At 40.8% G+C, this 113,548-nt stretch overlaps 6 protein-coding genes and 1 long non-coding RNA gene across 18 annotated transcripts in view; 1 reads left to right on the top strand and 6 right to left on the bottom strand.

Annotated features, from left to right (window-relative positions):
- Positions 1 to 706, bottom strand: part of LOC133413757 (uncharacterized) — a 5,599-nt gene extending 4,893 nt beyond the window's left edge. For all 3 annotated transcript variants that reach the window (XR_009769916.1, XR_009769918.1, XR_009769917.1), the window contains exon 1: positions 498 to 706. This is a non-coding gene — a long non-coding RNA (uncharacterized LOC133413757). The remainder of the gene's footprint in view (positions 1 to 497) is intronic.
- Positions 707 to 4,571: 3,865 nt separating this feature from the next.
- LOC133414122 (pro-epidermal growth factor-like) lies at positions 4,572 to 7,084 on the bottom strand. Its single transcript, XM_061699268.1, has 6 exons — positions 6,971 to 7,084; positions 6,083 to 6,205; positions 5,475 to 5,711; positions 5,029 to 5,317; positions 4,787 to 4,900; positions 4,572 to 4,596 (listed from the first exon to the last, which is right to left on the bottom strand). Exons 1-6 carry the CDS (start codon positions 7,068 to 7,070, stop codon positions 4,572 to 4,574), a joined length of 888 nt encoding a protein of 295 aa, XP_061555252.1. The 5' UTR covers positions 7,071 to 7,084.
- A 56-nt stretch (positions 7,085 to 7,140) lies between these two features.
- On the bottom strand, positions 7,141 to 12,964 carry LOC133414123 (very low-density lipoprotein receptor-like). Its single transcript, XM_061699269.1, has 16 exons — positions 12,879 to 12,964; positions 12,648 to 12,770; positions 12,084 to 12,239; positions 11,788 to 12,003; positions 11,488 to 11,717; positions 11,279 to 11,408; positions 10,961 to 11,154; positions 10,327 to 10,513; positions 9,979 to 10,194; positions 9,730 to 9,913; positions 9,451 to 9,652; positions 8,617 to 8,781; positions 8,089 to 8,310; positions 7,770 to 7,997; positions 7,465 to 7,599; positions 7,141 to 7,377 (listed from the first exon to the last, which is right to left on the bottom strand). Exons 2-16 carry the CDS (start codon positions 12,727 to 12,729, stop codon positions 7,141 to 7,143), a joined length of 2,784 nt encoding a protein of 927 aa, XP_061555253.1. The 5' UTR covers positions 12,730 to 12,770; positions 12,879 to 12,964.
- Positions 12,965 to 17,714: 4,750 nt separating this feature from the next.
- LOC133414124 (LDL receptor repeat-containing protein egg-1-like) lies at positions 17,715 to 19,410 on the bottom strand. Its single transcript, XM_061699270.1, has 5 exons — positions 19,356 to 19,410; positions 18,691 to 18,939; positions 18,385 to 18,609; positions 17,806 to 17,852; positions 17,715 to 17,762 (listed from the first exon to the last, which is right to left on the bottom strand). Exons 1-5 carry the CDS (start codon positions 19,408 to 19,410, stop codon positions 17,715 to 17,717), a joined length of 624 nt encoding a protein of 207 aa, XP_061555254.1.
- Positions 19,411 to 27,640: 8,230 nt separating this feature from the next.
- LOC133414125 (nodal homolog 2-A-like) lies at positions 27,641 to 30,010 on the top strand. The gene is made up of 3 exons (XM_061699271.1): positions 27,641 to 27,827; positions 28,407 to 29,125; positions 29,858 to 30,010. The coding sequence occupies exons 1-3, from the start codon at positions 27,641 to 27,643 to the stop codon at positions 30,008 to 30,010; spliced, it is 1,059 nt and encodes a 352-aa protein (XP_061555255.1).
- A 1,659-nt stretch (positions 30,011 to 31,669) lies between these two features.
- LOC133413876 (eukaryotic translation initiation factor 4E-binding protein 1-like) lies at positions 31,670 to 36,710 on the bottom strand. Its single transcript, XM_061698783.1, has 3 exons — positions 36,462 to 36,710; positions 33,367 to 33,558; positions 31,670 to 33,228 (listed from the first exon to the last, which is right to left on the bottom strand). Exons 1-3 carry the CDS (start codon positions 36,595 to 36,597, stop codon positions 33,197 to 33,199), a joined length of 360 nt encoding a protein of 119 aa, XP_061554767.1. The 5' UTR covers positions 36,598 to 36,710; the 3' UTR covers positions 31,670 to 33,196.
- A 711-nt stretch (positions 36,711 to 37,421) lies between these two features.
- ank1b (ankyrin 1, erythrocytic b) lies at positions 37,422 to 102,760 on the bottom strand. Of its 10 annotated transcripts, XM_061697558.1 has the most exons (43): positions 102,305 to 102,760; positions 81,332 to 81,433; positions 78,820 to 78,918; positions 78,147 to 78,245; positions 77,431 to 77,529; positions 76,970 to 77,155; positions 75,504 to 75,602; positions 75,252 to 75,350; positions 74,957 to 75,055; positions 74,194 to 74,391; positions 73,349 to 73,447; positions 73,117 to 73,215; positions 72,923 to 73,021; positions 72,644 to 72,841; positions 71,726 to 71,824; positions 71,489 to 71,587; positions 70,193 to 70,390; positions 69,948 to 70,046; positions 69,681 to 69,779; positions 69,409 to 69,507; positions 67,943 to 68,035; positions 67,761 to 67,833; positions 67,271 to 67,291; positions 65,949 to 66,072; positions 65,066 to 65,129; positions 63,920 to 64,032; positions 62,753 to 62,977; positions 62,476 to 62,630; positions 62,019 to 62,230; positions 60,869 to 61,073; positions 60,656 to 60,752; positions 59,822 to 60,050; positions 58,974 to 59,102; positions 56,500 to 56,619; positions 56,323 to 56,407; positions 52,543 to 52,617; positions 52,331 to 52,462; positions 51,808 to 51,966; positions 50,705 to 50,776; positions 43,429 to 44,071; positions 42,668 to 42,803; positions 41,116 to 41,178; positions 37,422 to 40,460 (listed from the first exon to the last, which is right to left on the bottom strand). In XM_061697558.1, the coding sequence occupies exons 1-43, from the start codon at positions 102,428 to 102,430 to the stop codon at positions 40,398 to 40,400; spliced, it is 5,682 nt and encodes a 1,893-aa protein (XP_061553542.1). In that variant the 5' UTR covers positions 102,431 to 102,760; the 3' UTR covers positions 37,422 to 40,397. The 10 variants fall into 10 exon arrangements, with proteins under 10 accessions (XP_061553542.1, XP_061553541.1, XP_061553537.1 ...); XM_061697557.1 differs by having other exon boundaries at positions 43,429 to 43,996; positions 72,644 to 73,021; XM_061697553.1 differs by having other exon boundaries at positions 72,644 to 73,021.
- Between the last annotated feature and the right edge of the window lie 10,788 nt (positions 102,761 to 113,548).

Below are 113,548 nucleotides of genomic sequence, written 5' to 3' on the forward strand. Positions count from 1 at the left end.
AAATCCCTTTGGTGTGTCCTCATTTATATGTTGCACAACCAGCAAGATGTCTGTGTGCTCGGTCCTTAACAAAATGCTATGGCTGTAAATGCCAGACGTGAGTAACAAAAAAAATATTGTGTGGTTTTCAGTTACAGTACCAGAAGATTTCATCTATGGACGTAGTGAAGGGGTAGAGTATGGCAACCAACTAGTACTTTGTAGACTCATTTATATTTGTGAATTACCAGTGTCTGTTGTCTCCCCGTGTAGATTCTCGATAAAGTCTGTCTCAGAAAATATTACAAAATCTATTCTACAAGACTTGACAACCAATGCTGCTCCCATTAAACACATTTATGTGACTTAAAAGAACAGTACACAGTAAAGTATAATTCAAGTTAATCTATTTAGATGGCTACTATACTTCTCATAGCTTCAGTTTGAGCGGAAAGGTATTCTTCTTGAGAGCTACAACATGCATGAAGAAAACTGACAAACCTCTTCAGTTCTTATACCTGCAAAGAACGTCACTCCGTCCAGTCCGAATAAAGTAGATTTGTTTTTCTTGTAGGGTGGCCTTGGTGTCCGTGTTGAACAAAAGTGAAAAGTTAAGTTCCCCTTTCAGTGAGGGAATCTACAACAAAAGAGGGAAGGGTAGGAAAGCTGAGACCTGTGAATACCTGTTGGTTTTAATTCTCTCGCCGTCAAACACAGACACACACACACGCGCGCACGCACACTCCCCGCCCTCTACCTCATCTTTATAAGTGAGTCACACATATGCTTTGTCATACCTACTATCTATTTGGAAACTTCATATGAAATGCGAATAATCCTTCACGTAATTGGTGATCAACACATTATAAAAGAAACGTTGGGTCATCCGGGGGAAATCAGTCTCGGAGGCTCTCAGTCGACATTTCAGGCACTGTATCCAACCGCATAAAGGAAAGGCCACATTATAAAAAACACAAACATTTGACTAACAAGTTCTTTATTAATGTTAAACATTTGCACAAACACACACCCTTACCTCTGGGCTATTATGGAGGATGAGAGGAGGGGGTGAAGCCAGAGAGAGACGCGGCAAGCTGGAACAAGACCTGACGTTTGTGGGTCGTGCAGTCCTTACATTCCTGTTGAAGCCCATAAGGAAAATGCATTGTATACTTTAAAGCCATTGTACACAAACTAGCCAGCTGACTTCATTCATTTATGAATCACTCCATTCAACCAAGCCAAAACAGGATTGACTCATCCACACAATAGACAGAATAATAACACCTTTTACTGAATTTCGTCCTTCAAAGTAAAGTTAGAGGGGGGGGCGGGGGGAGGGGGGGAATATGAATGAAAAAACAAGGAGACAAGAGTGCGGACCTCTGCCAAGGCTTAAACATGTCACATTAGTAACAAACGGGAGGTAAAGATACCATCATTCATCCATCCATTTTCTACAGCACTTGTCCTTATTAGGGTCTAATGTTAGCTACTCTTCAATTATTCATCAGTGACCAAGTCCAAAAGTTTTTTTTTTTTTTAAACTATCAATTATATATTTTTCTTTTCGGATTAGACAGACTTTTAAAACGCCAGAAGCTGTATTTTCTATAAAGTATTCTTGGTACAAACAAAATTCTTGTAATGACCATGCATCGGGAATATCTTGCTTCTTTTTTGTGTTGTCATCATCCGAAGAGGTTTAAAAAATTTATTTTTATTTTGAAACCATAAGAAAAAGAAAGTAAAGATTTCAAACGTAGGGAGTAAAAGTCAAAATCTGAAAAATTAGCAGATTCATGAAAAATCTACTTATAGTAACAAAACATTTGTACTTCGTTGCTAGGCTACAACTTGACCTCCTGACTTAATGAACAGGAAATGGATTTTTTTCCATGTTACATTAAAAATAAATAAATAAATGCCATATGCCAATACAAACTACTGTAAAGCACCACCCACTGTGAACTCTCCTACCCCAAATTCTAAACTTGTAGAATATTAAAACTGTAGGCAGTTTTCATACAAACAGAAACATAACCGCCTTGGCAGAGGACAACAAACTTACCTATGCTCCTTGGTGGAGGTAAACAGTTCCCAGGCCTCGGCATGCTCTGGTCAGTCCGTTTCAGCAAGGGCGCGGCTGCAATAGAGCCTTTGAGACTAAGTCAACCAGGTGACATGGAAGATGGATTTGATTGCAGCCCACAAAAGTTCAAAAGTCATGTCCCAAGACTTTGGAACTGGGTGACCTGCGAATGAGTGTATGTGAAAATTTACCCGTGGCTGCAGAATGTGACACGGGAGCAGCTTTGAACACGTGGGCTCAATGCCATTGCCGCATTGTAAACTGTGGTCTCAAGAACAGAAGGATGTTAATGTTGAACCTATTAAAATATAAATATGGACGAAGACAAAACAATTACACTATAGGTAGATCTTTTAAGGTGAGATTTCTCAATAACAAGCTTCAACCAGACAATGACGAGACAGCATGAATCAGTACTGCATAGACATTGCAACATGTCTGGGCAGCTGCACGTGTGGATTTTATATTTAAGCTTACATTGACAAAGCCTTCTTGCATCAACTTATGTTTATCCACCCAGCCATTTTCTATAGCGCAAGTCCTTAGGGTTGTGGGTGAACTGGAGTCGATCCCAGCTTGAAGTGGTGTTTGGAGCAGTCCAGTATTATCATCTTTACTGTCAAATGTCATCATGGGACTATTACTATTGTTGGTACGGCCAGTGTCCATTGTTCTCATCCCTCTCTCGCAACCCCTCTTTCCAGTTTTCTCTCAATCGACCCTCTTCTCTCTCTCCATCTTAACCCAATTAGTCAAGGCAGTCACCCCACAGAGACAGTGTTCTGTTCAAGGTTTCTTTAGTTTTTCCTTGCCTCCATTGTCAAGTGTTTGCTCATGTGGCGTTCAGTTGCTTTTCTTACATAAATGTATGAGAGGTTTGATTCTTGACCTGCTCAATGTGTAAAGTGCCTTGAGATAATATATGTTGTGAATTAACAATATAGATAAAACTGACTTGAGGCGGAGTAGACCCTGGACTGGTCGACAGTCAATCGCAGGGCACATAAACGGGTATGAAGTACTATATAACAAGTACTTTAATTAGGTTAAAATTAGGTACCAGCACCTTTTGATGCCAGGTCCTGGTAAGAAAAAAAAAAAAAAATACCCCACTGATTTGTTAGTGGACGAGTTAGCCTTTCGTCTTGTCAGTGGGTTACTGCGGTCGTCATGATGGGATCCGCTAGCTTGCATGACGAAGTGATCGAATGTTCAGTCAAAATCGCCGCGTGGCTCCACGATGGTAGGAGCCAGGATGTTAGGTATTGCAGTCTGTTTTTCAGGTAAAAATGCATGCTCTATAGGGTTCAAGTATGATTATTAAAATGGCCAATCTAATACTTGGGACTGTTTTAACTGTTTGGGGCCACCATCTCGCTGTATGATGCCAAAAAGCCCCATATTTGTTTGCATTTCTTTAAACTGGCAGAAAATGTTCCTTTCAATTTCTGAGCTCATTTTGCTGCTGCCATATTCAATGAATGTTCCAGAAAAATCCATGAGAGCCCAAGCCGTACCGCTCCAGTTTCACAGATATTTTGATCATAACGGTTCATCTTTGTATGAAAACTCTCCCAGAATTTTGAAGTTCATCTCTACTTTTAAGTATCAAATTCCAACATGGCCTTAATTCCTATTCTCACCAATGAGTGGTTTGCCTCCTCTGTAACCTCAGTCCTATTTTGTTTATCAAGTCTTCTTCAAACAGTGAATTTGACTCATGCCCTCTAGAGTTTGTCATTAGCGGGTTTTTTTTGTTTTTTTTTTATAGCTCAAAATGTTTGTAATGAACTGCTGCCATTTTTCATACCAATTTGACAACTACACCAGAGGTTCCTTTCTTTATCAGTACATTTCAAATGCTTGTATTGGCTATAGCCAATGTTTTCAAAATAGTTGTTTTCAAATCTGTGTTAGAGTTCGTCGTTTTTCCACCTATACACCGCTCTCTAATTTCCACGTTCTAACAACCATAAATGTACTGTAACTCTGGCAGGCAAAACTGAAATCTGAAACAGAGTTAAGGCATTCAGCTCATTGAACGATAAGTGGAATAGGATCTGGGCAACAAATCACCAGTTAGTCACATAATTTAGCAAGTGAATAGGGTGGATTCAAACAAAAAGGCACAAGCTGTGGCCATGGAAATAAAATCTGGAATACGGATAGTCTCAAATTTTATATTCCAACCCTTTTTCAGTCTACAGCAAAACTAAAGGAACTGGCCTCACTTTGTACATTAACGAGAAACATGCCCAAAAAGCAGAGATGAAAGTCATTAACAAGTCAATGTCAACTGTCAGACAGTTCATGAGTAACTGTAGACAAATGTTTCATTACGAGTTTTTTATTGTACAAAATGCAATTAATCAGCTTCAACACCAGTTATGTTTCTCATGTGCGTGAAGTCTCTCTATATAAAACTAAAAAGTTACACAGCTGCCAATAGTCAATATCTGCCAGCAGATTATTGACTGCTATGAAGCTACTGGGGGGGTTTTCACGTCGACTGAGGACTCAAGCTCCTGGAAAAGAAAGGAAGACATTTTAACTAAACTTTACTTTAGAAATATGCAGAATATACTCTATGTAGAAAGTTAATTTGGGGGACAATAGCAAATCAGGTTTTTTTGGCACAGGAATGAAACTTTAAATAGTTTATATGAGAACTTTGTAGAATGCAAACCTTGGTTGGGTGGCTATAGAAATTCTGACCGCTCACCAGATTTTACCTCACAGTCAGCCTCCATGTGGTCACATTCCAGCGCCATGTTGGACATCAATGTTTCTTTGTCAGGTGCCCTGCCTCTGATTGCTACCCAGGCCTTCCTGTATCAAGATGCAAGTTCCGAAAAACAATAGTTATGCGGCACGGCATACATGACAGTAAACAGTTCATTTCTGTCCAACACCGGTGATAATAGCTTTAATCCATATGACAAAAAGCGCATCCTTACCTTTTACCGAAAATGAACGCAACACCCAAGAAGGCAGCGAGCAGGCAGAAGACCCCCAGGACCACACCTACATGACTTCGTCGACTTTCCTTCTCCTGACAGAACTCTCCTTGGTAACCAGCCATGCACTGACAGTGAATGGCTTTGCCTTGAGTGGCACAGTGGCCATGGCCGCTGCAATGTTGTTGACTACACGAGGTAGTGTCCGAGTTCTGAGGAGGTGCGAGTGGAGACTTGGAAAGCTGGCCATCACTGACTTTGGTTCTAGAGGGGGTGATCATATATGGACCTAGGAGGAGGAGTTTATATTCACATCAAATATTTGCATTTGTTCCACTTTGGTATAGGGTGCTAATGGTTTAATGTAATGTTACCAGCACTGTAAAGTGACTTACAAAGTGGAATGTGTGCAGTTTGAGACTGTGTACTTTAGTCCAATAACTTACAGTCCTGTTCATCTGACTGGTCTGGACAATCGACACGTCCATCACAGAACTTCTTGTTGTTAAGACACTGGCTACCATCAAGACAAGCTTGCTCTCCTTTGGGACAAGGGTGCTCTGGTGCACAGGATGTAGAACTGATGGTGTAAAAGCCACGAGCACATTTGCATGTGCGGCCTCCGGGATACGCCAGGCACAGATGCTCACATCCCCCGTTATTTTTGCCGCACATATTGGATCCTGTAGGTTGGGAGGCAAATATTTTGTTGAAGGTTATTAATCAGGGACTTTTTACATTAAAAAAATAGAAGCGCAAAGTATTTTTACATTTCCTCTAAACATACAAACCAACCAACTAACTTTTTATTGATAGTATGAACACTGTCCTGAAAAGCAGTTGCTTTAAACACATTGTAACCAAAAGAACCCAATGACACGTTTCCACAACTACACACGTCACTAATGGTAAAGGAATAAAAATGACCAGGCTGCAGTTGTTTTTTTCCTGTCACTCAAATTATGTACAGTGTATTTTATTAGCTGCTACATTCTACCTTCTGTGTGTGTGTCTAGTTTACAACAGCCATTATGCATAATAGACCATATCCCACCTGTTTGGCTGTCATTACTGTAAGCTTTGATTTCCACCAGGCTGGTTTTTGTCTCGAACCACAGCTGTTTAGGATGGAGGCCGTCACTGAACCACATTTTGGTGACATCTACACCGGTTGGAGCTGGGCACAAATATCAGAACGGTTCACAAGCAACTGGGTGAAAACGCAATGAGGGAATAGCAATACATGCGATGTCCAAGCATCAGAATTAAAATGAAACTTGGTGGAGCACAGAACTGGTTGAACAATCCTAATTTAAAATTGTTCCCCTTCACAGACAGAAGTGACTTTCAGGTTTTCCCCCCTCAGGCAGTGCCACTCGCATGATTTGTTTGGCACAGTTTTTACACTGGTGCCCTTTCCTGACAACCCACCAATTTTTATCTGGGTTTGCAACCGGCAACGGCTTGGAATCAAAAACGCTGTCTGAATGAAAGGCAGCAGCATGTACTGCATCAAATGTTTAGTATACACTATAGTGCATGTAAAAATCATTGAGAATTTAAAGAAAATGTGGACCTTACTAAAAACTTGAGTATAGGTGAAAAGGAAAGCAGTTTGACAAGTGAGTCAGAAGTGATCAGGGGTACATTAAGCCCAATTTGTCTGAATAATTCATTGCTGCATTAATCTGACGCCATCTGCTGCCTGGAGGGGATGAAGACTGATGAGTCAGTAAATGAGAACTTAATATAAGCAATGAATACCCAATAAGCATTTGACTTAACCCGTCATATATGGGCTAGTTTTAAAAAAAAAAAAAAAAAAAAAAAAAAAAAAAAAAGCGCCGCTGTTCTTTGAGCTTGATGAAAAAAGGAAACTTCCGACCACTATGCCTGCTGACAAGCATTGCCCAATGCATCATACAAATGTGTTAATTCTTACCCTTTTCCAGTGTTATCCAGAGGAGCATATTCTCAGTGTATGTGAAGGAAGCAAGTAAACCAGGTCCAGTTTTGTATTGTTTGTAGCCTGAGCCATCCATTCCAATAGAACAGATTAGGCCTTCTTCTAGATGTGGAAATACTTCAGGTCAATGAAGGAAAATGTAAAAGCTATCCAACATACCTTCCAAGAAAAATAGGGTTAAAATCAAAACCTGTGTCAGCCCAGTAGATTGTGGTTCCTTTATTGGAAAAGACCAGTGATGTGGGGATGATTGACTTTGTCCAAAGTACTGCTTTATTGCGGCCATCCATCCAGGCACAGCTCACCTCAGTCTGACTCTTACTGGCTACAAGGGCTGTGTAGCAAAGTTGACTTGAGGGGGGATGCACCGCAATGGATGTTGTCTGCTGGCAGATCACACAATCTGAGTCTATTGCAACCACAGTTGATTACTGGTTAGGGGAGAGTTTCAAGAGTGAATGTTGTACAACCTTAAGTGATCCCTGCAGCAGAGAGGTGGTGAAGCCATTACGGCGGGTGGTCACATGGAGATTAGCCCGTCTGGTGCTACTCCAGTAGATGTTGAAGGTCACCCAGTCCACAGCCAGAGCCATGACAGACTCATCCTTGAGGATCAGTTAAAAATGTATGAATCCCAATTTATAAAGCATTACACTTCAGCTGCAACTATTAATGTTGACTGTTTATATTAAGTGTACGGAACAACAGTATAAGAAGGTGGAAATGCATAATTATTTTTTTTTACAGAACCTCTCTTGAAGTTCCTTATGCCTACCTTTAGTTGCATAACTCGTCCTGCCGGTGTCAGTCCCTGTCTGGACGTGGGTCCACTTAAGTTCAGCACATCTACAGTACCTTGTCCACCATCAGCTACATACAAGGACAAGGCTTGGAAGGCTAAATCAAGCCCAGAGGCCTCAACAACTCCAGGAATGACCAACACTCGACTGTTGGGCATATTTTTCAGACCAACGCCATCATGACGCAAAGACTCAAAGTAAACCTGAAGGGGGCGGGGGGGGGAAAAAAAAAAAAAAAAAAAGAATGAAGCGGGGAAAAAGAGCATTTAATAGAGCGATCCAAGGAAATCTGACCATCACCTGATAGACTGTTGTATATGAGAGAAGCAGTATGAAAGTGGATTCCAAAGGTAGAGAGCAGCTGATCTTATCCTTAGAAAGTAGCAACCCCTTTGGACAGCGGCAGACTGCTGTTGGCTCCATCACAGCAACGCCGGCTGTCAGAAGACACAGGTGGGAGCACTGCAGCTGGTCACAGGGGTTGATTACAGCGGGCTGGGAGAGGGTATGCATCAGCTGGACAGAGGAAATGTACATTACATGTGACTTATTTGTCTCCCAATTCCCTTTAAGGCAAGCAAAGACCCCTGGAACAGTACATGTTCTCATTCTATGCTCATTGTCTGAAATGTGACAAATCTCTGTGGACCAAATTGTTTTTAGCTCCACCCTCACAATTACTATACCACTGTGATTGGTACCCCATTTGAAATGTGCCAGAAAGTAGTATAAATCAGTTATTTGGAAAAGTGTGCTTGACAAATGGAAAACTAATGAAAATTGCAACGCCATAATGAACATTTTAGCACAGTGATGACAAACCTTTATCCCGAAAGGCTGCCCTGGTCTTTTCAGAAGAATCTTCTGGTCTTTCCCAGTGTTCTTGTCAGCTGAGCGGACGGTTCTTCTCTTTGTGTCAGACCAGAAAAGGCGATCATTGAAGACTGCTACTGAGAAAGGGCTAGGAGTTTCAGCCAACTGGAGAATCTGGTAAGAGTGGCATTACTGTTCAACACCAGATTCGATTGCCAAAAGCACATTCAAAAAAAAAAAAAAAAAACCATGTAGTTTTACAATGTACATGCATAGACAGACATGGACCCGATTTGTGCGCATATGTTCATTTCAGTATTCACATTAATTACTCAAGTAGCAGTATAGATACTTCTACAAAAGTCTTGTTACCCTATCAACTCAAGCTTTGTACTCATGTAAAAGTAATAGTTTCAAAACTGAAAGTGTAACAGTAATGCAAGGGGGGGGGGGGGGGGGGGGGGGGGAGTTGTTTTGGCATCAAACCATTTAAAAAATCTTCCAGGTACGGCCATGGATGTACAAGGGATGGCTGGCCTCTGGCCATCAACCTCCTCGCTGCTGGTACTTTTGATTTGAGTTCCCAGACACTGATTCTCACGACTCGGCTATACGTCTGCTCTCCATGTCCTTGGGTGACAATTAGTCACCAGTGTTGTGCAGGTGTGATTGATAGAGTACAAACAAATTGGCTGTAGGAATGGTATATGATTATACTTCTCATCCAGCCAGAATCACTCTTTCCTGGCACAATCTCTCCAGATGTTTTTTGTAATGAAGTGTTTGTACTTTGTTACTTGACACCTTTGCAAAATGCTGCCCCTTGCATTAGGTGACATTCACCTTGACATTATCTCCATCCAGAGAGGCAGAGCCAATGCAGTGCAACTTCTCATCAGCCCAGTAAATGCGGTCATCCAGGAAATCGTAGGCCAAACTTACAGGCCAGCTCAAACCGCTGCCCACCACCACCTTCCTCTTTGATCCATCCATCCCCGAACGCTGGATCTGAGGAGTGCTGCCAATCTCAGACCACAACATCCATCTGGGGGGGGAAGTTGGGGGGGAAAAAAAAGAAATTAGATTTTCAGTGAGTTAAACCTTGCTGACTGGGCACCTCACCCTTTGTGTGGGAGCAGCACTAGCGAGCGTGGCTGCTCAAGATCTTCAGCCAGTACCACTGTGTAATCCTGTGACTTCAATCTGGTGTCACTGAGACGGACCGCCTGAATCTGGCCCACAAGCCCGTCCACCCAGTACAGGTTCTTGCCAACCCAGTCCACCGCAATGAACTCTGACTTCACTCCTGTAATTAGATTTAATTTTAATACTGGTCTCCTGATTCATTCAGGTCTCAAATTAGAAGTGCACCTTTGATAAGTGTCCCTTTGTTGGTGGAGTCCTTTGTCATGTCAGCCCAGCGGATGCTCTGGTAGTCTGGACTGAGCCAGTAAACCTTCTGCTGAGCCCAGTGGTAATCCAATGAGAAGACTGGCCGGTTGGTGGAAGACAGAAGACTCAAGGTTCCACTTTGAACTCCAAGGATTAACAGCTCTGACTGAACAGATGCCACAAGCAGTGCCTCATCTAAAGAGAACAGACTTATTTTATCGCCAATAAAAGATCACTGCAGTTCGTAGCTGCAATCGCTTCAAATCATGCTCCAACTGAGACAGCGAAAAGCCATTTTGTCGGTGTAACAGCGCTTTTATCACGTACCCTTGGTCTTACAGCTTTTGTTGTCAGGCTCCAGGTAGAAGCCAGGATGGCATTGGCACACATATGACCCATGGGTGTTGAGGCAGGTGTGTTTGCATGCGTCGTTCTGCATTAAATTGCATTCGTTGGTGTCCACACAGGACACGGCATCAGAATGTAGTGTGAAACCTGCTGCACAGTAACATCTCTGGAAAAATGGACAACAGCTTTAAAATTAAGCAGGATTATTTTTCTCAAAACCACATGAGCAGTCTCATATCTTGTGAGTTGGGATATATAAGACATGGTCGCATAAAAAATACATCTGCAAAAAAAAACACTTAGCTTTCTACAACAGTGGTCCCCAATCTTTTTTCCATCACGGACCAGTTCATGCAAGTACGCATGTGGACCGGGAACTATTTGTCAACGAAGAGTGGGGCTTGGGGTGCTGATTGAGTCAGAAGCCAATCATCAATGGGCCAGACGTGACCGAGTCTCCCGTTTAGACGCCAATCATCAATGGAGTGGGGGGTGCAGTCTCCCACTCCAGAATAAAGAAAATTAAAAAAGATTGAGGGAAGCATGGCCCAGTCTCAAACAGCCTGTGGCCTCATGGTTGGGAACCACTGTTCTATACTCCTCTCTTACTGACCGGTCCATTTGGAGTGCTGACACAACTATGATCACAGTGAGGCGCTGATGGACTAGAGCAGTTGCGCAGTGTGCATCCCACACCCTCATCTGAACTGTCAGCACAGTTGATAAAGCCGCTGCACACCAGTCGCAGGTCCACACACTCACTGCTGCCACACTGGTAAAGGTGAGAAGGGCACCTTCTCTGTTTGCCTGTGGAAAGGGGTGCATACAAAGACTTTAAATTGTTAGACAAACCGAAGCATTAAAAGCTGGTATGTTGTGGGTTCTATGCACAATCCTAAGAAGTTTGAATGTTAATCATTAATATACTTACATTTGTCCTCATCCACACCATTGTGACAGTCCCTCTTTCTGTCACACCTCCAGGACTGAGGGATGCATTGACTGCTGCTTCCACACTGCCACTGGAATTGTCTACACGGTGTTGCCTTGGTCAAACAGTTCTAGGGGCAAGTGATTATTTTTTAAAATAAGCTATTGTTTGAATATTCTTATTTGAATATATCCTGACAGCAGCATTACCTTCTCATCTGAGCCATCCTTGCAGTCGTTCTCACCATCACATAGCCACTCACTCTGCAGGCACTCGTGACTGTGAGCGCATCGCAGCTGCGAGGGGCAGCGCGGTGGTCTCGAGCAGTCCGCCTCATCAGACCGGTCATTGCAGTCCGCATATCCGTCACAACGAAGAGCCACCGACACGCACTGACCGCTATTGCAGCGGAACTGCTCAACTTCACAGAATGTCAAACCTTCCCGGATGAAATGAAATTGCTGTATGCTGGCCTGTTATACACATCCTTTTCAGCAAACATCACTTACCACACTTTTCTTCATCAGAGCCATCAGCACAGTCTCTCTCGCCATCACACAGAAAGGTCTCCGGTATGCAGCGCGTTCTGTTATCGCAGCGGTGATGGCAGCCCAAGTGTTGACTTTCACAGCTCATTTCATCAGATCGGTCTTGACAGTCATATTGTCCGTCACACACCTGCTCCTTTCGGAGGCATCTATTACCATGATGACACTCAAACTCCTCTGGGAAATTAGAAAAACATCCATTTCATGAATGATTTTGCTTTAAATATTTTAAGCAAAACCAAGCTCAATGTACAAACCTATTTGGCATTGAGCAGCACATCCCTCTTCATCCGATCCATCCTGGCAGTCCTTCTCTCCGTCACACACATGGCTGTACATCACACACTCTAGACCATCTTTACAAGCTTGGAAGCCGTTTCGGCATTTTAAAGGAGAGAACTTATCCCTGGAGGCTTTCCAGAGAAAAATATTTTAATGGCTTGGCTGGGACAATTACAAAAAACAGACTTATTTGCTTGTACACAGTTTGAAAATATACAACAGACACTCAAGAGATCAAAGTAAATCAAATATCTGCCCATTTCTAAAATGTATCTGCCGTTCTGAATTTGACCAAATTGTGACAATTTGGTTTTGCCACAAATTGGGTGCCTTAATTCTGTGTATTTTGGCCAAAGAATGTCAGACCATTTATTAAAATACCTGGGAATTGCTTTAAATCATGGCATAAACAAATGCGTCCTTCAAATCAGTGGGAAATTGTCTCATCTCCAAGTTGCCAATCACTTGTCTCATCCGCTTCTACGGCCGTTTGTCTTTCTGAATAGGATTTGCATGCATTTTTCCAGTTAGTAGCTTACAAGGTGAATCCCGATCAGGTGATTTGCACTTCCTCTCATCTGAGCCATCTGGACAGTGGGCACGACCATCACACACGTACATTTTGGGGATGCACTTTCGCCGATCACTGCACAAGAAATCAGCTAACGTGGGGGGGAAACGAGTCAATGATTAACACTGGGGTGTTTAAGTTAATTATTTTGATAGGCTTGCTGCTTCTGCTTTTCCATAGTCACTGTAATTAGACTTACTTGGGCTTTTACACTTGAAAACACAGTCACTCTCATCAAATGCATCTGGACAGTCTCCTTTTCCATTGCATAGCTGATTTTGAGAGATACACAATGATGAACCTGGGCAGAGAACTGAAGGAGCGATGCAAACTGAAGCAGGACTTAGAACCACAGGTGTGAGTGTTGTGGTGACAGCATCTGGAAAGAAGCAGCTGTTCAACTAATTATACATTTTGTTTACAATAAAGGCACATCTGCTTGCACCTAGTGCAACTAAAAGGAACCGTTTATCACAATAACTTGACTGGTTTTCCACACATACCGAATCAAACTAGCCTTAAAATGTGAGCAGAAAACAGGATTCAAATTAAAACAGTTTTCCCCACAACTGGACTTACCACATCCCACCTCATCTGTGCCATCAACACAATCTTGCTCTCCATCACATAGGAATTTCTTTGGGATGCAACGATGGCCGTCAGCGCAGAGATATTCGCAGCTTTTGGTTCCTTCCCAGCAGTCCAGCTCATCAGAGTGGTCGCTACACTGAGCCCTCCCATCACAGACCTGAGTCTTAGGGATGCACGTCACCCCATGAGCGCACTGAAATTCACCTTTGACAATGTTGAAAAGTGTTACGTGGCAGCATGAATAAATCACTGACATTTTCAGAACACAGTTGAGATACAATTTCTTGGGGGGGGGGAGGGGTACGACAACCTTTTGTGCAGGTTTTTTGGCAGCCTTCTTCATCAGATCCATCCAAACAATCTTTCGCTCCATCACATACATGGCTGTATAGCACACATTCTGTGCGGTCTTTACAGTGCTTTGTGCCCATACGGCATTTCAGGACACCTGTCGTCGTTACATGAGGAGCTACACTCTGACAGTCCACCTCATCTGAGCCATCGTGACAATGAGCCCGGCCATCACACATCAGAAACTTTGACACACAGCTCCTACGATCCTTGCACAGAAAGTCCGCTATGGAGACAGGAAATGTGATATTAAAAAACGACTTTTGTGCGCTTGAACTCATAACTTGCCTACTTACTCTTATAAGGGCATCTTTTCAAACAGTTCTCATCCGATCCATCGGGACAGTCTTTTGTGCCATCACACATTTGTGTTGGGCGAATGCAAAGAAATGAATTTGGACACAACACTGACGGACCCCTACAGGAAGGCTTGTTAAAGGGCTTTGCTGATGTGGGCAATTCATTTAAGCCTGGATTGGAGGAAGATGGGGTTGTTGCAGAATCTAAAAGTTGATAAATGCAACAGTTGGACAATTAACAGTAAAGCGTTACTCCCCCCCAAAAAAAAAAACAAATTCATGTCTCAGGTATTGCTGGTATTTTTAGACAAAATGACAAATGCTGAAAAACCTTCCTTTTAAAAAAAAAAATTCTACATACCACATTCCACTTCATCTGACCCATCCCGACAGTCTTTTTCTCCATCACACACGTGACTGTAGGGAACACATTCAGTCCGATCCTGACATAGCTGGAAGCCCACGCGGCATTTTAGCACCTTTGCTCGGATGGTGGGAGGAGCCATCATCAGACAGTCAACCTCATCTGAGCTGTCGTGGCAATGAGATCTCCCATCACAAACCAGCTTCTTAGAAATGCAGCTCCGCCTGTCTTTGCAGAGGAAGTCAGCTGTGGATGCAAAGAAAAAAGCAAGCATGAGTATGTGCATTGTTGAAAGAGTTATTTGCATCAATCTTACACTTTTTGGAGCATCGTTTCATGCATGTATTCTCATCTGAGCCATCAGGACAATCTTTTACTCCATCACATATCTGTGTTTGGGGTATACATGAAAAATCTGGACACAGAAATGAAGGACTTGGGCAGGATGGCTTGCTGGGAGGTAGAGTATTGACAGGTAAAGGAGGTTGATTTGAGTGAGCATTTCCTGGAGGAGTCCTAGTCATTGGAGTGTCTGTAAATATAAAATGTTCTCTTAAGTACTAGTGAACAACTCCGGTTTAACATTGGCAAAGATTGTATCTTTATAGAAATGACTAACATTGATAACCTTAACAGGAATCTCAACATGAAAGCTCACCACATCCTTCTTCATCGGAGCCATCTCTGCAGTCCGGCTCTCCATCACACACGTGAGTGAACAGCACACATTTGCTGCCATCCCGACACAACCGGGAGCCCATGAGACACTTCAAGGACTTTGCTCGGCTGGCAGGGATTGCAACACTCGGACAGTCAACCTCATCTGAGCTGTCGTGGCAATGAGCTCTGCCATCACAAACCAGCTTCTTAGAAACACAGCTCCGCCTGTCTTTGCAGAGGAAGTCAGCTGTGGATGCAAAGAAAAAAAAAAAAAAAGCAAGCATGAGTATGTGCATTGTTTGAAGAGTTATTTGCATCCATCTTACACTTTTTTGAGCATCGTGTCATGCATGTATTCTCATCAGAGCCATCAGGACAATCTTTTACTCCATCACATATCTGTGTTTGGGGTATACATGAAGAATCTGGACACAGAAACGAAGGACTTGGGCAGGATGGCTTGCTGGGAGGTGGAGTATTGACAGGTAAAGGTCGATTTGAGTGAGCATTTCCTGGAGGAGTCCTAGTCATTGGAGTGTCTGTAAATATAAAATGTTCTCTTAAGTACTAGTGAACAACTCCGGTTTAACATTGGCAAAGATTGTACCTTTATAGAAATGACTAACATTGATAACCTTAACAGGAATCTCAACATGAAAGCTCACCACATCCTTCTTCATCGGAGCCATCTCTGCAGTCCGGCTCTCCATCACACACGTGAGTGAACAGCACACATTTGCTGCCATCCCGACACAACTGGGAGCCCATGAGACACTTCAAGGACTTTGCTCGGCTGGCAGGGATTGCAACACTCGGACAGTCAACCTCATCTGAGCTGTCGTGGCAATGAGATCTGCCATCACAAACCAGCTTCTTAGAAACACAGCTCCGCCTGTCTTTGCAGAGGAAGTCAGCTGTGGATGCAAAGAAAAAAAACAAGCAAGCATGAGTATGTGCATTGTTTAAAGAGTTATTTGCATCCATCTTACACTTTTTTGAGCATCGTTTCATGCATGTATTCTCATCAGAGCCATCAGGACAATCTTTTACTCCATCACATATCTGTGTTTGGGGTATACATGAAGAATCTGGACACAGAAACGAAGGACTTGGGCAGGATGGCTTGCTGGGAGGTGGAGTATTGACAGGTAAAGGAGGTCGATTTGAGTGAGCATTTCCTGGAGGAGTCCTAGTCATTGGAGTGTCTGTAAATATAAAATGTTCTCTTAAGTACTAGTGAACAACTCCGGTTTAACATTGGCAAAGATTGTGCCTTTATAGAAATGATTAACATTTATAACCTTAACAGGAATCTCAACATGAAAGCTCACCACATCCTTCTTCATCGGAGCCATCTCTGCAGTCTGGCTCTCCATCACACACGTGAGTGAACAGCACACATTTGCTGCCATCCCGACACAACCGGGAGCCCATGAGACACTTCAAGGACTTTGCTCGGCCAGCAGGGATAGAAACACTCTGACAGTCAACCTCATCTGAGCCATCGTGACAATGAGCACGCCCGTCACAAACTAGGCTCTTGGAGACGCAGCTCCTACGATCCTTGCACAGAAAGTCAGCTATGGAGAAAGGAAACCATGACACAAAACAACAGACTTTCTGTGGTTGAACCCAAAACCTGACTACTTACTCTTATGAGGGCATCTTTTCACACAGATCTCATCTGAGCCATCAGGACAGTCTTTTGTTCCATCACACATTTGTGTCAGGTGAACGCAAACAAATGAATTTGGACAAAACACTGATGGACTCCGACATGACTGTTTGGGGGAAGGCTTAAAGGACTTTGATGAGGGCAAATTATTTAAGCCTGGATTGGAGGAAGATGGGGTTTCTGTAGTGTCTAAAAGTGGAGAAATGCAACAGCTGTACAATTCAGTTTAGTCTTTGCAATAAATAAAATCAGCTTTACCTTTAATTCATTCATCAGGCATCACCAGAATTTACACTGTGGGCCAAAACTGATCAACTTTCCTTTAAAAATTCAACATACCACATTCCTCTTCGTCTGACCCATCCAGACAGTCTTTGTCTCCATCACACACATGGCTGTAGGGAACACATTCAGTCCGATCCTTGCATAGCTGGAAACCCACACGGCATTTCAGCGTCTTTGCCCGGTTGACGGGAGGAGCTACAGTTGGACAGTCAACCTCATCTGAGCTGTCGTGGCAATCAGCTCGGCCATCGCAAACCAGCTTCTTTGAAACACAGCTGCGCCTGTCTTTGCAGAGGAAGTCAGCTGTGGAAATAAAGACAAGAAAAGAGGCATGTGTAGAATATTTCCATTGTTGAACAAATTAAAAGCCTCTAACTTACACTTATTTGGGCATCGCTTCATGCATGTATTCTCATCAGAGCCATCACGACAATTTTTAACTCCATCACATATCTGTGTTGCGGGTATACATGAAGAATCTGGACACAGAAATGAAGGACTCTGGCAGGATGGCTTGCTGGGTGGTTGATTATTGACAGGAGGTCGATTTAAGTGGGTATTTTCTGGAGGAGTCTTAGTCGTTGCAGTGTCTGTAAATATTAAATTGTTCATGAGTCCAACAGAACTCTGGCTCAACAAAACTTGTGCTTCTATAAATACCATAGCAACATTTCTATCTTTGACAACAGGAACGCTCACCACATCCTTCTTCATCGGAGCCATCTCTGCAGTCTGGCTCTCCGTCACACACGAGAGTGAAACGCACACATTCGCTGCCATCCCGACATAATTGTGAGCCCATGAGACATTTCAAGGCCTTTGCTTGGCCAGCAGGGATTGCAACACTCGGGCAGTCAACTTCGTCAGAGCCGTCGTGACAATGAGCACGCCCGTCACAAACCAGGCTCTTTGAGACGCAGCTCCTACGATCCTTGCAGCGGAAATCGGCTAGGAAGAAATTAAAATTTAATCAACAAGTGTGTAAATCAAAATTGGATACTGTTGCTGAACTGAAATGCCAATTGAGAAAACTGAGGACTAGAATGCTTGTAAAAGCATATCATGCAAATATGCATCTAACAGTTATAAGCAGTATAGCAAGGACACCAGAGTAATCAGAGTGTTTGATGCGATACCATAATTACATTTTTTGCCAATGAGCTCCTTGCATTTAAAAAATAAATTATAAGTTTGTGCTCTGAAACATGAGCCCACAAGTTCAACAATTGCATTATAATATCTTAAGTCAGTGGTTCTCAAGTGGTCTACCACCTAAAAAAATAAAAATCCATAGCTTTCAAAGTACCACCAAAGTGTTCATCAAAAACACGGCAGATACTCTTCATAAATAATTATTGCTGTAAGCAACTAATATTGAGGCGCAGGTACCACTACTGAGAATTAAGTAATTGTAGCCTACTGGTATAAAACAATGTAAATCCATCAGGTGGCTTTTTGACATGGTGTATTTCTGACTTACTTTTTGAGGGACATCGTTTCACGCAGTTATTTTCATCAAAGCCATCAGGACAGTCTTCTCTCCCGTTGCAAAACTGCTTTGGGGAGATGCAGAGGTGACCAGAAGGATGGGGACAAAGGACAGATGGGCTGGTGCAGGCAGGCAGGGATGGGGCAGGACTTGCCGTTACAGGAGCAATTTTATTAGCTACATCTGTGGTTGGTTTCGGTGAGCTCACGTCCTGCTCTGTTGCATTTAGAAAATATGAATTCAATTTAATTTTACCATACACATTTGAAGCCACAATGAGCGTTTTAAGTTACTCACCACATTCCTCTTCATCCGACCCATCCTTACAGTCTCTCTCCCCATCACACATATGGCTGTACGACACACACTCTATGCCATTCTTACATAGCCTAGAGCCCTTGCGACACTTGAGAGCATTCACCAGAGTTACAAGTGAGGCAACAGCAGGGCAGTTGACCTCATCTGAGCCGTCGACGCAATGAGAGCGGCCATCGCACACCAGAGCTCTGGACACACAACTCCTCTGGTCTGTGCACTTAAAATCATCTAAGAATTCAAAATCAAACAGGAGACTTTACCATCAGAAGCCCTTGAATACTGCCTTTTTTTAATAAAATTGAGCTGATTGAGAGTTCACCTTTGGATGGACATTTTTTAACACAAAAACTTTCATCATCTCCATCAGGACAGTCATTTTGGCCATCACACAGCTTGCTCTGAGGTAGGCAGATAGATGTCCCCTTGCATAGCAGAGATGCTTTGTTGCAGATGGCAGTAACAGGTACTACGGAAATAAATTAACAGGAAATTTTGCACTTCACGCAGGACTGCGCCTTCTAAACTCAGATTGTTGGATTCATCCTTTAAACATTCCCATGTTGGTTACTGAATGGTAGTAATCTTGTGTATAAATGAACCTGCAGGTATGTCCCCAAGTGCTGGCACCACACAGACTATGTGACCTCTCACAGTCACGTCCTGGATATGGCGCCCATCACGTCGGTCCCACAGGGTCATGACATCATCAGACAGAGACAACAGGTAAGGCTCTAGGGCACCTATCACCGAGCCAGAAATGTTCCATCTTCTTCCTGCTTGGTGTTTTTTCCCCTGGAGCAGGCTCAGTGTTGTCAGCCCTGGGAAGTATAAGACTCACAAGTATTAGTGGTGCAAAGTACAAAAGTTATACTTTATTTCTAAACCTCCACACCATAACTTCAGACCATTTGAACTCCTGAGTGCAAATCAATCAGATAACCTGAGCTCCATATTTTAAGACAACAATAGCAGTGGTTTCATGGTGATTGCGTGCCACCATATTATCCCTGAAGTCAATTAACTAAGGCAGATTACAGTGTACCTAAATTTTGCTTCCAAAAGGGTTTCCCGAAATGCATATCGTCGCTGTCTGGCAGAAACCGCGTATCTCCAAAATATTTAAAAAAAAAAAAAAACAACAAACCTGCCATGTTGGAGTTCCACAGTAGACTAGCAGCTCTCAAGTCAAAAGCAATGTTCCCTCTGACTCCTACCAAGTGCAACAACTCCTTTGGTTTGCCTCCCATCATGCTCATGGTAAAGATCTGCTCCTCCTCAAACCAGATGATTCCACCCCTAAGCCAGTCCAGGTAGAGGCTTCGGATCTCCTTTGTTGTATGGTATAACTGCTGCTGGTAACGACTGTCCACTTCCACTGAGCCAATGCGGGTTTGGTCACAGGACACCCAATACACACGCCCACTCTTCTGGTCGATTTTTATGAGACAAACTAAAAAGGATTGAGTTATCAAACACTGACGACTGAAAGAAACATTTATGCCTTTAAAAGCATTAAAAAAAAAAACAACCTGACATGGGTGTAGGAATCCTCTCAGTCTTGACTTTGGTTAGGCTGGTGCGTTGGACATTGCCAGTTTGGTTGGCCCAGTACAGCCAGTCTGTGTTCCAGTTCACATCAAATGACAGGATGCCCTTGTCAGTAGCAAAGATCTCAGTTTCTGTGGAAAGGCCGTCTTTAAACTCTAACAGATTGACACTGTTGGAGGTAGCATACAGGAATCTTGGATCTGAAGCACAACAAAAAAAGGTTTAACTGGCCTGTCTTTAACCAATGACCATAGAAGAACACTGTCAATGAGTTGCTAGTAGAACATACATTGACATGTTCCGTCAACCATTAGTACTTTTGGGTTGGGACAAGTACAGGTAAACCCCACAGGGTTTCCTTTAGTGAGCAGACAGATCTGGCACGGGGTCTTGACACATGCAGATGTACCTAATTGTTGGAGATGTGGATAAGGACAGACACTCATTTTTCATTATGAAAAAAAAATAAGAGCAAGTTGTGAGAAGGAAGACCAAATTCCCGCTTACTTCGAGGCTGCTGCAGCTCATGATAGACAGTCAACAGTGGAACTGTGGCTTTCCACAGAAACTTCCTCTGACTTGGTTGGGTCTGCGGCACCTGCCAGAGTCCTTTGTCATCCACCCAATAGAAGAAACCTTCAAATACAGCTAGATTCAGAGCTGGCCTCCTGTTGAACAGTCCAGTGAATGCGTAGCGGCCGGTCCCATCCACCTTCATCGTCTCAATGGACTGAAGGAAATAGTTAAAAAAAAAAAATGAACTCATCCATCTACGTTCTGGATGAGTTAAGACACTCAAAAATATCTTTTTGCAAATCACCATCTTGAAGTCACTGATCCAGTAGAGCCTCCTGGCGGCCACGTCGGTTGCCAGTCCGTGAGCCAATTGAGATGTGAGTACAGCCAGAGAGCTTCTGTCTGATCCATCCATCCATGACCTATCTATGGTCACCCTATCACCAGGGCCTGTGTTGATCCAAAACATCAAACTGCCAGACAAAGATCAAAGAACACTTATCTGATGCATTTGTTTCCGATTAAGAAATGCAGGCCAAGCTCACCTCTCCACTGGTAGAATAACCAATTCTGATGGGCTTATGGATTTGCGCAACAGAAAAGTGTAACTTGTTTCATCATCTGCTTGCATGTAGATTGATTTTGTCCTCTGATTGGTCCAGAAGATGTTTCCGTTCAGCCAATCACAAGCTAAAGCTTTGATTCCAGCCTGCCCTGTGTGAGGACAGGTCAGATCAAATGAAATTAGGAAAACAAAGTTCAGATCTTGAATGCTTGGAAGGTATCAATTATAAAAAGATTTGTATTGCTTGAAGGAGTGGGTGGATAAAGTACAATAAAAGTAGCTGTGGGGGGAATGAATGGTGCAAAATCCTTTCTACAGATGAAGCAGCCAATTCAGCTACTGGTCATCCCAATTCATGAGTTATACATTTCAGAATTTGTTTCAGACTAACATGATTATGTTTATCATCATCATGACATGTAACTAACCAGCATAAATTGTCACGCTACGTTGCCCATCACTTTTATATACGTGTCCCGTCTTGTCAGCCCAGTAGTAGTGGCCTCGGGCAATGTCATATGTCAGGGCCACTGGGTTTAACTTTAAAGTCTGGAGCACATCAAATTGTTGTGACTTCACATTTAGCAGCCCAACAGATGTCCTCAGCACTGTCAGCAGTCTGGTAACATTACCTGAAAACAAAACACACAAAATTTAGGTAGGTGCACTCAAATTTCCAATGAAAAAGTTTTTTTTTCCTCTGATTAAAAAACTTCTCACATTAGCACAAACTATCTAATACAATATGAATCAAAGAAAAAAAACTTAAACTAGCACTCATTTATATAATAAAAAAAAAAAAAAAAAAAAAAAAAAAAAATTCACGAGAGAGTTAACAGGAAAAGAAATTCATTAATGTTGGTCTTGCACACAAACAAGCGCCATTTGGTTGGTTATTGACTCAATCGTTATATAATGGCATCACCGTTACCTGTGGCCAAACATGCAAAGCCTTTATTCTGATTGAAGCCTTCTCTGCAGTGGCAATAGTAAGATCCAACTGTATTGGTGCAGTGATGCAGGCATGGTGCAAAGGGAAGGGAGCATTCATCCACATCTGTAGACAAAGAGGTGGTTTAGCAGTAAAGGGGCAAATGGGGGATTAGCCCACCAGATGGGGTCGTGGTTAAAAGGGTCTCTGTACTTTTTCTTTTGGGGGAGAGAAAAAAAAAAAAAAAAATATATATATATATATATATATATATATATATGGGGAGGTGTATGAAAAATATTTTCATAGGGTAAAAACTATTTAGGTCCTGCTAAACATTTCACGATAAAGTCTTCAATGAACAGCAGCATAAAGCACTATACAGGGGTCCTTGGTTTAAATTGTAACTGAATACAAATTCGGATGTCATAAACCGAGGGCGGAGTTTGTAACCTTTGCAGACTGCCCCATTGATGGAGAGTTTATATCCAGGAGGACATGTGCACAAAGCACCCCAGGACTCATCTGTACACACGTGGCTACAACCGCCATTGTTCACAGAACAGGTCTGCCCTGTAAGGAGGAGTGACAAGAAGTGCTTATCAGCATCACATTACTTAGAGTCAATCATTGGTCTATGCTGTTGATGTTAAGCAGTCAAGACAATTTGATTTCGGTCGTTAACTTACTGCAGGTTACAGGCTCGTCGCTGCCATCTGAGCAGTGAAACGCCTCATCGCACATCTGGTCAGCAGAAAAACACACCCCATCTGCACATTGTATGCCACCCTCACTGCACACAACTGTAAAACAGAAGGCTCACATTTGAAACATGGCTTCCATTATTTGCACTGCTCCAAGTGACTGAACTGCTTGACCACAATGCAGGTGTTGCTCTCAGCCTACCACTACCTACTGAAATTACAAAAATACTGGATTGTGGTTGTGACTGCACCAAAGGTCTTGACATTGACCAGTATATTTTGCTTTTTTTGGGGGGGGGGGCTGTTTTGTGATTCCAGCAGAAGGGTACCAGTGACAGCAAAGAGCCAAATGTAGTAAGTAGAACTTACAATGACATCAGAAAAGGCCTCAGTGCCCAGTACAATGAGCAATACAGCTTATTTAGATAGTTCATTTTACAAAGCAGATGCTAAAATGCAAATGAAAATGGCCATCTCAGCAGGTAACTTTTGAAATCATAACTTGGGAGTCAGTCTCACAGAACAAATTATAGCAGGGAGGAGGAGATAAATTAAAAAAAAAAAAAAAAACAAGAGTTGAAGCTTTTTTATGCAATACAACATGAAAGATCTCTCACCACAGGCCTGTTCATCAGAGTTGTCCATGCAGTCATCATTTCCATCACAGTGCAGCTCTCTGGGTATACAAATGTGATTCCCACACATCCAGTCTGAGTCTAAACAGCCACTGGCGACTGTACAGTTCTCCTCATCTGAGCCGGTGGGACACTGCTTCTGTCCATCACAGCGTGCAGATGAGTCAACACAGCCGACTGAGTCCACACATGGAAACTGACCGAGTGGACAGCGAGGAGAGCCTGGAGGAGCTGAAGAAAAAAGGATCTCTATTTTGGTTGAAGAAGTTTGGCAATACAGAAGACAATTTCAATGTGGTAACTGAGCTATTGTCTTGAGCACAATGGACTTGACCTTTTGACTTATTTGGAAAAGTCCAAACATTTGGGGCTACAGGTGAAATTGTAAAACAATTTAATTTTGTCAAGTGTACATTTGAAAGCAGACAGACATTTAAAAAAAGCTTTGAAGGTTCCAATGAGTACATGCTGTAAATGCCCAATGTAGATTTGTATGCCTCAAATGCAGCAAAAGGCACAGATGGTCTACAGCCAGTCATTGAAATACACTGATCTGTGATGCATACAAGCCTGCATCTGCACAAACACTAAAAAAATCAGCTGTAACTACAAAACTTCAATGAAAGCACAGACCAGTTATTCTCAGTGTGGTATGTGGACTCCCTCTAGTGGTCAGCAAAAGAATCACTGCCCAAGTACTGTTCAGTTGTATTTAACTTAAATTCAATACTTTTGCATACTTTAGTTTTAAAATATTTTATTTAACTATTGTGCAATACATGGTAATTTAATCATGTTTAAGTATTTGTTTGTAATGTTCTATATTTAAGCACAGCATTAATGTTTAAACTGCATAATGTTACAGTGGCTTACAATTTAATAGTTAGCAATGAAACCTCTAATTTTTAATAAGTAAGCTTACTATGCTTCTGTATTTTATTGTTGGTCATGGTGGCACTTGGAGAGCCAAGTAGGTTTTAGGTGGTACTTGTATAAAAACAGAATTACTAGGATAGACAAATATGAATTTAATGTTACATTAGTCCACCCAAGCCAGCTAAATACATGTTTCAGATTTGTACTATGATTTTTTATTTTTTTAACTTGAGCATTGTCACTGCCCGATGTTGAAGCTAGTGGAGCTATGTGCATTTTGGCATCTGCGCAGGCGTGTTGTATGTGTTCCGTGAGTTTAAACAGCCATACAAGAGTCACTTGAAATGAAGATGGAAATAGAAATCAAATGAAATCGGATCGCGGCATTCAAACGGTAGTGGGCACTTGAACCTGCATTTTGCTTTTACAATTAAAACCAATAACTTCAGAAGGAGCAGTTACACCACATCTACACACACACGGCATGAATAATTTAAAAAGGTAGGGGGAAAATATAAATAAAATCAGGCTGATGCATGAATATTTAAAGCATGAATGGCGTACAGGCTTTTGTATGGTGGCATACTCGTTGTGTTCGTGTACACATTTCATTGCAATCTTCCATCCAGTATGGGAATTCCCCTCAGCCCGATACGGATTAGATTCAAGTCTAGTAAGAGAAACCCACCAGTGCAATCCATCTCATCAGAGCCATCCAGGCAGTCCCCTTCTCCATCACATCTCCATTTATCAGCGATGCAGCGTCCGTCATCACACTCCCACTGGTTTGTACGACACTGAAATGTTTGCCCTGAAACAAACCGCAATGTAATAAGTCACACTTGTCATCACGGACATACTTCAAGTGACAGCTCATTGCGATGAAATGCGGTGCCAACTAAACGCCAAGCGCAACAATTGACCTACAAAAACCAATAAGACGCATGGTCTATGACATTCCAGACAGTTATCCGAAATCCCCAAAAGTATATGCGAACACCCTTTTAAATTATCAAATCTAAACGTAAAGCGTGAACGTCAAATTCAAATTAGCCGCATCTTGGCTCATTCCGTTTGGTCGTGATGAGAATGGCACCTGAAATGAACAACAACTATTGGTAGATACATGCCCCAAACGTAAGAAACACACGTATGGAAAAAATAAAATAAAAGTGCAATTACCTTTGGATAACTTGAAAACTGACAGGAAAACCAAACAAATGAGCTGGCGTGAGTTCATGTCGAGCACGGGCGACTCATCCAGACTAAAGTGTTTCACCTGCACGGAGCCTTTTAATTAAGCACAACCGCACATGCGCACTGCTGCACACGGAAGTAAATACAAAAGAAAATCAATTATCCAAATGCACGGATATAGTGGCGTGGGGGGAATATAAATATAGTTTTAGGGTGGAAATTTAAGAGACCATAATAACCACTTTACTTTTTGTGTGTGTGTGTGTGATATTTTTGACCATTTTCGTTTGTACATGGAATATTGTCAGTATTTGATAGACGATATCAAAAATGATCTTTCCATACAACATTACGTACAACATATACATATAAATAGCAAAATCAGGTAAACGGGTATACATATACAGAGTACATAGATAAATAATGAAAACAGAACACAATTTCTACGTATATTGATGATGAGCCAAGTCATTTACTCAAGTAACTGATTGGTTTTAAATATCAAATGATTTAAAAGGCAGATCAAAAGAGCACGTTTGATGTCGCCTCTGTAAAAGAACTGCAAAAACCAAGAGCAATTGAAATCAGTAGGTAAGGGGCCTATGTTGTTGTCTGCATCCCTTTCAAGATCGATTGTGCAATTTAATTCATTGATGAGAGAGCAAATGAAGTGCTCATTAATAACTCTTTGATGCTGCTGTCAATTGTAATGACGTTCTGCTTTTTTTTCCTGGTAACTCCCTCGTACATGTGCAGACAGAAGCTATTGACTTCTCACTTTTTCTTAAAAACCCGCTAAAATAAAATATACATTTTGAAAATGCCTTTATATGACCCACTGCAATTCTACACTTGCAAATACAAACACAATAACAAACTTGCTAAACTAATTATTCTTTAGCAATTACAGAATTATTTTACAAAGCAAAAATATAAATGCATGAGTATACAATGTGCGTACAATTTAATTTTTGCGACCATGAATCATAACATTGAAATATATTATGAGTCAATGTGCCATTGTTTTTGGTTTTGCTATTGATTAGTTGTTTTGTTTTTAAACAAAAACGATTGATAATTACATTTTACATTTAAAAATGTTTTGGGGGTTTCATTCTGTAATATTGCCTAACATAAATGTTTCACGATTGATCAGTTGATTTTTATAAACAACAATATTTACATTTACATTTTTTAAAAACTTTGATACGAATATTCTTTGTATTCATTCTGTGATATTGCCTGTAATAAAGATTGCACGATTGATTGGTTGATTTTGAAAAAATAATGATTCATATTGAGTGATTGCTTTTTAAACAATGTCATTTTCTTTGTTTTCCATTCTGTGATATTGCCAACAATAAATGTTTAGCTATTGATTAGTTCATTTTTATACAATTATTCTAAAGAAATAAAACATCATAGGGGGACAAAAATTGCCCCCCCCCCTCCAAAAAAAAAAAAATCTGATCATGTATTATCTGATAATGACGTAATATTGGCCAATCGTATTTTGGCCCGAATTTGCCTATGTGTGATTAACTCCTGCAGTTGCCTGCTCATTAATCACACGGAACTCTAATCTCCTTAACTCGAATTATTGTGCGAGTTTCTTATCAAAGCATCGCTAATATACAAAACAACAATCATGCCGCCTTTGACTCGATTTCGCACCTCGGCCACTACAAAGACCTCCAAGTGGTTTCGGTGCATCATGTCGCATCAAAAGTCTTATTATATCTGGAAGGAGAGAATATTTGAGCGCCGTCGTGGATCAAACACTCGGATTGTGTGTCACGACCACCTCAAAGGACATCAGCCATCAGGCGTGCTTTTATATAACCTCATCCCAGATGCATCATTTGGAAACTCCTGCCTTCAGTGACACCACTTGGATCGTGGAATTATGACGAGACCTGTCGTGTTTCTCCTCCTGGTGGACTCGTGCCTGGCCGCGATGCCGCCCGGCTTGACAAGCAGCTCCGGACTCACCGCGCACAGGCGCAAGGCCGGGGGACTGCCTCTCTTCATGGTGCAGCTCTACCGGACCATGCTGACCGAGAACCGCGCCGGAAACAAGAGCTGGATGGAGGACAATCCCGGAGTGCAGGACTCGGATTATGTGACCAGCCTTGTCGCTAAAAGTGAGTGGTCTATTTAAAAATGGTTATATTTTCAACCGACTCTGGTCTGATCAAAAAGTGCACGTTGTCAATTTTCACACTTTTCATGAACATTTGAAATTATTCTAAATTCTAATGCATACTCGAATTGATTAAGTCATTCTAGCACGTTAACAAACGATTGGCATTGTGTTATAAAATTCAATTTTGTTATGGCTCTTTGGATTTTGGAGCATTCTGTCCATCTATCAAGCAGCAAACCTATTCAGGCTGAAAGCAATTGCTTTTATTTGTTTAATAGTTTCAGCACACAATTCAAAATTTGTGGTCCAGCCCACAGGTGTGAGCTTTTTAAATGACGCAGAGGGCCAGTTTTAAATGATGCAGAGGGCCACTTGTCTCCATCCTTCATTTACTCAAAAGAGGACAAACTATTGATGTAGTACTTACCTAAAAAGAAGAAATTAAAAGACATTTTTGCACCTATAAGGGCAACCAATGTGGCTGTCATGAAAATAAGTTTGACACCCCTGTCCTAGTGTTAAGTCAAATTGTTTGTTAACTGTTGTTAGTTATGATTTCAACTTGTATGTCTTCCAGACTGTGAGCAGAGAGGTGACAGGTGGGCCATCACCTTCGACATGTCCTCCATGTCCGCTGGCGACCACATACAACAGGCAGAGCTTCGCATCCGCCTCCCGGCCTTTAGCGAGTCCCCCGGAGCCTCGGTGGACGTATACCACTCGTGTTCTGACGACAGCTGCTCCGGGGTCAAGGTTTTCCTGGGTAGCCTGAGGGCTCATCACAGCTCTATGAGATCCTCCTCCTCCTCCTGGAAGGTGTTCTCCATAACCCGGTTGCTGCACCGCTGGCAGCAGCAGGAACCGTCCAAGCATCAGCCGGAGGACGCTGAGCGGGATCTGGAGGGAATCCAGCACTTTACAACGAACCGGGTCATGATGGTTGTCTTCGCTAGGCAGAACCTCGACGGCCAGCGGATGCCCACTCTCATCCACACGGCCGTGCACTCCAAGTACGTGAGCCTGGACAGGGAGGCTGGCTCCAAGACGAAGCGCCACAGGACCAAAAGGTTCTCCCAGAAGCACCAGCGTGAAACGAGGCCCATGGCGACGCTTGCAGGCAGCGAGAAAAAGGAGGGTCCTCTGTGCAGGAAGGTGGACATGTGGGTGGACTTTAAGAAGCTGGGTTGGAGCCAGTGGATGGTCTACCCAAAACGCTATAACGCCTTCCGCTGCGATGGAGCCTGTCCCACACCTGTAGATGAGAGCTTCAAGCCTACTAACCACGCCTACATGCAGGTAAGACTCCCTTTTTCTGCTACACTCATCCATTTTCTATAGTCTCTTGTCCTCATTGGGGTTGGGTAAGCTGGAGCCTATCCCAGTTGACTTTAGGCAAGAGGTAGAATACACCCTGGACACTTACAGCTTTTTCTGCAACAATAGATCAGTTCACACTGTTATACACAGTAATTTTAAATTGGTGCAGTAGTAAAGTTTAGCTTTTTTTTTCAACTCAGGCAGCTGGTAAAGGTGAAGCCTTTTCTCACACAATAACACTTTGAAACTGTAATCAACACTAATCCATGCCTTTCATCACATCTCAATGCACTTTACTTTGGAGTCAGCCAGCCCCTCCCACAAACATCTCCAGTTGGATCAAAATGCTGCTGCTTATCTCTTAACTGCAACACATCAGAGGGAGTACATAACTCATATTCTGGCCTCCCTCCACTGGCAGACTGTGCACTTTAGACTAGAGTTCATTTTAAGATTTTAAGAAATGGTCTGGCCTCGCTTTACCTCTCTGAGCTGCTCCATCCCAACACTCCTGCGAATTATCTTTATTTACCGGGGTGTTATTAAAAGAAATGTCACTATTTGAGTTGTCAATAGTTTCTTTGCATATCTAGAAAAGCGCGAGATAAAAATACATTATGATGATTATTATTATTATTAGTTGTAGACATAGTAGTTGGGATGTGGGTGTCACCACTGTTCTAAAGATTGCTTCTCTTTTTCCCTGTGCAGAGCCTGCTCAGGCTTCACCACGCGCACAAGGTGCCATGTTTGTCCTGCACGCCTACCCGCCTGGCGCCACTCTCCATGCTCTACTATGAGAACGGGAAGATGGTCATGAGGTACCACCTGGACATGGTGGTGGAGGAGTGCAGCTGCCACTGACCAAAGTCAAGAACGCGTCGGCGGCATTTGTACAGAATCACAGACTCTCTAAATGATATCGGTACTCTGTATTGTAGATTTAGGTGGATTACATTGTGCCAGTGCCAAATGACACTAAACAAACAGCACAGCAATGTCACTGACTGAAGCACTAAAGTTGTTTTTAATGCATGAAATCTACATTTCGTCTTTTAAATGCTACTGTAATTGATGTGTTAATGCTTTAACTTTATAGAGATGTTTGGGTCACATTGAGCCATTTGTATGTTTACACTCTACAGTAGAATAAATTATTTCTTATTTCCAATAAAGTGTGTATACGTCATTGATAGTTCAGTTCTAGCAACATTAATTAAAATGCTAATCAACAGTGCAGAGGTAAACATCACGTTGATGAGAGTACAGAAGTCAATATAATTCAAGCCTTTTAAGGCAATATTTGCATATTTAATTCAGAAAAGACAAGCATTATGTATTTTCTCCACCATTTGAAACAGTTTCCAGGTGTCTTAACATGTCTAACAGGTAGTGCTTTTGTCAAAATACCCCAAAGATCTATAATTACGTCACATCATATTACTTGTCTTGCTGAAACCAACCCATTTTGACTACTGAGCCAGTGGAGAGTCTGGATTTTGTTACCGTGACAACCTGCGGTGAAGCCTTTGTTGACGATAGCGATGCGCCCAGGCCCCGAGGTAACCAAGCAGTCCTAAACCCTGATGTTCCCTCCACCATGCTTCACAATTAGAATGAGGTTTTGGTGGTGGTGTGCTGTGCTTTTTTGTTCTCCCTAAATAGCATTGTGAATTCCTTCCAAACAACTCAATTTACATCCAGGCATACAATAGTTTGACAGTAGTCTTGTGGAATGTCCAGGCGCTCTTTTGAAAATTTTTAGGCTGTAGGAATGTAGCAAAACAGCAGTGGCTTCCTCTGTGGTGTCCTCAAGGACATCCGTTCTTGTTTTATGTTTGGCTTGTTATATATTTGTCAAAAAAGGTGTTCTGATATGCCAAAGATTTCGGAAAGTCTTTAGCCGAAATTCTAGGATCATTCTGCACTGTGCCCATGCAGTCGTGTTTACATGACCGCTACTCTTGGGGAAAGCAACAATCCTTAACTTTCTCCATTTATAGACAATCTGTCTTATCATGGACTGATAAACAAGGCTTTTAGGGATTCTTTTGTGATCGTAAGTTAAAAATTCTTAGTTGCAAGCACTCTGAGTGTACTTTTGTGCCCAGCATGGGTCACATCATGCAATGGTTGAGAATTGAAAACTTGAAACTGGTGTGTGTTTTTTTTTTTTTACATGGCAGGGTAGCTTTAATCAACACCTTCAATCTCATCACATTGATTGACTCTAGGGTGGCTGATGACTGACGCCGATTAGCTCTATGCTATTCTCATTAGATTCACAGAGCCTATCCCAGCTAACTTTGGGTGAGCCGCAAGAAACATATAGGTAAATAATTATTCACAACTCACATTCATGAATATGGACAATTTAGAGTTTTCAACTATGAGGCAGACATGCTAACTACTAAATCACTATGTTGCCCCCCCCCAAAAAAAACACATAATTGTTCATGCGGTATTAGTTTGTCTGTAGTTTAGATGAAGACCAGTTGACATTTAATAACAAATTTATGTAGAAATCCAAGTAATTCCAAAGGGTTCAAGTACTTTTTCTTGCAACTGGATAAACTTCATCCAGTGTATACTGCTGTATAATAAACAAAAAAAATACACTATTAATTTTATCATGCAAAAAAAAATAAATAATAATAAAACATTTAAAAAAAAGCAAAGGTAGTGAAGTAACAGTATAATATGTATATGGGTCATTTTCATATTATTTGATTAATAACGGAAAAGACATATTCCACAGAATTTCATTTTGAAAAATCTATTTTACTGATATGAGTATTTGAATTCTAGGCACTGAAAAGGCAATTGTTTCTAAGAAACAAATTTTTCACAAGTAATATTCCATCCATCCATCCATTTTCTGAGCCGCTTCTCCTCACTCGGGCCACTATCCCAGCTGTCATCGGGCAGGAGGCGGGGTACAGCCTGAACTGGTTGTCAGCCAATCGGCGGGCACATACAAACAAACAACCATTCGCACTCACAGTCACACCTATGGGCAATTTGGAGTCTCCAATTTAAGCATGTTTTTGGGATGTGGGAGGAAACCGAAGTGCCCGGAGAAAACCCACGCAGGCACGGGGAGAACATGCAAACTCCACACAGTCGGGGCCGGGGATTGAACCCGGGTCCTCAGAACTGTGAGGCTGACGCTCTAACCAGTCGGTCACCGTGCCACCACAAGTAATATTTTTCACTGTTAATTCCAAACCGTTATGTGTCCCAAATGAAATTTCACAATTTCTGAAGATGCTAATTATATTTTTGTATATACAGGATTTCCCCCCTATTGCTTAATGTGCCTTTTCCAAGATAAGTCACAAAAATGCATCTTAGTGTCTAAATTTAAGAGTTCCTTCTATGAACTTCAACATGCAGCGTTTGAAGGGAAACACATTTTAAACACAATTTAAATCGTTGTCATTGTTTATTTTCCCATGCAAGTTTAAGAAATCTTGTTGTTCAGATTACATTTGCATAGGACTGCCATGAAACAAGTGTATTTATTTCTTGATTGTCTATACTACGTTACTCTTATGGCGTAAATTATTGAATCATCAATGACTTCAAGCGTGGCCGTTTTGGCATGAAATACATTTATTTACACACAAAAACCAAGGCAGCATTAAAAAAAATAATAATAAAAAATAAAAAAAATAAAAAATAAAAATTATATTTTCTTTTTACAAGTGTATTTCCCATTATTAATCAAATTATATGAACATGACCCATAACAATCACAACCCACAACACACCATAAAGTAATATTCCCCCTGAAAATTATAAATCCTGTTGAATTACAAAAAAATATTACATTAAGATAAAACCGATTTTACCAACAACCAAAATGCCACAACGTATCCAATCAACGAATGCAACTATTTGAGTCACATGAATAATTCCAGTAAAATACAATTTCCCCCTAAGGAACCCAATTTTATAATCCACAGCATAATTATTTTAATTGAACTTTAAATATCTACCCTAACAACACAACTACCGTGAAGATGCTGGGAATTGTTCTAATCCTCTTCAAATGTCCATGTCAAACTGGGCATCTTCTCCTATGGGGGGAAAAAAGAGTGGCTTAAAAAACAAACAACAACAAAAAAAAAAACATAATTACAGACTTCACATGTACGCAAGTGTTGTATACTGGTCCATCTCAGTAAATTAGAATCAAACAGTGAAACAATGTTTACCTGCACCCTCTGTGTGTTGGCTGCGCTTAGGGTGACCGCCCTCACTCGCTCCCGGCTGGTTGGACTCTGTGGACGATTCCCGTTTGAGTGGCCTGGTGACTCCCGGGATGTCAGGGAGCTTCGGAGGCGTGCGAGCCAGAGGAGAGGTGCGACACTGAAGTAAGAACTTCCTGTCATAGATGATTCGAGTTCCTGCAGACCCAAGAGGGAAAGAGGTACTAAATACTAGTACTATTTAGTCTACTGTGACCCCTTAGTGATTGGTTTCATTTTGCCTTAATTACAACCCCAAGGTTGAACCCACTCTGCTTCCGCTGGGTAATGTCCAATTTTAATTTCAAAACAATTCATCGTCAGATTTGCACGTTTTCATCTTAGTTAAGAAGCGGGCATCATTAAGCTATTAGCTACGTATTTGCATTTGCATCTGCTTGGTCGAATGCATTTGTGTGTTTAATTGATATGTAATTAACTGTTATGCTCATACAGGACTCATCACTGGCAATCTTCTGTGAGGATTTCTCCAAAAAAGCCAAAGAAAAAAACACATGCCCATTAAGTACATCCTAAAATGCTCACTGAGCTGAAGTATTGTTGATATTATTCTAAAGAAAGGTTTTCATCTTGTTATTTTTTTATTGATTTTTTTTTTTTTTTTTTAAGACTCACGTATACATCACTTACAGCTAACTGGTGTGTCCACTTCGTATGAAGATGACTTGAGAATGTGTCGCCATGGCCGCACGTGTATTTACAGGTATATACAGTATATATGTGTGCTAATTATCATAATATGTATGTAATGATTGTGTCTGGAAGAGTATATGTATCGAGGTTGTATGTGTTTCACTTAATGTCCATGACAAATTTCCCCGAAGGGACAATAAAACGTATCCTGATCCTGGCTCGGAGTCCTTGGGGCTTGTTGACTTTTTTAGTCTTTTTAATTTAAAGTTTATTGTTCTCTGCTACATGCTATTTACAATAGCAACTGCTTGGTAAAATACATTTGATTTGTGTATTCAATTGACATTTATTTAACTGCTTTGTTCATACAGGACTAATCATTGGCACCCTTCTGTGGAGGCATCAAAAAAACAAAAGCGAAAAAGCAAAACACACAATTGCACAAGATTACAAGATGCTATCTGGCAGGATCCAAAAGTTTTCATTTGATGACTCCTCGGTACAAAGTGACATTCACCGATGAGGTTCGTCTTGAGAGTCTACATGCCTATACTTGAATGACCTATTTTCTGGCACACTGACACACATAGACTGGGCCAGGTGTGTGTGTTTGTGTTTTATCAGTGTGAACGTGTCCCACCTGCCACATTTACACAACACAGTATCCGTCACCACCGACATATGGACAAGGCGTCAACTTTCTCACTGCCACAAAGGGAAAATATTCTTTATATTTCACTTGTTCTACCACAATGCAAATTTAGGAGGCGTACAGCCACTCAACACGCAACATGTATTTTTTAATTGATACCTAAAAAAGTGAGCATTGTTATCTTTTTGAAGAAAGATTTTGTGTTTCAGGTCTTGTATTGGATATCTTTATGTATATTGTGCACGTGGTCATAATATTTTCTCTCTGCTCGAGCACAAGTTGAACAGACTGCAAAGGAGTGAATAACAAAACGCTGTTGATCATTAACATGGGGACATGGCAGGACCGTGAATGAAGCCTATAGATCAGTGTCCTACGGCAGGAACGTGGGGGCCATTTTGGAAGTCCCCGACACACAGCGTTAAGAACATTTGTGATTGTTTACAACCATTTCCCAGAGGTTTTCTCTGCTTTAAGAATCCCATGGCGAACTGGATCAAACGCTTTCTTTTGTTTTTAGATTATTATTATTTTTTTTTATTCGATTAGCTTTCAGTCAATAAATCATTTCAGAAATCCAACCGAGCATAAAGCCAACCGAAAATATTATATGACTTTGTAGGGGTGGGACAAACTATTCACATTGCGAACCAGTAAATATTCACATATTTTTTTGGGTGAATCTATGCCCCGTTACTCATGGGAAATCTATTAGTTGTTTTTGTACATGTGCCGAAGCAATACAAGTATTGCTTTGCTGCCACCTTGTGGCATCTTGGTGCCAAACGACTGGGATCGTGTAGCATCTACAGGCAATTATAAGGCTTTTTAGGGGGTATGTGTTATCCGTCGTGACACAGTATCCATAAGCCAACATCAGATATGAAATTACACATTTTAACACTTTCAAGTCTCTAAAAGACTATTGTGACAAACATCTCATGAAAACGGAGTAATAACCCTTTTTTAATTTAAAGCAATTGTTATTGTTTTAATCTTAATAGATGGTTTTGAAAACACATCACAATGCCTGCTCTATCATGATGCCTTTGATTACTCCCCACCTGCTTTCTTTTGCAACAGGCTATTTCATCTTCTTACTGCGCATGTGCAGCCTTGATTCAGAAGGGTAACAATTACCAAAACAAACTCGTTGGCGTGCTGTGAGGAAAATGAAGCAGCGGAGGGGAGAAGAGGAGAAGGCGAGAAGAAACAGTTTTGCTCAAAACTGCCAAATGTTTCAGTGTGCGTAACTGACAACAGCAAGAGCCAGACGCTCTTGCGAGTAGCAGTAGCACTGTTGTCAGTGTCAGTCGAGGATGACGCAATAAAAAGTGGCGCGTGACACGAGTGACGGTTTTCATTGCGAAGATGTGAGTGTGAAAGCAGCCAAAATGGTAAATTATATTCAAATGTTGATTTATGTTCTTATCAATTACAGTAAAAATGTTTAGATGGTTCATTGTTAGATAATTAATAGTTTATCTAGATCAGGAAATAGGCATTTTCTTTAGTTTTATTTTTTATTTTTTTTTAAATGGATAATAAACATTAAGATTTAAAATATTTGCAGTACACATATCTGGAGGACCGCATAAGTGGTGTTGTTTTTTAATTTTTTTGACCTTGGGCCCCCAAACGTTAAACAGGAGTAGTATTACAAGTCTAATTCGACATCACCCCTCTACCCATATTATGTTGCACTTTTCAGAAAAATAAATCACTTAAGACCCAGTTTAACCCACGGTCGAGTTACCTCCAGGCGTGGTGCTGAACACGGTCCCTCCGGGGGTCGTGGAGTATTCGTGGGGCATGTGGACAGCCTCCAGGACGGCGACCCGCCTCACGGGCGGTATATCGCGGCTCCCGCTCGTCTGACCTGCCGCTGACATCTCTCAACTTGGAGGTGGCTGCGTTGTCGGTAAAGTAACGAAAATATCCGAAGTTGCTTGAAATGAGGGCTCCTCTTGCCTCCACGTGCTACCACCGAATCCAAAACAACCCAGAAAACCCTCCTTCGCGAGCACGTGAAGCGGCGGGCTGTGATTGGCTGAAAGCAGGGGGGCGTCAGAGATTGCGGAAGTTTTTTGTTGTTGTTGTTTTTTGTCTCAGTGTGGAAGCAGAACGACGACTCAAACTATGAGAGATCAAATTTGAAACCTTTAACAGAAATACACTGATAAAGCTGTTAACTACTGTACGATTGTACGGAATAGTATGTCTTCTCACGGTTTACATTTTTCCTTATGGCGGCCTCGATTAAGTTTTTCATATTTAGTGTAATTGTGATTTTACTACTGGGTTAGACTAGGACGGCTCCTGTTGTCGGAGACAAGAACAACAACCACCAAACAATGTATTATACAAATACATATGCATCTCATTAAATTAAAGGTGGTTTTGCAGTTCTATTGAAAAAGAAAAGCTACACAGTTATGTTCTTCAAAATAATAATGCTGATTATAGCTTAACGGCTAACGAAAACCAACATTTGCCATATCAATAAATTAAGACAAAAATGATTTTTAATATAGAAATTAATTATGAATTAACCTAGTCTTTTGTGTTTAATACATTTGTGCATTGAAGAAAGACTGTCACTTCATGAACTGAAATACAGAAATAAACTTTTCTAGAATATTGATATTTGTACCTGTACATAAAAAAATATGTACATTGGGAAACATTTAGGACTCATGAAAAAATTTATGTCACATCTTTGTTTATTAAGTCTTGTAAATGGTTTCAGCTGGTGTACAGGGTAAGATGATCTATACATATTTTTTTAGTCAGAATGGTTCTGATTAAAAGGCTTGTATACATTTTTTTCTCTGGACCAATAGAAAAAGAAAAAAAGTGGTCAAAGCTACAAAGCCTCTACATCCCCCATCAAGTGGGCATCGGCTAACGAGATAATGCTAAAAGAACATCCAGAACAACTCTATGAGGGTGCATAGCATTCTAATGAAATATACTTTGTCATATATTTTTTTGTACACATTTTCATAAAAACATCATTTTTTTGTGCATGGGTGCAGTTGCATTCCTTAGGATAGAGTAATATGATATTGCGTTTACATTGTCATGTATCCATTCTAAAGGAGTATAGGTGAGATCTATTCTTCTCGACAGTTAAAATGTTACAATACTCTTTAAAATACACCATTGGGCATTACGCTACCTTTTCCACGGGCATGCCTGCTTGGAAACTCTTTTGTGTATTCTCACACACAAAAAGCATCACATTTCACCTATAACCCTGACCCCCAAAAAAAAAAAAGAACTTTAAAAATTGACAAAATAGTCATTCGCCCAAAACCAATTAACATTCTCACACAATCATCTCACAGAATAGAACCCAGCACAAAATAAAAACACTTAATAGTTTCTGAAATAACTAAAAACCTGAGTGGCGTGTTACCAGTGGAAAATGTGATATGTGGCAAATATAGTGCATGCACTGGCCATGTAAAAATGTGTGATGTGCAAAATAATATGCTCATTTGTTCAATCAGTCTCACTTGTTCAGGCTACAGTAGCACTTACAGTACTTATGGGACACATAGTTTGTGTCATGTTCAGTGCATGTGTGCTACAGTGATATGACAACATCAGGTTGCTGCATAAAAAAAAAAGTATTCTGAGAGGCAAATAAGTTTACAAAGACATGTTTAGGGCAGGGATGGAGAACGCATGACCCTTCAACCACAAGCTGCCCGCCGGAGCATTTGATACGCCCCACCGTGCAATTCTAAAAACAAATTAAAGCAGCAATGAATGGGCCCCTTGCCATGCTCATCAAACTTTGACACCATGCTCCAACAACAACAAAAAAAGCTTCCCCATGTAGTATCACCCATCTGTTTAGGATACCTGCTTCCAATTGTTGCTCATTTGGACAAATGCCCTTGAGTTGGTCATACAGTTTGAGCTCTGGAAATCACCCCCCCCCCCCCCCCCCCCCGCCCCCAAAAAAAGGCTGTCTTCCAGTTCAATTTCATGGATTGGTCCTTCAGATAGACATTTCCACCAAATTTCATGTCAATCGATTACACCGGGGAGCACAATTTTTATTTATCTTTTTAAATTTCCAAGCCCCTATTTCATGTAATCAAAATCAAATGACTGACCTCCTGTTCAATTTTGGGCATGGGTTCTATTGACTTTTTTTATACATCTTGTTATGATAGACAAGTCCACCAAATTTCGTGTTGCTCTGTGAAATTGGTGACAGGGTCTAATTTTTACACAGAATTAGTCCCCCAAATGGATGCTTAAAACACACATATATATAATATATATATTATATACTGCAACATAACACTGCTTGATATCCTATAAATGCTGTAAAACACAGACACAAATCTCTTTCAGGCTTCTGCAGTCCCACATTGATATCATACTGGTCTGATCCTACGTCAGCGTTTCCTCGCTGATTCACTCACATCAAGGTCGATGTAGGACATGGGATCCCGTGTTATCCAGGAGGTGAATAAGAAAAAAGAAAAAGCCAATGTGTATGTCTACAGAACTTCCTAGGGACGCTCGTCACGCGTGTTTTGGATTTTATTGCTGTGGCAAGTTCACACGATCTGACACCCTGACCAGTCCGTAATCATCTTGACTGGGTGTGCTTTAGTTTGTGACGACACGTGACGAGTCGGGGGTCGGTGAAAGTGACGACAATCACAGTGCTGTCTGCACAATCACGTAGTAGCACAATATTGTACTGGACTTATTAATTTTTTTTTACACTGCAAATCACTACATCCTGCAGTTAACTTGATCGTTTGAAACATTGGATGAAAAGAAGTGCGGATGAGTATTCTGCATATCAAGTGAGGCTACTGGTTTTGGGTAGATGATGTCGGCTACCAGGACAAAGGAAGACGGTAGAAAAAGGGGTAGCAGAGTGGACAGAATTATGCTCTGCGTTATGAAGGGGGATCCCTTCCAAAGAAAAATGTCCCAGCTCTTAAGAAACTAAGTTTAGCATTTTTAGTGTTTTTTAAAACAACAACAACAAGGGGAGTCCAATTCAGCACACAAGGACAGGACATTCAAAACCAGTGCTGACATCACAGGGCCTTTCCGCCAATCAGGGGCCAGAGCTTAGCGCCCAGTCAGAAGCATTGAAAGGCATGCGGCAGAGAAGACACACACACATACACACAGCGACACACGTCCACGTAGCAGAGAGTGCATATTTACGACAAGCGCGCACACAACAAAAAGGGTCCACTGAAAGAAGCATTGGCAGGCTCAGCAGAGGCCGTTCTTTTGGGTGTGGGGGGATTACTCCATTTTTGGGGAGCTGCAGTGTTACTGGAGTCAACCTGTTGGCATTTGAGTCTTTAAAAGGGCACTGGACCCAAGCGTGCCCTCTAGCTTGCGCTCTCTTCAGTTCGTAGATAATGACAGTTCAAAAGGTCGAAGTCATGCACCAGCAGTCATCATGCAGTTACAGTTCACAGGAAGCACTTTTTGTCGTCTTAGTTCAGTGACATATGCTGTTCTTTTTTTTTGGGATTGTTTTGTAGAAAAAATGGTCATGCTTTAGTTTTAGTGATACTTTACAAATGTTATAAAACTACAAGTTGAGGTCTTCAACACTTTTTTCCCCCCTCAGGAGTTGTGTCACATGTGGAGGGTAATTCCATGTTTGTCATTTTGGTGGTATCTGTCCCGTCGCTCACTTTCCTTTGTGTTCTGGATGTGGTCTTGTGGAGGAAGCTTTGGCAGTGGCTCTCTTGTCCTAGAAGACACACAATGATACAGAATTAAGATTTCGTTCCACACAAAATACAGTGGTACCTTGACTTACGAGTGACTCAGTTTATGAGCTTTTCGAGTTTGGAGCTGCTTGAGTGAAGTGGGGGAGGGGGGGGGGGGGGGAGGGAAGAAAGAAAAGCTACTGTCGCCCATGCACTTTCACCCGTTTACTGAATGGGACAAATAGTCAAACGCACAAATACAAAATGAAAACACTCACAAGGACTGCAGTAGGCCAAAATTCACCTCCCAGACACACTGACGTAACGCCCAAGTTGGGCCAACCCGACTACAGCTCCTGACATCACTCACTAGGCCACGCCCCTTAACTTATTCAGCCAACCCCATACTGCCAGCTGTTTTAGAGCATTCTTTCAAGACCCACTGAATATTGTGTTCTTTGACAATATAAGCACTGAACCAATGGATTCTCAATCACATTTCGATGGTGAAAATTTATTTCATCTATTCATTTGAGTTTGAAAGAATAAAACTCTTAAGTCAAGGTACCATTGTAGTGCAAACAAGGTGTCATTCAAATGGGGTGTGTAAAGTGAACATAGGAACTGCTCTGGTAGGGATTTTTTTTCTCTCAAGCACTGGGATACATAAGTGCTTGTGTGGAGGGAAGCGCGTACCTCGTGGACCAGAAGACTGGTGCGCTGCACTGACTGTGTGGCCCTTCTCACATCCGCCCCCACCTGGAGCAAGGAGGGAGGGAGGAGGGACGGAAACAACACTCCTGTTAAGTGCTCAAGCGTTGAAGTGGAACCAGCCAGCCGCAACGGTGTGCAGCAGTCCCACGTTGCACCTGGTTCGACTAGTCAAGTTGTGGAAAGTTCCAAATCACTTCAGGATAACACCCAAGGATTTATGTCTAAATAGTGACGTTGAGGTATTGCAGATGGTGGTACTTTAACTTACTTTTTTTTTACAGTGGAACCTCTGCAGTCAAGTACAGCATGTTCCGGGACGTCCGATTGTTGGTACTTCAATTTACTCCGATTTCAAAACAAATTATAGCCAATCCACATAATGCTGGCATACGAAAGTACGCAGACTAGGGGTGGGCGATATATATCGCGTTCGATATAATTGTGAACGTTGCTTTAACGATGTGCAATTCTACATGATCAAGTATTCATACTGTCTCGAAAAGAAAACAACCAAACGGGTGCATATACGGCATCGGAGGAAGAGAGAAAGGAGGAAGTGCATAAAGTTCTCATCCGCCGAATCGGCGGGCATGATTCAGTCATGTGACTCAGTGGCAAGCAAAACAAACTCTTGCTCTCAAACTAGTGGACCGACTTCGAGCAACCTTTTCAGAAGTTTGGCAGCTTAACTAGTGAGTGAATAGTCGTAATGGACTTCAATGGAACGCGTGAATAGTTTTTTTTTATGGCCAACAGCAAAATGACAGAGGTGGTACAATGGTAAGCGACAAGTTTAAAAGTGAAACGAGGAGAATGGACGGTGCTGTTTTGATCGTATAGTCACTGGAGGATTTGTTCATTTTGAATAACATTTACAAAGAAAACTGTACACTGTCAAAGTCATCCCGACTGCTGGTGAGGCTAATGGAGGCGCGTGCTAGCATAGCCCTGTACGGCCGCACCGTAAGTAACTAGCTCACTATCCCATCACTGATCACCCACTGCTTTACTTATTTAAACACAATTAGCAGCTGCTAAACTTGTCACCGAGAATAAAAAAAGATTGGCTTCTGTTACTTTCCCACCCTATGTATTTTTGCACCAGTCATTGATGCACTATAAAAATCTCTGTTGATATGACAGTGTTAGCTTGACTCGTGCAAATCCACTCACCTTTCGATTAAGCACGCTTCCGTGTATAAGGAGAATAATTCATATATGAATAAATAACTTTCATTTTAGGTAGCAATAAACTGTTAACGAGAAATGTCAAATCAAGAAACAAAATGGCAGAATTTTAAACACGTGTTGTGCCCCTCAACACATTTCTCTGATCTGCAGCTTTAAAAAAAAAACATGGATAAGATGCTCGCCCTCCAAAAAAGCGGCGGGTCGTCGGCGTCAACCTGACCTTGCCCCGTCTCCACTCCTGTTCCCACACACATTTCCCTGTCTCCTGGTGAGAAGAGAAGCCTATGCCCTTGGCCTGCAGGAGGCGCCCACGCAGCAAATGTGAGTAAGTTGTGTCACACACCGGAGTCAGCAGAGCCTCCTGGGCAGCGTGCAGGCCTGGTGCGCTGTTGTCCCGTCCCGATGATACTGAGCCCACCCAGCCCTGCAGGGAATCCTTGTCAGATAAGTAGGGTTGAAAAGCTCCGCCTCTGACCACCCTAACATAGGGAAGGAGTAAAAGAAAGTAAGTAGTGGATAGAGAGATACTTGGACTAAGACTAAAAGCCACATTCACACTGCCTATCAAAGATTGATTGCTTTTTTCCAGGTCCTGTGTGAGAGGTACTCATAAGCATTAGGAGTGTTGTAGTTGAATCTCGGCTCAGGCCCTGCTGTGTGACGTTACATGTTCACCCTGTGCTTATGTGGGGTTTTTCTCGAGGTAATCCCTCTTGCTCCCACAGCCCTAAAACGAGCACACCGAGTGGCTGAACTAGATAGAACTAGACAATTGTCACCAAATTACAGTCGGCGACTGAGCCTCGCACACCTACCGACGATCCAAAAATAGCTGGATCGTTTCTCAGAATTCCGAAACGCCAGCACACAGAAAACAAAAATATATGTTTAATAGAACTACCAGAATCCTTGTAATACCATAACATTAAGAGGAACGAATTACTGTTTCTCACGTCAGCTGTGTTAATGTGTATTGAAACAAAGGAATTTTGCGCTCCGGTGGTTTCTGTGCGGCAAATAAATGTCGACTGTACTGGTACACCACTGATGCGACAATTTTCTGCAAAGGCAGTGTGAAAGGGGATGGAGTAAGACGTGACCTACCGGTTGTCTCCATTGTGCTCGCCCACTCGACTCAACGGCGACATCTCAGGGTGGCCATACATCTGCTGGCCTGCAACAACACAAACGCCTTCCACTGAACCAAGCCCCGCCCCGCCTCTTTTGTCTCCTCCCACCGCAGGAGCCTCCCCTCTCCTACCGTCCGACCTCTGACCTCCCAGCTGGCCATTCAAGTTAACCTTGGGAACGGCGCCACTGGCTCTGACCAGGTCCCTTTCCGCCAGAACGCTGACCGGCTCCAGTGGCGTCTCCTCCTCCTCAACCTCCCCTTCCTCATCCTCCTCCTCTTCCTCATCCAGCTCCATGATGGAACCGCTCGCCCCGCTCGCTCCACTGCTCGGGCGGCCCAAACTGCAGGGAAGGGAAAGCGTGGCGCCTTCAGAGTCGTCCGCTCGACTGCTGCCGTCCAAAGAAGAGTCCTCCACCGTAACCAGCGAGGGGCTGACCCCCGCTGGCCACACCTGGACGTCCGACATCTCCATCAAGGTGTCTTCTTCGGTGGCGGCGATGGGGGCGCACTCCAGACTGGACACTTCCTGCCAGTAGGGCTCTGCACCAAGAGGAGAAGGCAAACTATATTGCATAGAGGCCGGAGACAGCAGCTCCTCCTGAACCAGCCCATAACCTGGAGGGATACAGGGGCGAGACAAGAGAAAGACTAACAACATGCAGGCACAGCCAGGCAGCATGGGAGGTGGCGGGGTGGAGAAGTGTTTCTCAAAAAGGATCTAAAGCCTTGTTTCCACCAACCAGTACAGTTCAGTTCAGATTGGTACAATACTTTTGGAGGTAGTTGTAGACTTCCACTTTTTTGCATCATTTGTACTATACGTACAGTATATCAAACACAGTGATAGGATGGACTAAGACATACTGCTGTCTGTTGATTGGTTGATAGATAATCGAATGAACAGAGCATAAACATTTCTGAAAACAACCAAATTCCAAGATGTACATCAAATACTGGATCTTCTCGAGGTTACACTGCGTCGCTCTACTATGATGTCGCGTCAAGTAGACGCAACTATCACATAGACCAGGGTTTACCGATCCAAACCGCGTCATACTAAGCTAAACCATACCACTTGGTGGAAATGTGTGTGTGACTCAGCCCTGTCCCAATAAAACTACAAAAAAAAAAAAAAAAAAAAAAAAAGAGTCAGCCCTAATATGAATTTAAATAGCCTGATTAAAAAGACACAACGGTAATCTGACTCCAGTCAATTTTAAACTTCACTTCCTATAGAGTATTCAGGCAATTTTATTCAGATTTATGCACAAAATGTGTGATGTAAAGAAGGGTTAGCAGGTATTATTGTCATTGGGACACAGTGAGTGAGTTTGAGGGAGGGGTGGAGGGGTTTGGTGAGTCATCAGTCTCCGTGACAACACGAGGCTATGACTGTAAACAAAAATGAAACATAGCAGACCATACTGTGAAGAAAAGAAAGCGTCACCTATAGTTTTTTTTTGTTTTTTTTTGTTTTTTTAAATGGGGGGCGGGTTGGCACGATATTTGTTCATTCATTGAACATTTGTTGGAATCCTCTGCTGTATAACTGTCTCTGAAACACATTAACTTCCAGAAGGTAATTTCTGGGAAGTTGATCAAAATCTCAGAAATTATTGATTGAGTTTCAGGAAAAAAATGCACTTCTGTTTCTTACGATTTATAAATGTGGCATTGGCATACATATTTATCGAGTTTTGACAAGATTTTGGATGATCGGCACAAGTGTTTTCAAAACACTTCGGCAGCTTTACCAGAACATTGTTAGTATCGTTCCAACCCTTGTAACACGTCCCATATGGGAGACAATGCAAAGTTACTGCAAGTTGCAGGTGCCCCTGCATTCTCAAGAATTTGCCATGCAGACTAAGTCTCACTCTCCCCAAACATGCCATCACACACACTTGATGGACCAAGCACACATTTACAGAGCATCTTATAAGGTGTAGCTGATACAATTGTTCATTAAACCACACACTGGATCTTAATGCATATCAATGCAAAATAGGTCTACACTCAACAGACATGGTCAAAAAGAGATGCTGCAGCCTGAAGGTTAAGCCTGTTAACTGACTTTGAGCTTAAACCTTCTTAATGGGAAATGTGTTGTTCAGGATTGACCAAGGAGCAACTGTAGTTCAAGCGGACGAAAAGGCAAAAGTCTTTTTGGAATGACAGATGAAATTTGGCTTTAGAAGATTGGATGGCTGTTGAATAGCGATTCATGCAAAGATTTTGCGACGGCAGTGTCAGAATTCTGGGTCAATGACATCAAGCCTTGCATGAAATGTTCAGGCTATTAAGTGGTGGATATATTTCCTTGGTATGATTGTCACAAACTACTACCCCCTGCAAGGTGTCACTGCAATAGAGAACTTTTGGAATGTGGTAGAGCAGAATATTGCTGTAACTGGGTGATAAAAATGACAGTAAGTGCCACATTTGTCACATACATACACACACACACACACACAAACACACACTTTATATACTGTATTGTATGGCTTGGCGGAGGCCAGCTGGATCTCCTTGGTATCTGGAAAATCTTTTGTTGTGAATAAGCGCTAGATAAAACATGGCACATTTGACTGGCTAGTACATGTGCGACATTGCGGCGACGTTTGCCTTTGATTTAAATTACAAATCACAGCTGAACTAGTTGCCGACAGTCGGCCACTCATGAAAACTACTTGTTTCCATTGCTCGGTGTGCGTGGTATCAGCTTGTCTTGTGTGATGTATAAAAAAATTTTCTCGGATAGCGACAATTGTTTTCGACACCAATTTTACACATAACATCCATCCCAGCATTACCTTACACACAGACGCTGTCTCTCTGTTGTTATACCTCAGCAGAAAGTGCTGAAAGTTATCATGTCCAAAGACACCATACTGAAAAACATGCCACATCTCAGACAAACAAGGAGTTGCTAAAATTCAGAGGCAGTCTTACAACCGGAGCTGTACTACAATTAAGCGGACTTGCACTGCTCAGAAGAGGGCCGCAGCAGCTTGCCTTTGTGTGTCGTGGATGTTGGCAAAGGAAAAAAAGCCCTTCAGACTCAAGACTCAGAAACTGTCAAAGACTGCACGATGACTGTCATGGACGAAGTTTTAATTGACAAAGTTAAATCGAGTGCGCTATTAAACAGGTACCCCTGTCTGACTGTTCAAACACTCACAGGGTTTACATTCTCGCCAGGCATGTCTTTGAGACGCACCGGAAACAACTCAGAGAAGCCGAGATGTCTGCCGTCTAATGTCCTCACCTTGTGTGGCACAACAACATAAGGTGGCTCTATAAAGGCAAAGCGCTGGAGCGTTTCTGTGATCTCAGGGAGAGGATGACAACTTTCCTCCACAGCAGTAAGTTAAATGGAGTGGAGACGCACTTAAGTTTAGAATTGAATGTAAAATCCTTCTCCTTACATACAAAGCACTACATGGCCAGGCACCATCATAGCTTGAAGAGCTCGTGGTGGCTTATCAACCGAGTAGTACGCGATGCTCCCATGAGCTTACATCTACTTGTGGTTCAAAGTTTTTAAAGGTAGAATCAAACTTGGAGAACAGATATTTGCCCTCCAAGCCAAACTGGACATTTTTGCAACTGACTTAAACACTAGCCGAATGCTGCATTTTCCCACACTCCGCAAATGCAACTCATCCCCTGCGTAAAATTCACTGTTGTTATGACAGATTTCATTACACAGTTGAAAGAGAAGTTTACCAAAAGCCAATATATGGTAGGCTTGTTCTGCCAGTAGCTGTGATGGGCTCTGCCAAAAGTCCCTTTACTGCTGCAAAGGAAGTGGTCCTATCTACTGGTGAGGGGAAGTTCACACTTGAGCTTGTGGATGTGCAGTCATGGCTCACAAGCTTCACAGCAATGGACCAGCAAGGTTCTGGTCTAATGACAATGTGTAGCAGTTCCCTAACGTTAAAAAAGTTGGAGTCCACTTACTCAGTACCGGTATGTTTGAAACAACATACACATGTGCCTTAAACTTTGTGGTCTTGTTCAAAACAAGAAGTGTCATTTTTAGAAAATCAACAAGGGGACTGTTACACACACATCTACAAAAGCTGAGATGTAATGGCTAATGTGAAGTGCATCAAAGCAGTGTGCTGTAGCAGGCACTAAATGTGCTTTTCTGTATTTATGTGTATGACTAATTTCTGTTCATTTATAAATTCAACATTTAAGAAAGACATTTTGTTTTCACAGTTATTTCACTTTTTAAATTCTCGGGTGGAGATAATTCAGATGACAGTCTTTGTCATGAATATAACTGATCTAAAAAGGCCAAATTCACGGTGTCGCACTGAGTAGTTACAAGATGTATGGACGAAAACTTAACCAACTATTTTGAGTTCAGTTTTATATACGTATGCATGTGTGTATTTCTGGGATGTTGGGGGGCCAGGAGGATGACAAATGGCTTCAGAATGAGGTGTAACTAATGGAATGATTCAGAATTGGAATGAGCGTTAGAATGATGAATATGTGCAACGCCTTACCCTTCAACTCCTAATATTTAGTCACAAGCACACACAGGTGTCAAAGGCACAGGATCACAAAATATGGTGTAGCAGAAATTAACTACGGCACAAAGATTATCATCACAGAACAACAGCAAAAAATGAATACAAATTGCACAGCACATCATTCATAAACCACGGTCACACAAACAACTCATACAGGAATACGGATGGGGACAAACACTTGTAGCTCACAGGTGAGGCTTGAATATAGAAAAGTAGTCATAGACGTTCAAACGACGATAAAATTATCACTCACACTACTAGCAGATAACGCTCCTACAATGGTGACTGTTTTCTATCAAACCTGGGCAAAATATTTTCTCACAAAATGGAAAATCTAAAATAAACTCTTTCATTTATACAGCATGTTCACTGTCCAACATAATTGTGTAATCGGGGAGCCTCAATTTTGAAACATTAACGCTTGACACATTTGGAGTTTAATAAGAATTTTCCGGATTTCCTGAAATGCCTTGAAATTCTGTTCATGGAATTGTTTGTGTGACCTCTCACATCTCACATGCAGCATCTCACATGAGACGTTCCCAAATTTTGCTGGACCTCATTTTCTCAACTGACTTTTCCTTTTGTCTTTTTGTAATATTTCTGATTGTAGGAAGGTGGTAAAAGAATAAAAAATATATATGTTTTCGTTCCATTACTGTTGGCTTGATAGGACTCTCAGCTAATATCGAGCAGCTTTTTGTGAACGAAGGACTTTGAGTTTGACAAGAAGGAACACTGGTGAAGATGTAGACTTCTACGTAGCTAGCTGCTATATGTTTGTCATTTGTGTGTCAAAAGGTAGAGAGTTTGAAGAGTGTGTTGTTTTCACGTTGTTTATTAGTGGTTCATTTTATGCCTGTATAACAGTTAATGTTAAAAAATGAGACGTGTGCAGCGCATCATTGACTCATTTATTACCCCTCTCCATTCGTCATACTTGATACTCACTGCACAACGATACATAGCCTGTACAGTTATTAAAGGCATTATGATGGTGAAAGTTGACCGGAACACATTATTCCAATTACAATTAATCTCAATGGGAGATCTGAACAAATTGGCAGTCGACGAGCTCAGTCTTTCCCAATAACCATGATGATGTTCTTGTCTCAATTTACTCACAAATGCACTTACTCAGTGTGAAACCTCGGTCTGTTTAATTGAACACAAAGCTGATGTACTCGCAGGAAGCCATGACTGCATCTGTTCTATGAATGGCAACACGTGGCTAGTCAGGTTTATAGTACCTTCACCCATCTAATGGACGAGCATTCAACTTTTTTTTTACCAGTCACTATGCATCATAGACAAACAAAGATATACCTGTATGTGTAATTATTATATAATACTTTTTAAATTAAGTGAAATTTAATAATTTCCTGCAATACCCCGGTTGTGAAGCACTGGATTGGATTGTGTTGCACTTTTTGTCAAAAGTAATTTTTTCAGTTGGGTGGCAACAGTGGTTGCACCCCCTCAATCTGAGTGTGTACAGAGTTTTGACACTATCTAATTAATATTCTAAAAACAACAACAACCAAATACTCTGAATAATTCGTGTCCCTAAATCTATGGTTAAGACTTTTGTCCATGAATGAAAGAAATGGTGTCACAGTCACCTTGCATGAACATTACGTGCTGCACAGCAGTTCACGTGTTACAGCGTGGCCTCAAAAACACCATTTATTTCACAGAAAAAGAAAAGGCACATTTGTCTGTTAATGAAGCATTGTTGTTCTAAATACATTGACTGAATAGTCCCAAACATTGCACACAGTGAAGAAGACATCGTAGAGTGAAAGCATGCCATGCAAATAAAGATTTTAAACTGTTCGCACACACACCTGTCTCTCACACTCAACTGACTTCATCTTTTCTAAAAATACCACCATTCAAACACACCAATCCTCGCGCCAAATTATCATGCAGCATGTCCATGCACAAACTGTCGAAGACACACAGAGCTGGACTGAGAGAGGCGGAGGAGAGGGTCACCCGCTCCACGGAATGAGGGAGGAGCGTGGGTAAATTTAATGACAAGAGTGGAGGAGGAGGCCCAGAGGTTCAACATAAGGCCACATGGGGTCAGAGGTCGGACAGGAAGAGCTGTGAGGAAGAAGAGCAGGTGAGGGAAGAGGAAGAGGCAGCAGATATGACATGTGGTAGATTTAGAGATAAACAGAGAGCGAGAGAGAGAGAGAGAGAGAGAGAGAGAGAGAGAGAGAGAGAGAGAGAGAGAGAGAGAGAGACTGAGCAAAAGACAAACGCTGAGCTCTGTCTTGTTCTCAGGCAGAGAGAGAAGGAAGGAGGAATAGAAACAAGGTATGACGGCCCAGAGCACACTGTCTTCTGTGTACTAGTGCCACTTTTGACTAGTGGATTCATCCCAGACACACACACACACACACACACAGACAAACTAAAGAAGAGGGAAAAAAACCACAAACATTCTCAAACATTCCTCATTAAATAAATCAGATCTGAAAAATGTAAAGTAGCTTACATAACATGTGTCAATCAAAACAGGAGATGTTACCTTTGTTTCTCATGTATGGGGTGTGATAAGAATGACTTGTGCTCCGGTGAGGCGGAAGGGTATACGTGCATGCTGCTACAGAGAATGACACCATTCCTCAGACCCTCGGTCGGCATCATTAGCAGACCACCATGCAGCCCCGGCTTCCACCCTTCCACTTACCCCTCCTGAAAAACGGGGGTCTAATAACTCGTGGCTTGTGCACGAGGCGCGATGGCCTTGTGTCCGTGACCTCTTGTGAAGCAACAGAGATAAGGTAAAAAAATTAAAAAGGCTGTTACCCAGACTCACGGGAAGGGTTGCAGCCGTACAAAAGGACAACCAAAAAATAAAAATAAAAAATAGCCTCAAGGCTTTAGAAGAATTTTGTTGTATATATATATTATTATTATTGTTTTAAAGCTGTGGTCTACGTGAAAATGACTAAGTGGCTAGTGTTGTGATTTTTTTCCTTTATCTCTGCCAAGCTCAAGCAAATAAGGTTTTCATTAGTGTGGGTTCATTTATTTATTTTCTGGATTACTCAAAAGTACTAAATGGATATAAAAAAATATTTTTCGTACATTAGTTAACATTTTGGCCTTGGTGGAGGTCTGTGGTCCTGGAAATGAGTTGAGTCAACGGTGGGAAATGTACAGCCCGCATGTGTCCCACTGCGTTCTTTAATCCGGCCTGCCAATCATTTACATAATCTAAATGGTAAATGGACTGCACTATCTGTTGCATTAATATATCAATGTTTCTTAAAATTGGTTGATTAAAATGTTTATTCATTTTTTCTTTTTTCTTTTTATCTCATTAAATAATTGGTTAATTGATTTCTTGTAATTAAAATAAGAATATTCGTAAAATAAACAAATGTACGCATACACTATATTCATCGCATTAAATAATTGGTTAATTAATCACAACTTAATTATAAATAATCAAATTAAACCAAAACTAAAATAAACTATTTTACATATTTCACTCTCTCTTCAATGAATGCCCAAGCCCATTTGTCTCTTTTAAATCAAATGAGGCTTTTGGGCACAAAGTTTTGCCCACCTCTGGTTTGAGTAGTACAAAAATAAATAAATCGAGCCAACTTAAAATAAACAATACTGCTCATTTACATGTTGGCGTTGCAAGAATGCTGAAGTTTTGACACGATCTTATATTAGGATTAAAACAAATGATGTACATAATGTATGACATATAAGTCAATTTATCTCTGTTAATAAACCATTTTTCATTTGACCTTTGTGTGTGTGTGTGTGTCGTACCATTGAAGACACTGGGAGACAGCAAGGTGGAGTCACGATCGCCCAGTCGGCAGGCCCCCTCCTCTGAAGAGCCGGGTGCCATTTGTGCGGCCTGACCCTCCAGGGAGCTAACGATGTCTGCACGGTCGATGTTCTTCAAAGCAATGTACAGGCTTTCCACTGAGGGGAGCGTCAAAGGCGGGTTATATAAATCGGGATTTGTATGTGTCATGAAGCAGTGGATGTGTACACGGAAATCTGTACAGATGGTCCTCCATGTTCTGTTCATACGGTGGCGATGTAACCCACATTTAAACAAGTCAGAACTGCAAGTATATCACTAACCTAGATGTATGTAGTAGTAAAGTCGTAACTCCAGTAAACATTTGTATGAAAAATACATCCATGCCATAAGGTGTGACCACTTATCCTTACGCTGTTGTGCCAAAGAAATTTGATTGTGTACCATCGGTAAGCTCGAAACATCGAATGTCAGGACTGTAGTAAAACCGAGGACTCTCTGCATTAGAATAAGCGGACATACTTTTTGCCCTTTTGCCCTCTCTGCCAGCCCACAGGTTGAGCAAGGCGCAGCTCTGATCCAGCAGAGAGTTGGGATTCTCCACGCGGATCCTATTGATGTCATCAACACCAAACTGAAGCTCTCGTGCCAACTCTGAGCAGAGGACACTTGAGCCAATTAAAAGCACAAAATCAGCAAGCAGAGCCTCAAGACTTTCTTTTTAGGTGACTGACCTGCCCAGCTTAAGCCCAGTTGCTCTGATATTATGTTGATCTTGACCTCGGTGCGCTCCATTGCATTCACTGGGGCTGAAGACATGAAAATCTAATTAGTTTGACACCTCATAACAACCATGAGGCAAATACACTGGCCAGCTACAAATGCATGACCACTCGCACAATTTTATATCCAATACAAGAGCTGCATGAAATATTCTACCTGTACAAAGATTAAAGAAACAGAAATATTAGTGTAATGTGACAATATGTACTGTATATATGTATATGTGTGTATGACTTAGGGTGAGAGATGGAGTACACGCTGGACTGATTGCCAGTCAATCCCAGGGAATAAATAGAGTATTCAAACAACCATTCACAGCACACTCACATTCGCAACAATGGACAATTTAAGGTCTTCAATGACCCCAAAGTACATTTTTCTAAAAGCACTCACAAACCTCAGAACTGTGAGGCAGACCTGCTAACACTTGGACGTCCACTGGAAACTGTAACCACAACAATGACCAAAATTGATAAAATAATACCTTTTTGATAGTGGCAATCAAAAATTAAGTCTACAGGGACCGATCCTTGCTCCGAATTGTGAAATTCTGACAGTAATTGACTCCACCCCTAAAACGTTTGACACAAGATGGTGGCACAGCACTACTTTTCGATTAGTGGCAATATGAATTTTACATTAATCGCTTCTAATCCTGTTACCTTCCAACATATTACCTTTTTATTTTATTTAATTTCATTTTTCATTACCTTTAATGGGCAACTGTGGCTCAGTTGGTAGAGCGGCTTGTCCAGTGAGCGAAAGGTTAACGGTTCGCATCCCGGCTCTAACTGCCCGCAGTCAAAGTGCACTTAGGCAAGACAATGAACCCTAAATTCCTCCCCGTGGGCCTGGCAGTAGCAGAGTATGAATGGGTAGATGTAAGCCTCTGTAAAGCCCTTTGGGCACCGTGGTGGTGGCGTAGATAATCACTATGTAAGTGTACTCCATTTATTTCTGTAATTGCTTCTGCTGGAATTTTGCACATAATTTTCATTTGTACACGATCCTTGTTTGTGTTGTCCTTGTCTCTCTCTCTCTTTTTTTAATATCACACCAAGGAGAAGCATTTTGTTGTGCATTACAATGACAGAAAGGCTATTCTATTCTATTTTATTCTGGACATGGCTATAGGCTGACTAAATTAAGCTCCCTCCCTCACTTTCACATAGTTTTTTTGGCACCAAGATGGCAGCAAAGCAATATTTTTATATTAGACACATTTAGGCCTCTGCATAAAAACTGGTAAAATAGGTATGAGAGCATAACGGAGGATACGTTCCCCCAAGAAATCTGCAACCGTAAATCGTGAATATGCAGGAGAACAATGTATTACCTTTATTAAGGCAGAATATGATACAGCTTTTGCATTGCATATCATTATACTGTGCAAGTGGTCATAATGTTGGGGTTGGATGATGTACAACCCCAATTCCAATGAAGTTGGGATGTTGTGTTAAACATAAATAAAAACAGAGTACAATGATTTGCAAATCATGTTCGACCTATATTTAATTGAATACACTATAAAGACAAGATATTTCATGTTGAAACTGATAAACTTTATTCTTTTGAGCAAATAATCATTAACTTTGAATTCTATGGCTGCAACACGTTCCTAAAAAGCTGGGACAGGTGGCAGAAAAGACTGAGAAAGTTGAGGAATGCTCATCAAACACCTGTTTGGAACATCCCACAGGTGAACAGGCTAATTGGGAACAGGTGGGTGCCATGATTGGGTATAAAAGGAGCTTCCCTGAATTGCTCAGTCATTCACAAGCAAAGATGGAGCCAAGTTCACCTCTTTGTGAACAAGTGCGTGTGAAAATAGTCGAACAGTTTAAGGACAATGTTCCTCAATGTACAATTGCAAGGAATTTGGGGATTTCATCATCTACGGTCCATAATATCATCAAAAGGTTCAGAGAATCTGTAGAAATCACTGCATGTAAGCGGCAAGGCCGAAAACCAACATTGAATGCCCGTGACCTTCGACCCCTCAGGCGGCACTGCATCAAAAACCGACATCAATGTGTAAAGGATATCACCACATGTGCTCAGGAACACTTCAGAAAACCAATGTCAGTAAATATAGTTCGGTGCTACATCCGTAAGTCCAACTTGAAACTCTACTATAGAAAGCAAAAGCCATTTATCAACAACACCCAGAAACGCCGCCGGCTGCTCTGGGCCCGAGCTCATCTAAGATGGACTGATGCAAAGTGGAAAAGTGTTCTGTGGTCCGACGAGTCCACATTTCAAATTGTTTTGGGAAATTGTGGAAAAGAGGAAAGAGGAAAAGAACCATCCGGACTGTTATGGATGCAAAGTTAAAAAGCCAGCATCTGTGATGGTATGGGGCTGTGTTAGTGCCAATGGCATGGGTAACTTACACATCTGTGAAGGCACCATTAATGTTTAAAGGTACATACAGGTTTTGGAGAAACATATGCTGCCATCCAAGCAACGTCTTTTTCATGGACGCCCCTGCGTATTTCAGCAAGACAATGCCAAACCGCATTCTGCACGTGTTACAACAGCGTGGCTTCGTACTAAAAGAGTACAGGTACTAGACTGCCCTGCCTGCAGTCCAGACCTGTCTCCCATTGAAAATGTGTGGCGCATTATGAAGCGTAAAATGCGAAAACGGAGACCCTGGACAGTTGAACAGACGTTTATTGAATGTTGTTAAAAGAAAAGGTGATGTAACACAGTGGTAAACATGACCCTGTCCCAGCTTTTTTGGAACATGTTGCAGCCATAAAATTCCAAGTTAATGATTATTTGCTAAAAACAATAATGTTTATCAGTTTGAACATTAAATATCTTGTCTTTGTAGTGTATTCAATTAAATATAGGTCAAACATGATTTGCAAATCATTGTATTCTGTTTTTATTTATGTTTAACACAACATCCCAACTTCATTGGAATTGGGGTTGTACATACAACTGGGTCCTAAGTGAGCTAGGAGAAGTTTCCATGAAAATTGTTTCTAGTAATACTTACCTGAACGCAACCATTGCTCTGTTGGGAGGAAATGAAATCAAATCAAATAGGCCGAAGAGGATAGAATATGGCAGCGCATTCAGGTGCCAGTCCCAATAATCATAATAGCATTCAGTAACCCGAAGTGCAATGTAGCTGCGCTGTCTCTGAGATAGACAGAAAAGGCCTTGCTGCCTCCCCAAAAAACAAAACACAAAAAACAAACACCCCTGTCCTCCATCAGCAACGAATAACGATCTTTGTGTAATTACAGGGGATCAGTATAAGGGCTCCTCTGTCTTGCTCCACTGCGAGGTCCTACCAATTCCCAGAGCTAAGCTACAGTAATGCTTACAGTATCTGCCACCATGCCAGTGGAAATCGCAGTGGAGACACCAGCGCCATGCAAACCAATATCACAGGAGACATTCATCGATTCCAGGGCACCCAGAGAGGCAAACTACTCAGGTGCCATGGAGCCTTTTCGGTTCTTATGGGGGGGTTGTTATGCATCTTTTTTTTCACATAGTCAATTCAATTTCCTTAAACTGCACTGCAGAGAACTTTGGGGCGTACAGAAGAGCAGTGCATTGCATCAAAGGCTCAGTCGTTGTGCCATGCGTGCACATTAGAGAGGACAGAATGGGGAGCAGAGAGGTTTGGGTAAACGGACAGTGCCAGACTCTGAGCCCGTCTCCACTGTGGATATTTCAGGGGAGGGATGTCGGTCAGATAGTGAACTCACCTAAACCGGGCTCATTCAGAGCACTGTAGCGCTCCCTCAGGGCGAGAGGTGTTAAAGTTCGCCGTCGTTCTTCACTTCCAACCACCTGTTAAAAATAAATAAATAAATAAATAAAAAATAAACCCTCAACAGACACTCTTGAAATCCAAACACAATGTGCACAAGATAAGGCCTTACCTTGATACAGGGTGGCATTGCTATGTTGAGGTTGCATAGGACATGCTGTGCATCCTCATACTTGGTGCACTTTCTCAGGAAGGACAAAAACCCTGTGGCATCCTTGTTACTATCTCTGACCTAACGCAGATGAAAAAGCAAGAAGAGAATAGAGAAGGGAAGACAGCAGAGAGCGGAATGGACAAGAAGGTGTATAAGAGGAGAAAGCAGGAGAGAAGTGAAAGAGAAGAGCAAGGGGAGAAGAAAGAAAATCAAATCAAAGCGAGTATTTGACCCCACCGCAATGTCGCAGGCACGCGATGCAGTAATAACATGGGGGCCAGAAGCGAGGGATGGAAGCAGTCCACAGGCAGGCGTGAGGGTCAGATTTACCTGCACACTTTACCTGGACGTCTATCAGACCAGACAGTTAGAGAGTGACCGCCAGAGAGAGAAAGAGAGACAGTGAGACAGACACAAACAGACAGGCAAGACCGCCAGATTGCAAGGCTGGCAAGGAACGTGAGGGAGTGACGGGACATGCAGACGTTCTCACAAGAGAGTCACTACAAACAGAAGGAAGATGTGTCTTTATCTGGTGTGTGCGCAACAGTACAAAGTCACAATGACACAAAGACACACAAGCCAAAATCAATGAAACAAATGAAGAGGAAATCAGAACAACATGAACATGGTCACAAAAAAACTTTTAAAGTACTATGAAGAACAGACAAAAAAGCCCACAAAGCAGTAACTAGACATTTTTTTATAAAACACACAATGGTGTGACAATATATTTTTGTTATGCATATTTGAGAGGGTTTCATGATGAAATGAAAAATTAATATGAGTGTAAATACAGATTGGGTCAAAATTATATTTGGGTCTTTGGGTAGAAGAAATGGTGGACGTGAACATAACTTAGCTCATTTCACAACAAGCAACAGTTTGGTGTAGTGAACAAATGTTCTAAAAAGAGGCTTCAAGCTGTTTGATGACACTCCCAGTTAAAGTTTACTGTCAAACTTAAACAAAACAACAAGAATTATATACTCTCTAGTGTATTCAAAACAACCACATAAGTTTGCTATCTCTATTTTTATTTTTTATTTTTTTTAGGGGAGGCTGGAACGGATGAATGGCATTTCCATTCATTTTAATGGGTAAAGATGAGTTCAGATACAAGTGTTTTGAGTTATGAGCATTAAATGCAGATAAACAGCAAGAACTGAGGCAAAATGTGCGAGTAAATATCCCCAGAACATCAACATGGAAACACAAAAAGTAGCATACGTGAGTACATAACGCAAAACGCAATATCCACACAATGTAAAATAATCTTTAATACTGTGTAGGGAATTTGTTTACAACATTAGGGAAGTGTTCCATCCATCCATCCATTTTCTGGACCGCTTATCCTCACTAGGGTCACGGGCTGCTGAAGCCTATCCAAGCTATCTTTGGGCGGGAGGCGGGGGAAGTGTTCACACTTTAATTCATTTCAGAGACAATTTATGTTTTTCCAGCTGCTGCTGTTTTGGTTATAAACAGAGTTGAAAAGGACTTTTACAGTTATTATCAATTGTTGCTTTCAGATGGGGAAAAGAACAAATGTATTTGAGGGATTCGCTTTAAGAGGATGAAGCACCCAAGCAACGAACTGGAGCACAGCGTCTGGCCATAATGTCTTAAACCATCGCAATTAGATTACTACAATTATAAATTCAAGGTAACCTAGGTGAGTATGATTATCTCTTTAAATCAGGGGTGTCAAACTCATTTTTGTCACGGGCCACATCACAGTTATGGTTCCACTCGGAGGGCCGTTATGGCTGCAAACCCACATTAATTTATGATTGCCTCATATTATAAACATATACACAAATTAATGGATAATTACTTTTGAAATCAAAAGCTAGTAAAAACTGTTCAACTACAGTATGAATCAATTTTATTTTAAAAGTGGGGTTGGTTACAAAAAATGCTTGCAATATCTCAATAGTTTTAAAAGTGGAGACAATTTGGAATTTGGTATTTTAGCAAGAAACACAAAGTCGATGCACACTCTCGCGGGCCACATAAAATGACGTGGCGGGCCGGATCTGGCCCCCGGGCCACCAGTTTGACACCTGTGCTTTAAATGGACGAACAATTCAAATGATTAAACGTGATTATCCATGAAGAATACTGGACGAATTGTTAAATCGACAATCAAAGACCATTACTAATCTCGTCTGCCTCTAAACTAAACTTTTAGACGCACACACACATGGCCGGCTTGTGAGAGCAGTATTGGACTGTACTCATTTTGAACACAATATTGGAGAGAGGTAAGGCGGAAAAAGACACAAAAAGACCAGAGGAGGCTTTTGGGGGGTCAGCAGGTGCTCCTCAGGAGATTCGATTCGGTAAACCACATGTGAATACATATTACACACGACAACATGAACACAACACAGTAATTGGACTGCCTTTAGAGTCACATAGAGACAGACCTTGACAGAAACGGGCAGCCGGTTGTCTCTGAAGGCCTGGAAGCTGAAGGTGCGAGGCTGCTGCGTGGCTTTCCTAATTGGCACGAGGTTTCCGGAACATTCCAAATGCAGTGGCATGCCCTCCATCAGCTTAAAGAAAACAAAAAACAAAATGTAAAGTGAAAAATTAGATGAGATCTGACTCAAGAAAAGTTCAAATCCATCGGAGTTTTTATAACCAAGAAAATAAAGCAAACTTGTCTGGATTTTATTAGATTTTTGTTAAAGTCCTTGTCGTGCAGAACCGAACCCAGATGAATTTCTCTACAGAACTCTGACCTATTATTCAATTATTTTGATAAATGCTTGTAATTGAACCACCTTTTGGGGATTTATGGTACTCTTATATAAACCAGCGCTGCCTTCTAGCACTTCCGTTCATAATGACGAAAACACAAAAAATACACAGACCCATCGCAAGCATTGTTAACTCCTCCCATGTGAAATGACTCGGCCAATGAAATGATTTATTCAGAGCAGAGATTTTGGCAGCGCTGTTCAGTAAACAACATGGAGAAAACCAATCAATTGTAGATCTAAACATGCTTTTGAGCATACATTTTTTTTTTAGCATAAATTTGAGAAATGTTTTTCCAGTTAATTGTGAAAATCAACAATTAATATTTCTTGAATACTAATTGTTTTTAAATGCAACCGGTGACAATGAAATATTTAGGAGTGAATTGGAATGCATGCTATTCATTATAACGTGCTGACATTGGCTTGAAGAAATTTTCATGAATTGGACTCATTGAACTTTTCCTTGAGGACCACACATAGGTATAAAGTGTTTTTTACTGAGTGCTGACCTCAATGTCACGACTCCGTGCTACTTCGGTGAAATTTTCGTGCAACTCCAACGTCTTGTCCATCTTGTCATCGGTCATGCAGTAACAACGCAAGCGTCCTTCCCGCGCCTCGCTCATCTTTGCAAAGACAACAAACTTAGCCATATAAGGCACAGCCATCAGCTCCCGGTACAAAAGGTTGGCGAAGGTCACAGCCTCTGCTGTGCGGGGACAATCTGCTAGCCAAAACCTGTGGTCAAGACAAAGCAGGAAAAGAGGTTGCAGCCATGCATTTTGTAGACCAGAGAGGCAGCAGTGCCACAGGGGTTCTCAAACTGGGGCCTGGGGACCCAGGAGTTCCGTGAGCCTGAGCTTGGGGGTCCTCAAAATAATTTGCAATAAATTATGTATGCACGTATTATATTTAAAAGGTTCATTTTTCATTTTTAAAGAAAACATTATTTGTCAAAATGTTACTTTCTTATGTCCTTAAACTTTGACTTTAATATCAAAATATTACAACGTTATTCTGGAAAAATACAACTTTCTTCTTTTAACATTAAAACTCTCCATCCTAAATTATTCATCCTTTTTCTTGAGACGTTTTGACATTACAACTTTCTTTCTCAAAAAGAAAAGTGTGGTTTTGTCATCATAACGTTATGACTTTTTTTTCTTTTACTTTTTAACTCCTATGTAATTTGGGGCTACACATGTCAGTCATGTTTAATTGACGTTAGGATTATGAGGAACGTCCTTGGAAAAAAAGTCTCTCCTATAAGGACTCCCTGGACCCAAACTTTTGAGAACCCCTGCTGTAAATACATGAATTGATTATGACGAGGGAGCTCACACCTCGCAGACACATTGGTTGTAAAGTTGGCACAACTGTTTGCATACATCAGCTTGGTTGTCCCAGTGATGTCCTCCCACTGAGCAGGTGCTGTCCCACCTAATAAACGACAAGCATACAGTGTCATTCATTCCCTGTTAACCTTTTTACAACATATTTCTCAAGGTAAGAAAAGGCTGAATCATTCCAATGTCACCCCTAATAAAAAAAAGTACCAATAACACTGCAGAGGAGGCGCAAGCTCGTGGTGTCACCCTCCCCGGCATCACGAGGGTTCTCCCGCCACGACGGTGGAAGCGGAATGCGCAACCCAATTGGACGGTGGAATTTGCGTCTGCGTGGTTCGATGGTGACCACCGGGCTGAAGGTCGCCTGGTTGCCGAGTTGTCGAGTCAGCAACTCATCGGGGATGGGCTGGGCCTGAGAGGATGAAAGGACAAGCGGATAAAATGCCAAAATAAAGGTTGTGGAAAAAAGGGTGTATGTCATTGAAAATACTCTAGACAAAAAACGTGAACAAAGTGGATGTAACACTAGGAAAATAGAAAAAAAGAAGCATAAAACGAGATGCAAAATGTGCTTTTGAACTTAAACATACACAGCCATACTCACACATGCAACCAACTTATATGCCATATCTGACCCAACTCAGATCAGTGCATCAGCTCGGTCAGTGTGGCTCACAACTTAAATCAGGGAACTGAGGAGTGAAGAATGGCTGGATAAAAGAAAAAAAAAACATCAAAAGAGAGCAGCATAAAGCAAAGCAAATTTCAGACACGTGCCATTGCCTCAAATAAATAACATCATTGTTGTGACAAACAATGAGACAAAGATGTACAGTGATATGACAGAAGCAGAACCCGTCATCTATCACTATACAGACGCCTCAAAAAAAAAAAACATTGTAGAAAAGTTCATTAATTTCAATAGTTAAATTCAAAACGTGAAAGTCATACTCTAGAGATTCCTTAAACACAGAAAAATACTTTACAGAATGTCAAGTCCTACCTAATTTCCATACTAAAAATGATTGTGATTGTTTTTTTTTTTTTTTTTTTTATCAAATATGAATAAATAGTGAATTTCAGGATTCTGTTAGCTGTAAACTATAATCATCAGATGATAAAATCATCCATTCTGTGAACTGCTTATCCTCACTAGGCAAAATCATGAAATGCGTTACGCTGCACATAGTGACTTTATATAATGAGTATGACTTTTTCAATTGAACGACTGAAATAAATGAAGTGTTTCTTTAAATAATTGAGCTGCACCTGTATATTTCCATCATGAAGAAACAAAGTGGAAAACAACCTCTTGTCAAGTAGCCTCAATTACCAAAACTCTGTCGCTAGTACTTACTTGAAGTCCCAGTCTCACTCTTTTGGTTACAGCTGTCTCTGGAAAGATGGCCTCAACATGGGGCACCAGCTTACTGGTCAGACGCCCACCCTCAGGACCAATCAGATCGCTCTCTTGTTGAATGCGCGAGACCACGGCAAAGTACAGCGGGAAGTCCGTAGAGATGATCCGACGAATTCTCTTCTTCTCCAACTCTTCTTGACTCTCCAGGTCTACAGACACACACAGTAAAAAGGAGGACCAGTAAGAATGGGGAAGGGATTGTAATAGGTTAGAAAGGAAGTTAACAGTGCATAATTTACTCCAAGTGAGGTGAAAGAAGTGCACTCATGTGACATTGTGGAGAAAACATCATAAAAACTCTCCCAAGGTCCTTCTTTTATATTTTCACACCATAAATCAGGATAAAGAGTGAGTCATTTTCAAGTGTCTCATGGACGTTTTCCATCTCGCTAACCTTCATCCATGCCATTCAGAATGGTTTCCAGCACTTCGTCGCCATAGCGATTCCGGTGTTCTTTCCAGACCGAGCCATTCTCACTACGGAGGACCACAAGCTCACGGTCCCCCCGGGCCAGTGAGGCGAAGTGTGGGATCTCCACTATAACTGGCCTGTGGATGAATAATCTTCATGATATTCATATCATTTTCATCATCATATTCAAAAATTGAAATCTAAGTGTTATTTAATCAAATGCATACATTTATTTTGAGGTCTTTGATGATTGACTCACCCAAGGAACTGCATGCTGGATGGACCCAGGGAGATTATACGGCTGGCGAGCCCCTCGCCCTCTACCAGTGGAGGGGGCGTGGTGAGCTTCTGGGGTTTGACCAGGCGGCAGGTGATGCGCGTCGGCGCGGCGCAGGTCCGAGGAGGGATGATCACTCGCAGGCCGTGATGTCTGCTTCCTCGCATGGAGCCTCCGCGGGCGTCTACCATGAAGCTCACTAGGAAGCTAAGAGTGGACAGGTTCAGACAATTACGCCACCATTTTCTACTCCTGCGCTAAAGAAATATTGGAGGAGACATGCTCACAAAAGAGTGAAATTGGTGTTTTATTTTCTGCATAGTGATTTATTCAAAGATAAGAACTTAGTCATTTCATCTAATGGCTTTAGTACAGCAGTATGTCAAAAAGAAAATGGTAATAGACTAAAAATGTACTCTAATCCATGTGTGTGTTTAAATCTCATGAGTCAGTGTTCTCCCTCTGTTCTTTCCATTTTTTATACTTACTAATGCTGACTCATGGTGCTGTGCACAAAAATACATAGAGGGCTGTGTTGTCAATCAGTAGAGCCATGTGGAAGATGGGCCACCTTCCTGTGTGGAGTTTGCATGCTGTCCCTGTGCTTGCGTGGGGTTTCTGCAGGTACTCAGCCTTCCTCCCACATTCCAAAAACATGAATGTTAGGTTTATTGAAGACACTAAATTGCCCACAGGTGTGAAAGTGAGTGCTAAATTGGTCGTTTTTTTTCAATATAAGGTATAGGGGCTTTGCAATTGGCTGTACCCCGCCTCTCAACCAATGTCGGCTGGTATAGTCAAGTCAAGTGACACGTGTCTAGTGACGAAAAGCACTACAGAAAATAGATGGATGTTACAGATTATCAGTTCCGCTCTTATTTAACTGTACCTGTGGGCTTACTACCTGAATGGAAGAGAGCTGGTATGTTATACATTAGAAATGGGTGTAAGAAAGAATTCATTTGTTTGATTCTGTGGAATTGATTGTAGATTAATTGCGTTTGAAGCAATTGAGGAGATTTGGAGGGCACTACTTATACGACATTAATCAATACCATCAACAAAATTGAAACCTTGATTGACTAGTAAGGTTTCATGATGGAGGCAGTGGAGCCTAATAGTGCCCAAAACAGAGTGCAACAAGCTCACCCAGTATGAATGGGGCTGGCCACAGGACTGACGTTGTCTGAGGTTTCTGTCGCTGGACTGCTCGGGATAAGCGAGTCTTCGTCATACTCCTTCGACAGTGGGATGGGGGTGTGCTGAGGTTAGAGAGACAGAGAATAGAAGAGAGGAAGGGATATGAAACGGGAAATGTAAACACAAGAGAATAAGTGAATAATAATAATTTGTCTTTGTTTCCCCCAGGCGGTGCAGGAAGGAGTTAAGAGGGGTGGCACCTAGGAGCTACTGGCATCAGCTCTCAGTCTTAACCTCTGTGGCCACACCAGGAAGACACCAGATGGTTCCTTTGTCTAGGCTGTTTGCGGTGCTGCATTGTATCTCGCTCTCATCTACGATATTGCTCCTAGTTGGATGTTTTTTTGTGCTGTTGTTTCTCCCTGTAAGTTCTGGCGTTTTCCGAGTATTCCTCATGGCTCGACTGTCTACACTTTCCATGTTTAGTCGATGTTAAATGGAACTTTGATCTTTCCTCTACTTAGTAGTAATTCTTTATGTTTATATCTTTTCTTTTGTCCTTTTCAAATGACTATTGTCAATAGCACTTTATTAATCTTAGTTTGGTACTTAAACACAATTTTCTTTATTCATTAGTAGCGCTTTGTTATCACTTGTTTTTTTACTTTGTGTGATCACCTTTTGTTTATTCAATAAAGATTTTGTGTTACTTTTGCTACGCTTTGTGTCGGCTTTGGGGTTCGACCGGTTGCATATTGTTACACAATAACTGCTTTTGAAACTAAAAACTTCCTTCCTTGAAAGGTTAAGCAGAGTATACACTTCCTGATAATCAGGCCAAATTTGAGCATGTTTCTTCTCTTCCAAGTCAGCAAAGGCCTGATTGTCAGATGTCTCTCAAATACTATTCTGAGTGATTATCGTGTGGTATGTGTTAAGAGTGCTTGTACCTCGCTGATCAGTCGAAAACCATTTGGGCCAACAATCGTAAATGGTAAACCTGATCTATATGCCCTGTGACACCAAGCTACCTCTCACAGGTCACCACGACAGGCATCTGGTTTGGGGGAGGAGAGTCTCTCACATTTTAAAAGTCGAGATGCGATTAAGATGTTATAAATCGGTATGCGTGTACCACACTTAAGCAGTGCATACCTGATCTAGAAAAACAGTTTCTGGTGACACACAAGGGATCCTGGGAATGGCAGGAGAATAGGGCCTGTGGGAGAGACAATTATTAAAACGGAAACTAACTCAACTTTAGTGGATAGAAATTTACAGAATTCTAATATCAAATACAGTTAAATTATGTATAAATTATATCTTTTGTTGCAAGTTTTTTTTTTATCAACAAGCAGGTACACAATTTCTTGGCAAATGACTTTTTCTTTCATGTTTGTTGTAAGAAATTGAGCCACTCAGAACTAGAGTGGTCAAACTCAATTTTTGTCATTTTGAAATAAAAGAGGAGACATGGAGGAAAAAGGCTTATCTTTCAGATTAATACTGGTCTAAATCAAGGTTTAGTTTTTCATTTTGACATATAGGAGGCAAGCACATCTGGCTCACAGTTCTGAGGACCTGGGTTCAAATCACCTGTGTGGAGTTTGCATGCTCCACCCGTGCCTGCGTGGGTTTTCTCCGGGCACTCCGGTTTCCTCCCACATCCCAAAAACATGCATGGTAGGTTAATTGATGACTCTAAATTGCCCGTAGGTATGAATGTGAGTGCGAACGGTTGTTTGTTTGTATGTGCACTGTAATTGGCTGGCGGCCAGTTCAGGGTGTATCCCGCCTCTCGCCCGAAGATAGCTGGGATAGCTATCCCAGCTATAGGCTCCAGCATGCCTGTATGTTTGGGTTCAGGGGAGGAACCCAAATTCTAATTTGGTAACATGTTGATTACTAAAACCATGTATTTCAAGTGCCTCAAAAATAAATCAAAATAAATAAAAACTAACTAGATTATACCTCCACTGTATATATAAAAGTCTAAATAACAGCAGTTAATGAGGGAGAAAAATCACAATGCACTTACGTAGTGCCCACACCACCTTCGAAATCTCTAAGTGTCTTCTTTGGGGAAAGGAAGTCGTCGTCTTGATCCTTGAAGTCATCAAGCTTCAAATAGCGTGCGCCGTCCATTCCAAGCAACTCGTCACCTGTATATAAGATTTTTCAGGAGCAAAGAAGCAATTGAATATATATATATATATATATATATATATATATATATATATATATATATACACTTTTTTTTTTACACAAGGGCAAGAAGGAGAAAAAAGACAAAACAAACTAGATGAACAAGAAAAGAAGAAATAAAGAAAGAGTACATTCTTTTACACTGTCTTAAATTCCCCCCAATGCAATGTGACAATATTGTGAAGTGTGATTGACTTCTACACTAACATCAAAATAATGTCACTTTCTCCAAGTCTCCTTTGACTTAAGTAGTAATTCTGACACAAACAATCCTTCCCCTCACCTCGCTTTCACCACATCACACGGAAAAAAAAAAATCACAAAAAATGAGACATTTTGAGTTTAAGCAATGGAGTCAAACCAACAACACCGAGCATGGACGGCAAACAGCAAGCCACCTGGTGATAGTGTTTTTTTTTGTTTGTTTGTTTATTTTAGTGATCATGCTCAATAAAGATGCAATCACGTGGTGATGGTTGCTTCTGTGTAGGAGAAAATAGCTGTTATTAAAGAGGTATGGGACAGAAATGACAGAACAGGAAACCATAGATCACGATTAGTATGAGCTGCTTGGGAACAAAGACAAACACAAACTTATTTCAAAGAAAAAAAAAAACAATTAAAACATACAAAAATATAAAAACATTTAAAAATGAAGCCGGATGACAGTAACACAATTTTATTTTGGAGATTCCTCCGAGCAGAAAGACGACAGCATAAACAACAACTGTGGATGGTTTTGAACTGTTTTCAGGAGTATGGCAGCATATGTTGAATTAGCTGGTTGGTCAATTAGGCAGTCATTGATACGGACTCTCATTAACAAACAGCTCAATTGGAACAGAACTAGAGGGCCTGTTAGGTTAATGAGTACCCGAATAGAAGTGTGTCAAATTCTTGTATAAGGAAAATGCTGTGACTACATGCTGATGAAAAAACAGGACACTTTTGTCTCTAAATAAATCTCGAAGCAAGAGATAAAGGGTGAGGGAATAAAAATAGAGCGGAACAAAAATGGCTGAAGTTGAGTCAGCGGAACTGATCAGAAAGACAAGAAGTGGTGCACAGAGAAAATGAGTGCGCGACTGCGATGAAGCCACATAGTTCACGAGCCACCGGAACGGACAAAGAAGAGATATACACACACAATCCTACCTAACGTTAGCTGGGCGACTCCTACGAAGAAAATGGAAAGGGAAGTTATAAACAGTCATTCACTGTGTCAAGTCAAATCATGGAGTGGATGCAAAAAGTCTACGCACCCCTGTTCCAATGCCAGATTTGTGTGATATTAATACATCTCAATAATTTCAAATAATTTTCCATCATTAATGTGACGGAAAATTTTAACATTTAACGTGAGCTTGAATGTGATTGGCTATTTGTGAACAAAGCCACATCCCCAGTTATAAGAGGGTGTGCAAACTAGTGCAACTACATTATCTGAGTTGTTCATGTCTACTTCCCTCTTGAAAAGATTTTAATTGTTTTTCAATTGAGTTGTACATGTCACAATGGTGGAAACATTTCTGAAATGATTTATCTGCAGACTTCTTATAGCCACTGTATGTCATCCGTTTTGTTTTCTGGAAATGGACGATCAACGGCATTTAGGGAGTCGTTTCCCATCATCATCTCAACTTACCTTCATCCTCAGAGACGTCCAAAATCTCGTCCACCGTCTCAGGAAAACTCATTCGATGCTTTTCCGTCGTGATCTGTGAAGAACAGAGATTACAAATGAGGCCACCACCTAGATGGAAACAGGCAGGTGAGAGGTCACAGTGTCTTCTTTGGCCTCCGTGCGAACGTGTAATGGTGGCTCACCGCAGAGACGGACTCCTCAGTCACCAGTTTGAGCACGTCGATGACGGAGATGTAACCCAGACGCTTTGCGATGCCCAGTGGAGATGTTCCATTCTGTGTTGAGATTGAGAAAGAGAAAAAATAATTACACGTGTATTTAAAACAACCACAGCTTTGCCTTAGTCCATTTAGCTTAATGCTAACAAACTATTCAAAATGCCATTGTTTTGGTAATAGGTGGATGAACACGTGTAGACAGATAATATAATACTCACAAGCATATATTCTTTATCCTCTACTAAAAATTACTACTATTACAGCATCTTCCTGAGTCACTTACAGTAGTAATAAAATAACTATTCTTCTTCTCAGTGTGTCTGCGTGAGTTTTATACTACCTCCTAGTGGCCGAGGGAGGCACAACAGAAGGAACAGCGCAATGAATTGGATTACCGCATTAAATTATGAGGCACATACTCTTTAATTCTTTACATTCTATTTAATGATGTTATTACCCTATGTTTTTATAAAATAACCTAACGCATTATAGATGCTATTTTTCCTCAACAACAAAAAAAACAAACACATTTATATTTTGGGGGGCTGGAACGAATTACTAGGATTTCCATTAATTCAAATGCGGAATGATGACTTGAGATGTGACTGTTTTGAGTTACGTGCATGGTCATGGAACGAATTAAACCTGTACCTCAAGTCACCACTATATTATTGTTTTTATTCCCATTAATCTCTCTCATCCTGAGCCAGGATTGACCATCTTTTAGTGAACAAAGGGCTTTACAGCAATGTTAGCTACTAGTTAGATGTCGTCTGGCCAGCTTCCATATACTTGTCACTTGTGATCAAAGGTTAGGGTGTGTTATATGTGAGTTATGTTTTAAGGTTTATTGTCTGATTTAACTATACCCTTGTGAAAATGCATGCAAAAAAAAGATCAGTGAGTTGCTTCATTTATTATCATTTCTTTTTTGTCATTTAAGAGTGTTTTTAGAGGGCTTCATTGTTATAAACATACTATCAATTTACATGGGACAAGAAGGCACACTCATTTACTGCCTTGTTTTTCAAATCAAATATTTACTGTAATTATGACTTTACTGTACTACAGCATTAGCATAGTTTAATGACACAATATGCCGCATTTCGAATTTGGGTTACACTGCCGCAGTAGGAACGGAACTCCATTGTAAACCGAGGACCCCTCTATACTTGAATGACAGTTACTATTATTAAAATATTGCAGTATTTAAAATATTGTCTACTATACTTGAGATTTTTTATGGCAATTTTTTTGTACAAACCCAGCATCCGGAGGTTCACTATACATGTTAATAGGTATTTATTTTCTGTTGCATGAGTAATTTTAATGCCATCTAACAGGTGTGAAGCCTAATAGTTAGTGGATATTTTTCACATGATCAGCCGGATTCTTATGGGAGGAAAACGTTGTGCCTGACCGTGACTCACCGATGTAATCTCATTGGGCTGGGCTCCGTGTTTCAACAGCAGGGTGACAATATCGGTGTGACCTTGCTGAGCTGCTTGGTGCAAAGGAGTGTAGCCCATCTGCAGGGGGAAAAAGAGAATGTACAGTATGTCCTCTTTATTCCGCTGAGTGCAAAGTTCTGATAAGGCTTTTGTGGTTCAAACAAATAATGAAGCAGAAGTCACACATTACTATAATTTTAGTATTATATATTAGTATATTTCAAGATCTTGCAAGCACATTTAGAACGTACCCTTGTTTTGCTGTTCACATGTGCCTGCTGCTGGAGGAGGAACTTGACCATTTTGATGTTACCATAGTGACAGGCCACATGAAGGGGTGTGTAGCCCATCTGGAACAAACAAGTAGTTACAGTGAATACAATACAAAAACAATAAAGAAATGACAAAAAGCACATACTAACTCCAGAATTAGAGAAGTGTTAATTCAGAGTATTTTAACTGTAACATCTCAGCCAGCGAGTCATATATTTCATCACTGGTGGAAGTATTTAGATTACCCTTGAAGCAGCATAAACAGATGCTCCCTGCTTGACCAGTGTGTCAGCAATGCCCACGTGGCCCTCTTGTGCCACCAGATGGAGAGGGGTCAATCCACTCTGCGGAGAAAAAGATGAAAGAATTATGAAGTGAACACTAAATCTTTCTGAAAAGGTATGATCTAATATCGGAGGCACATGTGCTTCAGTTTATCCAACAACCGTCCATTCATTCATTCAACTTGTAATATGACTTGAAACAATACCTTGTTTCCTAGATTTACATTGGCTTGTTTGGAGATGAGTAGTGCCACAATGTCAGGCCGTCCCTCCTGTGAGGCCAGGTGTAGGGGAGTGATGCCTTGGAGGGACTCGGCATTGGGCGATGCCCCATTCTGCAGCAGGCAACTGGCTACTTCCATCTGGTTCTGCTTGGCTGCTATATGTAGAGGGGTGTAACCATTCTACAGAAAGACATGAAGACAGGAGTAGACATTGCCTCGCTGGTGAGCCGTGCAATATCAAAACTCCAATGATGTTAGAACTGAAGAGGATAATGAATTTCCTATTACTCTATGTCAACTACAGAATGTTTCACCTACTGTGTGGTGAAAATATTGAGGCATAACTTAATGAATTGATTCTTTTACAAATCAAGTGCTGGGCTAGATCAGGGATGGGCAAACGTTTGGTCTCAAGAGCCTCTTTTGTTCAAACTGATAGGTTGACATGGTGAGGTAAAAAAGACGAAGTATATCACATTTGATTTTACTAATACAAAAGTATCATACACAGTATGTTTTTATTTAATTTTAAAGTAGCCCTTTGTTTCTTGGTACAGCAAAAACACTCTCTCTCTCTCTCTCCCTCTCTCTCCCTCTCTCTGGCTTGCTATAATTGTTTCTGTAAAATACAATATTTTGTGTCTAATTGAGACATTTCTGCCAACTTTTAGCACCTTGTGTCATTGCTGGGTCAATGGAATTGATATTAACATGTCAATTCAAAAGAATTATATATATATATATATATAAAGAAGAAAAGATTTTAAAAATATATATTTTTTTGGACTACTCAACATAACAGGAGTGTTAATCAATTAACCAATGTTTCTTTTTCGACCATTGGTTAATTGATTAACACTCCTGTTATGTTGTGTACAGCAAAATGATTTTTTTGGGAAAGCCCTTTGCTTTTCTAGCATAATGTTTGCCTGGTGCACAAAGCAAAGTCCATAAATGCAAATGTCAGCACATGTAGGAGGTTTCTGTAGAATAACTAGCATACAGTGTAGATACTGTCAAGATGTCTGACCTCACAAATGTTCTCCTGAATCAATAGACATAAAATTACCCAAGAGGCACCACAAAATCATCACAGAACAGAGATAGCTGTTACAGTAGCAAAATGGAGACCAAAACTGTAATAGCCATGTCCAAATACTTTTGTCTACTGTGTGTGTGCGCGTGCGTGCGCGTGTGTGTGTGTGTGTGTGTGTGTGTGTGTGCGTGCGTTTCACTGCATGTGTTGTGACAATCTGTGTTCGTCTGTTTGGCTCTTACTCTGGCAGTGCTGTGTGCGGATCCTCCCTTGCTGACCAGGAGTTTAACAACATCCAGGTTGTTGTGATGAACCGCCACATGGAGGGGTGTCAGACCGTTCTGTTAAATATACACATGAACACATTAAAGGCACAAACACGCACAGACCACACAGAAACATGCATATATGAGACATACTACAATAATGGCACACTGTGGAAATGTTGCCTCTGTCATATATGCGTACGACTGCTTCACCTTGCCGGCTGCATTGGGATTGGCTCCTCGCTCGAGAAGGAGCTCTGCTACGTCCACCTTTCCGTATTTAGAGGCCACGTGGAGTGGGGTGAAGCCTTTCTGCTCAGGCGAAAACCAAACAGAAAATCCAAAATCACTGTTCTGACAACAGCACTTTTCTATTCCAAACAATGTATTTCTCATACTGCAATCATCCTACGAAAGGTGAGCGGAATTATTTGTCATTTACACTGCAGCATTCAAAAACGAATAGAAATAGAAAAATAGAAATAAAATAAAATAAAATAGAAATGCTTGGTCATACAGTAGATGATGACAATGTACTGCCATCCTCCAATTGTTTATAAAACAGAAATGGTACCAAAAGTTGTTACTTGAACATATCAAAACAAAAAAGTCAACAAACTGCTGATGGCAGGGTTACTTTACATTTGTTTTCATGTAAACACAAAACAAACACATCTCTTTGTCGTCATGGAAGTCAGCTAGCTTAATGATACACAACGCAAAATGCCATAGACGGGCTAGCAAATTGCATCTATGTCGCAGTGTTATAACTATAACGGATATTTGAAAACAAATGGTGAAGCAACACATGTACAAAGACATCATTCTAACACAGTAAATCTTTATCCTCTGTGAAAAATGACCAATATTACTGCACCTTATGCCTGGATCAGACTACATGACAAATTTGGTCTTTCACGATTGCACTGTCAGACTACTGCCATAAAATCTTGCCGTATCTCTGGCAGACAGTGGCAATACTGCACGACATGTATTCCTATACCACCGCATCCCATCTTTTACGATCACTGGGGTTTATCTTGTCAAATCAAACACTTGAAAACGTGTGACCGGTTAACGCGACCGGATACACATTACGATGGCGACGACACCAACAGTGTTTAACCTTACTTTGGTCATTTTGGTCTGCTGCGCTCCAGCGTCTAACAAGATGCGTATAGTGTGGATGTGTCCTTCCCGCCCAGCAATATGTAACGGCGTGTGCCCTGCCGTTGTGGACGAGTCGGGGTTGGCCTTGTGCTCAAGAAGCAGCTTGACCAGCTCCTTGTGTCCCATCCGGGCAGCACAGTGAAGGGGGGTCTGGTCATCCTGGTAACAGAAAGGAACAGGAAAGGAACAGGAAAGGAACATTTCATTTTTAACTGTACAGATTAAAACAAGACTACCTACCTTTGCCTTGGCATCCACTTGTGCTGAGTTCTGCAGCAGAAACTGGGCAACTTCACAGTGTCCTGCTCTGGAGGCCATGTGGAGGGGGGTCTCCACCTTCTGAATAAATATAGTTGTTGAAATTACACAGCGGCAAACTTGGGGTCACGGCTTGCTTAGTGGACTTTTGCAGTTGGTAGGGAGGATGTTCTTACCACATTAGAAGCATTAGGTGAAGCCCCTCGCTGGAGCAGGTTCTTTGCTATATTCAAGTGACCCATGAAAGCTGCTACATGGAGAGGAGTTAGGCCAGACTGCACAAATAGAGACATAATCGTGCATAAATCGTGAATATGGGTCAACATGGAAATTCATGTACACAATGTATATTTATACAAGTACCACAAAAAGAATCTTGAAGTATAAAGATCTGGAGCAAGGGATCACCTCTGTGACGGCTTCTAAGGAAGCAGAGTGTTTGAGCAGCAAGTCCATTGACCGCATGTGGTTCTTCTTGCATGCAATATGGAGTGGTGTGAAGCCATTCTGGAGACAGGAAAAAAAGTTCACATCAACATCAGAGATTAATTATGTGCATACAGGGTATACAGTATACTGTACAAATAAATATTGTAGAAAATTGTAAAATACTGTGTGTAGATTCATTAAACACATAGGAAAATACTTTTGAGAAGGCCAATTCCTACCTAATTTATGTTGTCAAAATATATTTGTTTCTTACATCATATTCTAATTTATATTATATTCTAATCAGCTGGTGAATTTGGGGTTTTCGTTAGCTGTAATCTAGAATCATCGAAAATATCATGACATTATTTCTGTGTTTAGTGAAGCTATAGTATGTAATGAGATAACTTTTTGAATTGAACTTCTGAAATAAATTCCATTTTCCACGATATTTTAATTCACTGTATGTAGCTGCATCTGTTTATCATGTAAATACGTTTTTAATACTTCATATGAGCATATATGGTATGTGTTATGTAAGCCCACTTGGTCTTGTTAAATGTATGAAAAGCTTACCTTTTCAATAAATGCTTGCACTTTCATGAAGGTTCCTTATGACTTTACGTTGTATTGTAATTAGTGTACTGTACTGTTTTTAATGTTCTGAGTAGTTATTTTTTCATTTATAAATATTTAATTTATGTATTGAGATGCCCCTGTATCTAAATATGATCATAAGACTCTTCTAATCTTCACGTCTCAACTGTCACCATTTTGAGTATAATAAACATCTAAAAATAATTAAACAAACAATAAACAATTACCAACGCTCGAGCGTTGGCCTTGGCCCCCTTGTCGAGAAGAACTTTGGCCATGCGATGGTGGCCACAGTGGGCTGCTACATGAAGAGGGGTTAAATGGTCCAGTGTGATGTCGTCAATCTCGGCGTTGTATTGAAGTAGCTGTCTTACGCAGTCCATGTGATCCCCTTGAGCTGCCATGTGGATGGGGGACAGACCATTCTGTGATGAGAGGGAAAGTAGTGTTAGAAACGACAATTGATCGTCAGCTTGACTGAGGTTAGGTCTTGATGAGGCTTACGTGTAAAATAACTGAAATGTTTGGTGAGTAACGCTGAATTTACTCAGATTATATCAAAAGAGGTGGCCGACTGGTTAGAGCGTCTGCCTCACAGTTCTGAGGACCTGGGTTCAATCCCCGGCCCCGCCTGTGTGGAGTTTGCATGTTCTCCCCGTGCCTGCGTGGGTTTTCTCCGGGCACTCCGGTTTCCTCCCACATCCCAAAAACATGCATGGTAGGTTAATTGACAACTCAAAATTGCCCGTAGGTGTGAATGTGAGTGCGAATGGTTGTTTGTTTGTATGTGCCCTGCAATTGGCTGGCAACCAGTTCAGGGTGTACCCCGCCTCCTGGCCAATGATAGCTGGGATAGGCTCCAGCACGCCCGCGACCCTAGTGAGGAGAAACGGCTCAGAAAATGGATGGATGGCTATCAAAAGACTCGCAACTGTGGTAAACTGCGAGTGTAATATACAGTATCTCATTGGTATCTCACAGCCTCGATACCTTGGTTTTAGCTTGGATGGGAGCACCGTGTTCCAGCAGGATCTCAATGATGCGAACGTGTCCATTTCTGGCTGCACAGTGAAGCGGAGTCAATTCATCCTGCACGCACATAAGCAAAAATAAAAAAGGGACGCTGTAAGCATAAATGGATAAGTTTTCAGCAGAAAAAGAAACTCGGCAGGCAGGGGCAACAGATGGGGTGAAGTATTATACAGCCATCGGTGATATAATGCGAGACTTGTGTACCAAATGCAGGAAGTAGCAGATGTACCCAAAAAAAAACAAAAGAACAAACCTTCGTTTTGGCATCTATCTGGGCACCTCTGTCCAGCAGGAGTCGGACCATCATCATATTTCCCCTCCTGGAAGCGATATGAAGCGGTGTGATGCCATTCTAGTGAAAAATAGATGAACATTTAGTTATTCACACGACTTAATAACCAACCATCCAATAAAAGTAATGGTAATAAAGTCTAAAGACGAGTTGAAAAGGCTGAGGAACTGTTCTTGGCACATAATATTTGAATCACAGGCTAAGACCACTGACCTTCGGGGTGAAGTTTACGTTGGCTCCTCTGTTCAGCAGCAGCTGGGCTACGCTCATATTCTCATAGTGGGCTGCGATATGTAGAGGGGTGAAACCAGTCTACAAAAAAAAAAAAAAAAAAAAAAAAAAAAAAAGGACACACAAGACGTGTGAAAGGACGAAATCGGTAAATGGAAAGGTTACATAATGCAGTGAAAAAGCACTTCTCATTGTATAATGATTTCTGATTTGTTTACATATTTATCACACTTCAATGTTTCAGATCATCAAACCCATTTTGATATCTCACAAAGAAAATCCAAGTAAAATGCAGTTTCTAAATATTTGTTTTATTTGTTAAGGGGGGAAAAAATCCAAACCTTGTTGACCCTATTTGAAAAAGAAACGGCCACCTGAACCTAATAATGATTTATTCCACCCTTGGCAGGAATAATCAAGCATTTGGGATAACTGGTGATGAGTCTCTGTTTTGTGTTGTTGTCCTTCTGCGTTTAAGCTTAAGGGCACAAATGTACAACCAGATGTTAACCTGTAGGATTTTGTGATAGACAGGAGAATTAATTGTTTCTTTAATAACAGTTAATAGTCCAGAAGAAACAAAGCAGCCCTAACCCATCACACTGCCACAAAAATGTTTGACTGTTGGGTTGATGTTCTTTTTTTCGAATGCTTTGTTATCTTTCTGCCAGTACACTGGGATATGGACCTTCCAAAACGATTAATTTTTGTCTTGTCAGTCCACACAATACTTCTACAAAAGTCTTGGGGATTATCAGAATGTTTCTTGCCAAATGTGAGATAAGATTTTGCGTTATTTTTGGTCAGCAGTGGTTTTCGCCTTGGAACTCTCCCATGGATGCCATTTTTTCTAGTGTCTTTCTGATGGTTGAGTCATGAACACGGACCTTAACTGAGGCCTGCAGTTCTTGGATGTCATTCTGGGTTCTTTTGTGACCTCCTGGATGAGTTGTTGTTGCACGTTTGGAGCAATTTTGGTTGGCTGCCTACCCCAGGGAAGGTTCACCACTGTTAACAGTTTTCTCCATTTGTGAGAAATGGCGCTGACTGTGGTTCGCTGGAGTCCCAAAGCCTTGAAAATGGCTTTGTAACGTTTTGCAGACTGAGAGGTTTTACTTTGTTTCTCATTTGTTTTTTTAATTTTGGGGGATAGTGGCGTGATAGATTACTTTTTGAGATCTTGTCGCCTATCTCACTTTATGTGACAAGTACTATTTATCTGACTTATGTGTGAAAATCAGATCTTGGTGTGGCTAATGAAATCAAACTCAGCTTTCCAAAAACACTGGTTAAACACAGTTAATTTGTGATTTAACGGGGGTGGGTCAAAACTCTTTCACAACACTGTAACTGAAAGAGAAAATAGTTTCAAATTTATTTTAAAAGTAGTTTTTTCTTTATATAATGAGTAACAAATAGCCAATCATTACACCATCTGGGGTGTTTACCTTGCTGAGAACATCAGGATTCGGGTCGTTCTGCAGGAGCACAGCGGCGGTGCGCGTGTCGTCATTCCGGGCGGCGATGTGCAGTGCGGGGAGGCGGACTTTGCCTTTGGTGCCATAGTTGATGAGCAGTGCTACGACGTTTTCATGGCCCTGCTGCAGGGCCACTGCCAGAGGAGTAAAGCCATCCTGGAACGCAAAGTAGGAGGTGCAGAGACGGAAGAAGAGTGATTCATTTTCAACGTGGGATATTATTTTGTTTGACACTCGTGCTGGAAAATAGTCCTTATTCTTCTGGCCATATTTATACATTACCGTATTAAAGAGAACGCTTATGATACATGTACTCATCATACAGGTTCAATGTACACCAGATGCTTTACACATATGTAAAGAGCATTTTGTTTTATTCAACTCTGGAACACGGTCATTCCGCACACACACACACACACACACATGCCTACCTCGGTGGGGAGACTCTGATTGGCGCCGTTCTCGAGCAGGAACTTGACCACCTCTAGGTGGTTCTCCTGTGCTGCCATGTAAAGAGGACTGAATCCTTTCTGTATGAAACATATTTATGGTGAAGATGGTTAGCCCCATAGAAACCGTTGCGCATTTCTCTAAAATACTACCCAAAGTTTAAAATTTTCATAAACTGTTATATATAGCAAATTATTCAGCAATGATATTGTCCACATTTTCACAAACTTTGGAATGCAAAATAAACACTGAATATTTCATTATGAAAAATGTAGTGAAAACTGAGATGGTCAAAACAAAAATTGGATTAGTGACATCTGATTAAATGATCACAAGGGACTACTCAAGAGTTGCTCCAAAAGCATTAAAAAGTGATATTATAATCCTAGAAGAGCACCCCAAAAACGTCTGGAGCTCAGACAGAATATAGCTGATGCTCATCTTAAGGTGCGAGGAGAGTGGCAGTTCCTGGCATGTGCGACATGCGTGGCATTGTCGGGGGTGTGTTAAGCGGTGAAAACAACTGCATGTCAAGGAATAACTTTGTCTTTATATGGGGAGACCTACCCTGCCTAGTCTGTGTAGATATTTTTATGTGCATGTACATATTTGATGTAACTATAATCCAGTCAAACATCTAAACTTAGATAAACCAATGACTTTGCACACATGCTCCCACATTCTTTTAGTGACTCACATGTGACTGGGCATTAACATTGGCTCCATAATTGACCAGCTCAGCCACCACTTTCTCCTGGCCCGCCAGCGCTGCGATATGGAGAGCAGTGTTGCCTTTCTGGAGGTCACACAGAGAAGAGATGTAAAAGATACAGGCTAAAATAATCATACGCGCACACAAAACAGAACTAGGTTGCAGAGATGTTGCCCTTGTACATATGAAAAGGCAATGGTCTCACTTGCATTTGAGATAAACTCGCTTTGGAGGCGATCTACTCCTTTTACACAGAGTTGCCACAAAATGGCCATAACAGATGATGTGGCATTTATCTTCCTAATCCTTTTATCAGTGACGTTGGATATTGCTGCAACAGTGTGCGCTTTCATACAGCGAAAAAGCATCCTGCAATCGGATAATTGCATGCGAGACCATATGGCATATACTTCACATGTCAGACTGTGGCATTGCTTTGAACGCAAAAGGGTGTTAAACTTTACACAGGCACTTTCCACTTGTGTTAGGTCTAATTGCCAGGTTGACTTTGCCTTCTCCATTATGTGTCAGTGCCATTTATACAAAACAGCGACAGAGGGGTGGGGGAAAAGGCTTTTACCGTGCAAATTTAGGACAGCTCACCGCATCTTTCATTGAATCTCATGTTTCTTCAGTGAACATAAAGTACGTACTGTACCTTGGTGGTGGCCTCCAGTTCGATGCCTGAGTGGAGGAGCTCCAGGACCATTTTCACATGACCCTCTTTAGAGGCCAGATGTAACCCATTTAGACCATTCTTTGAGGGGGAAAAAAGATGGATTTATTCTCTGAAGGACAGCAGTATTACAAATGTATTCACTTGAAGAGATTATCTGTATCGTAAAATGTGTGTAGTTCCACTGTAATAAGCCTGTTAATAATCAGGATTAATATAATCACAGACCACATTAACTCTGAAGTCATACATCTCTTATGGCAACTTAATGAATTAATCAGTGGCACTCTTTTAAGTTGCTGCAGTAATACACTCGTCTGCACAACTTTTATCCGCCTAAATCAGACGACTGGCTGGAAAACAAAGATTTAACACGATGTTGACAGATCAAGGCTTCAAACTCTAAGTATGTTTTAAAAGCTGCCAAACTTGGCTGTCAGTGTGGATGCACTCTCAATCCTAATTTCAAATCTTGTTGGTTTAAAACTGCAACATACCTGATTTCTCTCACTGAGCAGCACATCCCTCATCTCGCTACCGACCGCCTCTCTAAAAATAGCTACTCCGTTCTGACAAAATGCACAGTGCGACGATAGTAATAATGAGCAAGCAGCCAGTCTCAGTTATCCACACTTTTTTCGTGATGGAAAGTATACTGCAGTGACAAGCATGTGCATGACTATGGGAAATAAAATCACATTGTATGTACTATTCCTTACTGCCATTCCAATGATGCAACAATGTGAAACAGTAGAAAGTTGAAGGCAGAAGATTGAAAGAATGTTAATGTGAAATACTGAATAATTTATGTACACCACTTTACACAAAGGTGGAGTATTCCGAAGTTTTGAATTTTTAATTCTCTTTTCTGTCCTTTTTATGATTCCCTGCCCTGCGAGGATACTGCACACAGACTTTCCTCTTAGGATACAATGACAATATGTGTTGCAATTAAATGATCCACTAAAGACTTAAAGTAAAAGCAAAGGTTTGTCCTCCGCAGGATAAAATGTAATTCTTCAGGGTTTTCATTCAGGCTGTTTCATAACCATGGCCTCATTACTGCGGGAAATCCTCGTACCGTTCAACGTTTTATGAAATAGAGCTCCATGAGCTACGAACACATCTTCTCAATTTTTATTTACTTCTTCATCCATCCATCCATCCAATTTTTATAGGACTTCTCCTCATTAGGGTTGTGAGGTGAGTGAGCTGCAGTCTATCCCAGCTGACTTTGGGGCGAGAGGCGGGGTACACACTGGACAGGTCATCAGCCAATCGCAGAGTCAATCACTTGCCACAAAAATTGGCCCACTAACCGGGACTGTATTCATCATATTGATAACTTGCATTTAACGTAACCACAACGTTAAGACAAATATTGACTTATACCTTTTTGTTTGTGGATATAAGAAGAGGCATACAGCTTCAGACCCTTCTCTAAATTGCTACTCGCTCATAACTTGTAACGTGGGAAAAGGGTCACATTGCTTGGTACACTTAATTAACCATCACAAGGCTTTACTAATTCCAGCAATACCTATAAAAAGCCAGTACACAGTATCGCTCTAATTCATTTATAAAGTATAGTAGTTAAAGGTTATGTGCGCAGAGCCACGGCAAAGAATATCATGCTACTGGTATATATAATGTTTACAGTTAAACATTTATTAAACATGTACAAAAATGTATATTCCAATCTCATGCGAAGACAGGAAAAATGTTTGTCTGGAACTGCTGAGCGAATAGTATTCAAATGGGCGAAAATGGCCTTTTGCCATTATGCTGCCTCTACACATGTAACCAGTGAGACTGAGGGTATTGTAATAGAAAAGATTAGGCTTATAAATTGCAAAAGAAGATATCGTATGTATTAAAATATGACATGGAATAGTAGCACTACTGTTTTATGTTTTACAATGACGGCTCACCACTTTCCTCCTTGACTTGTACAACATATTTCTTGTAATAACATTGACAGAGTATCACACACTCAAAGATAATTTTGGAAGAATTTGACAGCATCCACCTTTCACGCCATGTTTCACAGAGGTGAACTCACCCAGACGAAAGCAACGGATGTATTGTGTTATGCCACTGAAGAATGAAATTAAAAATGTACCAACAGTAAGGTGATAACAGTATTATTATTGAAACGTTTGAGACATTTTAGATTAGTGGTTGTCACTTTGTACTTGGACAAAAAGTATGGGACTAACGTAATGAATCTTTCTGTCTTTTCTTCTTCTTTTTCTTTTCCTCATCACATCAGATGTTGATGTTGAGTGTTTTCCCACCTGCGATGAGTTCATTCCACTTTGTGCATGTTGGCTCTCAGACTTGTGGTTGATTCAAGTGTACTTTTGCAAGTCAGGGGCCTGATTGGCTCGTACATCATGTATTAAAATACTCTGACCTAAAAGTCATTAATCATGCAAATATACATCCAAATTGAGCATGACGACATTTTGACAATGTTAAGCGATGTGCTTACTTGATTAGCTATATTGATGTCCAGTCCATTCTTTATGTGATCCAGAGCTTTGTCCAGGTTGCCTGAACGAGCTGCACGAAGAAAGCTGGTGGCTGCATCAGCCTGCAATGAACACATACGATGACTGTTAAAAACAAGTAAACAATATACTCTCGAATCATCTAAGAAACAAACTGGAGGAGATACAACCATCCATTCATTTTCCATACCGCATATCTGTCCAGAGTGAGTGTTAATGGGTCATTGAATGGGAATGTGTCCACAACAGTGCATAAAAATCAACTTGGGGAACCACTTTACTGGGTAAAAAAAAAAAAAAAAAATCAATCAAAAGACAGAAGAGTCATACAATTTGGGGCTCCACCAAAAGTTACTGAAAAAATTCAACCTAAGTTCAATTCGTCTTTAGAGTATGTGCAAGTTCAAACAATATTACAGCAAATCTAGCAAATATTAAGGATTAACTCTTTGTGTTTTGCCTCTTTCTTTAGGTTTGAGTTTTTTTGGGTGACATCGGAAAGCATCTGGCTGGTCAGTAGAATATGGGCATTGAAACATAAACTTAACTTCTCCTACCACTCCCCTTTTCTCTTGCCATCACAAATGTTCAATCTTCAAACCTTCAATAGAGGTAAAAGTGATTTAGCCATTTATATTTATTTCACATTGTTTTCTACATGTTCGCCTGAGGTTATTGTCGATAGAATGCATTATTTTGTTAATTTATTTGAGTCCCTGGAGCGGACTTATTGGATTTACATTATTTCCTATGGGAAATATTACATCCGTTTTCATACAAATCAGTTTCAAAAAACAAGGTTCCACTGTACTTGCACGGTACAGTGAAGAGTGTAAAAATGCCACTTAAAACATTGCCTGTAGAGTGAATAATGTTCCATGATGCTGACCAATTCACTTTACACTTCTTTTTTTTAAATGAAAATGTATTTTAGAAAATCAACTATCATCGCCGAATATGTAGTGTTCCACTTTTGAGGTTTTACTGCACTTCCAACAGCCCTAAGTAAAAAAAAAAAAAAAAAAAAAATATATATATATATATATATATATATATGTATATATATATATATATATATATATATATATATATATATATATAAGGATATATAGCTGGCTTTCAGGTTACAAATCTGAATCTTTGAAGCAAGACTATACAGTATGTAAGACAATGGTATCACAGTTAGTCTAAAAATTTATACAATGGAGTGTCGCCCACACAGTGAGCCATGCAGGCATAGCTGAGCACACATTTTGACACGAGGCGTGCTGTCTGCCTGTCTGATCTCAGAGGAGAGTGCGCGTGCTTTGTGTCTTGCAGTGTGTTTGGCTGACTACATTTATTTGTATTTATTTATCAGTCAATAAAGCTGAGCTGCAGAATGAAAGGCTTCCAATGGCTTTGAGTGAAAATACTGCACGATGTTCCATATTCTCGACCCTTTCCTACGCTCCTTTCGGCAGCATCATTATGTGTCAGTCTGAGCTGTTGATCCCGAGGGCTTTGATTATACTGAACTTCTCTCTCACATCTCTTATCTCCAATGCACCAGGAGAAGAATATGTGTTCCATTAGATGGCATCTTCAAACAAATAAGATAATTTCCTCCGCCCTCCTTTCCATGCGCTAGTCCAATTGAACCTCATTTCATGACAGTTACACAAACACCCTCTTATCATTCCCATTATATAATCTGATTGGTTTTTTTTTTAAACTTTGTACTTGCACAACAGATAATTGGCAATTTCATGTCTTCTACTAAATTACACTATCTGAATGTCCTTTGTCTCATCTGTGGTGAAGTGAGAGCACATTCTGACAAAACTAGAGTTAATTTTGTGCAACATGGGTTATGACGGCAAAGAGGGATGACATGGCAAAGAACACCGACTCCTCTCAATAACTTCACAGTACATGTTTTTTAACTCTTAATCCTAAAAACACCACATCTGATGCACCTGCCAAACGATAAATACAGTGTATCCTGGTGCAAAGGAATAAACAAATGGTACAAATATCCAATTCCCTTTATTTAATAACTCTCTTGTGTGGTCTCTTACATTACTACAGGGACCTGATGGACCAGAGTGCAAGTTCATAATAATAAAATAATAATATCCATACAGGACATTGTTTAGAATAATAGCAAAATATATCGAAGCTTGTCCAATTGTCCCGGGATGGAATATGAGATCACAGGTGCCAAAAGTTGGTCAACTACGTACAACGGTGGTTAGACAGGGGAACTTTGGTTTACGACAGAGTTTCGTTCCTATGGCAATGATGTAACACAAGTTTGTACGTCGGAACACACTGTACTTCATCACCAACCTACGCTAACACAGTAGTAAAGTAAGCCACATATTTACAGTATATATAAAAATCAAATGAAAGGCACTAAGTATGAATCGAGCTAATTCCACTGCTGCGCAAACTAGTTAATTGTGCGCTGTTCTATCCTTGAACTGCAAACAAGAGCTCTAGTATACAAAAATGACCTAATAATATAAATGGCATACAAGCACACAAACGGTGAAAAAACACAAAAAATAAGTGGAAGGGCACGGCAGGATGTTGGTCTTGGCAAGCAAACGATGGATCACGTTAATGAACCGTCATGGATTGGAACAAAGACCCACTTCTACTACAGAAGACTGATTAACAAGCAAGCTAGCAAACACACACACACATCCTTCTTCTGACAGCCACTTCTCGCAGGGTATTGTACCATGTCACAGAGCTCCAATAATATACCGCTTCCTTGGGTTCACTGGACTCGAATGAAGCCGTTCGTCTTCAGATCTCAGTATGGGAGGTGTTCTAATGGAAGCTTCTCATCATAGATGTGAAGCCAACAAATCCGCAGCAAGTCAAGTTTATTTAAATAGCATTTAATTACAAAAGAGTCTCAAAGGGCTTCATAAGCCCACAGTTCACAGTGATCAACGACATGCCCTGGTTTAAACACCCCATCTGGGCAAGGAAAAACTCTTTGATATGAGGCTATCTTCTGAACATAGACTAATACCTCTTCGGAATGTTTCAAGAATTCAGCTAGCTGTTTTTACAGTGTGACACAAAGAACTCGAAAGGCATGGTCAAAGACGACCACTTCGTATACCACTGTGCAGCCTCAAATTGTGGCGGGCTGTGTATTTGCTACGTGGGCCTTCAGTGGACACTTACTCGACTTTAATCCACCTTCTAATCATGTACCACCACAATCACATGACAATAATAGCATAGGTTAGTGATAGACTACAGCGCATTCCAACTTGCATAGACAAGGATCTGCTGTACTAACGTCATCAAAATTTAAGAAAGAGATGAGGTGGGGTGGGGGCCCCGGCCCCCCTATTGAGATCTCAAATAGTTTTACCCAAAAAAATAAAAAATAAAAATGAAAAAATTACTGGAATATTAGTAAAACAATGACCCGCATTCTTCACACAAAATGTCCCTGCGGTGGCAGAGGGCTGACTATGATGAATCCATAGAATCCCCCAATAGGATACAATTAATACAACACTAGATATGTATTTATTGCTCTAGGAGCATAAATGTAAGAGACCAGTCAAAGTAGGTTCATTGCATATTGCACACGCAGCATTGTAAGCTACATAACATCATACCCTTATATACTAGAGACTAAGAGACTCCAAACCTTATCAGAATCCATGAAGCGTCAAACTGTAGCTTACAGTACATACAGGAAAAATTGCTTTGCAAACTGTATCCTAACACAATAGTAACATTGGTAACATCTATTCACAAATTGAATAGCATAACTATACATCTCCATCCAGGAAAGTGGTACAGATCGATGTCAAGATGAAGTCACCGCGCTGAGAATTAAAAATCAATAGCTGGGCTCCACAGAGTGGCAGCTGCTCCAGTTTTAATGTGTAGATGTATAGTAGAGTATAGTAGCACTCCAGACTCTATGGACAAACCAGTCAAAGATCCTGTATTCCCACCCTATATATAAATTGTAAGGCTGGTTTGGGGATTGAAATCCAACAACAATGCCACAATCATTAAAGGCACAAGGAAAAGTCTCTCACATTTAAAGAGGGGCTTTTTCTGGACATTCGTATGACAAAACCAAGGTGTTTTTTTTTGTTTTTTGTTTTTTTTAAAAATGAAATTGCTACTTTTATACTAAGTCCTTGTTAGAGAGTCACTCTATGGAGGTCTAAAAAGCCAAAATATGGGACCTTAAAAACCAGTGTAATGTGTTACCGCCCTCTGGTCTTCGTCAGCACACGAGCAGCTGAATTCTCCAGTAATTGTAGATTTAGATTTAGGTCTTTTTGGGAAGACCAGAGAGCCGGGTATTGCAATAGTTTAAATGACAGCGATAAAAGCATGCATCAGCACCTCTGTGCTAGTCTGAGAGAGAAACGGGGGGACTTTGGCTATACTTTTGATATATTTCATTAATTTCTTAATTTGTTTTATTGTGTGTATAACTTTAGAAAATAGGATGAGTTAGGTGTATCTAGGACAACGTTCAATCCTGCGACTTATTTATCTTTCAAGTTAAGAAAAAGTTCAAAAAGTGTTGTATTGTTAATTGTAACATACTTTTATTATATTAAACTTCTGCCTTCATAGTGGTGACAGTCTGGACTCTGGAATAAATAATTCCACATATGATAGAGCTTGTCCGTTTAACAGTACACAGGAATACATTACAAAATAATGTAATGTGATTTTTCCTTTTTGCAAAAATCAAGTAGGCCAAATATAGAAACTGGTGTTCATGGAGTTCTTGCATCTTTTGGTTTTGCAGTGAAGTGCATACTGTTACATGTTTCTTCAAAATCCATAATTCATTAGCCTCCCTTTTAATTTTTATTTAGGCTGAATTTAATTTTTATTGGTCTAGCTCTTAGCTAAAGAATACTCGTTTAGGCTACAGAGAAGACAGCCTTTTGGCTTTGTCCTCTTCCTTCTCTGCATTGTTCTGCATCTAATTGGTTTTAGATTAAGACGCAGGGCGAGCCAGTATGGATGTGAATCCACAAATGCGACGCCAGTCACTCAGCCACACATAATGTCCATATTTCTCTCTCCCAACGCCAGCCTCCCCTCTCACGCTTCTCGTAACCTTTCAATATTCATGAGCACTGCAGAAATGCAACCTGCAAGGCATGCTGGGTAGACCTAGACCTCAGACGGTCTGCTGTTGACGTCATCACTCGGTGCTGACATTGTGGGCAACCTGACCTCTCCCAGTAACCGGACTAGAGTCAATGTTCCTCTGCCAGTACGCTGATATTTTAAAAATACGTTGTTAGCATAAACTCACAGAAGCTGGTTTAAAGAAGTAGCTTGACGATCCACTAATTAAAGCTCAATTTAAAATGTCAGTCATTTTTTAAAAAGACAAGAATGTGAGACCAATTCATGAAATCTAAAAATGTATATCTTGCAGATAGAAACTGTGCAGAAGAAGTGAGGGTCATGTGTGCATAGCTAATGTAACACTCAGCAGCACATGCCTCCCATAATGATAATATACAATCCCTTTGACAGGAGTGAGCGGTCAGCAGAAGGAGTGATGGAGAGAAAGGAAGAAAGGGAAGACAGGAAGGGCATTTGGAAGAGGGAACAGGGGAATTGTAGAATACACCCCAATAAAGCCATTAAGGACTTCAGGAAAATATTTTTGATCAGTAAAGAAGTTATGAATCTATCGCTACAAAAGTCAAACATAATTTACAACTGTTTCTGTTCAGGAGCTCTTTTGAAGAATTGTGGGCTTTCATTCTGTAATTTGCTAGCGAGGCTGGCTAGTGAAATCCCTGCACTCAATGTCCACGCTCCACCCACTTCTTATATAGACTAATGTATATTACCAGATGAGTAGGTGACACTTCCACACATTATAGATTACTACAAGACACAGACTCTTCATAAATATGCATCGACTGTAAATGCATGTATTCCTGTCTGAGCCATGTTTTAGCTACATGAAATTTAAAAATCCTCTCTCATGGAGTGCAAACATAAACATGCAGCATCACAATTAGCCCTGCTGTCAACAGGCAGTCATCGGAGCTGACATATGCTCCTCACAGCATGATGTGAAGTCAACGCACTGCATGGGGAGAATACGACACAGGCAAATGACATCACTGGACTTCCATGCGGAATGGCTACCCTTCCACATACACGCAAATTGCAAAACAGCATAATTGAAACTCAAAGTATGAGTTATGGTTGAGCTCCTCTAAAGCCCCTAAAAAGTGCACCCGAACCCCTAGAAAGCAAAGCCAAGCCATCATTACTTGTATAGCACTTAGGCCCCATGAAGTGCACCCGAGTCCCCATAAATATCAAATTACAATGCAATGAACACATGGAATTCTTAAGCGCAGTAATGTTTACACTGGTTGAACCGTGTGTATCTATTTTTTTACGTAGAGGTAGCATAAATGAACCCTCAAGAACTTTGCTGAAACACAAATGTAGGTGTGCTGTTGTGTGTTTGCAGAGGTAGTAGGTTGAGCCACCCCTACTGAGGCTTTGCGGGTCGTCGCTAATCACATAGCGGACGGTGAGTCCTGTCAGTAAACAACATGTTGAGAGAAGATTTAGGACTCAGGGTGGGCTACTGTTGGATGAGGGAGGATTTGTTATGTTGAACAAATGGAAGATGAATGAGGGGACAACATCACAAGACAGGCAGAGTGACCACTCTTGATGTTATAAAAAGTCATCTGGCGAATTCAAAATCATCATCATCAGTGATGTATAAAAAGTGTAAAATATTTTCATGGTGGTATGAAAAAGAATTATTAGTATAAAGAACCAACAACCTTGGCATGGCACCACAAGAGACTAATTGGCACAGGTGAGCTGGAGCCTACTCTATGCAGAAGGATTATTACACCCTGGACTGGTCACCAGTAAATCTCAGGGCACATATAGGGATAGACGACCATTCACACTCACATTCCTACTGGCAGAGTGGGAACTGATCACACACCGCCTGCACTAAAGTCAGACGAGCGTACCTCTACACCATCAGTGGCTCATCAAAAACATGCACAACAAATATAGCAATATTTCGCTGTGCTTACTCACTCTTGCAGGAGCAGTTAGTAATAGTAACACATACAAGCCATCTGAATCAAGGCCAGGTAGTTTTGATCCAGCCCCAGAAAAGCTTCTTGGCAGTTTATCCATGCTTGTTCCAATTTTTTTTTTTTTTTCAGACAGCCTCGCCAGGTGTATTCGAGCTTAAAATGCAGCCATGAATTGAGACACGCCTACGGAGTACAATAAGAATTGACTTCTTTTTTCTTATGGTGCACCCAAACCCAGCCAATTTTTTTCCCCCCTACCGTGGTCAACATGAGAAAAGCAACCAAAATGGTGGCCACAACAACCACAAGCTGAATGAGCGGGGAAGAGTGTAAGTGAGTGTCATGACTTGGTCAAATACCCTTCTTGAACAGTGAACACTTTTCAAAGGTTTTACTGGACTGGTGATGATCAGGCTCAGTATGATGGAGGCTATGTACTGAGTTTCAGAGATTCAAGTAGGAGAGAGCACCAATGCGGCATTCATACATGCAGCAGTTGCCTTAGCTTAAAGGATTAAGGAAATGTTTTTTGAAAATGTGGGCCATGTGCAAATAAAAAGGTTTCTCTCTTTCCCCTTGACGTCCCCCGTGGGAACACTGGTGCAACAGGAGCCGCAAACACCCAGTCAGATAGTCACTTAGTTTATTTGTATCAGTCACAGATGTGAGAATAACAATATAAAACTCAAACTTCATTATCCTGCAACAGAACATTAGCGCATGTATCACTTTTGCAGACCGGCGTGGCTCCATTGGCTGTTTATCCTTAAAAGGACATAAACGATATAAAGCAAATGTACCATATTCCTCTGGAAAACTGTTCTTCCTTCGTCTTCTGTACTTTGTCCTTACATAGTCTGGCACTGTTGCCTTGATTTATTTACGTTTCCGTCTGTTGCTCAGTTCTTGCTAATTTCATGTCGTTTTAACGCAACTCTCATTATATTTTATTACAAACAGGCTGTTCCAGTAAAACATGGTTACATTTATTGTAGTACTCAGCCTGCACCTCTGCGGTTGAAGCAATAATGGAGGCTTCCAATGGACCTGACCTGATTGTTTACTGAACAAATGGCCACCATGCTCTCTGCGCTCAGTTCACTTGTGAGGTAACAAACAGCTCTAATAATACGGAGCGTAAAAAGATCTACTTTTCTAATAGCATTTTTTCAGGTATTTTCTGCCCTCACTTGTGTCATATTGTAAAGCAAGATGGATGCATACAGTATAGCATATCATATGTCAATTATATTAACAGCTTGTGGTCAATAATAACAGTTTTAGAGGAAGGTGAAAGAATATGAGTTAAATCATCATGTGAGTTAATGAGGCTAAATGTGCACACCCAGTTGTAAATTATCATTTGCAGTGGATGGAGCACAAGCAACACATCCATAATATTAAATCAATGTCATCAGTGGACCACGCATACGCGTGCACACAGGCACACACACACATGCACACGCACGAGACCGGACAGGCTTTAATGATGCTCATAAATGGAATTTGAAATATTTTCTTTTTTACCAAGAGCCTGATTAATCTTTTTAGAAGTGTCATGTGACTGGACGTTGGGCATTACAATGGCATTGCAGAAACGAAATGACCGGGGTGACGTTGTTACTCATGCGACTATAAAGCCTGAATGATGGAGGCACTGACGTGAAGTGACTCACTTTGGCTGACAGCAGCATTTTTAGGATTCGAGACGTCAAAAACTTTTAATATTTTCTGATCCCCGCTTATATAGATGTTGTGCAAGACTTTGTGGCACGATAAATGGTTGGTTTAGTTTTACCAACTGACAGATGTCTTGGCGTTTGTTTGGGCCTTTTGGTGCTGTTTCCACAAAAACGCTTTTTTGACATGACAATGGTGGGTGACTGACATGCATATTAGAACATTTCCAGTTTTTTGCTAAAGTATGTGTGAACAGAGAGCATTTTAACAATGTCATCTATATGTGAAGCATTCCTGTTTTCACTATGCCTGGTTGGGTTAATACTTTAACTCCTGTAGCAGTTTGAAACAGCACGGAATGTATTTTTTTTGTAGTGATGTACTTATTCAATGTCTGCATCAATTAATCAGGACAAACAACTTAAACCCTACATCTATTCTTGAAAATAAGCAAGAAGAGTAATAAAAGAAGCAAAATAAAGATTTACTGACACTCAAAGAAGCAAAAAGGGGAAGTGGAGTAGAAAAGATGGCTGTTAGGGAGACCAGAGGGTGTGTGTTGTGCAAGTTAAAACATTTACTCAAGGCAATCCTCTAAAATTCAAGGAAATATTTACAGTGAACCCCACCAATTTAGGTTTCACCATTCACTAATTCACAAACTCCCAATTTTTTTTAGAGGAACCTAACTAACAACAATTTACTGAAAAACTACACCAACTATGCTTTCTGTTACGTCCTAAGATGCTACCTAAATGTCTTTCTCCTTCTGAGTTGACTTCTTAGCAGAGGAGTAGCTACCAGGCCACCAGCTGAATACCGGCCGGCTTGACAGCGGAGAGCAGTGTGATAGAAAGATTCCAGTGAAGGTCCAACAGGCAGGTGAAAGAAGGGTAGTGAACTCCTCAAGATGATGTAATGAAAGGTCTGAGAAAGATCACTATTTCCAATGGTGGAAGTTAATAGAGAGGAACAGAGTTTGTGATGGATGTACATTATTTCAAAAGTGAAATTATCTATGCATCACTGAGTCCAAAACATAATAAACTGACTAACAGGAAAGTTGCAATTGGTATTTTTTACAGTTTGTGAAGTTCTGGTGCATTTTTTCCAAATCATCCGGAAGCCATTTATTTTTATGGGTAATGTGTATAATCAGTTTGAAATGATATTTAAGTGTTTTGGGATCATAGTTTGAGGTATATTTCTGGTTTATACTATTAGTATAGGCAATTAGAAACACTTTTGAGGGGTGCTAGTCACATTGTGGGCTTCTATCTTTCTAGGATTTTTGTTTTGTTCCATTTCCCACAGCAGTCTTTCTGAATACTAAAACAGTAAGTAGTAACACAGACAAGTGTACGGATAACAAGCGATGGACAGTTTATGTATGGCGTTACAGATTTACTAAACCAAAGCTCATTGTACTGTGGAAAGCCTACTGGAACATCTGAACTTTATTTGGGGTTACTCAGAGGTATATTAAATGGTGCCAGGTGATTGCTGACTCCCATTTAACGGAGTTTGAATGTGAGTGGTTAATTCTGAACACGTGCAACCGCATTATTTCAATTGTTTATTTTTACTTCCCCTTTTGAAAAGCTTTTTTTATTTATTTGAATTGAGTTGTCCAGGTTATACAGGCCACATTAATGGTGGCAAAAGGTTTGAAATGATTTGTCTTGGTCTCATTTTTTTTTTTTATAGTACAAAAACATAGATGAAGACATATTAACAAGGGTGTGTAGACATTTTAAATGCCCTTTGTTTTTAGTTAAAGCAGGTCCTGACCATAATAACACACAAATCATTTCCGTTGGGGAAGCAATGACAGTGTGAGAGCATCAAGAAGCAGAGGGGTGACGAGCTTTGAGAGTCAACTCAGGAGAAGGAGCTGTCTCTTCTTGTCGTGTTCACAGGCGAGCTGCCATCACTTAGTGCTGATACAAACACTGCAAAGTGACACCACAGAAACAATGGCAGCCGGTATTCGCGGGTTTGTTGGGAAACCGCTGATGTTCGGTTATGATATTTTCTGTGTTTTCACAATGCGTCTACAGTACAAGAGCTATTTATGATTACTATTCACTTGGACGTACATGTGCTTTTGATGTGTCCTCCTAATGAGAAAGAAGATAATGTATCACTGGGATAGCAGCCAGGCGACAGATGAAATGGCCCATAATTCAATAACCAATCAATAATGGGTGACAGCATTGAATTAATACCGTGCCTGTGTTATTCCTCTATGGGTGCGATAAAAGTACATTAAGAACATTTACATTTGCCAGTCATACCTCAATTGAGACAAATTTAACCAACATACATTCTAAAGTTGACCGCGCCCAGTAGAAGCTTCTCTATATTTGGAAGTAGGATGCACCTTCTGGCGTCACTGTGACGCAGCTCTGGAATTGAACTGATTTTTCAATTCAAGGGCAAATGCCCACCTTACCCGGTCATCTGTCCCGCGCGCTTGCTGCACATACACAATGAATGGGTTCGTTGACGGCGTGCTGGGTGTTGTAAAGTGCAGTTTGAAAAGGCCTGAATAGTGTAAAGCTCATAAATGGTGACCGCTGCATTCCGAGATCTGGGGAATCCCATTTGAGAAGATTTGTTTTCAGATGAAAGTGGGGGGGAGTCACAAGGTCAAGAAAAAACATTACACTCAAACAACGACTGTATGGGGTTTGTGACGACAAGCTGTCAACCCTCAGCAGTACAATGAATTTAATACTTGCCGAAATATCTGCTAACTATCTTTGTGTGCTGAGGAACAAAAACCACCCTCATTTGTATTCTGTGTATCCACTGTGCTCGAAGAACGGTGGAATCTAATTTTGCTGTTATAGCAACTCGATTTGGTGCAAAGGGGCACACAGCAATGCTTATTAGGGCCACCTACTATTTTATGAAGCAGTTATATCGCTCAAGTTTTTCTAGCCATTCATTTGCTGCTGTTGTGAATGAAGAAGGAAGTTACAGTAAATGGTACCTAATTTGCCAATCACTGGTGAGATCCTAAGTACATCGCGGACCTGGTGGACGTAGTCCATTGTAACTAATTGCTTCGTGTTGGATAATAAATGTGGGCTGGGTTTTTTTTCTCCAACGAAACTTAATTGCAGTCACATAAATTTCACCAGGCCTTCAAAAATGATCAAACTGAAAAACTCAATAACAATCATCACATTGCATCGAAGACTTAATGAAATCTTTGATTTTTGATCAGACGCTGCCTGCGTTATCGTGTCCACTTTCTGCGATGGAGTCGGGTGTGCCTGCGAGCTGCTGTTTCAGTGCATTAGTGGACTTCTGAAGGCAGCATGATCCACACAGACATTGAGCACTGCTAATTCCATTACATAATGTCCAGTTCCACTTCTAAGTGTGTGTGTATGTTCACTGTGAGTGCCTATCAGTGTTAATGGCATGGTGCCAGTCTGTATCACTTTCCCTCTTCTTTATAATGATTCTTTGGAATTAACAGTGCTCACTCATCCTGACTTTGCTAATGACCCGTGATGAATCATTAGCACTGCCTATATTATGTATGTAGGCCAATTATGTAAGTTAGACGTGTTTTCAAAGTTTTCTTTTAACGTAGTTCATGGAATGTGATTCCAGCTGAAGCGGTTGAAGACGCTTCGAGTTACCAGCCTCCAACTAAATCTGTGGCCGTGGAGCAGTTGTAGCGCGTAGCTCAAGCAACAAGCTACCGCCCCCGCCCCCTCCCTCCACCACTTCACGGCCATCTGTATAACCAGTGTCATCCTGTAATCTCCATGGTTACATCAGTCAACCCAGGCCACCAGACACCTGACCCCGGGGTTTATAATAAACTTTGCCACAAGATTTACGTCTCCGACCACACCCACACTTTGCCACAGCTTGCCGCTGCTTGGCCTTGCTAACAATGGTGATGGATGCTCTGATTGGCGAGTACAGGCAGCCACGTGAGATCACAATGTTTATCTAAAGCCTCTTGTGTATGAAGTCGCTCTGTCTGATCAAAATTATGCTACTGCAAGCCACACAATTTTGTCTTGCTTGCCAAAAATAGAAACGTGTGCTGGAGAAGTGGGTTGATCTCTGAAACTCTTCAGTCATGGTGAAAGTAGTGGAGCAATTGTTTTTTAAACATTAACATATCTGCCAGCAGGAGGGTCATAGCTTAATTAGTATTTAATAACATTTTGTTAATATATAATATTCAATCCATTAACACCATTTAAGTGATTGTACTGAGCAGTAATGTCAATTAGTCTAATTATAGTGGGTGAAAATAATATTGTTAGTCTAATAGCATAATTGCCCGAGTCATTTTTAAGTTACTCTCCCAATATTTATAAAAAATACCAATGTGCTTGCTTTTTATTTGTTTCTGTGTAGATTCAAAGTTATCAAAGTCATGGTAATCCGTAAAGGTTGAATCGAGGCAACTGGACTTTTCCTCTTTGTTGATTTTGTTTTTTTCTCTCCAAAAACGTTCAAAAACGAAATGTAATTAAAGGAAGGTAAATATAATTTCCAGTTTTAACTAATGTCCAAGGTATGGATGGGTATAATAATTATTTTAAATTTTGTGTAGAATAGATTAACTAAAATAAAAAGGAGTGAACGACTTGTTTATAACCAGCAGAGGCACTATTTATTCAGTCTGACCAAGTTTGCAGTGGGGCTCAGTAATTAATCAATTTTAATTGCTTTGAAATGAAAACAACTTGGAAGTCAACCAGCCTCACAGATTGGAACCTCTTCTGCTTTCGAGGTTCCAAAGCATACGTAAATAACAGCAACTAGATGTGTTCAGCACTATGTGCGTATGTGAGCGCACTGGTGTGAGTGTGAGAAAAATCCGTCAGAATAGATGAGGACAGGAAAATGATCTTTGGTCACCACCTGCAGAAGCATTCCTTTTTAGAGTTGTCTGGATTGTTTGACAATCAGTGGTGCTTCCTAACTGGACAGCTGATATCCCAGAAGTGTGACTGACCTGGAGTTACATTATGTTGTGTAAGTGTTCCCTTTATTATTGTTTTTTTTTTGGAGCAGTTATTTTGTTTTTGGAATGAGGGAGGAAACCGGAGTATGCGGAGAAAAGGAAGCATGGAAGGAAACATGCGAACTCCACACAGGAAGTAGGCCACAGCCCAGATTCAAACGCCCACTCTCAGAACTGTGAAGCGGACGTGCCGACCTCTCATCCACAGTGCCGCCTTCTCATAGTCAATCAAGGATATTTCTTTATCCCTAATCCAGGAAGGGAACAAGGCTGCCCCATATGTAGAGTCCACTGTGATCTTAAACGTTGATTTCTGTAAGGGTCCACGATCTCGCCAAATTACATTTCATGTTTCACAATAAAAGCCAGTCTGGTCTTTCAGGAGCCTTCAAATTTACCCCGATCAGACCCTCAGGGCCCGAGTCAACCTTTCAGACTGAATTATTTAGTATTTGTGCAATATCAATGACAAACAACCTCAGAGAGATGAGAAATACCATGCACAACAAGAAAGTGATGATTAAAGATTGCTTCAGGAAAACTATATAACTATGCTTATCGCCAGCATGTTGACACATAAACCAAGGACATGCTTTATAGTCAAGTATTACTGTGGAGTTTCAAAGTTAAATAATGTGTTATTTAAAGTATAATAAAACCAATACAAGTAGCCTATTATCATCCAAGGCACAAAGCCACATTAAGAACTAACCATTTGTGTTAATGAACTAAATGAAACGGATCATCACTTTTGTATCCACATCCAAATTTGTCCTGGATCGTCCAAGAAAAGGATGTGATAAGTATCATCAATCACACTACTTTCCTGGAATCACATCAGCACATAGTCAGCGTCAGATGCAGTGACACAGAGGTGGTGTGTGTAGTCTAAGGTGCAGTGTAATCCTAGGCTGGCGGGCAAATATAGCCTATTGCCGCTTTGGGCCGTGCTGAGTGCTGCTCTGCTCGGTTCGACCTTGGCTGCATCCGGCCCTGCGTTTTCCTTTAAACCTCTTCAAAAGGCAACATCCTCCGACACGTGCCACTTGTTCCCATGTTATTTAGCGCTGATCTAATGCCATTTTTCATCTTTCAGAGCAAAGAACTGATGATACTAAACTAACAATACTAACTTAACAAAGACATCTTTCTATTTTACAAGCATTGGAGTTTGAATTAACCTTGACAAAGATGTCAACCCTTATGTTCGAAAACTAACTAGAATTGTAATAGCTAAAATTGGCTTCACAGAACACCTAACAACGATTAGATACAGGAATACATGAATAGGAAGTGTGTCAGAAAGGTTCCACGACGGGTATCACAAAAGATATATTTCAAATTCAAACTAAAAACTGCAAGTTTTCCCCTTTGAAGTAATCTCCCTGGACTTTAACACACATTTCTAGCATCCTCTGCCAACACTTCACCCACTCCTGGAAGGATTCTTGAGGGATCCTCCGCAGCTCAGCCGTCACAGTCATCTTAATCTCGTCCACGTCTTCAAAACATTCTTTAGATGACCCCCCGGAGCTATTAACTTAGATATTAACTCAGAAATAACATTTGTAAATGAGATCATATACAGTATGTAACCAAACTGGATAATAATGTTAATGTTGTCTCATGAAAAGCGTGTATCTCCAAATAATTTCTCCGTTTGTGTGTGTGTTTGATGTCTTTGTCACGTTTGACTAAAACATGATTTATTTTCTTGCATTCTGTAATAAACAAACACGAAGTAAAAGCGCTTTTATTTCAATCTCCAGCAACCTTTAAATGTGAAGGTGTACCTAATGTTGTCTAGTAATGTCATATTTTTGGTATCATCGTCATAAACACTTGGAAACAGTGACTTGTCTCTCTAGTTTATTCCTTCTAAGAAATAGTAGACATTGTTGACACACAGAATGCCATATACTGTGTAAGGTATTCTACTATATACTTTAAATCTTGTACTAAAAATTTTGCCACGAAAACAATTGTTTACCTTTACTAGAAACAGAGTGTACGAGAATAACCTTGGGCTTCAACAAGGCTATTATCTGATCCCATAAAGTAGCTAGTTGTGGTATTAAGCCAAGCTTAAGCAATGTATGGCTGATGTTATTTTTCTTGTGTGGCAAAGAGAGGCAGAAGACAGTTAAGGCTATACTTCCAGAAAGTTACATAAAATAGGAACAAGGTACCCTGAAGCCCTCATAACACACAAACACACACACATATGCACACAGTGTACGCACTATCCATTAGCAGAACTTCAACTCCACTGTATTACGTGCATGACCGAAGAGCCTCGTGCACAGCCACACCAACAAGATAAGTGAAAGATTACTTCATCCTGTGGACAAGAGAGAACTGTAGATGAACCCCAGATGACCAAACACTTTCATCAACGTATCGTATACTATTCTAGTCAACTGTGGCATTCACTTGATTGGAGCCTTGCAATGATGCGTCCCCTGGAAACACTGACAATTGATGACATTCACGTGAGTACAGTAGAGTAAAGTTACCTCTGCCATGGCAAGTCTTTTGGTTTGGATCTGGATGAAGGTGAAGATGCAAGAGGTTCTTTTGTCATTGTCAAAACTCATCCATCCATCCATTTTCTGAGCCGCTTATCCTCACAAGGGTCGCAGGATGTCAAAACTCAGTGTACCTCAATTATTTTCTTTTCAGTATTTGGCAACCAGACTTTTCTCTCTGATAGGATTTTTAAAATGTGAGATCATACATGACACAAAAATGGTCATACTTGTTCTTACTTACAGTGTGCGGTGTACTTCGAGATGACCAACACGGCACACAACACACTTCACGATCCGCGCGCCAAAAATCAACGTGGCCTGGCGTAGTGGCCAGTGGTCATTTCTCAACTCTTCTCGTTGTCATTTCTACCGTAGGAAGACTTTGAGGACATATTATATAAACACTCAACTCAACGAGTCGGTCCTCCATGTCCATCTTGTTCCCAGTTTCTCTCTTTGTTTGTTATATTTCCATCTCCCGCACTCAGTTCTCTTGCCAATTGGCTCCATTTGCCTTGACAATCACAGAGTCCATGGCTTGGATTTTGAAAAAGAATTTTCATAAATATACGACATGCTTAACATTTTCAATTGGCAACCATGACAACTGTGCGAAAGCTGACACCCCAGGACAATGTCATAATATTCCTCAGAACTAACAATTGTTAGTGCAATTTAAAAGATGTAATGTATGGCTTTGGCTTGCAAGTGAGGAAAAACAAAAAAGTAGCGAAATGGGTGACAAAGTATAAATATCTATTGCCTTAATTGAATTTTGCAGTTGTAGGACAAGAACGAGACTCAGCACTTATTAATCTACTAATGTACATTTGTGTACAGTCTGTCCAGCATTATGAGAACATTTCTGTAGTGAAACTGTAGTGAATGACCTTTGTACAAGGGGAGCAGGATGGGGGAGGCACTATGATAGCATGCCGCCCTGTTTGATTTGCAACAGTGGTAATTTCACTTAATTAATATCCTTAGAACATTAAGACCTCCTGATGCCTACACTTTGACTATCTGTCTCAGTTTCATACTTCTTACCAGTGCAAATCAACACTCTAGTGGAGGAAGAAGGAAAGATCTTAAGAGAAAACGACAATTAGCAGAGAGTTAAAAAAAAATACAATTGATGAGTGTGTTGGAAAGACATCAATCTTCCAAAAGAGGACCAGACAAAAGCAGTCATGTTGTTTTTGGTGATTGACATTTAAATGACCAAGACTTCTATTCTGCTAGTTTTGTTATTTACTGCAAATGAACAAGATTTTGTTTGGCCAACACCACAGCTTCTAATACTTGAGTGTTCAAGAGATAATCGTAAAGACATTTTCCTTTTGTGCTAAGGGGGAAAACAATTTACTCAGCCTTCCCCATTTCTACTATACAGCAATGCCTCAGACACTTTACAAGCTTGAAGAAGGAGGCACTTGGTATGGAGAATATACTGCTTTGTTCTACACAGGTTCTTGTTTTGCCCTTAGGAAATGGTAAGCACTCTCACTATAATCACTTGAAAACATTCTGCATTTACAGCTGTAACAACTCTCTCACAAAATGTTTATTCTCCTTTATTCTCTTTGCTCCATTTTTTAAGTTACAAAAAAAAGCCAAAGAAAAAGAGGATATCCTAGGATGCTCAATAAATACGTTCTCGTGAGATTTACCGATGTCTGTCATTCCGTCGTGCGTGGTGACGGTTCGGGTTTAGGAATATTTTTCCTGCTCGTTCCATGTTTGTTATACAATTTTGTCCAGCAAAGCAGCAAATATGGGATGCAGGCAGGACTAAAATTCTTTAAAGGCACTGCAGCATGAACGTTTCTTTACTATTTATGACACACGAGAAAGATGTTCTAAAAATTTAAAAGAGATTACGCAACATTCTCAACAGACTGTCTTTAACATACAAACCCCTATTCCAATGAAGTTGGGACGTTATGTAAAATTTAAATACAAACAAATTACAATAATTTGCAAAGCGTTTTCAACCTATATTTAATAATTTAACTCCAAAAACAAGATGTTTCATGTTCAAACTGATAAACATGTCACCTTTCCTTTTAACAAAAATCAATAAGCAACCTTGTTGAAGGTTTGAAGGTGGAATTCTTCCCCATTCTTGCGAGATATACAACTTCTGTCTCAATAGTCTGGGATCTCCATTCTCACATGATTTCCAAACACAATTTGATAGGTTGACTCGTCAGACCACAGCACACTTTTCCACTTTGCATCAGTCCATTTCATGAGCTCGGGCCCAAAGAAGCGGGCAGCGTTTCTGGCTGTTGTTGATATATGGCTTTCACTTCGCATGGTAGCGTTTTAACTTGCATTTGTGGATGTAGCGACAAACTGTAGTAACTGGCAATGGTTTTCTGAAGTGGCAATATCTTTTGCACACAATGATCCCGGTTTTTAATACAGTGTCGCCTGAGGGATCAAAGGTCACGGGCATTCAATGTTGGTTTTCAGCCTTGCCACTTTCATGCAGCGATTTCTCCAGATTCTCTGAATCTTGGACCATAGATGACAAAATCCCTAAACGTTGAGAAACGTCGTTCTTAAACTGTTGGACTATTTGCTCACGCAGTTGTTCCCAAAGTGGTGAACCTCGCCCCATCCTTGCTTATGAACAACTGAGCCTATTGGGGATGCTCCTTTTATACACAATAATGACACTCACTTGTTAACCAGCTAACCACTTCACCAATTAACCCGTTCACCTGCCGAATGTTCCAAAAAGGTGTTTTGTTTTGTTTTTAGCATTCTTCAACTTTCCCTGTCCAAGCCTTTTGGGAACGTGTTACAGGCATCAAATTCATTCTGAATATTTGCAAGAAAACAATAACGTTAATCAGTTTGAAAATCTTGTCATATCTTGTCTTTGTAGTGTATCCAATTGAATATAGGTTGAAAAGAATTTGCAAATCATTGTATTCCATTTTTATTTACATCTTACACAACATCCAAACTTCATTGGAATTGGGGTCTGTACTTACACACACGCACACACACACACACACACACACACACACGGTAATTTGGCATCGATTTGTACACAAAAAAATATATAGGAGGAGGTGAAGAATCTCAGCTAGTCCAGTGGTGCATCGAAGATCTAACAATCCGTTCCGTGACACCGGGCAACCTCAAATTTCGACAACTTTACAAATTTCCTGTTGAGATTAATTCTGTTTGGAATAATTAGTTCCAGAGTTCAAACATTTACTGACTGTACAGCCAATGTTTTAGATGAAATCCATTCATTTTCTATCCATCCATTTTCACAATTGTCAAACACACAGCAGAAAACTAGTCAGTGGCCGGCAAGCAAGTGGCTTGAACGAGAAGTTAACGTAACGGTCTACAACTTAACTCAGATCTCCTCTCTTCGCTCAAACAGTGTGACTCATTTACAAGATTCCAGTCACAGAAGATCAGTCAAGTCCTTTGTTCCTAAAAAGATGATAGTCCTATCAAGCTGACAGAAATGGGAACAAAAACGGGGAGTAGAAACCAGAGCTATCATGGCATTGAACTACTCGGAGACTCTGGACAAAAGCACATGGACACTGCCTGAGTCTTGACTCTTTTTGCTTCCAATGAGTCCGCTTACTTCACAGTAACTCATATGAACTTTTTTTTTTCTCATATTTTTCTCTTAACATCCCATTTTGAGTATTGTGTTTCGTGAAATGTCCAAAAATGTCACAAAAGTCAAACATGCAGTAAATCCTTTAAAGATGGCTAAAAATAGCACTATTTAGGTTTGCTGACAACTCCCCCATGACTGTATATCCTTCACTGTATGGCAATATTGCGTGTGTGTGTGTGTGGGGGGGGGGGGGGGGGGGGGGGGACTCAAACGCATTCAGATTTTTTTGTGGAAAACCTATGAAGCCTGCTTGGCCACCCCTAAGCTAGTACACTGAACACTTGTCATCTCATCTTCTTTCACAGCTAATAGTTTGCCTCGACATCCAACTGACAAGTATGCAATATATGAAATAATATATGCAATATTGATACTCATGAATCATTTTGGGAAGGTTGAGTGCACAGGCAGCACAAAGCTCATAAAATGTGCACCGAAAGGCAGACCCAGGATGTGAGCGTGTCAGGGATACAGGAGGCAGTGGGGGTTACATTTGAAACAGATATTGTAATATAATGTTAAAGTAAAATCTTCAGTATGCCACTGAAATGTCTCAAGTAGGTTCAAATTACATCTACAATCACCTTTCCCTCCATTTTGCATTCTCCCCATTCAAGCATATATAATATGGGAAGAATGCCGTGGAGTAAATGTTGGTTAACAACAAAAACACATTGGAGGACATCAAACTATATTGGCATCCATTTGAGACGCGATCGGAATAAGATTAAATCATGGTCAATGCTTCATGTGAGAGTGCCATTAAGTGAAAAGCCTCTCATAGCCACACCTCCACTGACAGAACAATCGTACACCCGCACACACACCAGCTGAGGCCCTAGGACCAGCTGGGTAATTAAGCAAGTGTAAGTGAATGCTTGCTACCAGTCAGGAGAAACACAATACCACAGCGATGGGTGAAGACGAAGAGATCGGAGGCAACGCCGTCACCTCCCTCGTCTCCCGAGACATCCTACCTTGCGCCTGCGATCCTTGGATCGATTCCTCTTTTTGATCTTCTCCTCCTCCTTCTCCCGCTGCTCCTGGGCGGCGGCCTCGGCGAGGTCCTTGGTCTTGCGGAGCTGCTTGGCGGCTTGCGCCATGGTGCCGCTGCTGCTACTGCTGCTGCTACACTGCTGCTGCTGCTACCAGTCGTCCCCGTTTCCTCTTGCCCGAGCCCCCCCGTCTCGTCCCCGACTAGCTCCCCTCGGGTTGCCGCTGCGGCATGCGTGTGCAGTCGTTTTTTTTCTTTTTCTCCCTCTATGTATAGTTGATGGAGACGCTACGGCAGCCACAAGCCACACGTCAGCCTCAAGATGCTACAGCTAGTGGTGCTGATGCGGCCACTCATCCAGTCACTCGCACTGCGCTGAATTGCTTCCCATCACCTCCACTCCCACCCACCCCCTGCCTACCTCTCCCTCTCTCTCTCCCCACGTTGCTCCCGGAGACCAGTCATGCAGTCCCGTGTTTGGAAGTGCGCGGATCCTGCCGTAAAGCTCCCTCTTGTTTGTTTTAATACGTCCAGTGTCCCCATCTTAGGAGCACTTAGTCTTCTTCTGCTCTGCATGGTTTGTCTCCCGCCATAGTCGCTCGTTCTAGGTACAAATAAAGAACCAGGGCGCCTATGCTGCAGAATGCCTTCTCGCCCCCCTCCCCCTCCCCCTCCTGACTGTGGAGTTTTCATTGCTCCCCTCCCTCCAATACAGACAGATGGTGGGTAAGAATAGTCAGACAGATGCTTTTAAAATTATAAAAACAGTTATCACCGTTTATACAATACATATTACACCAAACAGTTGTCTGTTGTGTGATCGTTGGGTGGAAATTTTTTGACAACTGTAAACTGAAAAACACAAGCTGTAGCCTATTTCATAAACTGACAAGACAAATATGTTTCACAAAATCTCCTCATTAAGTTTCTTTAAAACAAACAGCAGTACAATACAAAATTTCTTCAACATTCCATCTGTTTCATTCAGTTTCTGCTCTCCACATGGAATTGTTCTACACCTGCAACAAGGAGCAGTAATAACACCGAACGCTCTCGTCCTACCTCATCTAGTCTCCCCCAGACCCCCGCCTTCTTGTGTAATATCATCTTGTTGCATAACAATGTGCAGCACCGACTGTAAAAGCGGGAGAGAGTGTGTGACAAGACCAAGGATTGATACTACATATTCATTCTAAACATATCAATGTTGGATCCAGCCAATCCAGTCAAGCAGGAAGGAACAAGTTGAAAGTGGCCTTGAATTAATTCACAACAATTAATAATGAATAATTTTGAACACAGCTTTAATTGTATTTCGTCAAATTGGTAAAGACACCTGGCATGGGCTATGCTGCTATACAGATGCAATAAGGCAGTTACATTACTGGTGGGTGCTTCCAAAGCGACACTCAATATTTGCTCAATATGATGTATTCTGCTTCAAATTAGGGCAATCAAAAGCTTTTCCTTCACTGTGACATGTAGGCTAAGTGGAAGATACAGTGGATATAAAAAAAAGGTTTATGTATCCCTGTTCAAATGTCAGGTTTTTGTGATGTAAAAAAAATCAGGAAAAGAGCATTCATTTCAAAACATTTTGCCCCATTAACGTGACCTATAAGCATGACAACTCAATTAAAACATTTTCAGAGGGGAAGTTAAAAATAAGCAGCAGAAATTATGTAGCTGCACAAGTGTGCACACCCTCTTAAAACTTGGGATGTGGCTGTTTTTTCCCCCACACGGACATTTCCTGCAGACGCACACCACCCACTGGTACGCTGAACGAAGAAGCAACACGATAAGTTTGAAACAAAAAAGGTCACATCTAAAATCTCGACCCCTATTGTTTTTTGCATGAAGACATTGGCCAGAAATTAGTGGATTTTCTCTGGTTTTAAAGGGTCATAACTTTCTTAATACAGTATTTGTCTCAGGGAAATGAGGTTTATATCACTGGAATCATATTTAAATGACTTGTCTGATAATGTTGATAATATCTCATGTAAATATTATACTGTACATTTGAAATTTTTCACACATTCCTAAACATTATCAACATTAACATTAGTTAGCTTCAGCGCCATGGTACGGTTCACAACGTTTGAATAACAGAAAGACACTTTTTTTTTTTTTTTTTTTTTTTTTTTTAACCGTAAAGCAGCCAAACCTTTCCTAAATGGCTTCAGCAATGAACAGGTCCTTTAAGAAAATTATGTCATTAAATGGGACGCAAGGCCTGATCACCCCCCTGACCCACCCACCAACCCTCGGTTGGGTTGCCTGGGCGAGCGCGTCTGATTTTACAAGAGCCAAAACCCCCACTGACCCCAGGATACATCAGTGAACATGTGTCCCAGTGCATCCAATAGATATTTCTTACAAAGAGATGTAAATTGATTGGATGCATAAAGTTTAAAACAGAAAACTACTCGTAATCATAATAATAAAAATTTAGTTCCATTATCTAAACGACACAATTTTCCAACGTTTAATTAGTTAAAATCAAGAGTGAAAACTGTGTTCCCATGGAATAAAAGAAGAATCTAAAAAAAAATAGTGTTACAGTGTCGTGCACAACTGGTGTTTCCAAAGACTAATGAAATTAAAAGGATTATCGCGGTCCCAGGAAACTGCTGTGTTTGGCTAAAGGGATGTGTCTTGCCTCGTTAAAGTTGTTTTGCATCTGCCTTCCTCGTATCGTTAAGAAGGGCGGTAAATCATTTATGATCAACATGAAGGCGGCTTAATTATTTCCTGTCAGCTTCTGGGACACTTTAGTGGGCTCTGGAGGATTCTCAAGGTCATTCATACAACATTTCTTTCTGCAACCACAGCAAATCCACAAGAAAAGTGTGATGGTTCGACTTCACAAGCAGCAATACATTGTTATAAACAACACTTCACTGAAATTATTTAATGCAAGCATTTTCCATAGAGCTATCTTTCTGGTTTTATTAGATTGTTCAAGTGTACAAAATGAAACGTCCACGAAGAGTGATAAATTTTAAAAAATGGAAACTTTTTTTCATCATGCTGCTAGCCTTTCTGTCTGCCAATTTCACGCTTCGTGTGAGGGCTCCCTAGTGGCTTTTTAGCATCATTACAATTTAAAGATTCTATCCATCCATCCATCCATTGTATCTATGCTTCTATGTGCGCCACTTACCAATGAAATAATACTGCTTTCCTAATTTTCAAGTAATGAAAACAGTATACAAATCTGAACTCTATGGTATTAATCAGTGAGTCAGCGACAGTGTTATTATAAATGATGGTGGTTTTTCATTGTGCTTGAGTCATGCTTATTTAATTTAAATTGTATTCTTTGTTAATGCATTGCACGCTCGACTGAAGTGAAGTTCTATCTTTGGTTCACAATTGTGGGTATTTTTAGACACTCATTGTTTGATGTCAGTGAAATGGTGTGACTATCTTGCAAGCAGAGTCACATGCTTTTTGGCCTAAATCTGTAAATCTGCAGACTGTATGCACCGTGCCCTTGATAATGACTTGCATTCCTTCAGGACTAAATACATACATGAAAATAATGCAGAGCAAAGTAAAAAGAAAGAGGAAGAAGTGAGGGCATGTGCGTTCTTTGAATTAACACCACGGACAAAGCTGGGAAAGTTGGGACGTTGGGTTAAACAAATAAAAACAATACTATGATTTGCAAATCATGTTCAACCTATATTTAAATGACTACATTACAAAGAAAAAATATTTAATGTTCAAACTGATAAACTTGATTGTTTTTAGCAAATAATCATTAACTTAGAATTTTATGGCTGCAACACATTCCAAAAAAGACTGAGAAAGTTGAGGATAAAAGGAGCTTCCCTGGATTGCTCAGTCTTTCACAAGCAAAGATGGGGCGAGGCTCACCTCTTTGTGAACAGGTGCGTGAGAAAATAGTCGAACAGTTTAAGGACAATGTTGTGTCCTCCGGGCCAAAAAGGAAAAGAACCTTCCGGACTGTTATGGACGCAAAGTTCAAAAGCCAGCGTCTGTGATGGTATGGGGCTGCGTTAGTGCCAATGGCATGGATAACTTACACATCTGTCAAGGCACCATTAATGCTGAAAGGTACATACAGGTTTTGGAGAAACATATGTTGCCATCCAAGCAACTTCTTTTTCATGGACGCCCCTACTTATTTCAGCAAGACAATGCCATACCACATTCTGCAGGTGTCACAACAGCGTGGCTTCGTAGTAAAAGAGTGCGGGAACTAAACTGGCCTGCCTGCTGTTCAGACCTGTCTCCCATTGAAAATGTGTGGCGCATTATGAAGCGTAAAATACGACAACAGAGACCCCGGACTGTTGAACAGCTGAAGCTGTACATCAAGCAAGAATGGGAAAGAATTGCACCTACAAAGCTTCAACAATTAGTGTCCTCAGTTCCCAAACGTTTATTGAATGGTGTTAAAAGAAAAGGTGATCTAACACAGCGGTAAACCTGACCCTGCCCCAGTTTTTTTGGAATGTGTTGCAGCCATAAAATTCTAAGTTAATGATTATTTGCTAAAAACATTCAAGTTTATCAGTTTGAACATTAAATATTACAATATAATTGTGTTCAAATAAATATAGGTTGAACATGATTTGCAAATCATTGTATTCTGTTTTTATTTATGTTTAACACAACGTCCCAACTTCATTGGAATTGGGGTTGTAATTTGATTTTCAATAACATTGCTGATTTAATGGCAGGATAAGGTATGTTTATTTTTCATCACCATCTTGAAAAGAATGTCCATCAAGAGATTTAATAAAAATTATTTGGAGATGTAGTTATGATGAATAATAATGAAATAAGGTTCATGAAGTGATTGTGTTTGGACGGTGTGTTATATTATGAATTGATTATGATATCAATAGAGAAAATATAGTAGTACATTGAACCCCCACTATACGCAATTCGGCATATGCAAATTGAATATTTACTGACTTTTGGGAGAAACCTCTCCATTGTTATTCACTGAAAGACTGACCAAATCACTGGTTTTGTGCTCTGGTCAATGCAAAAAAAGTATTGCTTTGCCACCATCTTGTGGCATCTTAGTGCCAATGAACTATGTTGACGTGAGTTGAGGAGCTTCATTTAAACAAAAGTAGTGCTTTACCGTCATCATATTGCATCTATAAGCAATTATAAACCTTTTTGTGTGTCAATTAATTGTGGACTTTTGCTATTCGTCCATATAGTGTGAATGCTTGTTTGTCTGAAGGTGTCCTGCGTTTGGCCAGCTAGTTCAAGGCGTAGCCCACCTTTCGTCCTAAGTCAGGTCAGATAGTCTCCAGCTCAACTGTGATCCAAATTAAGGAAAAGCAGTATAGAAACTGGATGGATGGAGGGAAGTACATAATATCTCCACGTTAAGTAAACAATTATTTTATTGTACTTCATTTAATGAGTACATTGCAAGAAATTTAAAACCAAAATTTGTGAACATGTACAATTATGTGGCACGGTGGCCGACTGGTTAGAGCGTCGGCCTCACAGTTCTGAGGAGCGGGGTTCAATCCCCGACCCCGCCTGTGTGGAGTTTGCATGTTCTCCCCGTGCCTACGTGGGTTTTCTCCAGGCTCTCCGGTTTCCTCCCACATCCCCAAAACATGCATTAATTGGAGACTCTAAATTGTGAATGTGAGTGTGAATGGTTGTTTGTTTGTATGTGCCCTGCAATTGGCTGGCAACCAGTTCAGGGTGTACCCTGCCTCCTGCCCGATGACAGCCGGGATAGGCTCCAGCAGGCCCGCGACCCTTGTGAGGATATGCGGCTCAGAAAATGGATGGATGTACAATTATTTAAATCCTTATTTATACACTTTTTTATATGCAGAATCTACCATCATGGCTGGCACGTTTACTCTCCTGTATTGTTAATGGCTGGCTGCTTTTAATGTCACACTGCTGCTATTGCTGCACTTCTCCAAGTACAACTGTAGATGTCAGTAAAGATCCACTTTATGAATCAGCTATAAGTGGTTATTGGGCTAAAATATTTAGGAGGAGCCCCTTATGTAAGACCATCCAAGGTAGCCCGCAGTGAAATGTGTCGCATCAAATGACAAATGATTCTACTTTCATTTACATTCAAAATTGACCAATCGACCGCTTCTAACCAGAAAAAAAATTATAAATTGTGGCACACAATAACTTAAGGTACCACTGTATTTTCTTTAAGAATTGCAAGCTGGACCTTATTAAATGCTCTTAGGGTTGTGTATGTCGTTATGTATCTGCATAGGGCAACACTGTAGTAGTTAGTATGTCTGCCTATCAGTCCTGCGCCAGAAAAATGACCTTCTCAAAACAAGTAAAAAGCATATTAAAAATAATAATAATAAAAAAATATAAATCCCTAAAATAGGTGAAAAAAATCTGCCAATTGAACTAGTATGAATTAACTTGATAAAATTCTTTAAAAAAACCAAAAAAGATGTACTCTATTGTATATCTTTTTGTCTTTCTGACAATTTAGAAAAAAGTAAAGTAAGATGTTTTCAAGGTAAGATTTGGGGTTTTTGCAGTGTGGGTTCGAATCTCAGCTGCGGCCTTGCTGTGTAGAATTTGCATGCTCATCACGTGTTTGTGGGAGTTTTTTCCAGGTACTCCAGCTTTCTCCCATGTTAGGTGAATTGAACACACAACATTTTTCACAGGCGTGAGTGTGAAATGTAGTTTATGTGCGCCCTATGCTAGAATTACAACAGTTGGCTTTAGTATTTCCTGCTATGAGTTTGCATTCCTGAGGCATCTGTCAGTGCTGCAAGTCTTCCATCGATTTGACTAAGACAAAATAAGATCCCACTTTTCTAACACATTCTCATTACGACCTATCTGCAAGAATGAATCACCCCAAAATTTGATCTATCGCGTTGCAAAAAAAAAGAATTGAGCGATTCTTTATAATTCTCAGGCTTTGCACGCCCACTCCTCCATTACAAGCCATTGATCATGATGGCCGGCCATGCCAGAGACACTCTTGTGAGAATTCAAAAGCTGGAGGGCATAATGCAGCTTGGCAGTCATCCAGAAATCATCTCAGCGTCGGTGCGTGGAAGCCAAGATGGCACAATAGTGCAGAGTAGCTTCCTGTCAGGGAGAAGAATGCTGCAAACCTTCTCTGTACTGACGAAGAGCGCAACTCATAGCACAATAATGTGCTAAAATACGCCTCCTTGCACATCTATGAGCCCTGCCTCTTCACACTTTCCTTAAAATTACAATATTTCTTATTTCTTTCACTCCAGTGAGAAATTTGGTGACCTTCCAATAGTAGAGACAGCACAGCTTTGGAGCACTTGAGGACAAATCTTGTGTAGCGCCCGATCGATGCCCATCCAACGGGCCAGTTTTGCAAGCCTTACATTTCAGTAAATGGGTTCTGTAGTATATGGTCCAAATGCCTGTTTGACATTGTTGTTGTCTTTGGAGGCATGACCTGTCATTAGCTGTTCCTTATGCTTCCAACCAACAGGATGACAACATTGCAGTTGTCATGAGAGGAGATAAAGTCCCAATCTACGACAGTGTATAATCTCACTCTCTACCTTTTCCACTCGTGCCAATGTTATGAATTGCGGACAAGAAAAATGGTCACGTTCAACATTTACCGTGGTGCTTGTTGCTTGGCAGAGTTCATAACTGTTCCCTAAGTAAATTGGGGAACAGGGGGGGCTGCACATGCGATTTATGCCCATTCGGCAGTTTGAATGACAACTGAAGGGCTGATGGTCTTGCCCCAGGACGGAGATCCAGATCCTTCCTTTTTCGATTGCACATTTTTTTTTATTACAGTCAGGGATGAACTCAGGTTTAGCTCAGCTGACTTCAGGCGAGAGTTGGGGTATTCCCTGGACTGGTCTCCAGACATTCGCAGAGATGCTGGACAGAGAATCAGGCCAAATGACACGATATGGATTATGAGATGCTCGCATGGAGGTATAGTTGTTAGGACTTCTCCCTCAAAGTTCTCAGGTCCTGGGTTCGAATCTCAGCTCTGGCCTTCCTGTGTTGAGTTTGCATGTTTGCTCCGGATAATCCAGTTTCCTCCCGCATTCCCGAAACATGCATGTTAGGTTCATTCAAGACTCTTAACTGTCTGTAGGTTTGAAGGTGAGTGTGAATGCTTGTCAACATGTGCCCCGCAATTGACGGGTGATCCGTCCTCTTGCCCAAAGTCAGCTGGGAGAGGGTCCAGCTCAGCTGCAACCCTAATGAGGATAAGCGCTTTTTGTCACCATGACGACCACGGGCTAAGCTAGGGTGTTACGCAGTATTGGCAATTTAAGCAACTTTTCCCACCCCTCCAAAAACTATTTTTCCCCAAAACAGTGTTTAGCAACAAATTAAGTAACTTTGTGTGGCGTTATCGGCGACTTTTGGAGGCTTTGAGACGCCCTCCAGAGCAGATCACACCTACACACCGAGAATGCAAATTATTGGCGCTTGTGCGAACCCACCACTAATTTAAAGATACCCATCATCAGAAAGTGAATGGCCTTACATATTTGTGTTTCCAATTCATCACCAAGCCTCCGAGTCACACTTTATCAATTAGTGTAGCGCATGACATTGTCAAACACAAATACCCCACACTCAGAGTTATAACTGCAGCTCTGCTTACCTTTTGGCTTTAACATGATACTGCAGATGGACTCCGACCATCACTTGACACTGGGCATTAAAAGAGCCTCACTGCCAAATAACATAAAAAAAAGGGAAGAAAAAAAACATTTGTCACATTTCTGCAAAATTCAGAAAGCTTTGCTCACAGACACATTTTCAGAAAGAGGTAGCTAACAACAAATGTGCGTACTTGGCTGTTCGATTTCACACTTGGTGAGTGGGCGTGCATTCCAGAGACCCAACTTTTTCATAATGCCCCCTTGAAGACAAAGTTTGTTGTTGCTATATATCAGCGGTTCTCAATCTTTTTACAAGTACCATCTCCAAAAATACTTAAGTGCCATAAGTACCACCATCAAGACCAACATGAAAATAGCGTAGTATAATAGTGTGTTCATCAAAACGAGACAGGTTTTATTCCTAAAAAAATATACTTGGTATTTTTGTTAGCCACTGTAACATTATGCACAGGTTGAACATTTACACTGAAGTTATATACAGGAAAATAAAAAATTTAAATTAAAAAAAAACCTGTACTTAAATAATGATTCAATTACAATTTATTGCTCATAAAAGATAAATATTTACCTAAATAAATGTTTATTTCCAAATTATTACATGCAAATATACAGGGTGATTGAAAAGTAACTCCCTATTTTTAAGTACTTGTAATTTATTTCTGAACTATAATTCTTACAAGAAATGACCATGAGAAGAAAATGTCTTGCATGGAGTTTTATTTAAAATTTGATATGGGCGCCAGCATTAGCCACCATTTTCTCAAGCCGCCTGGGAACCGCATTAACTGATTTCAGAATAGACTTGCTCCTTTAATCACGGAACATACACAAAAATAAATGTGAAAAATATGACAACATATGAATAAATACGTATTTTAAAAGAGGGAGTTACTTTTCAATCACCCTGTATTGTACTATGAAGTTAATACAACTGAACTGCATTTAACAAATGTAGTGTATTGGTTTAAAAAAAAAAAAAAGTTGAAGCCACTGTTACAATATCCACAGGTTGAAGATTTAATTGAGTGATTCTTTCTCGTGCCATAAGAGGAAGCCGTAGTACAACTAGTGGTTCTCAAACACACTCACCGCTTTCTATGGTACTTGTACATTAGTTACCTGCAAAGTTTCCGTTTACAGTAAAGAAAGAGTAAGAGTGAGTCAGTGGAAAGTGTGAGTGTTATTTGATGCGGTTGAATTTAATATTAATTTGATAATTTACAGTGGTCAATTTATCTTTTGCACTTTTATGCTCAACCAGTTAGAAATGCACTACTAATATTCCTCTTCTTCCTCGTTCTACTTCTAGTATATATAAAAAGTTAGGTACACATTGCAGTGCAATTAAATATGATTATCTATTTTGGTCTTTTTTTTTTTGGTCATTGTTTATAATTCATACAGATCCTTACTCTCACTTGAAGTTTGCTCTCACCATACACTCTCTTCCTTTTTTAACTTTTGAGATAATTGAAGGCACTAAATTAAAAAAGCTACATTTTCGTTGTGCCTCTGCCCGGCTGCTGCGTAAAGAATAGTGAGGCGGAAGAGAGTCGAGAATGTTCAGGAAGGAGACAGGAAGGAAGGTGGAGTGGGGGCGTCATTTTGATTTTGTGGAAAAGGAGGAGCAAGCTGCACTGCAGCAACTGGGCGTTGGCTCGAGCGAGCCAGAGGAGAGAAGAGAGCAGGCAGAGGTTGTCAGCACGTCATTGAGGGAACACAAGTAGAAATAGACCAATGTGTTACTCGTAGTAGCTGCACACATGTGGTAGTAGTCCAAATATATACTGTATTAGTTTGAACATGATGGTAATACACAGTGTGTGTGGGCTGAATGATAATAGTTATAAAAAAGGAAGTGAAGATACAGTTTTCTGTTGAATACAAATGGACAGTGGTATTTGTACTTAAGTAGATTTTTCAGGTACCACTACTTGAGCTTTATATTTTTCGGACAACTTTTTACTCTTCTTCTCAACATTTGAAAACATATACCTGTACGTTCTACTCCTCCTTACTTTGTCAAAATAGGCTTGTAAACTTTTTCAGCCCCTGCCAATGACGGCAAAACGTAAACAACGCGTACAGCAAATAGAGAGACGTAAAGTCAACTGCAGTTGTGAAATTCACTGATTGATTTGACAGCTTGTGAACTGATGAGGGGGGAAAAACAGGGACAGGGGCGACATAGAAGAAAGTGAACCAGGAGAAACTAGACATATTACCCATTCAGGGCCTTAATTAAGAGAAAAGAATTGTTTGATGGTGTCATCTACGAGAATGATTTGTGGCTAATGCACTGGGACTTGTGCCAGCCTAAGAAACCACAAATGATCTGTTGTTTTTCAGCTGTCACCATTCGCTAATTTAGCATTTTTTGTTACTCAGTATGGGCGTCCCTGCTAAAGCTACTGCCCCCGCGACCCGACCTCGGATAAGCAGTAGAAAATGGATGGATGGATGGATGTTACTCAGTTCACAAGGTTAGAAAAGATATGAGAACATGTTTTTATAGCATAAAAGGTTGAGCCCGTGCTAGCAAGACAGTTTTTTTCGTTGTGCCA

This window comes from Phycodurus eques, chromosome 15 (assembly GCF_024500275.1).
Source record: "Phycodurus eques isolate BA_2022a chromosome 15, UOR_Pequ_1.1, whole genome shotgun sequence".
Taxonomy (NCBI): domain Eukaryota; kingdom Metazoa; phylum Chordata; class Actinopteri; order Syngnathiformes; family Syngnathidae; genus Phycodurus; species Phycodurus eques.

Coding starts and splice junctions, on each gene's coding strand:
- LOC133414123 (XM_061699269.1), bottom strand. CDS start 12,729: ATGTACGTGTGTGATGGTCGTGCCCACTGTCCAGATGGCTCAGATGAG. Junction 12,240..12,647: donor ACCTGATCGGGATTCACCTT/GTAAGCTACTAA, acceptor TTCTCTGGAAAG/CCTCCAGGGATAAGTTCTCT. Junction 12,004..12,083: donor TGCTGCTCAATGCCAAATAG/GTTTGTACATTG, acceptor CTAATTTCCCAG/AGGAGTTTGAGTGTCATCAT.
- LOC133413876 (XM_061698783.1), bottom strand. CDS start 36,597: ATGTCAGCGGCAGGTCAGACGAGCGGGAGCCGCGATATACCGCCCGTG. Junction 33,559..36,461: donor GTTCAGCACCACGCCTGGAG/GTAACTCGACCG, acceptor TTGGGTCTGCAG/GAACTCGAATCATCTATGAC. Junction 33,229..33,366: donor CCAACACACAGAGGGTGCAG/GTAAACATTGTT, acceptor TTCCCCCCATAG/GAGAAGATGCCCAGTTTGAC.
- LOC133414122 (XM_061699268.1), bottom strand. CDS start 7,070: ATGGATGGCTCAGGCTACAAACAATACAAAACTGGACCTGGTTTACTT. Junction 6,206..6,970: donor CTGGATAACACTGGAAAAGG/GTAAGAATTAAC, acceptor ATTTGTGCCCAG/CTCCAACCGGTGTAGATGTC. Junction 5,712..6,082: donor CAGTAATGACAGCCAAACAG/GTGGGATATGGT, acceptor CCCAACCTACAG/GATCCAATATGTGCGGCAAA.
- LOC133414125 (XM_061699271.1), top strand. CDS start 27,641: ATGCCGCCCGGCTTGACAAGCAGCTCCGGACTCACCGCGCACAGGCGC. Junction 27,828..28,406: donor GACCAGCCTTGTCGCTAAAA/GTGAGTGGTCTA, acceptor TATGTCTTCCAG/ACTGTGAGCAGAGAGGTGAC. Junction 29,126..29,857: donor CTAACCACGCCTACATGCAG/GTAAGACTCCCT, acceptor TTCCCTGTGCAG/AGCCTGCTCAGGCTTCACCA.
- ank1b (XM_061697553.1), bottom strand. CDS start 102,430: ATGGCGCAAGCCGCCAAGCAGCTCCGCAAGACCAAGGACCTCGCCGAG. Junction 50,777..51,807: donor GTCTCCCAGTGTCTTCAATG/GTACGACACACA, acceptor TTGCTTCACAAG/AGGTCACGGACACAAGGCCA. Junction 42,804..43,428: donor GAGCACAATGGAGACAACCG/GTAGGTCACGTC, acceptor TCCCTATGTTAG/GGTGGTCAGAGGCGGAGCTT.
- LOC133414124 (XM_061699270.1), bottom strand. CDS start 19,410: ATGACCCTGTGGGACCGACGTGATGGGCGCCATATCCAGGACGTGACT. Junction 18,610..18,690: donor GTCGGATGAAGAGGAATGTG/GTGAGTAACTTA, acceptor TAAATGCAACAG/AGCAGGACGTGAGCTCACCG. Junction 17,763..17,805: donor GCTGCGTCTCAAAGAGCCTG/GTTTGTGACGGG, acceptor GCTCTGACGAAG/TTGACTGCCCGAGTGTTGCA.